General features: G+C 41.5%; 2 protein-coding genes across 5 annotated transcripts in view; one reads left to right on the top strand and one right to left on the bottom strand.

The window, feature by feature from the left end:
* Positions 1–4,205: 4,205 nt before the first annotated feature.
* MGRN1 (mahogunin ring finger 1) lies at positions 4,206–119,727 on the bottom strand. 4 transcript variants are annotated; one of them, XM_036737888.1, is made up of 18 exons: positions 119,423–119,721; positions 88,476–88,594; positions 82,741–82,829; positions 80,979–81,125; positions 69,142–69,259; positions 56,038–56,104; positions 54,971–55,020; positions 51,778–51,825; positions 47,610–47,678; positions 46,059–46,218; positions 25,897–26,006; positions 24,101–24,166; positions 21,908–22,131; positions 21,684–21,807; positions 21,303–21,348; positions 16,128–16,232; positions 12,152–12,196; positions 4,206–7,350 (listed from the first exon to the last, which is right to left on the bottom strand). In XM_036737888.1, exons 1-17 carry the CDS (start codon positions 119,508–119,510, stop codon positions 12,156–12,158), a joined length of 1,671 nt encoding a protein of 556 aa, XP_036593783.1. In that variant the 5' UTR covers positions 119,511–119,721; the 3' UTR covers positions 4,206–7,350; positions 12,152–12,155. The 4 variants fall into 4 exon arrangements, with proteins under 4 accessions (XP_036593783.1, XP_036593784.1, XP_036593781.1 ...); XM_036737889.1 differs by lacking the exon at positions 24,101–24,166 and having other exon boundaries at positions 119,423–119,708; XM_036737886.1 differs by lacking the exon at positions 12,152–12,196 and having other exon boundaries at positions 119,423–119,692.
* A 9,457-nt stretch (positions 119,728–129,184) lies between these two features.
* UBALD1 (UBA like domain containing 1) overlaps positions 129,185–144,179 on the top strand; it is an 18,229-nt gene continuing 3,234 nt past the window's right edge. Inside the window, exons 1-2 of the mRNA XM_036737563.1 lie at positions 129,185–129,419; positions 141,917–141,979. Of these exons, the coding sequence (XP_036593458.1) occupies positions 129,300–129,419; positions 141,917–141,979 (183 nt within the window). The 5' untranslated portion in view covers positions 129,185–129,299. The remainder of the gene's footprint in view (positions 129,420–141,916; positions 141,980–144,179) is intronic.

Below are 144,179 nucleotides of genomic sequence, written 5' to 3' on the forward strand. Positions count from 1 at the left end.
CCAAGCAGGATGTGGACCCCAAAACAATAGAAGGCACCTTCCCTAAATAGGCACCTGCAGAGTAACAGTAAAGAACTGACCTAGAGTGAACTTATGACGTAGAGAGGCTTGTTATAATACCATTATCATACATACATACCCCCCCAATGGTTTTTCTGTATGCATTGCAGGTGCATGTGTGGTTCCACTGTGGCTGGGACCCCTCCCCATCCTGCCTTTTTAATATTCATAATTTCTGTTATATAATTGTATCTTCACCCTATACAAATCCATCTAGCTTTCTCTAAAGTCGCTGGTTCCCCTTGGACCTTGGCCACTTCATGAGAGGCGTCAATCTCAATAAAGGCCTGTACTTGGATGAGAGGGGGTCTGACTCTGAATTCTCTGAGAAGGTTCCACCACAACACATCATAAAACCCTGGGTGGGCAGAGACTAAGCCCCAACATATGGGTAAGTTGCTTAACCTTGTTTGCCTGGTTTTCTCATCTGTAAAATGAGCTAAAGAAGGAAACAGCAAACTGCTCTAGCGTCTTTGCCAAGAAAACCCCAAATGGGGGTTATGGAGAATCGGACATGACTAAAACAACTGAACACGCACAAAAACGTTTAAGTGGAGCTTTGGGGTTTGCAAAATGTTTTACATACATGATCTCCCAGCAGCCCTGGGACCGTCATGATCTCTATTTTACTGATGAGGAAACTGAGGCACAGAGGTTAAGTGACTTCCTCATGGTCCCATGGCTAGTAAAGTTATCTATGGCAGAATTTCAACTCTAGTTTTCCTGATTCTACAGCACCATGCTCTAATCCACTTTTCCACAGAGCTGCTCCTCAGCCTGGCATTTAAAACCACAATTAACTGTCTCCCATCTATATTTCTAGCTTTATTTTGCATTATTTGTGTTGACTCATTTTACATTCCAGTCTAACTAGATGACTGTTTCTAAAACTGCATTTGCTACCTCATCTCTTCACATTCTTGGAGATCAGCCCCCATGAGTGAAATACACTCCCTCTTCATCTACACCTTTCAGAATCCACTCATCTTAACTCAGTTTAGAAGCTGCCCTCTCCATGAAGCCTTCCCTGACTCCTGAAAGTGTGCTCTTCTTCCTCAAATATTCCTACGAGACTTTCTGGGGATTCTTCCTTTACCCTCCCCACACACCACCTTACATTGTATAACGTGTCCCCCCATTGAGGGCAAGGACTATTGTTTTTAATCATCGTATCTCCTGGTGTGTCACACGGTGCCGTGCACTATTGCTTTAGTAGTTTTCAGTTCCGTCCAACTCTTCGTGAGCTCCCTTTTTGAGGAGGATTTCTTGGCAAAAGGGGCAACTAGAGGGCACAGAGGATAGAGCAGTTTGTCTTCTCACTCTCCTTCATCCCATATATCCAATCAGTTATTAAATCTTCCTTTGAAACTGCCTATTTTGACATATCTTATGGCACTACAATCTTCCATCACATTCCTATACCACAATTTAGCCGTTTTCCAATCAGAGGGCAGCCCCTTAGTTTCCAATTTTTGGCTACTTCGGAAAGAGCTTCACATACATCCTTTTTCTCTTTCTTTTATCTCTCTGGGGCATAGGCCTAGCAGTGGTACCAGGGATCAAAGGGTCTGCGAATTTTACTACCTTCTGGGGCAAATTCCAAAGTGGCTTGTACTGTTTTGATAGTGTCCCACAGACTCCCTGCCTCAAGTCTTTCCTTCCTCCTATCCATCTTCCACACAGCCACCAGAGTGATTTCTCAGTAAACTTCAGTGGCTCCCTATCGACTCTAGGATCAAATATTATCTCATCCTTTAAAAATGTCTATTCCTGTATAAGTTTTATAACACAACTGTTAATGGTGCCTGTATATAATTTATAACTACGTAAATATATGCCTATCAGAAAACGCTCTAAGTTGTTTTACCGAAAGGAACATGATATAAAAAGAGCTGGTGAGCACGATATAAAAAAAGCAACAACCAAGTGAACTAGGTGTTCACAGGGAAGGATAGAAACAGTAACAGCCGACATTTATAAAGTGCTTACTATGCACCAAGCACCTCCCTAAGTGCCTTAGAATCATTATCTCTTTTGATCCTCAAAAAGACTCTAGAAGGTAGGTGCCATTCCTCCTATTTTACAGATGAGGAAACTGAGGCAGAGGTGAAGTCATTTGCCCAAAGTCACACAGCTGGTGAAATGTCTGAGGTCAAATTTAAACTCAGGTCCTCCTGACTCTGGGCCTGGGGCTCTATCCACTTTACCACCCAGCTGCCCCTAGAAATGGATATCCCAAAAGGGCCAAGAGGAAGGAGAAAGAGTATACGATTTAAAATGATAGCGGGGGCAAAAGCAGGAGAAAAATAAAGGGGCAAAGGGAGGGAAAGCTCGATAACAATATACAGAAATCCATTAGAATTCAATCCTTCACCTGCCTGAAAAACAGAAGCTCAAAGTGGATAAAGGTACAAAAGTGGAATTTCTCTAGCCAAAGTTAACTATTTAAGGGTAAGAGAAACTAATCATTTTAAGAAACAGGGCCTTGCAGGTAGCTACTGAGTAGCAATAGGCCCAGAAAGATTTGGGGGTGGGAAGAGAAGGGGGAAATGGACAGAAGGATGGATACAAGCAGGCTTCATAGGAAGCGATAACATAAAAAAAGAAACAGGCATCATAAAGGAGTTAAACAAGCCCTCATCTAGGGTGGTAAAAACACACATAATTAAATGAAGAAACAGACTATCAGTAAAAAGCACTGATACTCAGAGAAAATACACTGAGCCCAGAAAGAAGATTAACTTTATTTATCTTCTAGAAATCAAATCCAAAGAGTCTTCTCTTATTTGTTTCTGAGCACTAGGGGTGGCAGGTATTGGGGGAAAAGGTTGAGGAGATAATAGGGTCCATAGGAGTAGTCCTATGGTATGGGCCGTTAAGTGCCTATGTCTTTCCCTCATTCAATAAGCTCCAGTGGTTTCAGATTTTCTCCAGGTTCAATTATTAACTCTTCATGTTTGGCTTTTAAAGCCCTCCACAACCTGGCTCCACCTTTCTGCAATCCAGAGGCCAGCCAAACTGGCCTTCTTTCTTTCTTTGTAAACGACACTCCATATGCCATCTCTGCAGAGTGTCACACACTGTGCTCCAGGCCTGGAGTGCACTCTCCCCTCTCCTCTGCCTCTTAAGTCCCTAAAATTCTCCTTAAGTATCACCTTCCACATGAGGTCTTTCCTGATGCTCCCAGCTGCCCATGCCCTCTTACAAATTTGTTTTCCATATACTGGGCAGTTTCACATTGATTCCTACAGCCTCAGTGCCTGCTCACATTTGGCACTCGACTGCTTACATGATTGATATAAATCTGTCAGACCCAAGCAGGAAACGCCTATCTACCTGTATGAGTAGAGATAGTACATATACGAGTGCAAGTATGTGTGTACATGTGTGAAAGAGATGGGCGGGGGAGGGAGGGAAAGAGAAAGGGGAAAAAGGAGAGAGTGAGTTAATAAATATCTATGCTGGGTAAAAGAGAGTGAAGGAATGTTCCCCTCTCTACCGAACTCAAAGGGTGGTGTCCAGAGGCAAGTTTCTCATATTTAAAAAGGTAAAGCAGGAAGATACTTAAAAAAAGACAGTAAGATATATTTAATTTAAACTTTTTAAAAAGTATTATATGCTTACCTTGGAATAGATATAAAATGCTGGAGAGAAGAGAGCAGACAAGCTGAATAATCATAGCGCAGTACAGGAAACTGTTCATCTTTCCCAGGAAAGTTATATATGACAGCATTGTCTGTGCTGCCTTGGGGGGGCACGTGGCAGAACTGACTTGACAGAACTCTGATCCGATTTTAGACTATCACCCCAGTCATTTTTCCTCCAACCTGAAAATCAAGAAAGAAAACTCTGGCAGTGTTTTCCAACACAAGCTAAAGTGGGGTCTGGTAAAAGTTTTAGCTTCTTTATCGAAGCTTGCTCTGGCCTCAGCACAACAGCTACGGCAGGGGTGAGGTCCTGGGAAGAAGGCAGTAGGGAGGAATGGATTGTTTCTGGTGGGGAGAGGTTATCCCTTTTAATACATGAGGCCCTTAAATAGTAACGGTCTTACAGAATGGTAAAAAAAATTAGTGAAAATTGATGGTTAGGAAACACTGAAACAGAGATCCAGTCACAACCCATGCGGAAATGATAAACACACGGTATATTGCTGCATGAATTTATTACTATAAATATATAAACAAACAAAAACTAACCAATCAGACTACATCAAATAATAGCACGTTTCCAGGATGAGCAAATCTGCGTTCCGTCGTTTAAACAAAGTACTGGCACCAAAACTGAAGAGGAAAGGTCTAAAAAGGCCTGATGGGAAAAGAGGGAAGCAGCGTGCAGGAAGGAGAAAGCTGGACTGTGTCTATGGGCAGCCAGGACAGGAAGGAGGGGGACGCGGGAAAGCCCTGGGGTGCTGTGGGGAAAGCTATGTGCACGAAGTAGCCTGTCTCCAGAGGCAGGAAAGAGCCATGAGTAGAAGCCACAGGACAAAATTCACAAGTGGCAATTACAGGGGGAAAAAAGTTAGTATCTTCAGTATACAACTCTGCTCCAGTTTGTCCCACTGCGCAAAAGCAAGGCACCCAATACAAGGTCTCTGGACAAAACTATATACGTCGATGAGGATAGAGAAAAAAATATTGCCTGTTCACTGACAACACACATACACACAGGCTGTGAGAAGGCCACATCCAGGAGCCAGCTATTCTGGCTCTCCATCTGGACTCTGATGAGTCTGTCTTCTCAGCTGGAAATCTGTACCTGCAGTTTAGTAACTCATTTGAACTGAACATAATTGTTGTCTGTCTTAGCCCAGGAGCATGAAGTGTAGGGCAATTCCTTAAAAAGGAAGACCGGGCCTTTCCCCATCTCCTTGGGTCTGCTGCCTTAGATGGGCTTAGTCTGTGAGGAATGCCTAGCCCCGCCACTGAAGTGTCTTCACATTTCAGGCAGGGTCTTCGTGTCAGTTTCAGCATGAATATTTAATGAGCTTCTGAAAAAGCCTACTTGAGGAAAGCAGCCTTGGAATGTTACTTCAACTTGCGACATATGGCTTGTGCCTCAGGTTCCCTATTAAGGTCCAAAAGAATCCTCGAGAGAACCACTGGAGGGGGCCCAACTTCCAGCAAGAAATGCCAGATATTCCATGATGTAAGGTCAAAGAAAAGGTCCCATTCATGGGGCTTGGTCTCTTTCTGAGTGGCATCTGCTAAATGCAATCTAGTTCTGAAAGCCATTCATCTAAAGACTCCAAATCCTGAGGGTCCAGGACAGGGCACTGGGGAGCAAAAATTATTATATTATAGAGTAGAATTTACCCATTCCAACCCATTCTGGTTAAGTCTCCCATTCTACTTAAACAGAATCAGATCTGCCCATGGGTAAGAATTCTACCTGCTGAGGCCGCTGCTTTTGCTAGAGGCATTCACCAAATTCTTTTGGCTGCTGTTGAGTAATAAACTGAAAACTAAGAATGGAGAGTACTGGACTGTTTTAGTAGAAAGACACTATGGCCAGACCAACTGAGGCAGATACAAACTGTATCTCAACCAAGGCTCTACTATTCTTCTTCAGAAAGCTGTAGCTGGTATATCAACTTCGCAGTGAGTACCAGTGTTTCTAGAATTTTCCCTTTCTGCCAAGGCATTTCCTTTTAAATGATAATGCAGAAAAGGTTATCTTGGAAGCAACGCACCTTGAATATCATCTGGAAGGGGCGGATCATGAGTATACTGAAATCCTAGGCAGGCTGTGTTAACTATGGAGGAGGGAAGAGTCTTCTGTCTCTCAGATTCCCCCCCAAAACACCTATAAACCAGGAGGGATTTAGACTCTCAGGGCAGGAAGCATATCAGGTGTTCTGTCCATGGGAAAGACAGCCTGTTTCAGGACTGGCCATGCCAGTTTGGCAGCTGCTGATTTCAAAGGAGTTCCTAAATCCACTGTATGACTTGGACACTCTGGCAACTTCTGTGAAGCTCAGCACTCAGAGAAAGGCACCTAACCAGGAGAAGGTGCATATGGCAGGCAAAGTGCTGACTTGGTTTAAAACCAAAATCTGAGCTTTTTAGTCCCAACCAAAATCCATGCTCAAACTGCAGATCCATTGCCAGGGTACTTGCAAGAGAGGCCAAACCAAATGAAGGTAACATCTCCAGACCTTCCTGGTAGTTCTCACTTCAGATGCATGTAGTCTCAACTACCTTCCCAGAGAAGAGGATGCTATTTTGACTCAGGCATCCCTTGGGGCTCAGAGGTCATTGAGTAGACCCAGCAGTCTGTTTTGCTTCTGGAAATCAGTGTCCTCCAATTAGATGAACTCTCACCCTGAAAAGTCTTGATGAAGAAAAAAATGATCCCAGAGTCCCCTTGGAGGACAGGACCAATTGCTTTGAACCCAAATGGCCAACAGCTGAAATAAAAGCAAAGAGAGCAATCACATGATAAAGAGGCATGAACGAGAAGACACTACAGGGACAGGCGCTGCTGCAGTAGGTCATGCTTGTGACAAACAAGCATGTTGATGATGCAAACACCGGCAACAGCGGAAGGCTACTAGGAGCCACCATGTGTTACAAAATGTACACTATTTTCCTTCATAGACTTTGATTTGATTCCCCCTTTCTTTTGCAAGGTTCCTCTCCCCAACAAAAAACAAAGTTAAAATCCCCCCTCAAAACCACCTCTGAGGAAAATGTCTCACCTACTCCCTAAAATCTCTCCTGCAGACATAAACCACCACCACCATAGGGAGTTTACCAGTCCTGAACCCCAAGTTTCAGAGACATGCCAGGCTTTAAAAATATAAACTGTGCCAACTCCAGGCTGGCCTTATAAGCAGTTACTTCTGCTCTCCGAGAAGGAACTACCTCCTGAGTCCTGCCTACCCCAACCAATGGGGTATTGCAGGGAAAAAAGCCCTCAATGGCTCCATGATAAAAGCTGCTGTCCTTCATTTTGTACCATTTACAAATAAATTTAACATACAAAAAGGGAAGTAATCAGAGTGTAAGGTTAGCTGTGCTCTTTTGGTCAAAGTCTGTGTGGCATCTCAGAGCCTAGTATTCCCACAGAGGTTGGAGAGAGAGGAGAGTCTGTGCGTGTATTTTGGTGTCCAGATCGAAAGGCCCTTTCACAAAGGCCTAATGAGCTGAAGGCTCCAAACCACTCCCTGGCTGAGATCTTAGAGAGGAGTCAGTTCAGCCTCCCGATATTCAGGGTTGGGGTCACAGACTGGAGGCCGAGTAGAACCATTCATACTGTGGCTTTGGGGGGTCTCCATCGAGGCTGAACTTCCTAAGAGAGGAAAGGAAAATGAGGTGAAAATTGTTAGCAAAGGAAAACACTAGTTACTGCATTTTTATGATAAGTATAAAATGTCTGTGACAAGATGGGAGGCCAAAAATAGATTTCTCAAATTTGTCCTTGTCAGAGTGAGAATATAGGTCCCCCTGGTATTGACTCAATGTGTTAATTCTTTGCTTCTTATATATGGGTTTTGGGCAAACAAACACTTTAGAATTCTGTACATCAGCAAAGGGGTGAAGTCAAATGTTGAGAGGAAAGCCAAAGTAGAATTTAATGATGGTGAGAAAGGTGGGGGGTGCTGTGTGGGGCTCAGTAAGAAAAACTGTAGCACTACTGGGGCACTGGGACTCTGGATAGCGGGGTACGGGGAGAAATCTAGGTGTCATATTGAACACGAGAACAAGGCATACACTTCCTCGTATTTGTTGATTCTGATTAAAAGACTATATTTTGGGGTGGGGAATACAACCCCCAGATGTATTTGTAGGCATTCTTAACATGAAATTAAAATGGCCCACTTAGGGTCAAAGAGCATCTGGCCTTTCCTCTGGTTTAAATTTTACTGTCTATGAATCAGAAACTATTTTATGAAATAATTTGTAACCAGATTAGAATTTAATTGGTTTAATATCCTCATGACAGAAAATGAGATGCAACATATGTAGATAGAGTGCTAGGCTTGCAGTCAAGATCAAGGTTCAAGTCTGACATATATATTGGCTGTGTGAACATGAGTGAGTGACTTAATCTCTCAGTACCCCAGGGAACTGTCTAATGCTATAAATTACAAATAAGCTGCTGATCTGCATCCACGGAGGCAGTTTCCATACTGGGAGCTCTCCCATAGTGATGAAACCACAGTTCCAGACCAGTGGCAAAGACCAGAAGAACCACAAACTTAAACTGAAAATCAGTCAAAATCATCTCAGTCAAATAACAATCAAATCAGCATCTGATTAAAAAGGCTCTGATGGAACAGAGAAAAGTTATGCTCCTAGTCATTAATAGCCAGTTTCAATAAAAGGAGCCAAGTTATAAGAATTTGCTAACTTATAATTATTAGAAAAATATTTATAATTTTTTAAAAAGTGGTGCTTCAAGGAGTAAATAAGAACTAATTGGAAAATTCCCTTGGTTGCAGAACAACCAGATTCATAGAGAGATAAATCAGGTTTGATTCTTTGTTTTACAGAAAGATACATGGTCCATAACCCAGGGGTGGCCAATTTACTTCTATTTTTAGAAGGCCTACAGACACATCTAGGGCATGTTTCCTATCCCAAAGAAAAGCTTATAATCAGCACCAACAACTATATGGAGGTATAAACTTTTTTTCCTGTGTTTAAGTTGACACTTAAAAGTTATAAAATAAATATTTTCCTAAGTCACAGGAAAGTGTTTTTATTTGAGTTTGCCACCACTACTCTATATCAAACAAGAGCTGGAAAAGTACTTGAGGTAAGTGTGAAGGTCCAGCAACTGTTCACCCACGGGCATTCACTTCTCACCCCTACAGGGGGGTTTCAGAGATGAAAAGGGAAAAGGCCTCCCTTTGATAGAGAGAGTAAGAGGCCTCAGGAGCAGGCTGAGGAAGAGCCCCTACTACAGTCTGAGCTCCAGGCAGAAAAGACATTCTTGAGGGTATGGGGGAAGGCAGTGATATATTGACAGTCTCTTCAAGGCCAGCTAGTATTACTGTAGCATCTTTTATGTTACAGGTTTTAGCCATATATCAGATTTCTGCCCATCAGTTACACCACTACCTAAAAGGAAACATGACAAATCCCTCTGTAGAACAGAGAATCAACCTAAATTTATTTCTGTGTAAATGTGGATATTCCACAACAAATAATTCATCTTTACCCCCTTGAAACATCACTTAAAAAAGAAACTGTTTTAGAAACTGCTTTCTTATACAGCCCATGTAAAACACCATCTTTTCCCCATGCCCTGGGTCACTCACTGTGGCAAATAAACTACTGTATCGGGCACTGATGTCCTCAGGATCCTGAGCTATCTTTCCCAATTAGGGCCATATTCTCTTGCCTGAAATGTCTGAACCCTTGGGTCAGATTTGAACAATCTCTTCTGTCTCTTTCTCTATTGTCAGATTGCCAACTGTCACCAATTCTGCTGCTTTCAGCTGGCCCAGACCCTCCCAAGTTCAGCTTTGCTAATTCCCATCTTCTATGGGGTGGTAGGCCATATAAGCAAGCTTGTCAGAAGTGTCGAAATAAGTGTAAAGAAGCTCCGAGTGACAGGAACATCCTTGCTCCTTGGTACCCATTTTCTACTGCACTGACTTTCAAACTGAAGTCATTCTGACTTGAACCATAAAGCTGGTTCTCAACATTAGAATCAAGTACATGAGCATTTGACATGATACAGTCTCCCTGTCACCTATTTTGACCATTCAGAGGCTTTGGGAGCTCACTTCCTGGTTTTGTTATGCACCAGGAAAAGCCAGATTCCTACAATATAAGAACCCTAAGTTTAGATTTGGAAGATCTGAGTTCAAGTCCCAGTCCTGTTTCTTACTATCTTGGCTGGATATGGTCCCCTTATACTAACTCTAGGTTCCACAGGTTGGGAACCACTGTACTGGGTGATCTCTAAGGTCCCTTCCAGGACTGATTCCTGTGATCCTACATAGGTGATAATAATTCTATCTGGATCAGTCAGTTTTACTACCTCAGGACTATAAAACCAGAGTCCACCTGTATTAGAACAAAGCACGGGGGGGGGGGGGGGGGGGGGGGGGGGGAGAAAAAGGACCACTCAGATAATTCTCCTAAAAAACGATCATATTCCTTAGTAGCCAGAAGAAACCTGGCAATTACACATTTTCAAGCCCTAAACTTTCTTGTTTCTTGCCATCTTTTATGGGGGTCTTTGAGGGGCATGGTAATCTGCAAAATTAGTTGGACTATTTTCCTCAAACCTTTATGCAGATATAAATATCTATGTCTTGCTCCAATTATTTGAAAGATGCCTTGACTTTCTGGTGGTTTAGTTTCCAGAAGAAAAATGAAAGGCTGTTACTTCTTGTCTATCTAGTTATGTCCAACATTGATTAACTAGAATGAAAGTAGCCAAGAGGAGGGAGTTTATCTAGGCATACAAATGCGTAACTGCCTAAACCACTCATATTTCTCCCATCTCCAGGTCCTTAGCTTTATTATCATATCACACTTAGATAGTCTTTTAAAGTTTGCATAACATCTGTAAAACTGGCACTATCCTTGCTTTCTTACACTTATCTCATAATGAATTTTCTACTGTACTGAATTTCCAACTGGAGTCATTTTCATTTGAAACACAAGCTCGTTCTCAATGCAGGCTGAATAACTTGGCACCTGCCTCTCACTAGCCTTGGGAACTTAGGGAAAAGGAGGCTTAATAAATCTCGTATTTGGCACAGCCTGTTTCAAGGCTGGTCCTGCTGTCTTAGCCTCTGTAAAACTGTATTCTAATGAATGTATGAAAATTCCCAACCAAGTATCAGGCTGTGGGCAGACTCCTAAGTAGAGAAAAGTCAGTTGGGCCCAGAGAAGCACTTGTGGTCTCTCGTGGGGCAGCTGTGATTTGGTGACTAGGATGTGAGATTTAAGAATCAGAGAACTTGGGTCTGAATCCTAGATCTGCCAGCTACTATCTAGGTGATCTTGGGTAGGTCATCTTACCTCTTGGGGTCTCATTTTCATCAAATTTCAATAATGGGATTGGTCTGAACTATTTCTAAGTTCTTTTCCAACCATAAATCCCAAGATCCTCAACACTGGAAGCTGGTCAGAGAATGTCTCAGTTCAAACAAGGACATCAACATTAAGAGGACAGGAGCTCATTCATAAAGGATAAAAAAGATACTGGACAAGACAGTAAGACTTTCCCTGCTCTGATAGAAAGAAAAAGCACAGGAGATCTGCATGTCCATTTACACTGAGACTTAGTGCACTCGCATGACCCAGTCAATGACCCACACAAACACACAAATTTAACAATAAAGTTGCTGCATTCAAAAATCTCCTTTTAAAGGGCAACACTGATCTCTGTTCATTTCGTTCCCTTCTTTTTCACTGCTTCAAATCACTGTGCTGATTCTATTAGTTCCTACTCACATGAAGTAACACAGTTAGCTAAGTCGTTCTTTTGGAGGCCCGAAAGATATAAAAGTCCTCAACTGGACCATCCTACTTCAGATGGGGAAAAAAAACCTGGCGTTTGATTCTATCACATGACTCCATTTTTCTGCAAATCGTCACTTGGGCTTTCCCCAAATGGGGCTCCCTTCGGGGCAAGGATTCTTAACCTGGGACCCACAAATTAAAGGGAGACTGTGAACTTAGATGGGAAAAAAATTACATCTTTCTGTCCATATAACTGGTTTCCTCTGTAATTTAATTTAAAAAACATTATTCTGAGAAGGGATCCATAGGTTTGACCAGACTGCCGTGGTGTTCCAGGCCCCTGCCTTAAACTAAAGACCAGACCTCAGCTGCATTATAAGATCTTTGGATTAAAGTTTACAGAATGTGAAAAAGGTCTGGATGTAAGAGCTGTGAAGTTAGGACTATATATAGGGTAAGGAGTAGAAGAAATGAGTGAAACTCCCATGTAATGGATTAAACCCTTAAGATCATCTTATATGTTTGACAACTTACCTAAATTTTTTATCTACCCAAATATTTAACAGAATGTTATTATGTGGAGCAGGCACTTAATATTCAACTGGATTGAATTCATCAGACAAGACAAAACCCAATTAGGCATATGAAAGGAGAAAACATACCATCTTATTCCTCTATACCAATAGAGCAGGAATCAGGACCCAGTGCTATCCAGATAGGAGGGTAGGAGAGACAGAAAATGAAGGAATTATTAGAAAAGATCTTAGAACAGACTCGTAAATTTTGTAGCAACCAGAATAAGGTTAGAGCAAAATGAAAGGGATGTAAGGTCTGGAAACAGTGTACTCAGCTTGAACATACTGGTTTGCAGAAGTAAAGAATTAATACCAAAATCATAACTACTCTCTATCTACAAAAAAAAAAAAAAAAGAGTGGGTCCTGGGACAAATTTTATGTATATAAATCAAAAGTAATGTTATCTCTTCTCCAACTGCTAGTAAACTACGAAAATGAAAAATGCTTTCTACACACAGAAAAGGTAAGAGAAATTCTTGGTTTCTCACTTCTTTGATTCAAAAGGGTCACATAAACTCTACAGTCTTGGGCCCAGGTACCTGGAAAACCAGAGGGAGAGCTTGTACACAACTACTCCCAAAGCTCTAGATGCCACAAGTCCCAAAAGACTGAGAGTTTATTATCACACTGTGAGCTATGGAAAAAGGGAAAAGAGCTTCTGGAAACTCAAGATCAGGTTCCTATTGTTTTAAGTACCTCATTCCGAGAAATGCAAATCTCTTGCTCTTTATTAAATAATGAACTTTTGCTTTCTCTTATTACTGTTCACGTAAATGAGCCTCTCTAATGATTTTTGTGGAACTGTCAGGTAAACTTAGCCTGTCAGATGATACTGTCTAATTAGACTGTTTAAAGCCAGAGACAGAGAAATCAGCAGACAGAAGAGAAAATCCAGAGCCAGTGTTTCTAGGATTCCGCCTCTGTCAGTCAACACCGAAGCAATTTCTTGAATGTGTCTGACCTCTGGCAGAAAGAGGCCTACATTATAGATACGCTCAGGGGAAGGAGCATGTAATTAGTGCCCATTCTTCTCATGGACTCTGCCATACAACAACAATGGCCTCCTGGCTGTGCCTTGCGCAAGAGAGTCTATATCTAGCTTCCTGGAATTTTCTCTGGCTGTCCCTCAGGCCTGGAATGTTCTTCCTCCTCATCTTTGCTTCCTGGCTTCTTTCAGGTCTCAGGGAAAATCCTACCTGCTCCAGGAAGCCTTTCCCAATCCCTCTTAATTGTAGTGCCTTGCCTCTGTTGATTATTTCTTCTTTATCCTATCAATAGTTTGTCGGTACATAGTTAATTGCACGTTGCCTCCTCCTTTAGATAGTGAACTGCCTGAGGGCAGGGCTGTCTTTTATTTCTCTTTATATCTCAGTACTCTGCATAGTGCCTGGCACATAGTAGAGTGTTTATTAATAAATAATAAATATCTAAAAATTAATAACTGTTTATTGACTGACAAACTAAGATAGAAGACCCTGCAATGGCAGAGCCCAAGGATGGAGAGGAGGACTAGGGAGAGCAGGCAACCTACGGCAGGAACAGTAGAGTGGCTGGCACTTGCTAATGGCATGTACTCACTTCTCCATGTGTATATCTTCTCTATGTCTTCTCTCACCCTTTCTCCTCCCCACTCTTTCTACTACCCTTTCCTCTTTTAAACTCTTAGGCCAACTCCTTTGGCAGAGCATAGCTCTCCCTAAGGCCCTTAGTTTAGACCATTAGCTCTAGGGAAAAAAGAAATTGCTACCCGTTGAAGGATATCTTAAAGGGAATCGGACAGAAGTCCCTTCGAGGTCAATCATGTATTAAGTACCTACTATGTGCCAACTACTGTGCCAAGCACTGGTCTAGTAGTCTATGAACCTCTTGAGCCTGATTACAACAGGCCTGTAGCCTCCCTTTTCACCCTAGGCTGCTGTTGAATTGCTGCCATGTGAACAAGTCAAATATTTAATTGTTGTAGAACCATTGGATCACAGATTTAAATCTGAAAGGGACCTTTACTTAGTCCCACCCCCTCATTTTACAGTGAAGAAACAGTTTCAGATCCAGGATCTGATCATTCCCTTCCCTGTAATATCCTTGCAAAGCCTAACAAGTCATAGCTATTGACATGTTGCCCCCAAACCATATTTTTATGAAAAGGTCCAGTGAAGCTCTCCTGGGGGCTATGTGACCCTGAGTCCCCCAATATGTCTGAGTCAGTGGATGCCCTTTACATTCACCATTTGTCAAGCTAGAAAATCATAGATTCAGAACTGGGAAAAAACCTTAGAAAACTTGTTCCTTTCATTGTAAAGATAATAAAAACAAGGCCAGGGAGATGGGGAAGATGACGTGACTTACTTGCCCTGGGTCACACAGCTAGCATACGGTGAAGCTGACAATGAACTACCTTCTCCTGCAATAAGTGACCACAAAGTATTCCAAGGCCAAGACAGTTACATGGTTGGCTTGCTCAGACCAATTCAGCTAGTTCTTTTAGGACGGGTCTTATTCAGTTAGCAATACCTTTCAACTCTTTATCAGAGCTTAGAGAGCAGCTGGTGGTGTAGTAGACAGTCCTGACCCTTGAGTCAGGAAGACCTGAATTCAAATACAGCCTCAGACACTAGCTAGCTATAAGACCCTGCCTGCCTCAGTTTCCTAAACTGTAAAATGAAGATAATGATAGCACCTATCTCCCAGGGTTGTTCTTAGAACCAAACGAGATAATACCTATAAAGGACTTAGCATAGTGCCTAGCATACAGTAGAGGCTTAAATAAATGCTTGTTCCTTTCCCTTCCCTCAGAATGGCCAGAATAGCAATCCAATACATTTTGATAAATCGCAAAAGGGATGTTTAGGTTTTTTTGTAACAGAAATTATTTTGTCTTTGGATACTAACATTAACCATTTTATTAATTAAGCCCTTTGTTGATCATTACTGACTCTAACCAAGACAGTGGCAAAAGAAAGCAATTTTAAAATCCAGTCACTTAATTACCTCCAGGTATTATATAAAAATAGCAGTTTTCCTAATTCCTAAAATGGAATCTAGAATTCTATTTGAGATTTCAGACACCAGTGAGAGATGCTCTCCATTCTCTGCAATGAAATTTTTTAAGCATTAGAAAGAAACGGGGAAGCTGGACGTTTTTATAGTCAATTCTAAATTGTCTTTATAGCACGGTTTCATTATTTAAATTTCTATAAATGTCATACATAGCTATGTTCAATGAAAGCACACAAAAATGCACTGCTTTCCGTGTGAGATCATCTCCAAATTTATCCTGTCTACATCTTGTTTGCACCTAGTTGTTTGTGTGCTGTCTCCTCCAATTTGATTTTGAGCTCCTGGAAAGCAGGAATTGTTTTTCCCCCTCTTTTTTTGTATCTCAAGGGCATAGCAAGGTGCTTGGTATACAGCAGGCATTTAATAAATGCTTGTTGACTTTAGGTTATCTACCCTTTAGGATTATTTGTACTACCCTCCTTCTGATTCACTGAGGCCAAAGATTGAGGGCAGAAGACAGAAAGCACCTCCACAAATTAGGTAAGACAACAAAGAAGGGGAGGATCTCCTAGCCTGCACTTTGGGGGAGCAGAGAGGAATGAGAAAGAAGAAGATATTTTCCCTTTTAGTATCTGAGTTGGAAGAGTTACTTAAAGGCTCTTAGCATATTTACATTAAAGATTCAATGGATATGGAAAAGTCCTAGTCGAGGAAGAACCACTATCCCTGGCAGTAGTTTTCTTGGGGGAGGAGGGCAGTGCTGTTTCTCTTGCTGTGGTCTCCAGTTTGAAAATTAAGCTCTCAAATGAGGGCTGCTAACTGAGATCTGTCTGTATCGGAGTGCCTCGCCTCCCCCGTCCCTGCCGAGTTTAATCCCTGTTAAATTCAGGGAGGTTTCCAAAGCCTCATTTGACATCTTCAGTGACTCGACTGCTCCTGAACCACAGACACAGTACTCTGGCCTGATCACATTTTTGCTACATCACTAAGCCCTGTGCACCACGGAACAAAGGCATCTCCCATTCCCTAGTCATGTGACAAAAGGGAAAGCTGGCTGATTGCTACCTGGTAGGTATATGTCAGCCGGAGGGTCGATCCCAGGTTGATTAAGGCTTCTGTGCTCGGTGCTGCTGTCCTGTAAGACGTCCTCTATGGATGGGGCTTGGCTCTCTAAAGCAAAAAGAAAGGAATCAAATTAGGCAGCAGTCTTCATCCAGCCCTATTTTGAAGGGAAAAGAGGTTATCAGTAGTCCTAATGACTGAGGCTACCTGTCCTCCTAAAGGGACATCTCTGCAATGGCAGAACACTGGGAAAAACACTTGAATTTAACTTCTGTTAAGGCCAAACATGACTTAACATGGTCCTAGTAGCTTAACCTCTTCTTTCAGAAGTTTAAATTCTGAGAACTACCCCTTATGTATGAATGAAGGAAACACACTTATGGAGTGACAGTAAGGCAGAGAAAATCCACCTAATGGGACCCCTGCCCACCGTTAAGCATCTCTGAAAACACTGGTTCTTGACTAGTCTAATACTTAAAAAAAATTAAATGATCCAAATTGCTCCCTAAGATTCTCATCTGCCTTGGAACTAGCCTCAGCGCTCTCCTTGGCTGAGAAAGGCAAGGAGCCCAGAGTGTAAACTTTCTAGCCTTCCTGTGAACCTCAGGGAAGATCCTGGGGATTCCCAAAGCCTAAGCCTCAGCCTCGGGAGATTGTTGCCCAGCACCACCAGAGTGCAGACTTTAGGGCAGAAGGGGACTCAATGATTCTACAAGAAGCAGATGCTCTACTGCTCCTATCTGAACAGCATTCTGACTTCTGAACACAGGCCCCAGAATGACTGCCAACAGTTCCCTGCTCATCTCTCCCACCTTTCTCCCAAATGAGATAGGGCAATTCTTCTTCGATTATTCCCACGGAAACAGCATGATTGACATCACCGGGGAAGGAACTGTCCTATTCTCCCCATTATTCACAAGGCTCAACATGGAGCTCCAAGATTATCTGTAAAATAGTGGTCAGAGTTCCAGACTGACTCCAGTATTAAAAAGGGTCTATGGTTTCTATACAAAAAGGCGAAAATCCATTTCCTCTCCAACTTTGTTTAGTAACCTAGTCTTGGTGGAGAGAGAGAGGAGTGCTTGGGGGAAGAAGTGTGAGTGGTTAGGGTTACATTAGATGGATAGTGGCAGTGCTCATAATAATTCTACAAAAAGCAAGTGATTACCAGATATTTTAAGGTAGGAAGACTGCTCATTTGGTTATCAGTAGAAAGAGAACTTATTCCTCATTCTCCTGCCCTTGCTTTGGATGGAAAAAAGGACACTTTACAATCAAGTGTCAGGATACCCCTAGTAAATTAAGGGAAGATTGGTAGAAATAAGGGTCTGGCTGCAGGCAACATAGGCTGATATGGTGATGGCATAATAGGGATAACAGATATCACAGATGAGAATGAAAACTTGTTCAGTCATGTCTGACTCTTTGTGACCCCTTTTGGGGTTTTCTTGGCAAAAATACTGGAGTGGTTCCCCATTTCCTTCTCCGGCTAATTTTACAGATGAGGAAACTGAGGCAAACAGTGTTAAGTGATTTGGCCAGGGTCACACAGCTAGTAAGTGTCTGAGGCCAGGTTTGAACTCAGGAAGATGAGTGTTCCTGACTCTAGGCCCAGCACACTATCCACTGTGCCACCTAGCTGTCCCTGAGAAGGAAAAGAGAGAACATTAAAAGATAATTATCACTTATTAAACTCTTGTTGTGTACTAAACCTTGAATGAAACTAAAGAAAAGGGCTTGGCACTTCCTTGTTCTGCTACAGTCTACAAAATGTGCTTCTGCACCTTGTGTGTTGGCAACCAAAAATGGGCTCCTTAGCACTTAGTCAACAAGTGCCCTTGACTAGTTTGGCTTTTTCCCCTGAACTGAATGCTGTTTGTATGTTGGACTGGAGTAAGCTTGTCGGCCCCTTCACCTTGCTTCCCTTGCTTAAGCTGATGGAAAGAACCTGTGCTTTCCTGGTCAACCCCTTCACCTTGCTTAAGCTGATCGAAAGAACCTGTGCTTTCCCTGGCGGACCTTACACCCCCCACAGAAGCTGAATGGTTAAAAACAGCTTCCATTGGAGCCAGAGGCTGTTACAGCCACAGCCACAGCTGAAGCAGGAGCTGCCAGTGGCAGAGCTGACCTACGGGAGGAAGCTGAACAAGGACTTCAGGCCAGTGGGTAATCTTTTTACCATAGAGGGGGAAGCATGATTTTGCTTTACACAATCATGCTTCTTTGTAGCCTCCTGGTTACTCTTTCGAGGCGTACTTATTGGGCCTGGAAGCTTTTGATCAATATATCAAAATGGGGTTGCTGGTTCATGGGTTGGTTACTGTGGAGCCTAAATATATGTTTTGATTCTTCTGCCTTCTACTTTGAGAGTTTCTTATATCCGGCGGTTCCGAACCTTTCAGACATGTATATGATCCTCTTTGAGATTGTAAACTTTGCCCTCCTAATACACCTTGACAACAACTCCCAAATGTATTTTTATGCTTAAATGATGGCATTACAGTGAACTACTTTTGCTTTTCCCTTGGCTTTACGTTTACTGGATTTTCATCAGAGAAAATCTCAAATATTTTAGAACTGGATTTGAATTCAGCACATAAAGAGGCAGAGTACTATACTGGAAAAACCCTAGACTTATGAGTAAGAAGACCCAGGCCTAAGGCCCGGTCTCGTTATTTACTAGCCACAGGACTTTGGACAAATCACTTTACTGCTCTGAACCTCAGTTTGCTCATCTGTGAAATGAAAGTATTAAAACAAAATTGACCCTGCCTACTTCATGGGGTTGTTGTCAAACTGAACTGGGATATAATGGATGTCATAACAAACTGGGTGATACTGTATGAATGTCAATTATTATTATCTTTATAGAAAGGCCAGAGACTTAAAGGGAGAATAATTTAATTGAACTACATTTGGTTTCTCTCTGAAACAGTAACCATTTAGGGGTGGAGGAGGATGCTAAGAAACGAAGGGGAGTGAGCCTGTCCACCACTTCATACAGAGTCATAGCAAAAGAGGTCGATCCCTCCCTCAATAGAAAGCAAGCATCATGGTGGCAGGAGTATGGGAAACAGCTCTCATTCCTGCCTTCTGGGGGAGCACGGTGGGCCCAAGTCCGTCCTGTGGGTTACAGAGGAGAGGAGCATGCAGGGGCCCAGTTTATGTTGAGAAGGTGATAAGGCATCTAAAAAGGGGTCAAGATCATGAGCATCTGGAACATTTCCGGGCTTATCCCACTGGGGCAATGACACAGTGTCTCCTGGCCCTCCAGTGGCCAGGAAGGGTCAATGCACACTTTTATGCATAACCAGAGCAATGCAGAAAATAAAACTGAGCATCAGACGTTTAGAAGTGGATGTCAGGGCCTAAAATGATCTTGAAGGTCATCTGGTACAATTTCTCCTCCATTATAAAGCCCAGAGATATCTGCCGAAGGCCAACAGGCTCATTTAGTGGCAAAGCCAGGGTGAGAATGCAGATCTCACAGCCAAACAAAAAAATACGTCATTTTCAAACCCTAGATAAATATGGAAGGAGAAATCTCAGTGTAAAGGCATTAAAAGTGATATTTCTGCACTTTGTTAAATATTTAATGTAACATCCCTTATTGGGGGCCACAAAGTTCAACTAAGTATCTCGTTGGACATTCCTTTGTAATCCAAGCCTTAAGTATGAGTCCACAGACAATGCTCCCTTACAGCTTCACCCACTGAAGTCAGGATTCCCACCGGATTTCAAACTCCAGATTTACTTTGATTTGTTTTTCAAGTTTTACTGATCCTTTTGATTTACATCAGAGTCACTCCCAAATATATACCCTTTCTCCTTATTCCTTAGGGTGAGCCTTCCCTCATAACAAAGAAGAAAAAACCAGTTCAATAAAACCAACCTACACATTAACTCTTTCTGACACCCTATACATCGATCTACAACCACAGTCTGAGATAATATGAAGAAGCTCCTTTCAGAATTAAAGTACAAATTTATTCTTTGACAAACTATCACCAATCAACAAGTGCTTATCAGGTACCTACTACTGCCAAGCTATTGGACTAGGTCCTGGGGATCACAATATAAAAGTGAAGCATTCCTTGCCCTCAAGAAGTTTACATTCTGCTAGGGAGCTGCATCATTTTCACATAAGTAAATTTGGGGTGTATACAAAAGAAATGCAGTGATTTGGGGGAACCAGAAGAGGGCTATTAAAAGAGGTAGAATTTAAGTTGACTTTTGTAAGGAGCTAGGGCTTCCCAGATGCAGAAGTCAGTACGGATAACAGTCCAAGCATCAGTGAGAGTCACAGATGTGGAAGATGAGTATTTTGTACAGAAACGGCAAACAGGCCAGACTGGGCCTGGCTCGAGTGCCCAGTATGCCAGAAGGGGAGAAATTCTGGAAAAACAAGCTGAAGCCAGACTGTCAAAGTGTTTAAATACCAAACAGAGGAATCTGCATTTTATTCTAAAGGAAATGGGCAGGCACTGAAGGTTGCTGAGCAGAGGGGTGACGTAGTCAGACCTATGCTCTAATAATAGAAATTTGGTGGCTGAGTTAATCAATAACCATTTGTTAAACGAGTAGAATGTGGACTGAAGGGTAGATCCTAGACCCAGGGTGGACAATTAGGAGGCCACTGCAGCCATCCAAGTGAGAGGTGATACAGGCCTGGATTAAAGTGGTTGTGGTGTGAGTAGAGAGATAAGGAGGAATATAAATAAATAAGGGGGGCTAAGGAAGGAGAATCAATAAGATGTCACAACTATCAGAGCACGACAGCTGGAAATATGAGCAAACAGCCTTGAATGCTCCCAAAGGCATATCAATTAGTATAAGCCAAGAGTGTGTTATTTCTAGGGGGCCAAAGCTGACATGGACAATCAAGGGAGATGGTAGAAAACCCTAGGGAATTCACTAGGACTGAATGTGGTTTTAATAAATGATGTCTCAGATAGCCCTGTCCCAGGAGGTTCACTATAGCTAATGAGCACGCAAAAGGTCTACTTGGCTGTTGTGAGGCTAGAAACTATCCAGACAGAGGGTATGGATGAGGACAACAGACGTCCTAAAATAGTTTCATTGCCATCCTAAGACTACAAAGAATCTTGTGTAGTGTTCGTTTAGAACTAGTGCATGCTTCAAAAGTTATCATTCTCAAGGAAGTAGAAGATAGCTTACCTTGTTTTAGAGATGGCACCTCTTCAATGTCCTCAGTTATGAAGCTCTTTAAAAAAAAGGGGAAGAAAAGAAAAATCCACCTCATTTGGTTATGCACACGAGTTGCTATCAATGGCCTAGGGCCTAGAACAGAATTACACCTTAGCCAAGGTCCAAGCTACCAGGGTAAAAAGAACAACGGGGACATTAAGGTTAATAACTTTAGAACTTACAGTTATTGTCATCCACTCCCACTTTAAATAATGACTGACAACCATTGCCTGCTGTTTTTCTAAGTAAATGCCCCTTAGCCTACCACACAGGCAATCTTCCCAGAACAAAGTGGACAGATTCACAGTGACTGACCTCTCAGGTCCGTTTCAGGCTGGGAATTCGACATACCTCTGGGGAGCTGCTCTCTCGAAGGACTAGCTCAGCACCACTCAGTGGGGGAGGTGAGTCAGAATCTTCAGACAGTTTCTCTTCATCTTCTTCACGGATAGGAGATGATGGGGAACGTAATGTGCTAGAATGATATACGGATGAACACCCATTATTCCATTTCCCACGGTCCGCACAGAGCAGATCTTGGAAGGAACACTACCTATACACTCAATGATACTGACCTGTCTGGAGACTTGTTTGGCTTGCTCTTCTGAAGGCTGCTCTCCAAGGCTCTATCGAGCCCAGCGAGAGGACAGCCAGCCTGAGAGAGCCCATCAGAAACCCCTGAATAAGTGATTTCTTCATAAAGAGGAGCCGAAGGAATAGCTGGAGAGATGGAGCGAAGGCCATTCAGAGCTTCCAGCAAGGAGATGGGTTCATATCCAGGTGGGATGTTGTCTGAGTTCTGTGAATTATATGGAGAGTTTAGGATAAGGCTGGCCTTCTTTCAGAATACCACGCAGCCCTTAAGACGTGGGGCCCAAAATGAGATTCCTGCCTTAAGACAGTCCTATACCCCAATGACATCATACTTCCATGAATGTAAGTTTTCTAAGGAACAATCCTGTCCAGTTCTAGCTGGAAAGTACTCCTTACTGGGGCCTCAGAAAGTGCTTTCTTATTTATGACATCACCCTGGAACTGTATGCACTGATAGGGAAACCACCCTCCTTGGAGGTCCCTTTTGAATGCTGCTGAAAAGCAGGTTCTTTATTTGCTAAGGGGAAAAAAAAAAGGTGAGTGCTTGTAAAAGGGATAATAAATACAAGATGAAGGTGAAGCAGGAAGCCAATACCTCCTCCACCTGAAGGATGAGAATGTGGGTTCTAGTATTTTCTGACCAACTACGCTGTCGGGGAAAGAACTCCCCCTTACTCCCTATTACTCTCTGAGAAAATCACTGTATCCCTAAACCTAACTTTAGCCCTCCCTGAGGCTACCTGCATCTAAGCAGAGATGGAGGCCATGCTATACAGCATCAGGCTAGATAGGAAAAGGTGAGATTTACTGAAGGATATATGAAAATTCGTCCTCAGGCTTGGGCTAAGAGCTCCTTCCTGGCTTTCTATATCTATAATTAGAGAAAGAATGGACAGCTAGTGAGAGTTAGTAGAAGAATGGAGAACACAGGAGAGCTGGGAGGGCAAAGCAGGAGATTCTAGTACGTACCAAATGAGTCTGAAATACATCGGAAACTCTTGTGTTTCAGCCAAATGCTTGGGATCAGAGCACCCCACCTACCCCAAACCTTCTTAAAGAGAAGGCAAAGAGCTCATGTGTTGGGCTGAAAAGGCTGATGTGACTAATGATGGGTGAGGATTGGGAGCAGGATACAACTCTCCCTCTGCTTTTCTGGGTTTGACCAGTAGCCCCCCTCAGAAATAGGGTAGGTCTTTCAAGGAGATGGAAAGAGGGAACTAAGAGGTGACATGGCATGGAAAATGGAATTTAAAAAGGGAGGCAGGCAGTGGGGAATCAAGAGTGCACACTCTTCCTGTTTAGGTAACTTTCCTATTACTCTGTTAGGTCAGTTGAGCATTTGGTGTGCCAGATAAATTCTTTCATATTTTTTCCTTTTAATATATCTTGCTTTGGGAATCCTTTCTTTCATATATGATTTAATCTTTAAAAGTAGATACCTACTTTCTTAATAATTCCTACAGGCATATTTTTAATTAACAGTTACAACTTTTGAAGTTAAGACTTTTTTCCTTTCAAATAGCCAACTCCTATCTAATCAGTGACCACTAGGAGACGCAGCAATTCAGGTGACATTTTAATATGAGGCTTATCTCTAACTGCCATTAATATGTCTGGGCTGCCCTATCCTGTTCTCCAAGTTGCAAAAGACATCTGGGAAAATTTAAGTCTTTAGACTAAACAGACAAAACCTAGTAAATCCAAATACCAAAAGCAGAAAGCAGGGTGATGATGAGAAACAAACACTTATAGGAAATGCCATTTGCAATAAAAAAGCAACAACATTAATTCCACCTTCAACATTAGTTCCATTTGCCAGCAGGAAAAAAAAAAGGTGAAGAAGAGCATTTAAAAGAAACAAAAGAAGCTTAGCAAAGCTGGCAAGAGAACTTGTAGCTCATGGCTTGGCAAACTGGCCCCTGGCAGGAAGGAGCCCCTGTGCCCACAGGCCTTTGGCCTCGACTTTCCAAGGAGCAGCTTGGGTCAGAAAGCTCTCTTCCTGTGCATGCAGAGAACGACTACAGGGAAGCGATACTGCTTTAATGGCCTAAGTAAATGAAATACACTATGTGAGTAATCCCTAGTGTTTGCGGGGAGAATGGTTTTCTATACGAGTCTGTTTTCTGGTTGGGGGATGGGGCAATAACGTAGCCATATAGACCAAATACACTTACTGTTTCCCTTTTAGGTTTCTTGCTGGCCAATGAGACAGGGTTCGACTTTGATTTTTTAAAGGGACACTGTCAAGATAAAAATCATATATTTTACAATAACTAACATCCCTCAAACAATGCTAGAGTTTTCTGAAAGGGAATTTCCCAATTTTCTGGTGACTATTTATGTGATGGATTCCTTGCCCACCCCCACGCATCCCCCACCCACTTTCCAGGTACCCCTGGAGCACTGAATGACAACATATACTGGTTACTCTAGAACTAGTCAGTTCCTCCAGCCAGGGAGTTTATGATATCAGACTAATTATTAAAAACAAAAACAATCCTAAATACAATCCCCACCACCCTATATCCTCATTACTGACCCACTTGAGAAATTTACTCATTTCTGCTCATATCGTGTTATCTGAGAGCAGCCTTATAAATAGCCATTTGCCCAAAGTTAACAAATAATCTATGCCAGATGAGTGGCAAAGAATATGGATTTTATTTATTCAATTATATGAACCTCTTTAGGGGAAGAAAGGAGGGAAGGGAAGCTTTGGACACTAACCTGAAGGGTGCAGGGACTTTTTTTTATATATGCAATCTAAATTTGAGGCCTGCATTGCTTGACAGTGTCCCTTTAATTTATCACCTTTATGGGAAGGTGCCCATCCCTGTACTCAAGTAGCAGGACATCAAGCCATGGAACAAACATTCTAACATTCAACTACATGCAGCAGAAACACCAGGTTGTTGTAAAAGACAATTTGGTCACCAACCTTCAGTTAAATGTTAAAGATCTTTAAAAAAAATGGGTTAATCATACAAATGTGCTTCATTTTATGCTAACATGCTTCTGGAGAGTTGCATACAATCCGAGCCTTCAAATATCAAACCCTATTTACTGTGCCAAAATGGCTTGCTATGTGACATTGGTATGCTTTGTAAAGCAAAGAACGCTATGGTAAAGCAATTAACAGCCTCCCTAATTCAAAGGACTTCTGAGCTATTACCTATTTGAAATTCTTCATTTTACAGAAGAAGAAACTGAGGCCCAGAGAAAGTCAAGTGACTTGCCCACAGTCACACAGATGATTGGCACAGAACTGGGGCTAGATCTCAGGTCTCGTGATATCCCTTAATTTTTCCACTGCACTCTGCTGTCTCCTGTTATTTCCATTTTCAGGGTTTGATTTAAGTGAGGGACATCTGCATTAGCAATATTAACAGCATCTGGATTGACAGCAGCAACTATTTCCCTAATATTCAGTAGAGGCACTCAGGGCCAGGGGGAGGGGGAGGGAATCACAGACTTTAATCACCGCTGGCTTTCAAAGGGAAGAAATGAGACATCTTATTAGAAGACTTGCAGACAGCCCCTCAGCTTGCTTAAGGATGGGAAAGAGAGCTCTATCTGGAGGCCCAGCCCCTCAAACTATGTCACGGAAGCTATATGCTGCAGCAGGTGTTCACTATTTGCCAGATACAATGGAAAGGAAGGCTTCTTCCGAGCACAGTTATTTGCCATTTCATCCCAGCTGAGACTCAGATACCTGTCCTAACAAAGAAACTGAGGCCCAATACAACTTAGAGGCTCTGCTTGCCCTGTGCCAGACAGCTGATTATTTAGAAACATTTAGATGACAACCTGGATGTTTTGGCATGACATATGTAGACAGACCTATGCTTCTGTGCAGTTAGCCAGTTTCTTAACTGTAGGCCTTGCTCCTCTCGCTATGTCCTAAAACTAAAAGCCATTTTGACCAAGAGTTCCCTCTTTCTAATGGCTCAGGCAAAAATGAGTCACTTACAGAGTGTTCATCGTGGTCCATGCTCTGTGCTAAAACAGGACTGAATGAGACAGGGGACAGCGCTCCTGGTTTCTTCCTCACTGCCCGGATCTGTAGGAGGGCCCGGAAAGCTAAGGAAGAAGAGTGAAAGTCTATCAGTCATGGTAACAGCTGCTGCTGCTACTATTTAGAACGTGTACCACACTGTGTGGCACCAAATACTGAACGATCCACCAACACGACTCCCACTCGTGCAAGAATAAGAATTAACAGTATTTTAGAAGCAGAGTCTAAAGAGGCCCACCAGCTGACCTTTACCTTGTTCCGAAAAAGAACTGATATATGAATGAATTGGTCAAATTTCTTTTGCTTACTGGAATGCATCTAAATATAGGACTAGATGCCTAATATTTAGCATGTGTTTACAGGTGATCAAACCTAAACATCTGGAGTGTCCAGGCCATGCCATGTGAAGTCCAGTTGAAAGGATGGAGGATGTTTAGTCTGGAAAAGAGAGTACGTGGGAGGGGCAGAGAGCGGCAACATGATAGCAGTTTCCTAGCATTTGAAGGGTTTATTATGTGGCAAAGGGATTAGACATGTTCTATTTGGTCCCTTAGGCCAGAACTACAGGCAATGGGTAGAAGTTGCAAAGAGAAAAAAGTCTTGATGCAAGGACAAACTTCCTAATTAAAGCTAATTAAAAAGGGAATGTCTCAGGAGGCGATGGGTTCCCCTCATTGGAAGTCTTCAAAAGCTGGATGACAACTTGCTGAGTCTGCTATAGAGAGATTCTTGTTCAGGAAAAATTCCTGTTCAGGCTGGAGTAGATGTCCCTGAAGTCCCCAGGCCACCACTGTACTTCGATGGCTCTGGAGGAGAGGGAGGCTGATGATTCTGTGCAGCTCTGCTCATTTAAATCCGATCCATGTGCTGTCAAGACATCACCCTCGTGAGATCCTTCTTGCTCTTCAAGAACAAAAAGACAAACAACAATAACAAAGCTGAGATTCTATGGGGATTTTGGAGGGCTCTGGACAGGGAATCAGGAGACCCAGACTCTGGTTCTGGCTTTGCCAATGGTCTCCTTTGTTACTACAGGTAAATTAACCTCTCTGTGACCTCAGTTCTCCAGCCTGTAAATGGAAAATACTGTCTACCCAACAATCCACTCTACAGAGTTATGGATGTTGTAAAATTATCAATCTGTATTAGATATCATAGGTATACACACATGTGTATATGAGAGAAAAACAGAGAATGAACACAGGTATATTCAGATTCTGCATGGTTACACACAAAGGTCATAAAAGATAAGAGATCATTACAAGGTGAATCTTCAGGGTAGCCTATCATTTATCACTCTACTCACATAACTATGAGGACAAATAATTTAATGAATTCTATTTCAAACTGCCTGCATGTGCCACAGAACCCACTCCTAGAACCAGAAGGTTGAGACACTGAGTTCTTTGGGCATCTGGCTTATACAAAAGTAGGAATGGGAACCTTGTAGCCTTGCCTCAGAGATCTAGTGGATTTCTAGCACTGTGGATGAGATTTGCAATTTTCAAATTATACTGGGCCAACAAAAGTAGGAATGGGAACCTTGTAGCCTTGCCTCAGAGATCTAGTGGATTTCTAGCACTGTGGATGAGATTTGCAATTTTCAAATTATACTGGGCCACCCAGCAGACAGTTCTCCTGGAGAAGATCAGTTCTCCTGGAGTGGCAAATTCTTGGAAAGAATATTTGTGGCATCTCACAGTGCCGGAGAGAACAGTACAGACAGTTCTCCCTTTACATAAATTCACATTATGCAAATTTGGCTTTATGTAAAGAATTCTGAAAGAAATCTGCATTCCAACTCCAGTTGTCAGTATGCTACAACCCAGGGCCCTCTCCCACACTTTGGCCTTTGTTCCTCATCCCCCCAACCTTCTCCCCCATGGCTTTCTATCAGACCCAAATTCCATCCTGGAAGTCAGAAGGTTAGAGGAAGTACAGCTCCAGAGTAGGAGGCTCACCTTGTTTGGGGGTGGGGGAGAAGGGGAAGGAAAGGAAGGAAGATGACCCAAGTGAAGTGGACTGCTCTGCTTCCTTCTCAAACCCGGGATTAAGTGCTGGAGAGTTATCTGCTTAGCTCTAGTTGCAGGGCTAAGAATTCAGATGACTGAAGAAGAGTTGCTGACTGTTTTTCCTAAAGTGCTGGGTGGCCAGTGGCCAGAGGGGAGAGTGTCCCATTCAAGCCCAGGGCTACACCTCCATCCCCCAATTTCTCTAGGCCCAACCCAATGCAGCAAACCAAGGGGGCAACTCCCTGTCACCCCAAATGCTCTGGTTTTTTTTCTTTCCCCACTGATGTGAGTCCAAATATTGGCCATATGTTTAGTGGTAATAATTTGGGTATAAGAACACACACGCTAGTTCCTTGATGGCTATTTCAGCTGCCACAGAGCCTGTCTGGTTAGAGGAAGTTTTTTGTTTGCTTTTCTCCCTGCCTTCTCCGGAGTTCATGGAAATACAGAGACAAAAGCTCTTGGTCCGCATTACTTGTTTGAGGCCCAAAGATCAGTAGATCCTGAGCTGTTTCCTAGCAGCCCCCCCTTCTCTCTTCTCCAGTCCCCAATGACTTAAGGAAGGGTACTATTTTGTGTATGCCTTTGTTATACAGACTAAGTGGCGTAGGCAGGTAGGGGCAAATTCACATTACTTAACTTTTAGGAAGTCACTTTACACAGGGGTCTGCGGTATGACCCACTTACATAAGTGAGAACTGTCTGTAGTCCAACTGAAACATGAAGACTACTTGAAAGCCTTTTCAGTGACTGATGAATTCCACTTGATTTTGGCAGGATCTAACACTGCAGCTGGCAGCTCATTCCCCCACAAGCTAACATCGACGCTGCCAGTTATTCTCAGTCATTAACATTCAGTTACATGTGGACTGATGTTTGAATGCCATCCAGCAAGTTGTGAGCCATTGGACTGAACAATCCACTGACCTCTCTCCACTATTCTGGACTTTCTCAGTCAAACAACCCCTTGATTAGAAAAAACCTGCTTTGCCAATTCCTTACATTACAGCTCCCATCTAATCTGCTTCCTCTATTTCTGCACGGTGGCAAAAATAAAAAAAAAAAACCCAAACCAAAAACCAGTTAAAGTCCTAGACTTTAAATGACTTGATTCACTGTAGATTCATATTATCAGAATGTACACTGCAGTCAGGCCTGGGCAAGAATTCTTCTGCTCGTCCACTATGGCTCTTTGATCAAGGCCTTTTCCAAACACTTTCCCTTCTTCTGTTCTTCTTTTGCCTGCCCTCACCTACACATGACTGCTATACTTCCCTAGGAAGAAAATAACCATTTCCTCATGAGTTCTCTCATTCCACTTCAGCATATCCTCATTTTTGTATCTATGCTCCTGATCTTTCCCTGAAATCTCTGAACAACTGTCTCCTCCAAGATGCCCTATTTTAAATCCTAACATATCCCCTGCATTTATTGAGCATAATATAATTGTTGTTGTCCAACTGTTTAGTCTTGTCTGACTTTTTGTGACCCCATTTGGGGTTTTCTTCGCAAAGATACTGGAGTGGTTTGCCACTTCCTTCTCCAGCTCATTTTATAGATGTAGAAACTGAGGCAAACAGGGCGAGGTGACTTGCCTGGGTTCACACAGCTAGTAAGTGTCTGATGTCATATTTGAACTCTGAAAGATGAGCTTTCCTGACCACAGGCCCAGTACTCTATCCACTGTGCCAGCTCACTGCTCAACCGAATATCTCATGATTCTGAGGCATCTTAATACTATACTATATATTAAAAAAAACTATCATGCGCATACTCATTAACTGCACTTATCCACACAACACATGAAAACAAAACAGCAGGTTTAAGTTCTTCATCAAGCTTCTGCATCTTAACAAACAGCTTCCAAAATGGGAAGACAGTGCTTGGTGAGGTATCTAGATTCAGCACGGCGCAAATGTGTATGTCATCTAACTGGCAGTTCTTAGTAAGTTCAGCTTGGCCTGTCTCCTCTTTGAGATGGACCTGATCTTACAGTCAACAAGGAAGGATAGTGAAGTTCACTTTTCCACCTTGTTCTCTCTTTATACTACATAGCACAAAATCCTATCAGGATAGAACTTTAGTCTGAAATCCCAATAGGATAGAAAACCTGTTAGTATTTAATCTGTACCCTACTCTGAAATCCTTTAAGTCATCTTTTTCAAAGCCTTACCTCTTTCTAAAACTAAGTCCAAATACAGAGTAATACTGACATTTTGTGTAACCACTTGAGTTAAGGTCAGCAATTCATAGCTTCAGAAATTCAGGCTTCCTCTCTGACTTAAGTTTAAAAGTTCAGTTTCCCTAGAAATAACTTTAATTAAAATAAACCTATTACCTCTATACCTAGCTGTTCTTGACCAATTAAAGGAACTCTGTTATCTGTATATCATTAATTATTCTTGCAGATGGACTAAAACAATCTGAATTGCCTAGTGACAAAACGGAAGGAGGGGTTGCTAGCCCCAAATTCCCAATTTCCATCCAATCACATTGTTCCCCATGCCTATGATATCTCAGCCATTGTAACCAATCATATTGTTTTCTCCAGCTATGATAGAGCCTTCTGTTTTTTGGTTTTTTTTGGTTGCTCCTCCTTTTGTCTATCAAAATGATCTGTACATGTTCATTCAGGGTCTTCTGGCTTGCTGAGGAGCTAAAGACTCCTTTTATCAGTAATGGCTAGCCCAGTAAGCTGAATCAGCCCAGAATTTCAATTGCAACAGCTGGCAAGCCAGCCAGGAGACCAAAGAAGGGACCCCAATTCCCTGAGCAGTCTTGGGGATTCCCTAGAATGCTCCAGTGGATTCTCCACTGAGAGACTTCTCTGCAGAGGACTGTCCTGGAGGCCAGACTTCCCCCTTGGTCACAACTCTTCTGCCAATGCAAAAGTCCCCCACTCTAGTGGGGAAATAGCAACTTTGCTTGTTTGTCTTGGTGTGCTGTTTGTGTTTAATGTGAGTATTTGGCAAGAAATGGTACATAAAAACCTAGGAAACTACCCAAATTGACAAGCCCTTAGGAGACATTTTTTTTCTCCAAGGGAGATTCCCAGCTCAGGCTGAGGAGTGATCAAAAGATATCTGTCAGTGGCACCCCATTAGTAATGTCACAAAGTAAGTCCCAAGCCACTCACTACCATTGGCAGAAGAGGAGGTTAAGCCCTGGGCTTCTTGATATAGTCAGTGAGAAGGAAGTGACACTTCCCATTTGAAAAGGAGCTGGGGAATAACTTAAATCTGGAAAGAGAAACAATTTCCAGCCAGAAGGGGATAAAAACATAGAGTTAGAAAAGATTAAATGGAATGATAAGGGAAGTCTCGCTAGCCATCACCCAAGTATATACCCTTACCTATACTGGCCCAAGATATAATAAGAAAAGCCTCAAATCTGGCCTGAAAAGGGCCTTCTACCCATGTACACTGATTTTTAAGTGTTTTTCTCTTTGTTTTGTCATATTATCTGTTTTGTAAATCAAATTAATTTTTTTCCCTTGGGGGGAAAACTTTTCTGAGGAATTTTCTAAATCTTCAAAAAAAGACTGTCTTTTCTCCCTACGTAAACCCTGACCAGGTTAAAGAGTGCAGAGATAAAGACAGATAAAAGGAACAAGAATCTTTGTTCCCTAGTCTACAGAGATTTATGGCGTTTGAAGACTAAATTTGTAACTGAAATGTAATTTTTCTGCTGTGAATTTCCAAAATGTAGATGAATATTTTTATAAATGCTGAAGAAGTTTAGTGAGTTTTAGATTAACACTCTGTAGGATTTGTTTCAAGGGAAAACAAGAATAAAACTTTGTGAAAGTTACATGAAAACAACACTTAGACCTTTATCACTCCTTCCCTGGAGAGTAACAGATTTATTATTGTAGTGCTAGTGGGGGAAGGTGAATTCACTGATTAGGGAAAGAAAAAAATGTGTTGCAGTTTGCAGTTTAAATTTATCTAGTACTTCAGAAATGCCTATTATTAATTCTTTCCCTGACCACAGAAAGAGAAGAGCTTCTTTAAATCAGGGAGCTAATTAAAAGTAAATAAAATCTAATTTGGAAGAGTGTTTTGGTGTTATCACTGTATTTTATTCTGTGAATGATAGAATAGAACTAATTGTCTAGGTAAACCAGAAGCAAAGTCATCACAAGAAATTGGATATGTATGTATATACGTATATGTGTATGTACATATCTATAGCTATAGAGAAACATATCTAAACCTTATTGTAGCCTCTGGTGGCGGGGCAGGGGTGGAGGGAAGGAAAAAAAGAACAAAGTAAAAAAGTGCACAGCAGAGAAAAGAAAATTCACAAGGAAGCAAAGAAAAGGTGGACAATTCTCAACACAACGTGCATTATTTATCATACAGGCTTTCTTGAAAGGAAAATTTATTGTTACATATTTTGAATCCTCTCTTATGTTCTGCTACGTACACATGCTTTTTTTCTTTCTTAGTTTGTATTTAAGTTTCAGATATGTTTTGTTGCTTTTCTCTATTTTGTAACTGTGTTCTGGCCCTTGAGTCTAAAATAAAATTAAAAAAAAAAAAGAAATCGGATAAGACCATGCATTTGTAATCTCTTAAGACCCCTAAGGGCAACAGTATTACAATTAACAAGTATTGTGTAAGATAAATTTTTTTGTGCCAAATTACCAAGGTGAAATATAGTGAGGTAAAGATAGATTCTATAGTCTAGGATATGACTGGGAAATGAACAGCGGAGGAATTGAGAAAGTAGGAAAGGTGTCAGATAAGGATATGAAAAGAGGACAAGAAAGGTCCAATTTTGCCGGGATTTAACCAAAGTCCTATGGAAGGATATCTAGAGAAAGGAAGAGAGAAAGTTTGGACAAGTGGGGTTTGAAAGTAAAAGGGGTTTGGAGTTTTGCAAATAGAGGTTTAAGGGAGGTTTTTGATCTCTTGAGATAAGAAGGATATGAGAAATCACATGTGGTTATTACTTGTGATTTGTGATGTGGAGACCATAATAATATAGTTGTAACTTGGAATTATTCGAAGACAGTATACTAAAATTCTGTCCTTGAAGGGCTATTAGAAGAGCATATTTTATTTGTCATGTGAGGAATATAAAATCCTCATGGATCCTAAAAGCTGGGAGATGGGAATGTGAAATCATTACATAAAGGCCTTCCAGTTTAAAAAAAAAAACTCACAGAACTACAGAGAGTAGCAGATGCCTCTGGGAAAGGTGAAGCCACCCTTTTTAAGTATTTGAGTATGTTTAGGATGAAAAAACAGAAATAATTGATTTGAATCTTCGGGTGATTTAAAAGGAAATAAATGAGGAGGGAATACCATACATACTCAGTTGGGTATCTTACCCCACAGGAAAGAAGAGGGAGGAAGATAAAAAAAAAAATAAAAGGGGGGGGGATGATGGAGGGGAGCGCAGATGGGGGTGGAGGTAATCAAAACAAACACTTTGGAAAGGGGACAGGGTCAAGGGAGAAAATTCAATAAAGCGGGATGGGTTGGGAAGGAGCAAAATGTAGTTAGCCTTTCACAATATGAGTATTGTGGAAGGGTTATACATAATGATACATGCGTGGCCTAGGTTGAAGTGCTCGACTTCTTAGGGAAGGTGGGTGGGAAGGGAAGAGGGGAGAGAATTTGGAACTCAAAGTTTTAAAAACAGATGTTCAAAAACAAAAAAAAAAAGTTTTTGCATGCAACTAAAAAATAAGATACACAGGCAATGGGGCGTAGAAATTTATCTTGCCCTACAAGAAAGGAAGGGAAAAGGGGATGAGAGGGGAAGGGGGTGATAGAGGGGAGGGCTGACTGGGGAACAGGGCAACCAGAATATATGCCATCTTGGAGCGGGGGGAGGGTAGAAATGGGGAGAAAATTTGTAATTCAAACTGCTGTGAAAATCAATGCTGAAAACCAAATATGTTAAATAAATAAATTTTAAAAAAAATTAAAAAAAAAAAGGAAATAAAGAGTAAGTTACGGGGAGCTAGGAATGTCACCATAACTTTCAAATTGAGCTAACTGAAAACAACAGACTCTAAATTTTGAAGTACTGCCAACTAATAGCCCTTGGGGGAAAAAATCTTTTTTGTTGTTGAAGTTTAAATTGTTACTATTATTGATTACAAATCCAGATTTGATTTGGATAAAATTTTGTTGTTTTGAAACTAAATAGGATAATTGTGGTAAATTAGAACCTAACATATTACATTTCTCATTTGGCTTTAATATGATCACGGATCAGAAAAATTCTGAGTCAAAATCCAGTCTCAGAAATTTGTTAGCTGTATGACCTTAAGTAAGTTACCTTGCCTCTGCTTAAGCACTTCAGTTCCCAAATTGAAAGGGGGATGCTGATTCACCTCTTGGGATTGTTGTAATGATCAATATGATATAATGATCAGGAAATGCTTAATGGTGCCAGGCATATGCTAAGCACTATGTAAATGTTAACTACTGTCATTATTCTTTAACTGAATAATTACTCCATACTGGGTAACTCTGTATTGGGTTTTAAATGTGATTAGTATAAAATGCTAAAGATGAACAAATTAATAATTTTCTATGTAATATAACTTGGAAGTGCATTTGACTGAAATGATGTCATTTAATTGATAATAAGTATTGTTTCATGTTTTAAATACATGATAGTGTACATGGTATTATTGTGTTTCTAAGTTTTTTTGTATTGTGATTTTTGGGACTCCATTGCGTAAGAAATACTATTAGATAATGCCATTGTATCATTAGAAAATTTAATTCACAATATGGAAATAATTAAGCTATAAGAGGTTGCTGTCATGATGTTAAAACCTGTGAAGCATTTAGCTGGGTATATTTTAAAAGGGAAGAATAGTAATTACTTACTTTGTGGCAAAAGAAAAAAAAAAGATAACCTTGTAAAATCTCCCTATTTGTAAACTTGCCAGATTCTTTGGAACCATCTGCTTGGGCAAAGTCATAAACTTTTATCATCCCCGTGAAAGAACTTGCTAAATGTTGTGAAATTCCAAAATAATAAATTGGTTTAATGAGAAAATGGGTTCCTTTACAAACATCCCTTGCCAAAGGAAGAGGGAGGGCTCATATCACAGTATAGAAGTGATCTGACAATCTGTGATTATGAAAATTATGACGTTATACCCAGAGTAGTATATATTGAAGTTATATCTTAGGCCAACTTAGTCTTAAAGTGTTATGTTTGCCTTAAGGGGTTAATATACAATGCCTTAAGAAATGGACATCTTAGTCTGGAGATTTATATTAATTAGCAGTGTTTTTCTGGGTTTTTTTGTTCCTTGAATGAACAACTGTGTATTCAGTATGCAGAATTCCAGAATGTAATTATTTTCTTGATTTCTAATTACTGATTTTTTACACCAGCATGAGTTTTAACTCTAGAAGAACAATAAAAAGAAAAGGACGCTGAGTGATTTTATTGTGAAAGGCTGGTAATTTTTTTATTGCTAACTGTTATGGAAACAACATGAGGGAAATAATAACTATCTAGCTCTAATATATGATTAGTGAAACTTGTCATTTGAGATAAAAATCTTGGGATTGTAATTTGATAGTAGCTGAGTTTTAAATTCAGGTATACATGTGCTCATGATCATTAAGTCAGTAATCCACCATTTGAGAGTAATGCTATGTGTTGCTCGAAGGGTGTGTGATCTGAGAACTGCTATAAGCGGATGTCTGTTCCTGGAAAAAGTGGAGGGGATGACCCTGGCATGGTCAGAGGTAGGATCTATTTCCTTTTTGAACAGGAATGTTTCCTACCTGGTTATTCCTGAGCCTGGTTACGATATCTTGTGAATAATGTAAAATTTTGCTGCATGATTGGCTGTTCCAAATAATAACAACAATCCTACCTGAAATCCAACAAAACTAATGACATTTTACATTGAGTCACTTTGTGTCCTTAAGCTTAGGCCTTGAGGACTAGTCTTAATGCAGTCACAACCATCTCCCTGCTTCTTCTTTTCATAGCAAATTTCCAAATTCAAGGCAGGTGAACTGCAGAAGTTTTGCTGTTCCAATACTAAATCTATTAATTAAAAAATTAACGCTAAAACATCTCTAAGTTACTGTAATAGGATACAGTATGAAAGATTTTACTATTTTCAATCAGTCTTAGTAGGTAATTTCATATCCTAAGCAACTAAGTAAATGAATTTTTGGGTTTGATGTTATGATATGAGGATAATATCCTCCTAAGAGGGAAATCAGACAAAGGATTTGTAGAGAAAGATGTAATATAACAGTATTCTAATTAAATGGGGTGGTGAATTTTGAAAAGGCAACAGGATCTGATTATTTTCCCTAAGAACCAGAATATATAAATATATATATAAAATTGGCTTCCAAATGTTTCTAATTGGATTATAAGTTTTAAAAATTGGATTAAGGATTCTACACGTGAAATTGCATTGATAATTGTGAAGAGGGTGAAATTATTTTCCTATCTGAAGTATCTGCTTGACAATTTTAAGCGATATAAGAGCCTATTTCACAAGTCAGACCTCAATAAATTCTTTTAAAAATTATTCCTTCAGCCTACCAGTAGCAGTTTCCATATCAGAAATAGCAAAGAGTATGTAAAAACTGAAATTCTCTGAAGTTTCAGGAGAACTATGGGTTCCTAATTCTTCTTATAGCTTTACTGTTAATGAGATCAAAACCATAAGGCAAGGCTTGAGCTGATTTTTACCACACAGGTTGGTTACTAGAAAACTAAATTTAAAGGTTGTCCTGAATTGTGCTGAGTTTTACTACTGGCAGATTTAAATAAAACTACCTAGGATTCTCTGTAAGTGACTTGGAAACAGAGGAGCAAATTTATTTAGGAGGAGCTGACTTCAGAGCTACCCTGAGAACAAGGCTTATTGCAGAATGTCCAAGAGAAGATGTTTCCAGGGACCAGATGCCTATGTAGGACATCTGGGATCCAAGATGAAAAGTGCTGATTAAATGGACATTGGGAGTAGGTTACTAGGATACAAGGAGCCTTGATGTTAGTTAATATCGATGATCATCATTGTATCACTTTGGCTTTTTGTTTCACGGCATTTATGTTTGCTGTATTTCCTTGGTTACCACAGTGACATGCAAACCCCCCCCTCTCAGATTAATCCTTTGAGTCCTCCAAGTAGTTTGAATCTCACTTGAAACTGAGAAATTGCCTCAGGCCACAAATGAGTCCATCTCCTTACTCTACATTGAGGTAGGTTAATTGCATGGTTTTAGATATTTTTACTGCAGCTCAGGGAAGGGCTTGTGCTATGATTAATCAATCTTACTGTAACCAATCAGGAGAAATTGTGACTAGTCTACATAAGATCCAGTGAGTTATAACAGAAACACAACTACCTATTACAGGTGACCCCTGGTGAAACCCCATTTCCTGGTTCACCTGGCTGCCCTTGGTAAATGGGCCCTCACTGCCCTCTTCAGACTTTGTCTTACTTGTTAAAGCTGGCTCTAAACTTGCACCAGAAAAGCTTATGTTAGAGCATACTACTAATAATAACTATGTTAAAAATTTTCTAGAACTTGCTTATATGTAAGTAGACCATGTGAGATAAATCTCCCATTGATCAAAGGGGGGGAAACTGAAAAAAATCAAATTGAAATGGGCAAGCGTACAGGGAACAGCAAGAAGGCCAGGTGAGACTGAAATGCAGATTCGATGAGGGTTAGCATTTTGCAACAAGTCTAGAAATCTATGCTGGAGTTAGACTGTGAATCAGATTTTAGATCAGAGGCAAACAGATGATGAGGGCCTACTCTAGAATGATGCTTCTGTAAGTAGAGAAAAGGATGGATGTGAGAGGTCTTGTGGTAAAATCTGTAAGATCTGGCAACTGATTGGAGATAAAGAGTGAGTGAAAGTGAACAATTAAGGAAGACTTTGAGATTTTGAACCTTTCTGCAACAGAAATAGGTCAGTTTTTCCTCTTTGCTTCCAAGCAACTTCTACTTCTGGTTAACTATTTCTGTACCTCAGGGCCAAGCATAACAAGTATGATACTTCTTCCATCTGACAACCTTCAAATATTTCAAAAGCCAGTCAATAAACATTTATTACGCACCTACTATGTACCAGACACTGTGCTAAATGCTGGGGATACAAATAAAGGCAAAAGACAGTCCCACTCTCAAAGGAACTCACAGATTAATGGGAAGACAAAAATGCAAACAACTCTGTACAAACAAGCTATACACAGGATAAGTTTTAAATAGTCAGCTGAGGGAAGGCACTAGAATAAAGGTGAATTGGGAAAAGCTTCCTGTACAAGGTAGGATTTTAGCTGGGACTTGAAGGAAGCTAGGAGGTGGAGATGAGAAAAGAGAAGTCCATGAAGGGAAGAAAACTAATGAATATGCACAGAGTCAGGGCATTTGGAGTCTTATTCCAGGAACAATAAGGAAGTCGGTGTCACAGGATCAAAATGAGTGAGAAAATATAAAACTGGAAAGGTGGGAAAGGGAAGGAAAGGACTTTGAATGCCAAACAAAGGTTTTTATATATGATCTTGGAAACAATAAGGAGCCACTGGAGTTTCTTGAGGGGGGAGTGTAGCCAGAATGGCCTTTGTTTTCTTTGAATGACTCAGCTTACCTCATTGAGCCTCTGGACACTGTGGCTTGCTCTTCCGGGGCAGGAAGCCCAAAGAGCATTCCAGGAAGCAGACAACTTCCTGTGTGATGAGTCATGGGGCTGGCTGAGGGGAGGTGTTAACGGCTATGCTAGGGGGAGGGGCCAAGTCAAGAACCAATCGGCCCTGGTCGTTCAGGCGGTGCTTGATGATGTCAAAAAACTCTATAAGAGGGGAGAGGACAGCTTGAAGATCCTCTCTTTTCCTTTTCCGGTTGGAGCCAGCGACAGTTACAGCGACAGTTACAGCGACAGTTACAGCTACAGTTGGAGCCAGAGGCAGTTACAGAGGCAGTTACGACAGTTACGTCAGTTACAGCCACAGCCACAGACACAGCTGAAGCAGGAGCTGCCAGTAGCAGAGCTGACCTACGGGAGAAAGCTGAACAAAGACTTCAGGCCAGTGGGTAATCTTATTACCATAGAGGGGGAAACATGATTTTGCTTTACGCAATCATGCTTCTCTGTAGCCTCCTGGTTACTCTTTCAAGGCGTACTTATTGGGCCTGGAAGCTTTTGATCAATATATCAAAATGGGGTTGCTGGTTCATGGGTTGGTTACTGTGGAGCCTAAATAAATGTTTTGATTCTTCTGCCTTCTACTTTGAGAGTTTCTTATATCCGGCGATTCCGAACGTTTCAGACATGTTTATGATCCTATTTGAGATTATAAACTCTGCCCTCCTGATAAATTTGGCGACGAGGATGGGATTCGAACCCACGCGTGCAAATTTATCAGGAGGGCAGAGTTTATAATCTCAAATAGGATCATAAACATGTCTGAAACGTTCGGAATCGCCGGATATAAGAAACTCTCAAAGTAGAAGGCAGAAGAATCAAAACATTTATTTAGGCTCCACAGTAACCAACCCATGAACCAGCAACCCCATTTTGATATATTGATCAAAAGCTTCCAGGCCCAATAAGTACGCCTTGAAAGAGTAACCAGGAGGCTACAGAGAAGCATGATTGCGTAAAGCAAAATCATGTTTCCCCCTCTATGGTAATAAGATTACCCACTGGCCTGAAGTCTTTGTTCAGCTTTCTCCCGTAGGTCAGCTCTGCTACTGGCAGCTCCTGCTTCAGCTGTGTCTGTGGCTGTGGCTGTAACTGACGTAACTGTCGTAACTGCCTCTGTAACTGCCTCTGGCTCCAACTGTAGCTGTAACTGTCGCTGTAACTGTCGCTGTAACTGTCGCTGGCTCCAACCGGAAAAGGAAAAGAGAGGATCTTCAAGCTGTCCTCTCCCCTCTTATAGAGTTTTTTGACATCATCAAGCACCGCCTGAACGACCAGGGCCGATTGGTTCTTGACTTGGCCCCTCCCCCTAGCATAGCCGTTAACACCTCCCCTCAGCCAGCCCCATGACTCATCACACAGGAAGTTGTCTGCTTCCTGGAATGCTCTTTGGGCTTCCTGCCCCGGAAGAGCAAGCCACAGTGTCCAGAGGCTCAATGAGGTAAGCTGAGTCATTCAAAGAAAACAAAGGCCATTCTGGCTACAGGGAGGGAAAGATGACATAGTCAGCCTTGTGCTCTAACTAGATCACTTTGACAGCTGATAGGTAGAATATAGTGAGGAGAGACTTATAACAGGTGCATCAACAGGCTACTACGATAGTCCAGGTGTGAGGTGATGAGTGCCTGCACCAGGGGGGTAGCAGTGTCAGAGGAGAGGGTTATGAAGGTAAAACTAACAGAGATTGGCAACAAATTGGATATGAGGGGTGAGAATGAGGAGTCAAATATTATACCTAGGTTGTGAGCCTAGGTGATGGGGAGGAGAACAATATTCTCAAAAGTAATGATGAAGCTCAGAAGAAGAGAAGGACTGGGGGGAAGGATAATGAATTCCATTTTGGACATGCTGAGTTTAAGATGTCCAGTAGGTAGCTGGAGATGCAAGACTGAAAGCATGGATAAGCAGACTGGAGAATCATCAGCATAGAGATGATAACTGAATCCACAGCAGCTGATGGGATCACCCAACAAAATAACATAGAAAGAGATGAAAAGACAACCCAGAACAGATCCCAGGGGGATCCCTTAGCAGGAGTGACCTAGATCAATATACAGCAAAGGAGACTGAGGAATAAGCAGATAAGCAGGAGGAGAACCAGGAGAAACTCGTGTCACAAAACCTAGAGAGAAGAAAAAATCAAGGAGGTGATAGTATCAAAGGTCTATCAAAGGTCAAGATGGATGAAGATTGAGAAGAAGACATTAGATTTGAGATCGTGTCCACCCTAATTCATAAGATTATAGATTTAGAACCAGAAAAGACTTCAGAGGTCATCTAGTCCAGCATCTTCATTTTACAGACAATAAAACTGAGCTGCAGAAGGATTAAGTGACCTGCCTAATATCATACACGTAATAAATGGAATAGTCATGACTCAAACCTAAGTCCTCTGATTCTGGATCCAGTATTTTTTTTCCACTGTATAACCTCTCTATTCTAGTTTTTTCTTCTCTCTTCCAGGGTAAGCACTCACAATTACTTCAACCTAATCTCATAAGACATTAATTTGAGGCTCTTCCCCATCCTCATGTCCTTCTCAGGACAATCCCCAGATCAACCATGTCCTTCCTCAAATGTGGTCCCCAGAAGTGGATATATTATTATAAGCAGGGTCTCACCAGGGTAAAGTACTGAGAGACTATCACTTCCTTAGTCCAGTATACCAGGCCTTTCATGTAGCCGAACACTGCATTGGCTTTCTCGGCTGCCATGTGTCACTGCTAACGCCTCCTAATCATACCGTTCGTTAAAACCCTCAGATCTTTTAACAATAAAGTGCAGTTTAGTCATATCTCCCCTATCTGTGAATCACTTGATCAATCAATCAAGAAACATTTTTAAGCACCTACTATAGGCCACACACCATGCTAAGGACTGACAGTCTAATAGGGGAGACAACATATACATATTTAGGCATATACGAGACATACACATAATATACAAGGTAACCTTGGCATAAAAGGCACTAGCAATTGGGGTATCACCTGCTACAGATGGTGTTTGAGCTGACTCTTGAAAGAAACCAGGGAAATCAAGAAGCAGAGATATGGATGGAGATCATTTCAGGCATGAGAGATAGCCAGTGCAACAGCACAGTGATGGGAGGTAGAATACTGTGTGTGAGTTGTCAAGTTTATTTTTTTTAACCCAAATATAAAGTTTTATATTTGTCCCTACTACATGGCATTATATTAGATTTGGCCCAGTGTTCTACAGCCTGTCAAAATCGTTTTGAAATGGGTTTGTTATCTAGCAATTAGAGATCCCTAAAAGCTTTGAGTCATCTGCAAATTTGATAAGCAGGCCATCTAACTTTTTATCCAAGTCAATGATAAAAAAGTTCAACAGCAGAAGGCCATGTGCACAGATCCCTGGAACAATTCACTGGAGACCACCTGCTAAGTTGACATAAAATGATTAATGACTCCTCACTGGGTCTGACCATCCAACCAGTGCTAAATCTACCTAATTTTATTGTTTTCTAGCCCACATCTCTATTGTCCTCAAGAATAGTATTACAGAATTTATCAAAAGATTTGCTAAAAATCTTGGTATATCACTCCTGGGTATACATCCCAAATAAGTTAAAGACAGTGGCAAAAGTCCTACATATATGAAAACATTCAAAGCAGCATTTTTTTTAGGGTAGCAAAAAAAAAATTTAAAACAAAGTGTCTGTCCACTGAGGAATAGCAGAACAAAAGTGATGGAAAATGAGTGAGTTCTAAAAAATGATGAATATAAGGCTATCAGAGAAACTTGATAAACTTGTAAATTGATGCAGAGTGAAGAAAACAGAACCAAGAGAACAATATAAGCAATGACAGCAATAATGTAAAAGAAAACACCCCTAAAAAACAACAGAATTCATATTAATATGATGGGGATACATATAACCTTGATGCTAGAGGACCAACAACGAAACTTACTTCCCTCTTCTTGACAGAGAGGACTACGCATATGGTAAGCAGCATATACTGCCAGACATTGTTTATGTGTTGCTTTATTTTCTTTAACTGTTCTTTTTGGTACAAGGACAAATTCTATTGAAGGAGTATTGCTGGGAAGCAAAAATAGTGATGTTAAATACCACCACTATCACCTCCCCCCCCCATTTTTTTTTTCAATCAATTCTATGTAAACTTTTGCTACAGAAGTCTCCTAACCTACCAGCATGGTAATCCTGTTAAAAAAAAAAAAAGGAAGTACAATTTACCTGTCCTTGATGAAGCCATGAATGTATCTGTTATCACCACTTTCTTTTCTAGATGTTTGCTAATTATGCTTTTAACAAATGTTCTAGAATTCTGCTGGGCATTAACATTTAATGATCCGTAGTTTTCAGACTCCATTTTCTTCCTCCTTTTGAAAACTGAGATTTTCTCGAGTCCTTGTCTAGTCCGTTAACAACCTTCCAGTTTTCTATGATCTATGATCCCTCTAAGTGCACTGACTATGGAGTGGTTCAACAATCACATGGGCCAATTCTTTCTGTTCCCTAGGTTACAGTTCTAACTTGAATTCATCAAGAGCAGCTCAGTGTTTTCTTACAATTCCCTTAATTAGATTAGACATCAACTCCCTATGAGCTTTATATTCTCCTGTCCATTCTACTGCAGAGATCACACTCCTCAGCAGAGAAAAGAAAAGCAAAATAGGAGTTAAGCATCCCTTCCTTGGCCCTCCTTTCTCCCAATAAAATCCAGATTAGAAGATCAAGATCCCTGGTTGTTCCATCCACCTTCTGAAGGACAAAATTATCATTAAGTTAAGTTAAGAAATTATTAGCTACTCTGCTTGTGGCAGAGAAAGCACTCAAGCAGATGTCCAAATAACTGAATTTTCCCCATCCGAGTGTTCTGTGGTATATTCCAGTTAAAGTATTGCTTCTGTCTCTGCCTCCACTGATCTCTATCCAAATGCATTATACCATACTTCCCCTGTCAGATTTCTAGGTTTCCTCATAAGTATATCTTTTTAAAAGTCTTTTATCGATGTTCTCTTCTTTTTGTGAATATCACTACCACTTCCCAATGACTCCTCTGCTCCACAAAACTCTCCCTTATGACAAAGGAGAACATTCAAGAAGACAGCCAACACTCTGGCGATGTCAGAAAATATATGCCTCATTCTGGACCAAAAGTCTGCTCCTTCTCTTCAGAGAGGGAGGGGCATGTTTTCTAAAATCATAATTGGTAATATATCTTCTTCATAAACAATTCTACTCTATTCTTCCCTTCTCCCCTTTACTGACCCTGTTTCTTTTTAATAAGGTATAGCCTTCTAGAGTTATATCTCAGTCACAGATATAACCCTACCAAGTCTTAAAGCCTTTAATTTGCCTCTTAAGTGATAAGATCTCTAGTTCATTACCAGTTACCTTAACACAGTTTTTCTAGCCTGATAAGTATGGTTAAGGAGGGAATAAGTGGTTAAAAAAATGAGGCAAGTGATATCAATGACACACCACAGAAGTCTGTCCATGAAGGGGAAAGAAAAGACAAACAGATGAGCAACTGGAAGTGGGAAAGAAGTGAGGTAGAGGTTTTCTTGAATATGCAAATACCAAAGGGAAGCAACAAGTAAATGGGGAGATGTGAAGAATAAGAAGGGATTCCTATGGTGGCCAAGTCCTTCCTGAGGCAAGGAGGGATATAATCTATACTAAAGCAGCACTTCTTAAACTGTGGGTTATGATCCCATGTGGGGTCGCAAAAAATCTGGCAACAGTAAAAGGCTTCTGAATGCACAATGACCAAAAATTAATTAAAAATCAAACATGTAATGAATCCAAGGTGTTTCTGGCAGTGCTTGCCCATGTTGCATTCTGCAACTTCACTGCAGCCTTTGTTTTGGACACAAAGCATGTACGCTTTGCACTGCAAATGCCCTCAGGCCATGCAATGCCAAGGAGCACTGCCGAAACACGAAAAGGGGTTGAGAGTGGAAAAAGTTTAGGAAGCCCTGATCTAGAGGAGTTAGTTTTGAAGAGGAGGAATATCTTGGGCCATGTGGAGAAAACTGGAGGGATACGTCAAAGTGGACACTCAGGAGGGCTCATGCTTGATGATCTTAATGTATAATGTAAGATTTGTAAGATGTATAAAGTAAGATATAAGGTTTTCAGCTACAGGTGACAGGTACAAAGAGCCAACAGAACCTTAATGAGAAATACAGAGATTCCAAACTGCTGAAGTCAATTGTGAACCTAGAAGGAAAGAGAAAGGAGAAAAGCAGTGCCTGCCTTACTCTAGCTAGGACAGGATCATGAGCAGGGTTATGGATCTCCCGAGGCCCAGTCAAACCAGCTCAGTTTCAGTTCTATATCTGCTGGGCATGCAGGGACTTGGCAGAGGAGCAGCTATAGGCTGCAGCGAGGTGCTTTGTTCTTCTGGGTCCGCCTCTTCTGGGATAGTCTCAACATAGCTTATGTCAAACTTGTGCCTCCAGTTCTTCATCTCAATCTTCTGCCTCTACTTTTCCTGGAATCGTGATTTGTGTTCCTACACCTAGTCTGGTGACTCATCCTTTATCCCAGATTGTCTGCTTTGCCTGGAGGCTTGACATCCACGGTTGTGCCCTCAGAATAAGCTCCGAGCCTGATAAATTCATTTCTAGCTTTTCATAAGGAAGAATCAGAATCCCTTATCACTGGCACAGAGCTGAAGCAGAAAAGGAAGGCAGGAGTTACCTATGATCGTGAAGAACCAGGACGAGAATGACAGAAAGATAACAGAGTGGAAAGTTATTTAGGACAGTGGAAGGGCAAGGTTATGCCAAGCTGAGAAGCAGTGAGACTAAAAGAAATTCAATCTTCCTTACCCCACTGGCTTACTATCTTATTTTCATGTGTTTACAGCTTAGAGTGGGGAATTTTTTTTTGGTAAAGTTTTACAAGGCAAGTCACTCCTACCAATATTGAACTTCCTGTTTGTTGTTAGAGGAAACTGGGAAAGGCTGCCCAAGATACAGGAAATATCCCATAAGGATGAGGAAAGTTTACAGATGAGACAATTTGTTCAAATTCACAGGGCATGGTAATGGTGGCATCGGGACTAATATTTAAGTATGAAATGTTCAAGACTAGAACATTCCATTCTCAGTGGCAAATGTAAGAGAAATAAATCTTAAGTAGAAGCCTATCCTTCTTCCTTGCAGTTATTCATCATAATGGAAGATTGATTCATCATTGCTCTAAAGGCACAGAGATCTCATCCCATGCTCTCCCCCAAACACCCAGGAAACATAGCAACATAAAAATGCAAAGATGAGTAAAAGCTGAAAAGAAAAAGAAAACCCAAAACCATACATACAGGTCAAGCACAGGGCAGCCCTGCCTGTGTACCAAGGCCCAGCTAGTTATTCTTGTTTCTTTGGGAATTAGTGTTTGGGCCCCAGTAGGAAACGGAGACCACATTTTCCCAGAATACTCACGTAGCCTGCAGATGGGGCAGTTATTTGCTTGATAGCGCAGGGTATCTGCACATGAGTTACAAAGACAAAGGTGTCGGCAGGGAAGGATCAGAGTGTCTCGCAGGTCAGATAGGCACACAACACATTCATTACTGTTGTCGCTGTTCTCATCATCAGACGGCTGTAACGGCAAATAATTTCCAACTTAGCTTCTCACACAATTCCACAGGTAAACAGGGAGCAGCAGATGAATATGATGCAAAGAGGAGCAAAGAACCACAGAGAAGGCAGGTCCTTCCCAACCAGAGCAAGCTCTTCCTTTCTGCAGCCCTTACGTAGCCATCAAACCAAGCTGTCAGTTCTTATTTACTTTGTGCAAGACAAATTTTGAACAATTCAAGCCAGACCAAAAGGTGGAAGCTGGGTGTTTAAAATGTGAAACATGATTTACCTGTCCACTCTCCTAGCTGAAACCTGCTATAGTCCATTAAAACTCTCAGATTTAAATCTTCTTTGCTGAAATGGTAAAACCAAGCCACCATGTTAATGACAAATGAGTCATCATTAACCCAGGACAAGGAGGACCCTCGGCCCTGGGCACCAACATGGAAGCCCTGCTCTTGCCATTCCATCAAGTGTTCTCCACGCATGCATGTTGGAACATACAGCTCCCAGTCTATGGCAGGACCTCAGCATGAGAAACACTGAACCCTGGTCAGGAAGACCTGGTTCATTCAGGAGTATAAAAAACTTCCACCATCCTGACACTCTCTATCTCCCTGAGGAGAGGGGAAAGTAAGAGCTGTGGGAGGAAATAGGCAAAGCAAGTCCTCATACCATGTATAACAGCGACTTTCCAGAGAGACTGAACAGTGCTTCTAGACACTAGTAACTCACTATAACGCTGTGCTTAATGTCATGGTGGACTGGGGGACTACTTCGTGGATTATAGTACCCTATAATGAAATCCTGTTGGCATTTCATTACTTAAGCCCCATGGATGGGGTCAAATATAAATCTGTTTTACAGTGAATTCTGTTTCGTGGAGAGACAGGTTATTGCAAGGTTCCCACTTACTAAAACATCTTAGAGGAGCTCAAAGTCTTTCACAGACATTATCTCACCCTAAGCATATCCCTGAATGGCAGAGACACAGCACAAAACCTTCTTATATGATGAGGAAACCTCATTAGGCAGAGGAGAGAAGCAATTTGCTTAAGATTACTCAGTTGGATGACAGGAAAAGATCTCAGAAACCTTTATTGCTGCATTACCTATTTATGTCTCAGGTAGGACAGAAAATAAAAGGCCTAGGATATTTATTCAGTAGGCACTCAGTCCATACAGAAAGAAATTTCTGCTTTCCTTGAGAGGCTAAGACAGCAACAGAAAAGTGAGTTAGCTTTGGAGTAATTGTGTTATACAGACATAGGAGCTACCTGAACCTCCATGAAAAAGCAAAGGACAAGATCCTTTTATTAATTATAATCCCCTCTCCCTCAAATAAACCTCATCTCTCAAAACCTAGTTCTAAGTAGTGCTCAATAAACAGTCGTTAACTCATGAACCTACCTTGGTTTCCTGGTTGTTTTTGTTTTCAATGCCATAGATTTCCTGGAGGAGGTAGCTGACTCGATCCACCTGGAAAACAAAGAGACAAAACCATCTGCATCTATACCACTTTGCCTTATTACTGAATTGTTTTTATAGAGGAAAGGGTGATTATAGAGAGCTTCCCATTGTATCAACTGACATTTGGTGTTGGTCCTACACCTACCTACCTCTAGATAAATGAGATACTGAAACACCAGGAATGAATAGCAGCAGAAAGGAAAGATAATAAGCTCCAGCCCTAGCCGCTGTGGTGCTGTAGAGGGCACATTGGGAAATTGTGATTAGCTAGTTCAACATGCATGTACATACACATGTACGTGTACGTAGGGGAGGGGCTGTTAACCTTTTTTGTGTCAGTCTGATGAAGCTTAAGAACCCTTTCTTAAAATAATGCTTTTAAAAGAATAAAATAAAATACATAGGATTATAAATCAATTATATTGAATTAGTCATCTATCTCTCTATTTATCTATCATCTATCTATCTTTTCTAAAAAATAATGTGCTCTAAATTATGAACCTCTACCTTAAACCTAGGAAATGGATCCAGCTAAGGCCAGAAGATATCATGTTGAAAAAAATCTCCAGCTTTGACTTGTTAGCACTACATAGCAGTGGTGTCAAGCTCAAACAGAAGAAGATCCCTGTGGGCTGCATATTGACTGAGAAAACAACAAATTAACATTCTCTATGTTTTATTGTATTTTTGTTTATTTTGTTAAACACTTTCCAAAGACATTTTCATCTTGTTTGGGATACATTCAAGAGTTTTCAAGCTGTGAGTATGACTTTTCTGCTACAACTATCTGTGGCCAGTTAGATTGGCTTAGTCATTTAGAAAATAGTACTAATGAAGCTAAGGTCTTGGGTTCAACCACCATATGACCCAATTAATTTCATTCTATTCTCCAGCCACAGAATATACCACAGACTAAACTAGTCATTTTCAAGAATGAATATTTTTCGCCATAAGAGGAACCAAGTTTGTACTTGGTTCTTGTACTGCCGTACAAATGCAAATTCATGCCCATTTCTATAAAGAGCACAACGTTTTTTGCATGGAAAGTAAGCCCCCTGTGGAGTCATCTCGCATAACAATGAGAGTCTCTAAAATTTACAAAATATTGCCTTAAGATAAATATCTCTGATTATTAGGCACCAGAATATTTTCTCTTATTAGTGGATATGATACCTAGTTAGGAATTTTCCTATTCTTAGCTTGAGCTTTTTATATGATACATAAGATAATATCTTCTTATCTGTTTTGAAACAATTTCCAATTTAAAAACTACTAAGTTAAATACTAAATATATAAAAAGCTATTCTCCAAAGGATAAAAGGTCAAAGAATTTGAATAAACAGGTCTCAAAAGAATTACAAATTACTAAAAACCATATGAAAGAGTGATTCAAATGACTAATAGTAAGAGAGACACAAACCAAAACAACTCTGAGGTTTCACCTCCTACCCAGCAAACTGGACAACATGACAAGAGATGGGAATAGTTAATGTTGGCAGAATTGTGGAAAGAGAAGCACACTTAATACACTTGATGGATCTGTAAAATGTTTCAGCCATTCCAGGAAGCAATTTGGAATAATGTTAAGTGACAAAAATGTCCATAGCTTTTGATCAAGAGGTCTCACTGTTAAGTATATACAACAAGGAGGTCAAAGATAGAAAGAAAGGTCCAACATATGCCAAAATATTTATAACACTTCTCTGTAGGAATTAGAAAGACACATGCCCATCGACTGGAATGTCTAAACAAACCGTGCTACAGAAATGCAAAGGAATAAAGAATATAAGGAGCCGTGGGAAAGACTTCTATGAACTGATGCAAAGTGAAGTAAGCAGAACTCGAAAAAGAAAATGCAGAATGATTACAACCATGTAAACGGAAAGAAGAGCAACGATCTTGTATAATTATAATGATCATGCTCAGCACCAAAGAGGAGATAGAAGAATGTACTGCCCCACATGTCTTAAGAGGTGTCGTGCTTACAGATGTGGAACATGGCTTGAGATCCCATTCAACTGCTCACATAGGCCATTTCCTTATGGACAATTCCTTACAGTTGTCCTACAGATAACTCGACCTATCAATGGACTCCCTTATATAAGCTTCACTCACTATCTTTGTGGCTCCATAAACTAAAATACTCTTTCCTGGACACCACTCATTCCTTTGTATATGTTATCTTCTCCTACTGGAATATTAAATTCTTTAAAGCTAGAGACCAGGAAACACAATAAGCATTTATATGATGTTTTTCATTCACTCATAAATTATTGTATTTGGCTGGTGTGTTAGTTTTGATAAACTGCTTCCCCGCCCCCTTTATTTTTTTTTTCTTTTTTATTGTAGAGAATAAAACTCTCTGGATGGGGAAGAGGAGAGGGAAATATTGGGAGATCAAGTGATGTAATAAAAGATATCCATAAAATTTTTAAAAAGAATACTAAGCCCATTTTAAATACATGACATACCTTACCTATCATCTTTGATCTATATTTTTCAAAACGACCACTTTCAAAAATTATTTTTGAAATCTGAGACTAAGTTTCTATAGTTCTATGCTCCCCCCAGACCTTTCTAATTGACACTTGCCTCTTTGCTGGGCCTTACTGCCGGATTCCAATTTAAAGTGTTAAAGCTCCTTCAGTACAACTCCAGTTTTTGTTTTTCTTTTCCTCTTTCTCTGCCTTCCAAAATTTCTGGAATCCTCTACCTCAGCACCTCTGACAAAGCCTTCATTTCCTAAGCACTGTATGTGTCTTTGATACCTAGCCCCCACCTTGGTTTTTTTCCAAAATAATACTTTTCCATTACTATTCTGGAGCTGAAGTAACACTGGGAAATTGGACTCCAGCAAATAACCAGTTGCCAAACGCAATAAAGTCAGCCATTAAGTGTCTTTTAAAAATAGAAGTACTGGAAGCATACTTTTTATAATTTGCTTTAAAAAAGAAATAAAAGTGTACTGAAAAACAGTGTGGCATAGTAAGTAGAGAGCTGACCCTAAGTCAGGAAGTCCTGGTTCTGAGTCCTATCTCTGACTCTGGCTGTGATTCATCCCAGGCAACTCTCTGAAACTAGAATTTACAGACCTGCTGATATATGTTAGTAGGGGCAGTTTCCTCCTCAGCAGTTGCCTCTAGCAGTGAAACCACAGATTCCGCTCCTTTCCACAAATAATTTAAAAAAATACATTTTATAGATGTATTTTGTTTTTAAATCACAACAGCTTCTGGAAATACTTTCCTCTTCATTTTTCCTCCCCACCTTTACTTATAGTAAAGAAAGAGTTAAGCAAAAACATTCCATACAGTGACTGCATCTGACAATAACATTCTGCCCTAGAAGTTCCCCACCTCTCTGTGAAGAAGAAACAGGTTAGTTCCATTAAATTCAGACTTGGGCTTATTTTCAGAAATCTTTTCATTTATATTGCTACAGTCATAGTTGTTCTGGTTCTGCTTACTTTATTAAGAGCTCCAATTTTGTTAAAATCACTTTTCAATGGTATCTCAACTTGTGAAAATTGAAATATGTGAATCAAAGGTGGCTCAACTTAAATGAACTCTTTCCTGGACCCTTAAAGCTGGTCATCACCAGAAAGAGCTTGTTTTGCGATAGTCCTCCTGGCCTAAGGGAAATCCTCCTGAGACAAGGTAGGGTAACCTGCCAGAGGACCCACAGAAAACACAGCTTCAGCCTTCAAAGAACAGAGCCAGTTCCACAGGAACTGCTGACTTTAGTACCCAGTTTCCTCTGGAAAATGCTGGGTTTGGTCCATTTTGCTGGGATTGTGCAACCTACTACTTCCACACTATTTCATCTTTTCTACTCTCAATTGCAACATATCTGTGGTGAATAGCCTCATGATATCTGCCATTCATAGTTTTGTATTTGTGAGTTCCTATTATAGGGACAATAATAGAAGAGGAACTGGTGCCCTCCACCTCCTTTTATGGACATTTAAGGTAAACTCACTATAGAAATCTAGCCAAAAAAAGATACTATATGGTTCAAGAACATTAGTAAATATGGATTGCTATTTTTTTAAATCAAATACATTTACAATATTTAAAAATTTTACATTAAAAAAAGATAACACACTTACAATCTGCTTCTGTTTTAAAGGTTTCACGGAGAAGCTGCCGTCAACATGCTGTAGGGGAGAAAAGATCTGTAAATAGACAAACTAATATACTCTAGGTCAACTATAAATGGACAAACCAATGTACTCTAGGTCAATTATGGTCTATTTTTTAGTGATGATTTTCTGGGGGAATTTTTAGAAAAGAGACCAAATCTTTTCCCTTTTTCCCCAAGAAGACTGAGAAGGTTCTGTGGCCTTTTCTCTGATTCACCAAGAATGGTCACTGAGTCAGCACTGAGTGACTATTGTGTAAAAGGGTACTGTGTTAAGCTCTGTGGAAGACAAAATTCAAAAGCCTAGTTGCTACTCTTAAGAAACTTGCAACCTAGCTGGGGACACAACCGAAAGACACTTAAAAACACAAGGAAATTTCTGAGTGAAGATGAATAGACATTGGGCTGTTTTTGGAAGTACCAGCAAAACAGTTTCTATTTGGGTTAAGGACAAGGCAAGGTACTTCTTCTGTGAAATCTCCAATTATTTCTTCAGAGCTAATTTAGACCCTGTACTTAAGAGCCTAGTAAAGGCTACTGGACTGTAGCTACTAGACTCTGAAATTAAAGTAATGTCACACTGTGTTTTAAAACAATGCAGAAATCTTGAGAAGGTCAGGAGTATTTTATCTACTATACTAAGTGAATATGGAAGTAGAAATACTTATCTTTTGCTCCTCCAACTCTGTTGGTGAGTCTGGTCAATAGTTATCATGTATAAGAGGCTAAGGTTCTATCCCTATATCAGGGATTTACTTTACCAAAGACTAAACCTCTTGAGGCAGCTAGATGGCTCAGTGAACAGAAAGCTGGGCCTGAAATCCGGAAGACCTGAGTTTAATTCCAGTCTCAGACACTGACTAGCTGTGTGACCCTAGGCAAGTCACTTAAATCTCTGATTGCCTTAATCACTGGAGAAGGAAATGGTAAACCACTCCAGTATCTTAACCAAGAAAACCCCAAGGACAGTATGGTCCATGATAAAGAGTCAGACAAGACTGAACAGCAACAGAAAGTGCTTGACCTGAGCCACATGTCTTGTAAAGCCTTCATCCTCCTTTCACAGGGAGAAAAGGTGACAATGCATGACACAAAAACTAATCTATCCCCACTACCATACTGAAAAAAAAAATGCAGTTTGCTACAAGGGAAAACACAGTGGTCTAAGGTCAGAAGGCCTGGCTTCTAGTGATAGTTCTGTCCAAGTTGTGACCATGGGCAAAAACACTTAATATCTTTAATTCTCCATTTCTTCATCTATAGAATGGAGATAATATCTTTCTTGCTTTCCACATATGGCAGTTACAAAGATCAACATGAGATAGTGTGTGTGAAAGCACAAAACAAATGTAAGGTCTTAGGACTATGTTATACTGAGGATGAGTTAGCAGCCCATTTTCAAACACACAGGGAGCCCATCATAGCGCTCCTAGAAGGGTCACAGTAATGAGAGGTATCTATCTAGGTTTTGTGTTTGCTTAATAAGAGGATGGGAAATGATGGATGGAAAATGACCAACAAAGCCTGGCAATTCAATCTCTGTTACCAAGCAACTACAACTTTCTCAAGAGTACCTGCTTGCATAACGGGGGCATTTGCCATTAGCAAAGCCAAACTACAAAAGGGATTCCTAGCGATATAGCAAACACAATTCAGAAAGGGACCGACAATGTAAGGACACGATATTTTCCTAGTTAAGGTAGAAATAATGTGTCATTGCAAATACTTATGCATACATAGTACTTAAAAATAACAAACCTACATTCCTCTTAAAATATATTCTGTAAACACCCTTCTTACCAATTCCGACAGGCTTACTGTCTCTGCAACAAGAATAATGCCTTTGAGCCTTCTGCAAAGCAGAACCACACGCCATTCCTACCTGCAATGTACTAAGCAGTATCTTTTTTCTTATCATTCAAACAGCTTCTGAAAATCAACTCCTTCTGCAAAGCCTTTTTAAATGAACGACATAAGAGCTGACTATATTCCTTTCACCATGCTCAGTTCAGTCAGGAAATTCACAAGATGACTTTTCATGAATTTCTCTTCTAATTTATGTAAGTACTTACCTAAACGTTCTCCCTTTCTCTGGCTTCCCACATCTAAAATACGCAAAATGAAAATACTTCCTGGCCTGCTGTCATGTTTTCATTTGGCTCTGTGATCCCATACATATGCCCTTAGGTAGTCTATATATACGTACACTATATATACATACACTACATATCCAAAACAGAACTTGTTATATTTTTGCCCACACCCAGCCCTTTGCTGAATTCCCCTTTCTGGGTAGGGCACTCACCCTTGACTTCCTCGTCACCTTTGCCTCACGTATCCAATCAGCTGCCAGGTCCTTATAACTCTATCTCTGAAATCTGTCTCACATCCCTCCCTTTCTATCACCTCCTGGCTAGTGCTCTAGTTTAGGGCCCCCACAATCTCTTGCTTTGACCACCCTATTAGCCACCACACTGGTCTCCGTGCCTCACGTCTCTCCCCTCCTCCACAGAGCTGCCAAAGTTACTTTCCTTACTTCCACATCACTCTCCTACTCCATAAACTCCGGTGGCTCCCTATTGCCTTTAAGATCAAATACAAGCTCTTTTAAAGTCCTTTACAGTCAGGATCCAACCTCCCGTTCCAGCTTTATTATATATCACTAGCCTTTGCATACTATTTGGGCCAGCCAAACTGGCTTTCTTACTGTTCTTCACGTAATATTCCAACACACCTGGAATGTAGCTTCTCCTCATCTTCACCTCTCTAGAATTCATAGTTTTCTTCAGAGCTTAGCTCAGATGCCCCCTCCTACCACATGAGGCCTTTCCCAACATCACCAGCGCCTCCCCTTCCTCTCCCAAAATTGCCTGTGTACGTGCTGTCTTCCTCCACACAAGCTCCTTGAAGGCAGAGACACTGTATTGCTTTTGTCTCTGTTTCCCCAGTGTCTAGCTCAGTACCTATGCCTGGAGCTTAATAAATGCTCACTGACTGACACAGCTGCCTATCCTCTCACCCCAGGCCCACCTATTCCAGACTTGTCTCTAAATTTAACCAAAGGTCACTCCTTGAATTTTACAAACATTAAGTGCCTACTGCATACATATACTGACATAACCCTGGGCAATGAAATATAAAGTTAATAGGACTACACTTACCTTCTCAAAAGCAGCTAATAGCACATGGGCATGACCGGTCACTTCCACAACTACCAGGAGGAAAAAGAGAGAAGTCATAGTTGGCATCAGTCCAATTCTCCTACCCAGGAATAGGACAAGCACCAGATTACCTTCCCATTGCGTAAGAGGCTGTTCTTCCATCTTTCCCACCCTCCACACCCTCATCTTTTAAGGTTTGTCACTTTCCAAGTTCTCAGATTAGGAGCTGAGTCTGTTGTGGGTCTGGCAGGGTTCAGGACCCCTTCCCCCAGAGCATTCTACCGGTCCCTCACCAATGACCAAACCTCACCTGTCCTCCAAGGCTGCTTACACATAACTGCCCGTGGCTGACACTACAACTGTTACCTCAACAGTACTATCTTGGGCCGTTAAGCTGGGTTCAAGATTCTTGCCCTAAGGTTTGGGGGAATTGCTGCCTCCATTTCTGATTCCTATCCACAAGGCAGTAATATCCTCAAAAATATTGGTCAAAAGAAAAAAAAAATCTGATATGAACCAATGTCCAAAGGGAACGTTGTCTAGATTTTTTTTTTTGGTCTGAATATATGATTTCATCAGTATAAGAAACTTTCTATATAGAAGCTCTGTCAACTGGTACAGATCGGCACCAGCTCTGTATCTCACAGTCCTGGGGAATTACCTGGGACACTGGGAGATTAAATGATTTGCCTACAGTCACAGGGCATCAGATTCAGGACTTGAATTCAGGTCTCCCTAACTCCATGTCCAGCATGCTCTCTACCCTGGACAAGTTTCTTGGCCATGTTGCCTCTTCTTTCTCTCTGGTTGCCTGGTAAACATAGTTCAAAAATTCAAACTGCAAATCTGTTCATCTCAACTAGTTTCCTGTATAAACTGAATTGTCCACAAAAAAAGAAAAACATACAACTCTCATGTAAAAAATAACAAAAAGAGACTTACAAAGCTCACTTTGATTTCTTTGGGGATAAAAGGTATCACTGAAGCAGTAAATTCTTTCCTGAGGAGTTCGCACTTAGAAAGAGACTTATTTAAGGGACAAGTGAATTTTTAAAAATATTTCTTACCATCTCCTTCATCTACAACAGCCTGGATCACTACTGGGAATATACCCCGGTCCAGATCAAAGTTCAACTAGAGGTGGAAAGAAAGAGAAACATGTGAAGATTCGTTTCATTGAGTAGAGAGATCAGCCAAATCAAATGAAAGTTTGACATTATTTTAAAGGGAGAACGCAAAACAAGAAGGGAAATGTAGCATGATTGCTTAAGAGGGAAGTGAGTAAAAGAAATGGGTTAATTAAGCTGCTTTGATTCTTTGATTCTTTCTTATAATGAAAGTTCAGGCAGGCAACAGGACTGTTTAACATACATAAGATTTCCATTTTATTTCTTATCACAACCTCTGAAAGACAAATTAAATAAGGAATCTGCTGTCCATTACCAGCAATAACACAAAATCCCAGATAATATCCTAAGTTATCAACATGATAAATGACCATTTTATTAGATTCTTACAATAGGCATTGTAGACTGGATGTGGGGAACATAGTCTCTATCCTAAAGAGATTGCTGTATCTAAGAAAAATAACTGTAAGGTTAAAACAAAGACATTAGTGGATATAATATACAAAAGCACATGCTAGATAAGGAAGTGGTATATTAGTTACTGGTTAGACCTTCAATTGGTCTATCAGTCAATCAACAAGCATTTATTAATTATCTACTGTGTGCCAGGCATTGTGCTAAGTGCTAGGAACGCAAAGACAGAAATGAAATAGACCTTCCCCTAAAGGAATTTATCTTTCATCAGGGCATCTCTTGCAAAGACACAGAGATGGGAAATGGAGTGTTGTGTTGGAGGGACATTGAGAAGGTCAGTTTCATTTGAACATAGTGAGTATGAAGAGAGATAATGTGTCATACTGGACAGGTAGGTTGGGGATGGGCTGTGAAGAGCTTTAAATGCCAAACAGGAGTCTCTATTTGATCTTAGAGATAACTAAAGCTTACTGAAAGTGAGAGTGACATAGTCAAACCTGTGCTTTAGGAAAATCTCTATGGCAGCTGTGTGAAGGATGGAGGAAAGTAACAAGAAACTTGGGGCTGGGATGTTGGTAAGGAGAGTATTTCAAGTCCAGGCAAGAGATCATAAAGGTGGCCTGAACCAACTGGTGATTATGTACGTAAAGAGAAGGGGGTGGATGCAAGAGTAGCTGTGCAACTGACCTAATATGTGGGATGAGTTGAGGAGGACACCAAGGCTGGTGAACCTGGGAGTATCTATGACAGAAATAAGGAAGCTTGGAAAAGGGGTGAGTTTGTAGGGAAAGACAATGAATATTAATTTATTTGGGACATGCTGAGTTTAAGGTGCCTATGGAGCATCCAACTTGAAATGTCTAAAAAGCAGGTGGTAATACCAGACTGAAGTTCAGGAGAGAGACGGGAGTTGAATATACAGATTTGGGAGTTATCTGTTTAAAGATAATAATTAAGTTTACCAAAGCTGATAAGCTCACTAGAATGTCCCTTGTCCCTGGTACTCTTTGACAATTATAGAAATGCTAGCTAGAATAATATGACAAAATTAAAGGCATAAACAATGGAAAAGAAAAAATTAGCCCTTTCTGCAGAAGACTCCAAGGAATCAATAAAAAAACTAAGTAAGGTGATTAATACCACTAATAAAGTAGAAGGATACAAAATAACTCCATAGCATTTCTACATTGTATTAACAAAAACAAGTATGACTTATAGTATGAGAAATTCCATTCAAAAATAAAATTCACAAAATATTTGGGAATTAGCTTACCAAGCTATATTTAGGCCTTACAGAAATACAAGAAAACTTGAACAAATTTTAACAAATCTGAGAATATCAAGACTTAGTGTGCTCTTCTTGCAAGGTGGAGAGTCATTTTAGGAAGAGTAAAAGTAAAAACCTCTTTAAATAACAGGTAGCCCACAGATGGAATACAGTACCCCCAAATATTATGCAAATCAAAAATCTAAACAAGAACACAGGGCAAACAAAGAAGCCAGAAAAACAGCAATCTAAGGTAGGAGTGGAACTATGAAGAATATGACTATACAAACTAAACTACACAGCAAGAAACATACAGTGTTTCTGAGGTTGTGTGTATATAAATATGTAGATAAAGAAAAACATATAGGTAAAGCCATACACTGCAAACTGGTTCTGCAAAAACCAGAAGTCAGGCACTATGGAAACAAGCTACATTAGGAGATCTCATTCCAACACTCAAGCTACCAGTAACTGGAAATTCAGGCAGTGTAGGCGAGTTCACTAGTTGAACCTTCACTTTCACTTGTCCTGAATCTGGCATCTAAATGAGCAATCTAACATCACATTAACTTCAGCTTCCTGCACTTAATTACATAGCATTTAAAGGGCACATATCTGAGCAATTAACACACTGCATCAAGCCTGTAGAGAAGTAGTAACTCTAGGAAGGTAATTAGTAAGATCAATCAATAGTCATACACTTCGGGGGTAGAGAGGGAAGAGAAAAGTGACAACAGAAAAGTCTCTTGTCCCAATAGCTCTGGATGAAATATAAAGAGCAGAAAAGCTCAGTTCAAAGCTTTTGTTAGTTTGGCACAGACATGTACTACTCAAATCTGAGATACATGATAAAGGAACAGAGAAAGTGGACATCCATTGTGGCTCTCCTCCCCCATACTAGATTTAGAGTTAGAAAATCTGAGTTCAAGTCTTAGGATAGGCCAATCTTTTGAGCAATTTAAACAGTTTTTGGGCCACAGTTTCCTCATTTGTCCAATAAGGGAGTTAGGGCAGATAATCTCTAAGGTTCCTTCCAGCTCTAAATCCTATAATGCTATACTTCTTTCCATTAAAGTCATCCACTCATGACTAAGTCAAGAGATTGGATTCTGGCCTTACCATCAATCTTATCTTACGATAATCACTCAGTTTCCTGAGCTCTAAAACAATGCCAATAATCCCTGTCCTGCCTATATCACAAAACTATCGTGAGGATCAAATTATATGCTGGCTGAGAAAGTCTTTGGAAAGTGTGAAGGGCTGCACAAATGCAATACATTACTTTGATCATCACTGGAACTCTTCCATCTGACAACTGCCTATTCTGTGGTCTGCCTCTCCCTAACTCCTACCCTCCCTTAAAAAAAAAAAGCCCATAGTCTTCTTTCTCTTGGAACAGACTCTCTTTCAACGAATTACTTTTCAGATTCCCTGTTTAGGTGATGCCCTCTTGGGATTTGGAGAACGGGAAATATGAGAAAGTCAGAAGAGATCATGAAAACTAAAGAAACTCTGGGGAGCCTATTTTCATAATCAGCTGGTTACCCACAAAAGACTGTTCCACACCAAAAACTTTAGCCTGCACCAACTTACAAGGAACAAGGCTTCTCAGTGGTGCTGGGAAGAAACCAAATGGAGTGAACCAGAGATAGACTCTTCATTTACCACAAGAAATAGCTGATTTCCAGTATAATAAACGAGTCACTCCATACCACTAATGCTCAGATTTTCCTGTAGGGCTAGCTTCAGTCCTTTAACCTTTTAGTAGGAGCTACTGGAAAGCCTAGAGGTAAGAAGGAAGGGGGTGAAGACAATTTCAATTTAAAGTCCAATGTCTTATCATGGAATGCAAGTGACCCTGGGTTCTCAAAGGCCATGCCAGAAGATCACAAGCTCTTGCAGGTTCTACTATGTGGGTAAAATTTTCAATAGAGTTCTGGTAACAAATTGGCCATATGGGGATGAATTATTTGGCAAAGGAAACCCAAAGAACAAAGAAAAATACCACAAAATCCCACTCAATATTATGTAGACAGACCCCTTCTTCTGGAGCAATACTGTCAAAGAGTGGCAGAAAATGAGATGGGGTATAAAGCAGAACTGTTTTTACAGCATCTATAAAATTAACTTAACTACTGGTGGTCTAAATGTGAGATTCTTGTCCAACAACCAGTGAATCAATATATGACTGGAGACACTGACCTATATAAAAATAGTCGTTCTTGTTATAAATAAAACAAGAAACCCTTTGACCCAGCAATACCACGTCTGGGGCTGTATCCTAAAGAGATCATAAAAATGGAAAAAGGACCCCTATGTTCAAAAATATATATAGCAGCTCTTTTTGTGGGGGCCAAGAACTGGATATTGAGGGGATGCCCATCAATTGGGGAATGGCTGAACAAACTGTGGTATACGAATGTAATGGAATACTATTGTGTTATAAGAAATGATGAGTAGGCAGACTTCAGAAAAATCTGGAAAGGCTTATATGAACTGATGTTGAGTGAAATGAGCAGAAACAAGAGAACACTATACACAGCAACAGCCAAACTGTGTGATGATTAACTTTGATAGACTTAGCTTTTCTCAGCAGTGCAAGGATCTAAGACAATTCCAAAAGACTCACCATGGAAAATGCTATCCACATCCAGAGAAAGAACTGTGGAGTCTGAATGCAGATCAAAGCATATAATTTGCTCTTTTTTTGTTTGCTTTTTCTTTCTCATGGTTTCTCCCATTCATTCTAATTCTTCTTTACAACATGACTAATGTGAAAATATGTTTAATAAGAAAGTGTATGTAGAGCCTTTATCAGATTGCACGCTGTCTTAGGGAGGGTGAAAGGGAGGGAGGTGGAGAAAATTTAAAACTCAAAAGCTTATGTAAGTAAATGTCAAAAACTAAAAATTAAAATTAATGAATTAAATAAATGAATTAAATAAATTAATAAAAAAACCAAGAAGATGTAAGAAAGGCACAGCTACATGGAAAGATGGCTTATAGTTTCTCCTTTGAGGGAGGCAAGCTGGTTTTATTATGGACAGAAAGGTAATAAGAAACATCATTTCATAGGACAGTCCTCATAATAAGCATATGCAAAAAGACTAACTTGAAAATAATTGCAGTTTATGCTTTATCATCTGTTGTAGAGGATGGCAGAAGATGAGGATGAGGAGAAATCCTATGAAAAATATAGTAAAAGTCTCCAAACCAAATTAACACATACTTTGATACTTGGTAACCTCAATGTAAATGTGGTCACTGGAAACAATAACAAAAAAGTCAGAAAATACGATTGTAGGTTAAGAAATTAAAGAAGCCAAAGGCATATAGACCATTACGAAGCCTCTCACCTACATGTCGCCAGCATTACATAGTGGACTGGACTAGGAGTTAGAAGTCACTCTTTGACACTTAATAGTTATATGACTATGGGAAAATTACTTAAATTCTGAGTCTGTTCCCTCCTCTATAAAATGGGGATAAAAACACCTAAAGTACTCAACTTACAGCCTTATTTTAAAGCTCACATGCAATAATGTACGTAAAGTACTTTAGAGCACACTACATAAATGTCATTTATTACTGTCGTATTATTATTGTTGTTATCCAGAAGAGAATCAGAAAATACTGGACAAGACAAGCCCCATACATCACAAAAAGTGAAAAGAACTACCTTAACAAGCAGGAAATAACTACTGTGGGAGTCACTTCTGAATCAGCAGTCCGTGTGTAGTCATACCATCAACTCTTTAGAGCAAAGGTCAAAATCGGTATCATAGCAGAAGAAAGGATAAAGACACAAAGACACTGTAAGCAATTAGAAGACCTACAACCTGATATATTCAAACAAGCTACTGATGCCACTAAGTCGAACTGGATAAGAGAAAAGATGAGGATATGGATTATCATAATTTCCCACGGAAGTTTAATTAATCTATAGCAATCACCACATAAACGAGGTTAAAAAAAAAAGTCCAGAAACTACCTCAGACCCCAAACATCCAATCTACTTGTCAAATGGAAGGATGTAGCAGCCAAATATGGAATACAAACACTAATGAAGAGGATGGCAAAAAATGAAGAACAGTATTGCCTCACAAATGGAGAGTAGAGGAAGGGAAAACAAATGAGCAGAAAGCTTGGTCTGAGATCTCAGCCAGTTTATCCAAGGGCTGTTATAGATGAACCCGAAAGAACAAATTTGAAAATGCAACATATTTACATCATAAGGGACAGTGGAACTACCACATTTGGACCTTAGCACCTCATTCCCCAATGTACTGTATGAGGAGATAGACATGGCATCTAAGAAAATGAAACTAACCCTCTGACCCAGAGACTACAATACTACGAATATACCCCAAGGAAGTCAGAGCAGAAACAAAGGTCCAATAATATACACCAAGATATTCATAGCATCATTCTTCGTGGTAGCAAAGAACTGGAAACAAGGTGGGCACTCATCAATTAGGGAATGGTCGAAAAAACTGGGATATATGAATATGATGGAATATTGTCATGAAGTAAGCCACAACAAATATGTGGAATTCAGAGAAATAGGGTAGAATTTATATAAACTAATGCGCAGTGAATTAAGTTGGGTACTATGAGCCTTTCAGTTCCTCAGGCTCACAACCTAGATGGCATCCTCAACTCCTCGCTCTCACTCCCCGTGCCCAACCTTTTGCCAAGTCCCGTCAATTTTACCTCTGTAACATCTCTTGCATATGAGCTGCCTTCTCTCCGCTGACACTGACACCACCCTGGTGCCCTGGTATAGACCCTCATGACCTCACACCTAGACTACAATAGCCTATTGATTGGTCTGTCTGCCACAAGTCTCCCTCTACTACAGTATATTCTCCATCTGTCAAACTGATCTTCCTAAAGTGACTGCTGTCATTCTGCTCCTGTAGCTCCCTGACATGTTCAAGATCAAATATAAAATTCTGTTTGGCATTCAAAGTTCTTCAGAACGCAGCCCTCTCCTACCTTTCCAGTTTTCTTACACTTTATTCACCCATTCGTATTGTGTAATCTGATGACATCTCACACAAAGATACACAATATTCCAACTGTATTTTTACCAGCTGTTCCCCATGCCTAGGAATTCTCTCCCTTCTCATCTCTCCCTCCTGGCTTCCTTAAAAACTGAATTAAAATCCCATCTTCTGTAAAAAGCCTTTCTTTATCCCCCTTAATGCTAGCATCTTCTAATTTATCCTGTTTATGCCTTGTTTGTACATAGTTGTTTCCATGTTGTCTCCTTAGTTAGACTGCAAGCTTTTTGAGAGCCAGGACTGTCTTTTGCCTCTTTTGATGTCACCAAAAGTGAAGCAAGTGCACTGCCTGGCACATAGTAAGCACTTAATAAATGTGCATTGACTGCATGACCATACTTATTTGTTAAAAAGGAGAGCTTTTATTTGTGGAGTGGGAGAATAGGGGTGGAGGGGGTGGCAGGATATGGGAGAACTATGCAAAGGGATACGTTAGGGACAGTGATCCAAAAAATGAGAAAGAGAAAAGCAACAATGAGACATTTAAAGATACACAGAGACAAGAAGAAAGAAGTTTAGAAGGGGACAGACAACTAGAGCAATGCTGGTACTACTGTCTGACATTTAACATATTTGAAAAACAAGTTGCACATTATAGAAATTTACAGTTTCTTACATAATCTTTCTTTTCTGTTCTCTGTATATGGAAATGTATATATTTGTTGCTGACCGTTAATGTCATAAAAAAGAGAATTTTTAAAAAGACAATAATTTGATTGAACATGTCTAACCTATAACAAATTGCTTACCATCTCAGGGAGGGGGGAGGTGAGAGGGGGAGAGAGAAAATCTGGAACTCATAATTTTTTAAAAACTGAATGTTACAAGTTGCCTTTATATGTAACTGGGGGAAAAATAAAATATTATTTTGAAAAAAAGATAATGATGGTCTTAGAGATTAGATAATGAAAAATATCACCCTCTTTCTGGGAGAGAAATAGGAGACTACCAGGACAGAGTGCTGTATGCGCTGTCAGACACAATCCCTGTGCTTAATTGATTTTGTTATAAAACACCATTCAACAGGAGGGGGCAGTTTTTACCCCAGAAATGGCTGTGATATAATGACAAAATGCACCAATACAGCATATTAAAGGAAAATGAAGCTAGGCAAAGCAGGATGAATAGACCAGTTATACATTAAAAAAAATGTGTTGGAAAAGACACAATTTTGAAAGTACTGGGAAACTGATTTTCAAGATATCTGGAAGAGTGATATTTATTAGTCTAAAAAATATGGCCAAGAAGGGATCACTAACTGCTAACCATATGCTTCGTTAACATGTAATTGATTGAAAGGTGTATATTCATCCTACTGCTTTTGTCTGTTGATCATAAAAAAAGCACCATCTTCTGTTGAGCAGAATGCTACATACATGGCTCTCCTCCAATGAAGTTTCTACCACATGAATGTTAAAGTCATGAAAGACTCCTGAATAAATGCAACCACTATCTTCTAACAATATCAAATGAACCATAAAGCAGCATCTTCCCTAAAGCAAGGCAGCAAAAAGAGCACATTTGGGTTTTAAACCCAGCTCTCCCTCTGTGACTTTGTGTGAAACCTTTCCAGTCTCTTTGCTTGTTTTCTTATCTGCAAAATGGGTATGAATGTATCTTATTACTAACCTTACAGGATTACATTAGAACCAAATGAGAAAATATATTCAAGAACCATAAAGTGCTATATAAATGTCTCCCTATTGCCTCTAGGATAAAATGCAAGCTTCTGTTTGACTTATAGCCTTTCAAAAATCCAACTTTAATCTATTATTTCCAGTCTGAGTATGCACAGTCCCTTTCATGTACTCTACATTCCAGCCAAACCAGCCTACCAGCTACCCTCTGCACACAATACCCCATCTCTTGTCTTCATGCCATCTTCCACAACTGTAATACTCTCCCTTTTCACCTTGATCTCTTAGAATCCTTGGCTTCTTTCAAGACTCACTTCAAGTGTCACTTGTTGCTATGGGCCTTATAACCTATTTGAGTCCCTCAGTTACGAGTGCTCCCCCATCTGCACCCTAAGCTTTATATTAGCTCTGTATTTTATTTTTATCTATGTACATGGTGATTCCTAAAAGAATGTAAGCTTCTTAAGACCAGGGACTGTTTGGCTTTTGCCTCTTTATGTCGAGAGCCTAGCACAATGACTGCAATATAATAAATGTTTACTACATTGAATACATTGAATGAATTAAATGAATACCATGGAGTTTATCCTTTTTTATCCTATAAAAATGTGGGAAGCCAATCTTTATTTTAGAGCTTTTGAATAAGGAAATACCATGATAAAAAGGTCATTTTAGTTTAAGAAGACTGTTCTGACAGTATTGTACAGAATGGATTGGAGGAGGTGGGGCCAAGATGGCAGAGTAACAGGGAAAGTACAGCTAACCTCTCTGTCCCTCCTCTGAACTCCTCCACAAAGATCTAGAAAATGCACTCAATTTAGTCCTGACTGTGATAGCCATGAAGAAATTCACAGTGAGTCATTTCTCTAGCCTAGGCTGACACAGAGATGTCTGTGATTACTGGGAATGGAGACTAGTTAGCAATGGCCCCATAGAGCATTCCAGCACAGGCGCTGAATGACAGTCAAAGCTGTAGACAAGGCAAGAGCAAGGAGACCCACATGAAGGGGCCCAGCCTTATAGAGGGTGAAGGAACAGGTGCCCACTGGCAGCTCTGCTGCTTCCTACCCAGTTCTGGGGCATATATCTGGGGGAGACTAAGGAAAGGACCTGTCTTAATTGGTGGTATTCCATGGTGAGGAGCTGTTAAAGGTCCCTGGCTAAGTACTGAGCAAGAAGCAGGTTTGGAAGCAAACATGCTCTGATACCAAGAACGCAGCAGAGTCTGAGTTCCAATCCTCAGCCTAGTTTGGAACCTTCAAGAGAATAACCATGGCAGTAATCCCATAATAAAGGGAAGTCTGTAGTTTTGTTACTCTGAATCAGCAGAACTCTGCAGATGGATGACAGTGGCTAAGTCAGGAGTGGGGGGTGGAGTCTACTGGTACTCCAACCAGGAACAAGACCACAGGTGTGCTGCTCAGACCGAAACCAAGGTCAGAAACTTCTAAAGCTCAGACTAGGAGGGCAGTGACCAAACTTTACCCTGTATCAGACCACTCTGAAAGCGCTTAAAGCTTGCAGATCCCCAGTCTGAGCTATTCCTGAAGTTCTAAAATAAGATAATTCTTAATACCCCAAGAAAGCAGCAGAAGGACCCAAGAAAAAACTTGAAACATTCCTTCCAGAACTGTACAGAGCCTGGCCCCAATATAAAGACTAAAATCAAAAAGTAGGCTGGAAGAATGATCAAACAAACAAACAAAAATCCCACCACAAAAAGCTATTAGGGTCACAAGGACACTTATAACACAATTCCAAAAGAAAGGAATGACTCCAAAATACCTACAAGCAAAGCCTCAAAGAAAAACAAAGCTTGGGTAGAAGTTCAACTAGAATTCCTAAAAGAGGTGAAGAAAGATTTTTTTAAAATAACTTTAAAAAAACAAATAAAAGCACTAGAGGAAAAAAAAATGGGAAAAGAAATGTGAACTATGTAAGAAAGAACCAGAAAGGGAATCAACAGCTTGACACAAAAGGAAATAACAACAACAGCTAACATTTATATAGTGCCTACTATGTGCCTGACATTGTACTAAGCACTTCACAAATATCTCATTTGAGCCTTACAACAACCCTGGGAGGTAGGTGCTATTATTACCCTATTTTACAGATGAGGGAACTGAGGCAAACAGAGGTTAAGTGACTTGCCCAGGATCACATAGTGTCTGAGTCAGGATTTGAATTCAAGTCTTCCTGACTCCAAGTCAGGTGATCTACCAATTGTGCTCCTTAGCTGCCTAGTAGCAGTTACAAATTATATTTAACATATAATTTTATATAGTAAAACTATAATAGCGGGGTATGTCAATTAATCCCCTTAATAAAGGACCTGGGTAGAATTTTAGAAAAGTTAGATATGATAGATCTCTGGAAATAACTGAACAGGAACAGAAAGGAATATACAAATATTTCAGCTGTGCATGGCACCTTTACAAAAACTGACCATATATTAGGGCATAAAAACTTCACAAATAAATGTAGAAAAGCAGAAAAACTAAGTGTATCTTTTATCTATCACAATGTAATAAAAACTATATTGAATAAAAGGCCACTGAAAAATTAATTGGAGACTAAATACCTTAATCCTAAAGAATGGATGGCTCAAAGAATAAATTATAGGAAAGGTTATTTTGTCAGTCACCAAAAAATATAGTTATATTATTAAAACCCTTTCTCTTGAAAGATGTGCTTCTCTAGCCTCAAAATACATAGTTTGAAGTTAATATGCCTATACCTCTCATCTCCCCCTTAGATTAAAAGATACTTCAGTGCAGAGAACCATATATGTACTACATGTTATGTACACTGGCCTAACCAACTTAAAGCAAGGTGGCTATCAGAACTAGGAAAACTTCTTTGCATGGTGCAAAAAATATTCAAAGGCTTTAAATCTGGAAGGAACCTTATAGAATATCTAATCCAACACCCTCGAAGTACAGATGAGGAAAATGAGATCCTAAGGGCTTATTGTTCCTGGTGCTTTCTCATGGTACACAGATAGTAGATGATCAGGGATTTGAAACCAGAACCTTTGACTCAGAATTCAATGTTTTTTCTATTTCTCCTTATTTGCCTCTTCAGTAACTGAATATAAACTCATATGTCAGAATGGCACTGAAAATTAACCTAAGTAATCTGCTTGAGTATGCAATGTTTTTTTTTTTAAAAAGAGAACTGAAAATGAAAAGAATTTTTCAGTGTATACCTAGTGCCATACAAAGGTGAGGGGAACCCAGTTTGGAAATATACAAGTATAGATTATCAGGAAGATGAACCTTGGGGGAATGGAAGGATGAATCAATAGTAACCATGGGCTGGACAGACATCCATTAAAAACTAGTCATTATCCTTCTCTCTGACTCCATGCTCACCAAGCAACTGTAAAGGCAATCAGTGTATGGGAAGATCTTCCCTGCCCGTTTGAGTGGGCTTCAGGGGCAGGGCTCTCAGGGTCCTGGGGGGAGTGCTTAGGCCTGGAGCCAATGGTAGGTGCCTGAGTTCTGGTCCACCTGATGACATGAAGCCTGTGGTGGGAGGAGCTTGCTGAACAGTTGGAGCAGAGCTGAGAGGCAGGTTGGTGAGGCAGTTGGTGAGAGCAGTTAAGAGCTGAAGGAGAGAGGAAGCAGTCAGCTAGCTGGAACACAGCTTGGAGATTGCGGCAGAAGCAGCAGCGGCAGGCACTACAAAAAAGCAGGACTGACCCTCGTGGAGACCGGAGAGTGCTGAGCAGGGGCTTGAGGCCAGTGGGTGGTCTTCTTGCTGGAGGGCCCTTACATTGTGGGGGGAAGCACCAGTATGGCTTGGCTTGCTGCCATAATGTTTTTCTGTGGCCTCCTGGTCACTATTGTGAGATGGGCATCCTGGTTTTTGAAGGTTCTTGCCAGGATGTCGGAATTAGGGACACTGGTCCATGGGTCTGCTACTTTTGAGTTTCAATAAACGCTTTAACTCCTCTGCCGAGAATTCCTTATATCCTACGATTCTGGACCATTCAGGCATATTCATGCTTATCTTTGAAGTCATGAATTCTGCCTTAATGATATAGCAATTTTCTGTTAATTCATTTAATTTCTAAATACACTGATACCAGAAATGGAGTGTCCTATATAACCAAACATGAATATTCTGATTTATTCACTAAGTACACCCTTATAATAAATTGATTTCCTAATACACAAATCAACCCAATGGATGTTTCACTGGCATAAGTCAGTACATTATTCCTAGGGGAACTAACAATAGCTTTTACATCTGGAAGACTGAATGAATGACCTGACCTGAGCAGAGGTAAACACAATGAGGTTCAACCTCAACCCACAACACATCTTTAAACCACGAGGAAATTCACCAAAGACAGAGGCCATTGCTTCATTCTTCTACGTTTCTAGGCAGTCCTAGAAACCAGTACCCCTCTACCTCCTAAAATATATGTCATTTCTTCAGTTCTCACTTAATAAACCCACTCTAAAACACAATCAACCACTTTCCACAACCCTTCATCCGCCCTCTGTGAATAAAACATATCAGTTATCCTAAATAATTTTTTCCAACAGCAAATCATTAAGACACAGATTAAATAACCCTAGTATTTTATAAACAGAAGGTTATTCACGCAATGCTGTTGGGGAAGAGTAGAAAAAATGGACAAAAGAATTACCTCATCATCTTTCCATTCTGAGAAATCAATCTTGAAAGAAGGAAGGGAGAATTGCTGGCTCACCCCTCTCTTATAATGGACTGTCTCAGACTGCAAAGAAGGATTCTTTGTGCTGTATCTGAAAGGGGAGTAAGGACATAGGAGAGAAAGGAGAAAAAGGTGAAATTTTCAGTAACAAATGCCTTCTCTATATTCCATTCACAGTGTGTCATTGATGCTTGTCTGCCTTCCAGGAATCACAAATGGCAGCTCTGAAAGCTTGACCTGAAGCCATTTTCCTCCAGACACAAAATCATAATCTATCATTTCGAAATTCTATTAGGGCAGTGGTTTTTAACTTCCTTCTACTGGACTGATATAAGGGAATACTCATAACACCATTTCAAAAGGCTTTTCCCAAGTTTTTATGATTTGTTTTATATTATCATTCACACAGATCTGCACAGGAGTTTATACTTTTCTTGAACACCGAAACATCAAATAACTACCTTGTTATTTCATTATTTAGGCTGTCCATCTCTTGCCACTAAAAAATAATAACCTACACTCTTCTCACTTCACATCTCCCTTCCTGGTGCTCAATGTTCCTAAGGACTGGGCTGGTAATTTCTGGACCAAAGAAATCAATCCTCTTTCTTATGTAAGAGGTTTCCTTTGGCATTAATGATTGAACTAAGTGGGGTCACAAGGAAGAATACAAAAAACAAGGTAAGGTTTGTCAATGATTCAGGGGCAGAATTCACCATTATGAAATCTGAAATGTCCCTCTTCTAACCTTTTCCTTCCTGAATGCTTCCGCTATAGTAGAATCTAGGCTTCAAGGTATGGACACAGAGAGTATAAAAGATAGATAATGAAGGACAGGCATTTGACTTCCCTGTAGCTCAACAAGAAACAGTATCAGGTCCTGCACAAAAACAGGGAGCAGGGCCATCATCTTTAATACAATGGAACATCTTATACCTTTGCTGTTTTTCTTTGACTGTTCTGCCCTCTTTAGTTCAATTTAGTAAATATTCATTAAGCACTTTCTATTCATAGGGCTCTATGCGAAATGTTTAATACTTATCATTGAAACAATATAGGAAGACCCAGGAAGACATTCACACACGGGGGTATTCATTTTCTACACCGTATGTAGTAGATGCCAGAATGATTCCTCCAACTACATTTTCCACTGTGTGCACTGGGATATCTTTATCAATTTTAGGAGAGAATACTGGTAAGAAGTCATATTAATCTTTGTGTGACACATACTTTAGGTAAAGGTTAGTGGTCCCATGACTGTGTATGTGTGAGACATAACGCAAAATGAAGGCTGGTAGCAAGAGTCATTTCCAATTATCTGAACCTATGGCACTGATTAAAAACCCACCAGTTGGCTACATCTAGGGAAGACGGAGCTGAGTATAGCCAAGGCACATAGGCAGCATCCCAGAATTAAAGGAATTGTCGGGTGGGTATGCTGATGATAGAGGAAAAGGAAACAGACTGGGCTTACAGGAAGCTAACGTTACATGTGATAGGCCGTGGAAATGGGCATAGATTTGGGAAAATTAAGAGCTACCCAATGGGTCACTGTGTTGATATTTTGCTAACTCTATTCTCTTCTATGTCTACATAACTTCCACTGACATTCCACTCTAATGCCTCAGTGTGGTGCGAAGAATGCCCAGAGTATTTGAAGGCTATGCCAGTGGAACAGAAGATCTTGCCAAGCTGGAAAAGTTTCAAGCACAAGCCTGATGACAGTCTATGTGTGCTGTCTGAGAATCAGCTAAGCTAAATTCAGAGAGGCCCATCCCAAGACTGGAAACAGGGTGAAGAATTTTTCAGCTACATCAACTCTCAAATAATCACTTAAACAACTTCTTAATCATAGAAGGGTTATGATCTAGATAGGCGAAGGAAGTGCCCACACCAAAGAAATTACAGATCCTTGAATTATGGAAGTGAGTCTGTATAAACTATGAATTTGTTCTCCCCTTGTAGATAAATAGTCTTGCTTAAAACTCAAGTTGAAGGGGCAGCTAGGTAGTGCAGTGAATAGAGCACTGGCCTTGGAGTCAGGAGAACCAGAATTCAAATCCAGCCTCAGGGACCTGACACACTTACTAGCTGTGTGACCTTGGGCAAGTAACTTAACCCCAATTGCCCTGCCTTCCCGTCTCCAAAAAAACAAACAAACAAACAAACTAAACCAAACCTCAAGTTGATTCACATGAACTAGAGAAAGAGAAAAAGTCTAACAGGTGTGGGGAACCTTCGGCCTTGAGGACACATGGCCCTCTAGGTCCTCAAGTGTGGCCCTCTAAATCCAAACTTCGCAGAACAAATGAGGATTGTGTGAAGTTTGGATTCAAAGGGCCACACTTGAGGCCTAGACGGCCTCAAGGCTACAGGCTCCTCACCCCTGGGGCTTTAGGAACTTGGGTGATCTGGCAGCAACAAAGACTTCGGAGTTTAAGAAAGGATTCGAGACCATGATTAGGCTAATAGCCCAAACCTGAGTAAAGACACCTGTCCTATATGGTGGCTGATATGCCAGGATGCAGTTACCTTTGTTAAAGATCTGTGAAACCTTTATTTCCACTCTGCCAAAAGTGGTAGCAAGATTCACGGTCAGGGCTATGTTGTTATATATTTACTGTTGTCCCCGATACCTTAATGCAGAACATGTCTTTTTAAGGCAGAAAAGCAGATGTAATAGTGCACAGGTAGAAAGGGGAGACTCAAGAGAGAAGGCTGGTATGCAACGAAGCAAGGAACAGTGGGCCAGTGTGAGAAGTGAAGTGGGGCAACAGTGCCTCAAACTGCCGCAAACACTTCCACTAGGACAGGTTTTACTACGCTCAATCTCTTCCATCAGAACAGGGATTCTTAACATGGGGGCCACAGACACCCGAAGGTCTGTGCATAGGTTTTTTGGAGGTGTCCATGAACTTGAATGGGGAAAAACTACACCTAGGTTTTATAGTCAGTTTCCTATGTATAATAAAACTTTCCCAGATCATATAATACCAATGCAGCAGGCCACAGATTCATGCCATCTAGCCCACAGAGATGGGGCACTTACCACCTGCATCTGCGTGACTTCTCAAGGCAGCTCTTTTCCTTCTGAACAGACCAGATTATCAGAGCTAAACCTGCTTCCCTAGAACTTCCACCCTAAATTCTAGTTCTGCTTTGAGTACAAAGCGGCACAAGTATAATTCTTCTTCCACATTTCAGCCTTTCAAACAGCTGAAGACAGCTATTACACCCCATTCCTTAAGTCTTCTCTTGTCTCTAAATACACCCAAGCTCTTCAGCAAGCCCTCGCACAGAATGGTTCTGGGTCTCCTTCCTACCCCGTGTGTCTGTGAGGCAGTAACCACAGTGAGACGGTGATTGTCAAAGTGCCTCTGTGGTTCCGTATATGAGTACATGAGACTCTCCCCATGGGAGGTGGAAGAAGTGAACCATTCATTCAGACACCAGAGAGCCAGATCCCACAAGCCAGCTACCCAGGCCTTGGGAGTGACTGAATCAGCAGTGGCAGCAGCTGCTTCTGGAGTTCTCAGCCCAGACAGTAAGGGGATCGAACAACTGCTCAGAAGGAGATTACAGGGGTCTCTTTGGTAGCACTCTGTTGCTTTGCCCATACTTGGATCTGGGTGGCAGACCTGGGGTGAGGAGGAGCACTAGCATAGCAGAGCTTGTGGTAGTAGTGAAGAGGAGGACCCTCCTCACAGTTCCAGGGCAGAAAAGAGTGCTTGTGCTCACTCACACACCAGAACACGGGCCAGGAGAGGAGTAAACACTTCTCCTTAGATCATACCACCTTGGAGGAACTGAAAACTTACAGGTCCCTAGAAGTATCTCTGAAAACAGCTGCACAAAAACCCTGAAGATTGGGACAGTTCACCCTCCACATTGGAAGCAGAGTCTTACCCTAACAGAGTTAAAAAGTCAAGTAATAATAGGCTGGGAAAATAAGCAAACAATGGAAAAAAACTCAGACTATAGAAACTCACTTTGGTGACAAGGAAGATCAAAACATACACTCTGAAGAAGACAACAAAGTCAAAGCTCCTACATCCAAAGCCTCCAAAAATATATATATGAACTTGTCTCAGGCCATGGAAGAGTTCAAAAACAATTCTGAAAATCAAGTAAGAGAAGTAGGGGAAAAATTGGGAAGAGAAATGAGAGTGATACAAGAAAATCATGGGAAACAAGTCAAAAGCTTGGTAAAAGAGACCCCAAAAAATACTGAAGAAAATAATACCTTAAAAAATAGATTAGACCAAACGGCAAAAGAGGTCCAACAAGACAATGAGAAGAATGCCTTAAAAGCAGAATTGGCAAAATGGAAAAGGAGGTACAAAAACTCACTGAAGAAAATAATTCCTCAAAAATTAGGATGGAGCAAAAGGAAGTAATGACTCTATGAGAAATCAAGAAATTATAGAACAAAACCAAAAGAATGAAAAAATAGAGGCCAATGTGAAATATCTCATTGGAAAAACATCTGACCTGGAAAACAGATCCAGGAGAGATAATTTAAAAATTATTGGACTACCTGAAAGCTATGATCAAAAAAAGAACCTAGACATCATCTTTCCCGTTAACATCAAGGAAAACTGCCCTGATATTCTAGAACCAGAGGTGAAAATAGATTGAAAGAATCCACCAATCACCTCCTGAAAGAGATCCCAAAAGAAAAACTCCTAGGAATATTATAGTGAAATACCAGAGTTCCCAAGTCAAAGAGAAAATATTGCAAGCAGCCAGAAAGAAACAATTCAAGTATTGTGGAACCACAATCAGGATAATGCAAGATTTAGCAGCTTCTACATTAAAGGACTGGAGGGCTTGGAATATGATATTCTGGGGGTCAAAAGAGCTAGGATTAAAACCAAGAATCACCTACACAGCAAAAGTATGATCCATGAGGGGGAAAAATTGGCATTCAATGAGACAGAGGAATTTCATGCATTCCTGAGAAAAGACCAGAGCTAAATAGAAAATTGACTTTCAAATACAAGATTCAAGAGAAGTATGAAAAGGTAAACAGAAAAAAGAACTGTTTACCTTCCTACATAGAATGATGATATTTGTAACTCATAAGACCTTTCTCATTATTAGGGGAGTTAGAAGGAATATACATATATACATATGTGTGTGTGTGTGTGTATATATATATATATGTGTATATATATGTATGTGTATATATATATAGAGAGAGAGAGAGAGAAAGAGAGAGAGAGAGACAGAGAGACAGAGACAGAGAGATAGAGAGAGAGAGACAGAGAGAGAGAGAGACAGAGGGCATAGGTGTGAGTTAATAAGAAGGGATGATATCTAAAAAATAAAATTAAGGGGTGAAAGAGGAATGAAAGGGGAGAAAGAGAAAGGGAGAGGTAGAATGGGGTAAATTGTCTCACATAAAAGGGCAAGAAAAAGCTTTTACAGAGGAGGGAAAGAGCGGGGAGGTGAGAGGGAATGAGTAAGCCTCACTCTCATAAGAACTGGCTTAAGAGAGAATAATATACACACTCAATAGAGAATAATATACACACTCAATTGGATATAAAAACCTATCTTATTCTACAGGAAAGTAGGAGGGAAGGAAATAAGAGAAGAGGGAGTGATAGAAGGGAGGGCAGACTGGGGGAGGGGGTAATGAAAAACAAACATTTTTGAAGAGGGGCAGGGTGAAAGGAAAGAACAGAATAAACAGAAAGGCGAGATAGGATGGAGGGAAATACAGTTAGTCTTTCACAACATGACTTATGGAAGTGCTATGCATGACTCCACATGTATAACCTATATTGAATTGCTTGCCTTCTCAATGAGGGGATTTGGGGAGGGAGTAAGGGAGAGAATTTGGAACTCAAAGTTCTAAAAACAAAATGTTAAAAATTGTTTTTACATGTAACTGGGGAAATAAGATATACAAGCAATGGTGTACAGAAATGTGTCTTACTCTACAGGAAAATGGAAGGGGAAGGGGATAAGAGAAGGTGGGGGAGGGTGAAAGAAGAGAGGGCGGATTGGAGGAAGAGGTAGTTAGAAGCAAAACACTTTTAAGGAGGGACAGGGTGAAAGGAGACAGAGAATAGAATAAACAGGGGTAGGGGGAATAAGATAGAGGGAAATACAATTAGCAATAGTAACTGTGAAAAAAAATTTTGAACCAAGTTTCTCTGATAATAAAGGCCTTATTTCTCTTAAAATAGAGAACTGTGTCAAATTTATAAAAATAAGAGCCATTCCCCAATTGATAAATGATCAAAAAGATATAATTAGTTTTCAGATGAAGTAATCAAAGCTATTTATAGCCATATGAAAAATATTCTAACTCACTATTGATGGGAGAAATGCAAATTAAAACAATTCTGAGGTACTACCTCATACCTATTAGAATGGCATATAGGACAGAAAAGGTATATGACAAATGTTGGAGGGGATGTAGGACAAATGAGACATTAATGTACTGTTGTTAGAGCTGTGAATTGATTAAACCATTCTACAGAGCAAAGTGGAACTATGCCCAAAGGGCTTGAAAACCATGCATACCCTTTGACATAGCAATACCACTACTAGGTCTGTATCCCAAGAAAACAAAAAGGAAAAGGACCTAAATGTACAAAAATAATTATAGCAGCTCTTTTCTGGAGTTAAAGAATTAGAAATTGAGGGGACACTCATCAATTGGGGAATGGCTGAACAAGTTGTGGTATGTAATTATGATGGAATACTACTGCACTGTAAGAAGTGATGAGCAGGATGCTCTCAGAGAAACCTAGAAAGACTTGCATGGGTTAAATGCAAAGTGAAATGTACTGGGTACAAAATAACAGCAATATTGTAAGATAATCAGCTGTGAATGACTTTGCTATTCTCAGCAATACAGTGATTCATGACAACTCTGAAGGACTTAGGATGAAAAATGCTATCCATCCCCAGAGAAAGAACTGATGGTGTCTGAATACAGACTGAAGCATACTTTTTTAAACTTTATTTTTCTTGAGTTTTTTTTTTTCATCTATGTTTTCTTTCACAACATGACTATTATGGATAGATAGGTTTTGCATGACAACACATATATGACCTATATGGAACTGCTTGCCTTCTCAATGGGGGCGGGGTGAGGAAGGAGGAAGGGAGAGAAACTCAAAGTTTTAAAAACAAATATAAAAAATTGTTTTTACATGTAACTGGGAAAAATTAAATACCAAATAAAATATGTAAATAAAAAAGACTGATGTTAAAAATAGGGAAGGGTCAATTTGACAAAGGTCAAATTTTCAAGAACTGTTTCACAATGGATGGAATACAAACTCAAAACCAGCCAAAGGGTTCAGGAGAATCAGCAAAGGCAGGGAAAAATGGACAAGGATGGATGGATTTTCACTTTCTTAAATGAAGACCTCATCTTATATTTCACCCCACAAAATGAAACCATTTGCTGAGAGCCCCCCTCTTGTTCTCTCCTCTTCAGCCTATATCACCCAGATGCCTTTTGCTACTTTCTCCTCTTTCATCCCTATTTTCATGAAGATGTAGTGACATTAAAAATAGCATTAGTGACTCTATTTTGCCCTCTCCACCATTTTGTGAAGCTAAGTTTCAGAGCATCTTCTAAGTCACCTGATTTTAGAGAAGTCACAAAAGTACTCCCTCTGCTGTCACTCAACTTAAAAAATGTCACAAAACTACCCCTCTCTTTCAACCCAGTGTCTCTTGATCCCTCCACCAATTACAAAACTATCCCTTTCCCTCTCAGATCCCCTCCACCAATAAGAGGGTATCTGAATCCCTATAATCCTGTTTTCTTCACTCCTTCCAAACTGGATATTAACTGTGTAGAAACCAATGGTCAATGTCCTTGGCTACTGAAAGCCTTGGAGGTTTGTTTCTGTACCACATGCATTGCTCAATAAACTGCTGTCTGAATGTAACTGCTCACTATCCTCAACTCCACTGTAACAGAGTTGCCCCTTGTCCTTGCTAAGACCAATCCCTCCACATTTGTCTTTGATCCTACCCCTTCCTGACTTCTCCGAACAACTCTGCTTTTTCTCTTATCTTCAGTGTCTCCCTATCTACTAGTTCCTTCCTCAATACCTACAAACACATCCTTATCTTCCCCATCCTTAGAAAACCTTCACTTGATCTAACCATCTATGCTAGCTATCACCCTCTCTACAACTCTTCACAGATAAACTCCTTGAGAAAGTCATTTTTTCTCTTACTCTTCTAAACCTTCTGCAATCTAGGTTCTGACTTCATCATTCAACTAAAACTATCTTGATTCCTAAATCTAATGCTCTTTTCTCAATAGTGATTGCCCCACGACTGCTCAGAAGCATTTAAAATCTTCCCCTGGATACTCTGCTCTCTCTAGGTCTATATGACACTTTACTCCTGGTTCTCCTCCTATCTGTCCAACCACTCCTTCTCAGTTTCCATTGTCAGTCCTTTACCCACTAAACATGGGTATCCCCCCAAAGCTCTGTCCTGGGGAAAGGGACAGAGGGAAATTCAATATTATACTATTATGTTAATAACCAATTATTAATTTGTGGTATATCCTTTTTTCTCCTATTTTTGTCAAGACCCCACTCTTGAAAAGGTTAGTGAGTCTCTGAAGGGTCTGACCACAAATATGATCACTCCTAGCCCCCAAAGCATCTGCTTATTAGTGAGTTTGGACTGGGACCCACCCAAATGGGACTCTGGCTTTCATTTACTCGATAAACAGAGGTCAAACTGAGCTGCTAAGCAGAGAAATTCTAGTGTCCTTGGTCCCTTCACATGAGTGTGGGGAGACTTGGCTCATGAAGGAGAAATAAAACCAGAGAGAACCTGATCAGGGTGCCCAAATTGCTAGAGGTGAATAAAAACTCATGACCAGGCCACATTCTCAGCTGATATTCCCTCCCTCAAGAATGTGGTCCTTGGAGGGACTGAGAGCTCTTAGTCCATACCTTCTCCGTAACTGTCCACTAATTAGGGTAGCCATTCCCTTGTCAAGGGAAGGCCCAATAATGTGCTACCAGGAAGACAGTAGGGGCATTTAAAATGATCCAAGATCTGTCTTTGGTTACCAAGAGAAACCACTGACCATCAATCTACTGATTATTGACTAACCTAGTTAATAAATTGATAATTAATACCCAGAAACTTTGTCTCTCAGAGTTTTATTTGTGACAGGATTCTATATTACCTTACCTGGTAATCTATCAGCTCCCATGGGTTTAATTATCATCCCTATGCAGATGATTCTCAGATCTCTGTATCCAGCCCTAGTCTCTCTCCATTCCTGCATCACCAGTTGCCCCTTGGATATCTCCAACCATATGTCCTGTAGAAACCTCGAACTTAATATGTATAAAACACAGCTCATTATCTTCCCCTGACCCACACCCTCCCCTCTTCCATGCTTCCCTATTACTGTCAAGGCACTACCATCCTTCAAGCTCAAAACCTCAGTATCTTCTCTGACTCCTCACTTGTACTTAGCCCACATATTCAATCAGTTGCTAAATCTTGTTTCTGCATTTACATCTCTCAAATAGGTCTCCTCTCTACTCACACAGCTACCACCCTAGTTCAGGCCCTCATTGCCTCACACCCGGACTACTGCAATACCTCTGGCTGACCTCTCTGCCACAAGTTTCTTCCCCCACTCCAATCTAGACTCCATCAAACAAAAAGTCAAAGTGATTTTTTTTCTAAAAAACAAGTCTAAGAAAAACCAGCAAAGATGGCAGAGTAGGAAACAACTACTCCAATAAAGGCCTATAAAGAGCATCATTTGAACTGTGATCAGGACATCCAAGGAAAAATCACAGTGAGTCATTTTTCCAAGTCATGTCAGCAAGAATAGGAAGAAAGACAGAAGTTTGAGGACACTAGGGACAGAGAATAGCCAAAAGGGTACCACATGGAGCCTTCTAGGAAGAGGAATAAATTGAAGTCTATGGTTATGTTTTATGGCAAGAGGCAATCCAGATTCAGTAGGCATGGGCCTGGCACTGTGTAGGGCAAGAACAACAGCCAAATGGCAGCAATGTAGCTCTGTACCTCAAAGCTGAGTTGCAGATCCACTATGAACTGAGGAAGGGATCTGCACTCAGGGCAAAAAGTAGTTATGGGCCTGAGGCTGTGCACTGGGCAAAGAGCAAGAAGAGAAGCGTGCAGTAGCTGTGTGACTCCGACTTAAAGGTAGGGTCAGAAGAGGCAGGGGTCCTCAGATTCAGCCTCCAACCCAATCTGAGGCCTATAGCTGAATCATCAGTGCAAGGCTCTCTGACCAAGAGGGATTCACTCCAAACCTTCAGAACCTTCCATGTAGCTAACAGAGAGCTGGGACTTTCAGCAGTCTACTGGGACTCCAAGCAGGAGCAAGCCTATAGTGTATTGCCCAGACTCAAATCAGGGTCAAGAGCTTGAAAAATTCAGATCAAACAGACAGCAATGAAACTTCATCTTAGGCCAGACCTTGTCAGGTCAAATATTCTCTCCAGAAGCATGCAGAGCTGATCCTGCCCCTAACATAAAGACCCAGTTTAGGAGTAAGACTGGAAAATAAGTAAACAATAAAAGATTCTTGTCATAAAGAGCAACTATGTAACCGGAACGCTCAAAATGCAAAGCCAAAGCCTCAAAGAAAAACAGGATGAACGCAAGGTTCAATCAGAATTCCTGGAAGAAATAATTCAAGAATTAAAAATTAATTTATAAATGAAATGAAAGTGCTAAAGGAAAGGAAAGAATTGGAAAAGAAATGAGTACCTTGGAGGAAAGACTTGGAAGGCGAATTAATCGTGCAGCACAAAAGGCTGAAGTTCAGATCCTGACCATGACACACCCCTACCCAACGTGATTCACTGGTTCCTCATTACCACCAAGATCAAATTGAAACTCCTCTGTCTGGCATTTAAAGTTCTTCATAACTTGGTCTCTCCTGCCTTTCTATCCTTCTCACCCCTTACAACCTTCCATGACCTAACTACACCAGACAACTTATAGCTCCCATTACTACTTGATCTCTGTACCTTTACGCTAGCAGTCCCATGTCTGGAATGCTCTGCCCTTTCACCTCTGTCTTTTAGTTTCCCTGGCTTCCTAAAAATTCAACTCAAATCCTACCTGCTGCTGGAGGTCTTTCCCACCCCCCTCAGCTACTAAGGCCTTTTCCTACCTAGTCATATGCATGTTGTATCCCCATTAGAATGTGTTCTCCTTGAAGGTTTGGGGCTATTTTTTGTCTCTCTTTGTATGTAGCCTTAGTGCTTAGCACAGTGCCTTACATATAACAAGCATTTCTTGTTCATTGACTGGCTAGTTAAATTAGAAATTTAAAAGTTTAAACGTCAGAATCAGTAGAAGGAATCTCAAGAAAGGACCAGAAAACATGAATTTGTGTTTCCCATACAGTTCAAGAGAAAGAATCCTACAATTGGCTGCAGTTCTAGATTTATGAGATAATGATAAAAATTCTGATCTAATATAGCAGGCAAAGAAGAGTGAATAATCAAGCTATCAAATGGCCTGATAAAGCTAATCTAAGGAATCATATCACTTCCTTTGTCTTGATTCTACATTTATCGAATAATCTTCTGATTTTAATTTCGTTTCCCAAGCTGGTTACCCTAGTGGGAAACGAATGTATCTTTGACCATGTCTCTTGTGAGTGTGTCTAGGCTTGAAACTTGGCCGCCATCATGAGACATCACCCCAGTCTTGTATTCTAGTATTCAGGCCTAGGAGTGCTAGCAGAACAATGAGGTCAAGAAAACTTTCAATCCCTGAACACACATGCAATTCCAGCAGAGACTCACATTGCCATTCCATTCATGAACTCCTCCATTGCTTGGCAGTATATTGTGATAGCCACTCGAGCATCAGCATCAAAAGTGAACTCCAGGCTATACATGACTCTTGGCTTCTCGTTCTCTTCTGTTGGGCTGTCAGCATCATCTTTGTACCTAGCCAAATAGGAGAAAAAAGGAATAGCAAAGTCAAGTCATTCAACATTAGATCCTATCCCTCACAAGAAAACTCACCAAATTCAGAGTCAACAGATGATCAGGATGCCAGGAAAGAGAAAGGAAACCAAAACTTTACCTTATGGTTATCATCCTGCTTCAAAGTCAAACTGCTTATTTCTTCCAAATAGATCTGCAGCCCTATATAGTTGTAATCACTGATAAACTTAAAGAAATGTCCACTTCCCATTCACTTATTTCCATTCCCCCAATTCCTAAAATATGTTCATACAGAAATAAAATACATCATCCTGGATGGCATCTCGGCCAGTAGTCTGTTTCTAAATAGGTCTTTTCTCAGAGGCTCGGCTTAAATGTAAACCCTGGTGTGTCATTCTTGAAGTAACATTACCTCTCATCAATGCCTGGATTAGTGATATAGTGGAGCTAGATTATTGTCATCTGCTTAAAGAAAACAGCCCACACCTAGGAAATCTCAAGTTTGGCACTCAGCATCCATTAGACTGTGAATTCCTTGAGGGCAAGGATTATCTTTTGCCTTTATCTGTGTCCTCAGAGTTTAGCACAACGTCTAGCACATAGCAGAAAAAGTCACTAGTCTAAACAATGGTGACTAGGTCAGTCAGTAAGTATTTACAAATGCTCATTGACTCCCCTACTCATCACTATAGCAGTCAGGGGCCAGTTCAATTTTGTGCCCATAAAATCTGAGATGGCTATGTTTTTGCGAAGACTATTCTGAGAGTATAAATTTAGATGAGACCTAAACCGAGGGAGCCTATACAGGTCCAGAGCTATCAAAGACATTCTACTCCAGGCCTGGACAGGTTACAGGAGGTTCAGATAACCCTTACGCAAGTAGGTCCTAAGGCTTCTTTGGTGGATTACAATTTCAGGCTATAAACTGGCTATGGTCACATCTGATGTCTCAGGTAGATAGAGGATTCTTGCAATTATCTTGGTTCAACCACACATGGCTCCAGAAATATCCTGAGGTGAAAGTTATGGGATGACCTCATAGCCCAGCAGTGTTATTATTTACACCAGAATGAAAGGAAGCATTTTTTTTTAACTCCAGATCTTTGGGCTCTGACTGGGTTTGACACTTTGATGCACCACTCTCTTTTCAATGAACTCCTAATCCCTTTTTTCCTACCAAGTCAAGGCCCTCCCCACCTTCCTTTCTCTCAGGAGATAAAAGAGGGCCCTTCTCAGCACAGAGAAACCTCTAGATACCACAGGTCTCCAAAACAGCCAGTTTCAGAGTTTAATATTCATGAATAAAACACTACTCCCTCAAACAATTGGAAACACTGGTAATTGCATCTAGTTCAAAGCCTTCTTTTTGGCTCCTATGAAAAGACAAAGAAAAAAAGAATCATAATGGAATCATCAAAGAAATTGCTTTATAGTCTCTCTAGACTCTCAGACTCTCTTTTCTTCTGTACCATTTAGAATAGTGAGCCTCTTTGCATTTAGCAGAGAATCTGACCATCCATTCACATGGACTACACACTTTGGCCTCATGAGCACTGAGTCCTATCTTTCTCACCATTGTCATGTATTCAAGAGAAAGAATGTTCAAAAAGATTACCTCACAAGCCGTAAGGAGTCTTTGCGTATATTCACCAAGCTTCTTAGAGTCTTTACAGGTTCATGGGGAGCAGGAGTGACATAGGGAAACTAGAAGACAAAGACCAAAACCAATCTGAAGTCAATATCTGAGGATACTGAATAGTGGGTAAATGCTACGCCAAACTATCCTCAAATTCAAGTACGCAGGTCTTGATGGACCTAGCCAGGGTCACATCTAGATATAATCAGCCAAACCATAGGTTTCCTGGGGAGAAACATCAGCATATAACGCATAACACAACAATTTAGCATTTTATGCTTTCCATTTGGCCATGGATATCAAATTCTGCCAACGGTCCAGAAGGTAAAGGAATCATCTATTTTACAGATGAAAAAAACAGAAGAAGAAAGACAAAGTACCTAAGTAAGGCTTAGAATTTAGATTGTCAAATCCCATTCCCATACTCAATTCTTAAAGATGGCACTTTAACATTATTTAAAATTACACAGTTCCTGAAGCCCTGGAATGATGTGAGTTTTTGTTTTCATTATTTAGTTCCTCATTTTCAAAAAGCTACCTTCACCTTTCTGAAGAAATAGCAGACCTCCCTTCCCAAATGTTCAAACACCATCAGGTTTACAGAATAATTTAGGCTGAGGATTACAGCAGTATTCTCAATTTCAAAGAAATTTAGACAACAGGCAAAAGTTCTCTGTTCAACAAGTCTGGCAATGGAAGGTACAAGACAGATGCAGCAACACTTAATAATGTGTCCCACACATTTGATTTTAAACTAATTTTTGGTCATTGCACGTTCAGAAACTTTTACTGTTGCCAAATTGCCCATATGGGGTTGAGACCTACAGTTTAAGAAGCACTGGATTAGACCAAGAGCTCCACAGTTTCAAAGGATCCAAAGTCAATCTACAGACTGTAATACAAGGAAAATTAGGAACCCCTGAGAAACCCCTATCTACTGACAAGCACCCCCAGAAAGAATGGACTCAGATATCTTTGGCATTTAGCAAACCCCCTGGGACTCTGTGGCTCCTCCAAGGAATGTCAATAGATAGGACCATCCCACTGAGAGATAACTTGACAGACCCTTCCTGGGAGATATCCCTGGGACTCTGTGACTCCACCAAGGAATGTAAAAGAGATTATCCCATTAGTACGATAACCTGACTGAATCTTTTGATCAGCCAGGACCTTTGTTCCTGTTTCTTCCCCCACTCTGTACCCCCATATCCTATATAAGCCAAGCCATCACCCCAACACATTTGCCATTGATTTGTGGTGCTGTACCCCGATGGCCGCCGGCTAATAAATTCTCCACTTAAAACTTATACTCTGTGGTGTGTCTCGCTCGCTTCTGGTACAACAGACAACTAAAGAAAATTCCAAGTCAAGGAAAAGAAGTTTTGAAATTACTAACAAAATATTTCGCCAAGAACAAAGGAAGTATGTGATGCTATGAGAATTCAAAAGCACCAATAAAAGCTTGCCCACAAACTCAGACTTGCATTTGGTTTACAGCCAACCTGTATTTCTACCTCACCCTAGCTGGAATGCCTTCCTTTCCTGTCCCCTTCACTAGTCCAAATGCTGTCCCATCTTCAAAGTCCTCCCTGAAGGTCACATCCTCTACTGAGGCTTCCCCAAGATTCAGTAATCATTGCTCCCATGGTACTCCAGTACAGTCTATACCACAACTATCTCATGTCTATTTCTATTAATAGGGATTGGGATTGAGACTGGATCTATGGTTTCATTGGTGTAGGAAGTTCCTAATGAGAAATTTATTCTACCAGTATGTGTCAGCACCTCATAGTCTTTTAAGAAAAAATTAATTTTTTTTCAACAAATGAAAATCTATTTTCTCTTTTCTACTTCCTCGGAGGAATAAGAAAAAGAAAAAGAAAAACCCTTGTTAACAAATATGCATAGGCGAGAAAAACTAATTTCCAAGTTCGTCATGTCCAAAAAATAAGTCTCATTCTTGAGTCCCCTTTGTCAAGAATCACTGGACTACCTTAAAGCTATGAATAACTATATATGTGTATGTTGTTTCCCTCATTAGAATGTAACTCCTTGAGGGGTGTAATAGTAATTAAGGTGGGACTTTTTGCTTTTCTTCTCTTAAGTGCCTTTAATGATTCTGGCCTTTGTTTGAATGGGGCAGATAAAGAGGGATCTTTTTGTCTTGGTTATTTCTCAGCACAGAGACAACTGGGAGTCATTTGTATATGAGGTGATACTGGGGATGGGGAACTATCCCACACCCAGCCTGGGTGAGGTCAGAATCCTCAGGGCTCTGAACAGGTTATAATTGAGGACAGCTTGGCATTTGACTTTTGGGGCATACTCATGGAAGGAGTGCTAAGACTCTGGGTAAGCTGTGTGGAACATTTTATATCATTTTATATCATTTTTGTAATTTCAATAAGACTTAGAGCCTGAACTAATTAACCAGAAGAAAAGCCTGATCCTAACATTCTCTTTGTTCTCCGAGTAAGCTCAGAGATGCCTCTTCTTATGTCAACACGCTCAGACAGAGCATTCCTTTCTCTGTCCATGGCCATTAAGGGTGAAAACCTTGACCCCAGACACTATCTTGAATTATGTGACTTTTCCTTATCTTAATATTTTACGAGCATATATTATATTATGGAATGTTAATGGCAAATTTAAACACAGAGATCCTGGGTTGTAATTTCAATTGACACTTTGTCAACTATCTGACTTATTGTATTTACAATCTATTCCATTAAGGAAAATCCTTGTCTTGTATCATAATTAACATACATGGGGGTCATAAAAGTGATGTAATGCAGGCTGCTGTGTTGGGACTAAAAAAAATGTATTTAAGCTTCCTCATTTCTTTGTTCGGGGAGTCAGACTTAGTCTGGCCCCCATGCATGCATGTATCCACTAAGTTTAAAGGGAATGAATAAATAAATGTATAAGTAATATGAATTTTTCTATCACCTAGCCTGTTTCCTTCAACCAAACTTTCAGGTTTAACAGCTGCAACTGCCCCCCAGCTTTACAACTCAGATGTTGGTTCTTCTCTGGTAACTATGTGTTGTGATTTGAATCAGACAAGGTCTGTCTGTTGATGTTTGCAATTTGTTTGTATTTGCTCTGAAGTTCAGGGTGCTGACTTTTTCCCCTGAACTAAGTGAATGGTATTTGTATGTTGGTTTAAAATAAGACTGTTAACCCCTTAATGCTACTTTCCTTAATAAAGCAGATCAAAAGAACCTGTGTTGGCAGCTTTCTGGGTGCTGGTTGTTGGTGGATCTTACACCTTCACAGCAGCTGCTGGCCGGATTGTTGAAACAAGGGGGAAGAACTGTTTAACTTTTTGTCTTTATATTCCTAGCACCCGGCAAAGTACTTGACACACAGTAGGCACTTAAATGCTGTTGATTAACAGAAAAAGTAGTGAAATAGAAAACGAAGCCTTATTAGAGATTATTTCTAGTAAAAATCATGTAATCTTGGAGCTTAGATGTCATTTCAACTGAACTGAAAAAACACATATTAAATATCTAGCGTGTAAAGTACACTGTCCTAGGTGCCGGGGGCGGGGGGGTCATATAATGCATGAATCCCTTCTACAATACCCCTATCAAGTGGTCATTTAGCTTTGGCTCTGCAGAAGGATATATAAACAATTTTCATATTAGATAAGTGGACCTCTCCACAGACCTCTACATAAAGAGATTTTTACATAATGCAAATTTGCCAATGGATATGGGGAAGGAAGGGAGAGAGGAGGCCAAATACCTGTGGAAGGAATGGGCCAGCACAAGGTTCAAGGACATGTGGGGGCCAGGGACAGAGAATGGAGAGCAGGAGGAGGAACATGTGGGGGCTGGGACCAGCCACATCAAGGCCTGGCTGGAACTGAGAGAAGAAAACAGTGGTGGGGCAGACATGCTGGGGGCCAGACAGAAACACACATCACCCGAGTATTGATGGACAGACACACAGGTGGGTGGGCAGAGAGGAACAAAGGTTTCCTATCACAGTGCCAGACATCTCAAGTCAAGTCCCTGATCCAGTGCCAGAGTGAGTGGAGGTCTCTCCATGTATCCGTTCTGCTTTCATGTGGAGGGGTGGCAGGCTGTGGAGCACCAGCTGAGGGGTCAGAGCAAAGAGAGAGAGCACAGCACTGTATAGTAAAGCTAACATAGGTGGGTTTTGATATGGGGATTTCTTTTAAGAATTTTCAATGTGAAGTTGAATTTGCATTAAGGTAAATTTATATAAAGCAAGAACTGTCTGTAGAGGGAAAATCCCTGGATTCGAATTTTATTAGATCCAATTTCAATTCTTAATTATTCCCTTACCGTTCCTGGGTCACAATTTCCTTGTTTGTAAAGTGAGGAAGTTGGCCTGGATGATATTAAAGGTCTCTTTTCGCTCTAAGTCTATATAGCCACAATATGAAAAATGAAGGGGTGAGATTAGATGAACTCTAAGGCCCATTTTACCTCTATGTGCTTATTTCCAATGATAGAGAACTCCCTGTAATCAATACTTCCAAACCTCCAAAATGTCAGATTTTAAAAAGCACCCTGAACTGAACCTGGCATCTTCTTAGGTTCTGACAAAAGTGAACAATTCCTTCAATCCCAACTTGAGTTAATTCATGAGTGATACAGAAGGGGGAAACGAAGCCAAAGGATATGAAAGTGAATCATATCACAAAGATTTTATATTGGTAGTAGCGGGCACAGTCAGGCACAGAGGTCTGACTCAAGTTAAACCCACATCTTCAGGGACTGGAACTCTTCCCTCACAAACAAAAACATCAAACAAACAAAAAAGCCACCCCAGTTCTTGAGTTGAAACACTAGCTGGAGCTGGGAGTTGAGAGCACATTTTTACAGCTGACCCTTCAGCCCCTCACCCCCATCCTATTCTTTCTGATACAGTTGTTCAATGTAGTCAGTCAGTGGATAAATATTTATTAAGTACCTGCCATGTGTCAGGCATAGGGGATACAAAGAAAGGCAAAAGACAGTCCCTGTCCTTGAAGAACTCACAATCCAATGGGGGAGACAATGAGCAAACAATTATGTACAAACAAGCTATATACAGAATAAATAGGAAGTAATCAACATAAGGAAGGAAGGCACTAGAATTGAGAGGGATCGGGAAAGGTTTCCTATAAACAGCAGGATTTTATCTGGGACTTAAAAGGAGCCAGGAGGCAGAGATGAGGAAGGAGAGCATTTCAGGGAAGGGTAGAGAGACAAAGAAAATGTGGAGAAAATGGGCAGAGCTGAGAGATGAAGTGTCTAGTTTGAGGAACACCAGGAAACTGGTGTCACTGGATCGAAGAGTACATGACAGGGTATAAAGTATAAGAAGCCTGGAAAGGTAAGGAGAAGGTAAATTACGAAGGGCTTTGAATGCCAGAGCATTTTACATTTTATCTTGGATGTGACAGGGAGTTAGTAGAGTTTGTTAAATGGGGGATGCCATGGTCAGACTCATGCAGGAAGGCAGCAAATATCGATTTACCTCAATTTCACTGGTTAATTTTGAGATCTGGATCAGGAAACTCAAGGAACCTAATAAGTCATAGAAAAAGAAAAGTCCTAACAACCTACTCTCAAGAAGCCTCATGTCTAACAATCCTCATTGCAGCAGTACTTCATGTGCACCAATATACAAACACTTAAAAGACAAACCAGCCCTCTGGACTCTGTAATGTGGTCCCAACGCCAAGGACTTGCCTGCACCGGTCTGTTGCCCAGGAAGTTCAGATCCATGTTCTCTCCAAAGAGGTAACCCTCAGGGTGAGGGGTGTCGAATTTCTCACCTCCCATGAAAAAGTGTGTGGCAAAGTAGTTTCCTAAAAAGACAAAAACACAGTTTCAGATCACGCAGGTCATCAGAGTACGATGGCAGTGTGCTAGGATCAAAAGACCTAAACCCCAAAGGAGGCTATTCAGTAAGCAGGAGCTGGTTTCCTTCACCAACTTACTTTGGATGAACATAGAGGATGGCCAACTTCTTCAGATCTGTGGCATCTTTAGTTTTGTCATTTTACCCCTCTGACAACCTCCCACTTTTTATCTTTCTTTCGTGACTAGGAAAAAAGCAATTAAGTAAAATTGCTCAACCTGGGGACCTATATTAGCCACTTTTTTTCCTCCGCTTTTATTTATTTTCTTTTTTAAAATGTTATTTTATTTTTAATTTATGGAATAAAACAAGCTTTTCCATAACGCAGTATAATTTAAAAAAAAGATGATTGCCTATGAAATTGCAAATCCATTGTGTATAACTTGCTATTCCTTTTAAATACACAACAAAGTTATCATGTAAATTTCTTTATTCCTAAACTATCAATGATGCTTCTGAGACAACCTCTGGAACTACATATAGGCTAGCAGAGTCAAATTCTGATATTATTTTGCTGGGAGATACAGCTTTGCCCATCACTGTCTTACCTCTACCCTTCTGACTTTGTGGATACACAGAAGCCAATGTGGGTATAGCTGGAAATAAAAGACAATTCAAAGATCCCAGGGACCCCTTGGGCAAAATTTTCAAAGTTAATATGATTTACGGCTTAATCCCAAGAGACAGACCTTCTCCTTTCCAAAGCAAATCCCTCTACGTGTTCCCTTGATCCCATCTCTCCCCATCTTCTCCACTGGACTGCTCTCTCAGTCACTCTTCCCCTCTCTCTAATATCCAACTTCTCCCTATCTACTAAGTATTCTTACTTATTGCCTTCAAACATACCCAAGTCTCCCATCCTTAAAAAATCTCCATCATATACCACCATCCCTGTTAGCTATGTAGTCCTAGATTTCTCCTCTCTTTGTCATTAAAAAAGATTTCTATACTTGGTACCTCCACTTTCTCTCCCCTCACTCTCCTGTAAAGCCTCTGTAATCTGGCTCCAAAGTAACCCCACTGAGCTGCTCTCTCCAAAGTTAACAATGACTTTAACTGCCCTGTCTGATGGTCTTTTCTCGTTTGGGGTTTTTTTTTTTTTTGGAGGGGGGAAGGCAGGGCAATCGGGGTTAAGTGACTTGCCCAAGGTCACACAGCTAGTAAGTGTGTCAAGTGTCTGAGGCCAAATTTGAACTCAGGTCCCCCTGACTCCAGGGCCGGTGCTCTACTCACTGCGCCTCCTAGCTGCCCCTGATCGTCTTTTCTTAATCCTGATCTTCTTGTACCGCTAGGCCACACATCTAACACTGCTGACTACACACTCATTCTCTGGTTTTAATGACACCGCTCTCTTCTGGTTCTCCTCCGATTAGACCCCTCACTCTTGGTCTCTTTTGCTGGATCATCTTTACATCACACCCGCTAAATAGCAGCGCAACTTAAAGTTCTGTCCCGGGCCCTCTCCTGTTTGTTCTCCTTACTGTCTCCCAATGACCTCATCCGCACTCCTGGGTTCCATTATCATCCTTCTGCAGATAACTTCCATATCTACATATCCAACCCTAGGCTCGCCTCCTGAGCTTCCAGTCCATCACCAAATGCCTATTGGCTTTCCCTTACTATCCCCATCCATCATTTCATTGCTATACTACTGTGTGTATAGGGCCTATGCTAGATAGGCTCCTCAAGATCAACAAAAGGTGGCAGGAGGTCTATTTTCCAGGAATTTACAATCAATTTAATTGAAGAAAGAAGATATACAATACTTTACACAAAGTAGGTTCTCAATATTTGTTAAAGAAATGAAATGCTGAAACAAGTAAGTAACTAAGTTAAAAACAACATTTTTTGAGCATGCTATTATGTCCATGATGCCACGTATGGCCTGTAATTACAGCAATATAATACAATATAAGATTTAACAAAATAAGCCATAGAAACGTACCAAAATTCAGAGAAAGGTCTGTCACCATGGGCAAAAACAGAATGCAGAATGACAGACCTTGCTCCATTTCTCTCTGTCCCCTCAGTAGTGCATATAGAGTTTGTTCTACTAATTTGTACTAACTTAGGGTTTCTTTGGAAATATTCTTATATCTTTTCCAATTGTGTTCACTTTATTCATAATTAAGACTACAAGTTCTTCAAGAAAAGGAACTGTCTTCTATCTCCCCAAAGTTGAAGAGGCGTGAATTCACCAGCCATGATGCTGGTTGTCAGGCCTAAGCACATGTCCTGAGGACTCCTATCTCTTGTATATGCTTCACAAATCCTAAGGACGGTGCTGGGTGCCCAATAAAGATCTTTTGAGGCACAGGGGAAGAAATACAAGAAGATATCTTTCCTTAAGGAACTTACAGCCTAATATAGGATGATGAATGAAGTACCTACATTTTTTTAATCCTACATGATTCCATCATCACCAATAGAGAAATGTCAGCTATTATGAGGCAACAGTGGTATAACAGAAAGAAGTAATGCAGAAGAGTCCTTGAGATTCAGAGGCCTTAATAGAAGCCCAAATTCTGATGCTTCCCAGCTGAGTGACCATGAGTGACCCCCAGTACACTAGCATCCACTTCACAGGAATGCTATGAGGAAGGTGCGGTGTAAATCTCAAAATCCGATGTAAAAGTGAGCTATTATTATTAACATGGAAAACTGAGAACGGATTGTAGTTAGAAAGACTTCTGGATCAGGAAAACAGCTTAAAAACAAAACCCAAAGAAGATGATGGAGAAATGGCAAGGGACTTGTCTGAGCTCTCCCCCAAGACCCTCCAAACAACTTTAAATAATGCCTAAAACAAATTCTGAAGCAGCAGAACCCACAAAAGGACACAGTGAAACAATTTTCCAGCCCGATATAATTTAGAAGGCTGACAGGAAAGGTCTATTGCACAGGGGATGAGGGCAGAGCTCAGTCTAGCACAGGCCATGCCCCAGCAAACCAGTAGTAGGTTTTGGAGATGACTGAATCAGTGGTAGCAGTGGGAGTTTATGAACTTCTCAGCCCACAGACAGTAAAGGGCTCCAGCAACTGGTCAGAAGGAGATTACAGGGGTCCCTTTGCTGGTACCAGGGGCAGGACTCTGTTGGTTGGCCCACACTTGGACCTGAGTCACAGTCCTGAATCTCATTCCCAGGGTGAGGAAGAACACTAGCACAACAGAGCTTGTGGCCTAAGGGGAGATGGGATCCTGGTCGTAGTTCCAGGAAAGAAAAGAGTGTTTGTGGTTGCTCACAGACCACAGTACAGAGCAGGAGAATACACCTCTCCTTAGATCATAGCATCTTGGAAGAACCGAAAATTTACAGGTCCCCAGAATTATCTCTGAAAACAGCTGCATAAAAAACCTGAAGCTTAGGACAGTGCCCCCTCCATTCTGGAAGCAGAGCTCCACTTTAGCATAGAGTTAGAAGTCAAGAAATAGGTTGGATAAATGAGCAAACAGCAGACTATATCCTAATTATAAAAAGTTACTATGGTGACAGGGAAAATCAAGACACAAACTCAGAAGAAGACAACGAAGTCAAAACTTTTATATCCAAAGCATCAAAGAAAAATATGAATTGGTCTCAGGCCACTGAAGAGCTCAAAAATGCTTTTAAAAATCAAGTAACAGAGGTAGAGGAAAAATTGGGAAGAGAAATGAGAGTGATACAAGAAAATCATGAAAAAAGAGTCAACAACTTGGTAAAGGAAGAAAAAAAGTTAAAGAAAATAACACCTTAAAAATAGAATAAGCCAAATAGTAAATGAGGCACAATAATCCAATGAGGAGAAGAATGCTTTGAAAAGCAGAATTGGCCAAATGGAAAAGATATATAAAAATTCACTGAAAAGAAGAACTCTTTAAAAAGCAGAACTGGACAAATAGAAAAAGAAGTACAAAAATTCACTGAAGAAAAGAACTCCTTAAAAAGCAGAATAGGCCAAATGGAAAAGGAGGTACAAAAGCTTACTGAAGAAAATAATTCCTTAAAAATTAGAATTGGAAGAGTAGATGATGACAACTCTATGAGACATCAAGAAACAATAAAACAAAATCAAAAGACTGATAAAATACAAGAAAATTTGAATTATCTCATTGGAAAAAATAACTGACCTAGAAATAGATCCAGAAGAGAGAATTTAAAAATTATTGGACTACCTGAAAGCCATGATCAAAAAAAGAGCCTAGACATCATTTTTCAAGAAACTATCAAGGAGAACTGCCCTAATATTCTAGAACCAAAGAATAAAGTAGAAATTGAAAGAATCTCCTGAAAGAGATCCCAAAAGGAAAATTCACAGGAATATTGTAGCCAAATTCCAGAGCTCCCAGGTCAAGGAGACAATACTGCAACGAGCTAGCAAGAAACAATTCAAACATCATGGAGCCACAGTCAGGGTAACACAAGATTTAGCAGTTTCTACATTAAAAAATCAGAGATCTGCTTTCTCTTCAGTTGTTTGTAAGGTGCTCGGTTCTTCTTCGGAAGCTAAGGCCGAGTTGGGGTGACCCCTCACTTCAGCTGGCGACTAGCACCACTACAAACAAGTCTCCTCGTCCATCCGCTGAAATGGCCATCTCCAAGCTCGCTTGCATCTACTCCGCCCTCATCCTTCACGACGATGAGGTTACGGTCACGGAGGATAAAATCAATGCCCTCATTAAAGCAGCAGGTGTAAATGTTGAACCATTCTGGCCTGGATTATTTGCAAAGGCCCTGTCCAATGTAAACATTGCAAGCTTCATCTGCAATGTAGGAGTTGGTGGACCTGCCCCAGCAGCTGGTGGTGCTGCCCCTGCTGGAGGGGCTGCTCCTGCTAGCACAGCTGCCCCAGCTGAGGAGAAGAAGAAAGAGGAAGCAAAAAAGGAAGAATCCGAGGAGAAAATGATGATGACATGGGCTTTGGTCTGTTTGACTAGATAATTTTTTGTGACATTAAATAAAAAGCTTGACTCAAAAAAAAAAAAAATCAGAGATCTTGGATTATGGTATTCCAGAAGGCAAAGGAGCTCTAGGATTATAAACAAGAATCACTTAACCCAGCAAAAACAGTATAATCCAGGCCTGCACAACATAAGGCCCTCAGGCCACTTGCAGCCCACCAAAGCGGCTCAAGGGTGGTGTGTTGTGTAGGCCCATTTTACATTTTTGCAGGCCACATGAAATCCTTTGGTGGGCTGCAAGTGACATGGGGGCCATATGTTGTGCAGGTCTGGTATAATCCTTCAGGGGAAAAAATGATCATTCAATGAAACAGAGGACTTTCAAGCATTCCTGATGAAAAGACCAGAGCTGAATAAAAAAATTTGATTTTCAACTACAAGACTCAAAAGCATAAAAAGGTAAACAGAAAAGATAAATCATAAGGGATTCAATAAAGTTAAACTGTTTACATTCTACATGGGAAAATGATACTTGTAACTCCTAAAAATTTTCTCGTTATTAGAGCAGTTAGAAGGAGTTTACACAGACAGAGGGCACAGGTGTGAAATGAATATGATAAGATAATTATCTAAAAAATAAAATTAAGGGGTAAGAAAGAGGAATGCACTGGGAGAAGCACCAAGAGAGAGGAAGAATGGGGCAAATTATCTGACACAAAAGAGGAGAGAAAGAGCTTTTATAGTGGATGGGGAAATGGGGGGCAGGGAGCATGTGAACCTTACTCTCAGAATTGGCTCAAAGAAGGAATAACATATACCCTCAGTTGGGTATAGAAATTGATCTTACCACACAGGAAAGTAGGAGGAAAAGGTATGGGTAAGAAAAGGGTGGGGGGGGTGGTGTGATAGGAGAGGGTGGATTAGGAGAGATAAAAATCAGAAGCAAAACACTTGAGAATGGAGTGGGTGAAAGGAGAGATAGTAGGATAAATGGGGAAAATGGGATGGAAAGAAATACATAGTAATCATAGCTGAAAAAAATTTTTTACAGCAAGTTTCTCTGATAAAGACCTCACTTCTCAAATATATAGAGAGCTGAGTCAAATTTATAAAAACAAGAGCTATTTCTCAATTGATAAATGGTCAAAGGATATGAACAGGCAGTTTTCAGAAGATGCAATCAAAACTCTCTAGTCATATGAAAAATGCTCTAAATCACTATTAATTAAAGAAATGAAAATGAAAACAACTCTGAGCTACCACCCCACACCTATCAGATTGGCTAACATGACAGAAAAGAAAAATGACTAATGTTGGAGGGGATATGGGAAAATTGAGACACTAATGTACTGTTGGTAAAGTGGTATACTGATCTAATCATTCTGTAGAACAATTTGAAACTATACCCACAGGACTATAAAACCATGCATACCCTTTGACCCGGCAATACCACTATGAGATCTGCATCCCAATGAGATAAAAACAAAAAGGAAAAGGACCTATACATACAAAAATGTTTATAGTTGCTCTTTCAGTGGTGGCAAAAAATTGGAAACTGAGATGTCCATCAACTGGGGAAGAGCGAATAAGTTGTTGTATGTGATTGTGATGGAATACTATTGTGCTGTAAGAAATAACAAGCAGAATGCTCTCAGAAAAACCTGGGAAAGTGAAATAAGCAGAACCAGGGGAATACTGTATATAGTAACAGCAATACTGTACGATGATCAAGTGTAAGTGACTTAGCTATGCAATGATCTAAGACAACCCTGAGGGACATATGATGAAAAATGCTATCCATCCCCAGAGAAAGAACTGATGGAGTCTGAATGCAGATTAAAGCATACTTTATCTTTATTTTTCTTGGGGGGTTTTTTGTCTGTGTTTTCTTTCATAATATGACTAACATGGACATGTGTTTTGCATGACTGCACATGTATAACCTCTATCAAATTGCCTGCCTTCTTGATGGGGGAGAGGGAAGAAGAAAATCTGGAAATCAAAAATTTTAAAAGCAAATGTTAAAAATTATTTTACATGTAATCAGGGGATATAAAATATTAAATTTAAAAGAAAAAAAAACAAAGAGAAAAGCTAATTACACAGTGGGGGAAATTAAGTTACCTAAGAGGAACTACAATGAAAATATGAATATTCAATCTTAGTCTTCTTTCACCAAGCCAGGAAACTTCTGATCAAACAAGGTCACTAATTACCCACATACAGAGAGGGCAAAGATGATTCCAGGCTCCTGCCTTCAAAGCATCATCAACCCCTGACTCACTCAACCATTTCCTGATACTCTGAGAAGCTGATTTATTTTACAATCTTTTTCCTCCAAAGACCTCTGTTCAGTACTTTTTAATATACTTAGTACACTTAGCATGGCTGCTTACATACACAGTCTGCCTGACTTACAGTTCTACAAGTCACAACAAATTTACAAGTGAGGCTTGGAACCAAAACACTATTTAAACTGGCTAAAGATCAAACTGTCTATAGACCGCTGCTATCGGCCTTTGTTGGCTCTCTGCCTTTGCTGATTCAGACCCTGAGGTTTGACTTAGCCCAAGAAAAATGTCCAAGCAACCTTTTTATGGAGGGAGGGGATGGGCAGCACCTGGCAGTCAGAAGTCCTCAATAATAATAGCAACTTACATTTCTACAGCATTGTAAGGTTTGCAAAGCACTTTATATATGGCATCTCATTTTATCCTCCAATCAACCTCATGAGATAGGGGCTATTATCATCCTCTACATTATCTCCCTGGGATGCAAGCCAGATTTGAAGCCCTGATTGTCCAAGGGTTCATGACGGTTGGGGCAACCCTGTGCAGGGAAAAATGTAGGACCCAGTCACCAGGTCCATCTTCTCTCTAGGCCACTAGATTCTTTTCACACTATAAATGTTTACTCTCAAAGCTTTTGCCCCTTTGTCTTATTACTGTCCTAACAAGCCTTGCCAAACTCCAACCCTGGATTACTCTAATCATCTGCCTTCTCTGAACCTACTGATTAGGGTCACTGGAAACCTATGTTTTGATTTCTAGCTTCAACTTGCCCTCCCTACAAGACAATCTTTTTACTCCTCCTTAATTCTCTTTTCACTCCCCACAGAGACTCTTCCTAAACTTTTCTTCTCTCTTCACACATAGCCCTCCCCCACCCTCTCAGATGACAACTTCACCTCATACTTTATCAAGAAATAGAGACCACTTGCCTGTGCTCCTTCTTTTCCCCATCTCTTCATCTCAAAATCCCCTACTCCACTGTTCCCTTACCCTATTCCCTAATGATAAGGTAGCTTTACCTTGTCCTCTCCAGGGTCAATCCCTCTACATGTACATTTGCTCCCATCTTCCTGTCTTCTCTGCAGACTGCCCCCTTAATCATCTGTCTAATCTTCAGTCTCTCCCTATCTATTGGTTCTTTCCTTCCCTGCTGCCTCCAAGCATTTCCAAGTTGTCCCCACCTTTAAAAAACCTTCATTAGACCTTACCATCCCCTCAAACTATCATCTAGTCTTTCTCCTCACTTTTTCAAACTCTCAGAAAAAGCTATCTATGCTCAGTGCCCCCACTTCCTTTCCTCTCATTCACTATTCAAGCTTCTGGCTTTATCACTCAACCGAAATTGCTCTATCCAAATTTACCAAATGATCTCTTAATCGCCAATTCTGATGGTTTTTCTCAGTCCTCCTATTTCTTGACTTCTCTGTAGCATTTAGTACTGTTGACCAGTCTCTTCCTGGACACTCTCTCTCCTCTGTGTTTTTTTTCCTTAAGATTTATTAAATTATTTTTTTATACATATATTTTTTTATTTTTAGTTTACAACACATGGTTCTACATAATTTTGAGTTCCAGATTTTCTCCCCTCCCTCTTCCCTCCCTTCCCAAGACAGCATGGAATCTCATATAACTACCATGTATAACTTTGCATTGAATTAGTTTATACACTAGTCAAGTTGTGGAGAAGAATTATGACCAATGGAATGGTCTCTCCTCTGGTTTTAATGACGCTACTCTCTGCTGGTTCTCCTGCTGTCTCAAAAGGCATTTTCACACAGTGTGTGTGCACTCCAAAGTTCTGCACTGGCTTCTCTTCTCTTTTCTTTCTACACTCTCATTTATTGAGCTCCGCTCCTATGAGTTCAATGATCACCTCTACACAAATGACTCTCACCTTTATATCTAGACTCAGTCTCTCTTCTTAGCTCTAGTTTCCCCAAATGCATATATAACATTGCAAATTGGATGTTTCGTAAGTGTCTCAAACTCATGTCCAGAACAATTCATTATCTTCCCCCAAAATTCACCCCTCTTTTCCAAACTTCTCTATTTCTGTCCAGGTCACCATCATCCCAAGTCTCCCAGGTTCACAACCTCAGAATTGTCCTTACCTCTTCACTCTCCCTCGACCACACATAGTGAAGCAGTTGTCACATCTTCTTGGTTCTATTCCCACAACACCTTCTGCATCCCTCCTGTTCTCATAATTCACATAGCCAGAGGTGTGCTGGAGCTAGCTCAAATTGGAATTGTTAAATTTTGGGTGTGAGCATTTACACCTGAGAAATCTGCAAACACTACAAATCAGGGTCTGATTTACTGTTTTGTTCATTGTCTAGATGTAAGAAAGTAATAGAGAAAATGTTAATGCAGGTAATACTTTAAAAGTGTGCCCTGGGTACCTTTTTTTTTTTTAAGAAAGCCAGCTCATAAACATTTACTAGCATGCCGCTAGCTAGTTCATGCCCTCCTCATCTCTGTGACTACTGTAATGGTCTCTTAATTGATCTCCTTGGCTAGACTCCCTCCCCATTGCACCTGTCCTCCCTAGAGCTAGCTGCCAGATATTTCTTAAGTGAAATTTGGACCATTTAACTTACCTAACACAATAAATTCCAGCGATCACCTATTGCATCTTGGATAAAATGTAAACTTGTTTGGCTTTTAAGGCCTTTTCACAATCTGCCCAACTGATCTTTTCAGTCTCATCATACATTACTTCACTTTCTGCATTCTATAATCTATCCAAAAGGTCTTCTTTCTGTTTATTACACAAAGCATTGCTGCTTCCATGTCTTGTAGTCATTCCCCCATGCCTGGAATGTACTCATTCTTTACTTCCATTTCATAGAAATCTTTACTTCCTTCAAACCTCCACTCAAACACTATTTTCTACATGAAGCCTACCCTGACCAGCCCCATCCTGCAATGGCTAGTGTTCTCCTTCCCCATACGATCTTGTATTCATTTTGTAATTTAAAAATAAAGTGGGAGATAGCTGAGGAAAAACAGGAGTATCTGGAAAACAACCAGTGGGATTTGTTGTAAGAAAATATTCTTGCAGGGCAGTTAGGTGGCATAGTGAGTAGAGCACCGACCCTTGGAATCAGGACCTGAGTTCAAATTTGACCTCAGACACTTGACACACTTACTAGCTGTGTGACCTTGGGCTGGTCACTTAACCCCAATTGCCCTGCCTTCCCCCCTCCAAAAAAAGAAAAAAAGAAAAGAAAACATTCCATGTTCAAGGATGGGAGACAAGGGGAAACGATCAACTACTTTTATAATTGTGAAAAATAAAGACAAACCTTCAGGGTCTCTTATCCAAGGACAAGAAGTAGCTGTTACAACGGTGGATGACACCACCTGCTTTACCATACCCTTGGATAATTTGTTATATTTTATTTCTCCTTCAATTGTAGTTGGGGACTTTCTGCTATTAGACCACCAGGTGGTTGCAGGTTAGTCCATCAAGACACTGTAAAATCATCGTAGTCCCTGTTTTTCTCCCACACTCCCTGACTAGAATGTAAGCTCTTTGTGAGCAGCCTATTTTGATTTGTCTTTCTACTGCAAGTACCAAGCACAGTCTTAGCACGCTATAGATATTAAATTAATGCTTGCTGACTAATTAATTGACACAAAGTGGAAATGGCCATTAGACATCTTTTCACTTTGGGAATAAAGTAGAATCCTAAAATTTTGGTCCAGTTGTGGTATGTAAATCTTCTTCCCTCCCAAGTCTCCTTATTTCTAAAAGCTGATGACGAGAACCATGGAATTTGGAGACAGTAGTTTTAAGTGATAAGTAGAATCAGAAAATTTGTATCAACAATCTTGAAAACCAGCTTTTGTAACTACAGTAACACTTACCTATCTAAAGTGAAGTTAACCTGAAACTTCACCTACTTAAAATGGTTAAAATTCTAAAATGTGTGCTTAAAGGTATTAAAAAAATCTGGATATCTAGAATTCCTAGTCCCCAAGGGTTCCAGGTAGCCATGGTTATTAACTATATCTGTAAAAATATAATCTCAAACAAATAAAATGTCACTCCTCTCTGATGTCTGGCCCTGATCTATTCCTCCCACACTTAGCATGGTTAAGGGAAGCAAAAAAGAATCTCAGCTGCTCCTGAAAGCACTTTATAAACTGTAAGTCCCTCTCTAAGTGTGAGTCATTATTATTAATAGTGACTGGTTTGAGTGGCAGACAAGCCAGCTGCCATCCTAGGCTCTCCCAGAACATCTTCTCTCATCCGACTGACATTCTAGGAGTCATTTCAACCAAGACCCTGCCATTTAGTTCAATCTCCCCAGGGAGCTGCTATCAACTATTTCTCTGGTTTGTTGTTTGCCTGGCCTCTTACTCCTCACCTCCAGAATGTTTCCAAGTCTTCCTGTGTGAGTACTAGAAGCTAGAGAGCAGCCATATTACAAGGAAGCAGAGGACCTAAAAAGTTCAACAAGCCATTTAGCCATTCTGTATTCCTGTTTTATCGATTGGTCCCCGGTATATACTTTCTGAGTCCTGGCAAATGATTTATTCATTCATTCATCCATTCAATAAATACTTATTAAAAGCCCACTTGATGTAAGGCAATTGTGCTACTGGGGAATTCACAAAGATAAATAAGATACAAATACTCAAGGAGTTGATGATCTCTTAGGGGAATTCAATTCTAATCAACCCACTGCTTCCAGACCCTAGCCATACCACATGCTGGTATTAAATTCCTGCCTTGTCCTAAAATCTACTGTCCTCTGAAAGAGTAATACATACATTCAGAAGAACCTAATAGCACCTCATAACCTAAGAAGCCAGTATTTGGGGTGTACTCCTAACTAACACTATTCCTGAGGCACAGCTGCCAATGGCCCACAGAACTGATCTTCCACTTCCTCCTCCTCCCTTGCTAACAGGGTGTCATAGACCAGGGGTGGGGAACCTGTGGGCCTCAAGGCCACATGTGGCCCTCTAGGTCCTCAAGTGTGGCCCTTTCACTGAATCCAAACTTCACAGAATGTGGCCTCAGGTTCCCCACCCCTGTGTAGGCTATTATACAGTGGCAGTGAGCCTGCCTTCTTAGAGAATACAGCCACCACCCTCTCCCTCCAGCATTTCTAACAGTGGTGAAAGTGACTAAAGGGAGATCCAACACCTTTTCTAAAGAACAAAGACTCTTAAGTAGCATATGTTTGGCACCTGATAAGCGCCTAATAAATGCCTTTTGACTGATTGATCTGAAATCGGGGCAGTATGTAGGTGATAGGGGAAGAGGGGAGAGTGGAGGAGCACTTCCCCCATCCCCCAACCCAACCATCCAGCAGTAGATCTCTTTCCCAGTTCACCTCCCTAGTCATTACACTAAGGTGTATTGCCTTTCTGAGCAATGAAAACTATCACAGCCTCCTTGAGGGGAAAAAAAAAAAAAAGGCTGGTACTAGAGTCTGTGTGGATGTATACAGGTTGGTCCTCACTCAACCTAGAATGTGTGTAAATTAATTTTTGTAAATTTAATCCTATTTGAGTCACATTAAGTTGTTATTTAAAGGTATCTTATGGGTGAATTCTTTCATAAAGCCAAGAACCAATCTATAACTTATCAGTTTGTATAAATCTAAATTCTAATAACATCATTTTGGTTTAAACAGATTACAACTGTAACTTCCCTATTGCAAATGAAGACCTGATTTTGCCCACCTACCCATGTCTATGTTTAATAAAGAAGGGAAGAAGAAGAGCTTAGAAGAGAAAAATCATAGGATAAGGGTGCCACAGACTTGGGGCTCCTACTTGGACTCCTTGAAGGTGCCAAGCTGTAGTAAATGCAGGTACTTTATTTCCGTAGGCTCTTGGTCTTTAATTTGTATCCCTATAATGAGAGGCAGCATGGGGAGCATGTTGGTAGGGGGTCCAGCTTCTGATATACCAGCAGTGTGACCTTGGGCAAGCCACTTATCATCCCAATGCCTGCAGACACCTGAGACTACCAAATATAAGGCAAATACAACCTGCTTTGTTAGAAGGAGTTCATCACCTTCAGCTCCCCATACTAAGGAAATCCCAAAATGAAAATCCCTCTTCCAGGCTGACAATGGAGCCCAAGTTTATTAATCTCAATCTTCAAAATGAAGGCTTTGAGTCAATACCTCGTCTAAGAGGCAGCATCATAAACTGTGCCAGGCTCTGTAAACAAAGGCCCAGCCACGAATCACAAAACAATCCTGTTGGGAAGGGGGAGGAGGAGCACAGAAAGGAATGCTCCTCTGACGCTGGCCTTTGTGGTCACAAATGGAAATGAGCCAGTGATGTCCTCTCATAAGAACAAAGGACACAAGTGTATGCACATTAGACTGTACAAAAAAGACATTTCTGACCAAAACAGTTGATGAGACACTTCGAAATGGCTCCATAAATAAACCAGTTTGTGATCTGATCCAATTGGATACAGAATTTGTTTTGGAAATCACAGCTGAACAATAGAGCTAATTCCACTGCTACTAGAAAAATCATGCTAGCTGTGATCTGAAAGAGCTAGAAAATCAGTAGCTAAGAGAATCTACAGCTCCGAATGCTCCTCCTTCCATTCAATAATCTCCTCCAACATGCCGTGAAAGTATCTAACTTACAAATTTTCAACTGGGCTGGATAATAATAATATTTTTTAAAAAATAACAATAGAAAAAAAAAACCTTTGAGTAATCCCCTTCTTTGAGTTCAAAATATGTCCTGCACATTGTCTTGTGTTGGTTTTTTAAAATAACAAGCATACAAAACATATTTCCACATTATCTGTGACCTCATCAATGAGGATACTCCCTATGTAGGTGCATAGGCCACAATTATCTTTTAGTTTATGGTCAACGTAACCAAAACAAGGTGATATGACCATTTTACAAATGGGAAGATTAAGACTCAGCAAGCTTGAATTACTTATCTGGTGATACAGGAAACTAAGTGGTGCAGTGGATAGAGCACTGAGCCTGGAATCAGGAAGACTCATCTCCCTAGGTTCAAATCCGGCTTCTGACACTTACTAGCTGTGTAACCCTGGGCAGGTCACTTAACCCTGTTTGCCTCAGTCCCTCATTTGTAAAATGAGTGGGGGAAAAGGAGGTGGCAAACTACTCCAATACCTTTGCTAGGAAAACTCCAAATGCGGTCAGAGTCTGAAATGACACGACGACAACAAATCTAGTGATACATAGCTACTTAAAGATAGAGGGGTTTCCGTAAACTCCATCTTATTGACCAGGGCAACATTTTGACATTTTAAAGACAAGCCCCAAAATCAAACTCTGCATACTGAAAAACTTGGCATTAATGACAGCAGTACTTTCTATCCCCAAACATTTAATCTGGTATTAATTTTAGATCCTAACGCGTACTTATTTAGTAGATTTATAGCGGGGGCCAATAATTTGGTTTGCTGAATCCTCTCATTTGAAACAATAATCCAATTCAATGTAATGAACATGTATAATGGAGGGACGCAGGAAAACCTCACTTTTCTAGAACACCAGAGGCTATGGCAAGGTATTAACAGAAAGAGACTAACGTTCTCTTAATGCCAAGATCCAGGGACTTATGGAAACTGATTGCTTAGCAACTTGGGAGAAGGGATAGTTTCATTTTTTTTCTTTACCTGTCACATAGAAAATGCTTAATAAAGCCTTGCTGACTGACTGACTGATTGCCGGCATTAAGAAAGCAGATACTCAGGGACAAGGGAAAGTCATCCAAGATGACGGCAGCAAGCAGAGGTAACTGTGGTACTGGTGGGGGCTAGAAGTACCGGGACTGGTTCTGAGACAGAGGTGTTATTCACAGAACCCAAAGAACTTAAAGTAAACCATGACATAGGATGCAGATGCTACCATCACTGAAGTTACCCACTTTCTCATGGAAGGAGAGGGCAGGAAGACAGCAGCTGAGAGTCAAGCATCCCTAAATTAACCCCTTTAGATTGGCTTGCCAGTCACCTAACACACATGTAATCCACTAGTACCACGTGTATAAGAATGGCTGAGGTAAGCCCAGGCAGGAGGCTAATGAGACCGTGCTCATTGGTGGTGTGAGTTTCTTTATGTGAGAATACGAAATGGATCCCTGAGGGAGGGAGGAAAGGAAGGGAAGGGGGAAGAGGATGGTTTTATTATTTGCTATTGGACTTAGAGTTGAGTCTCATTTGTGTCATTATATGCTTTTAATAAGAGAGGCCTTAATAAGAGTGCTGGGCTTCGAGTCAGGAAGATCCAAGTTCAAATCTTGCCTCAAGTACACCTGTCTTTTGACCACAAGCAAGTTATTTATTCTCTAAGTGTCATGCAAGCCCATCTACTAGGTTATAGAAGGGTTAATATCTGCCTGATGCTGCACTGATAAAACCATGGATCCTTGGTATGTTTTTGTAATAACTATGTTTTTGTTCAAAATGAGTACTGACAACCCTGACTACATGCAGGTGAGCTGACTCAAAAAACCCTCCAGGAAAGGTAATAATAGGCTAGAGTGGGGTGGGGGGGGAGGGAAGAGGGAGGAGGAAAGAAGAGGGAATCCTCAAGTGCATCAGCAAAACTCAGGCCATGTCAATGGTTTTAGTGAGAAGATATCCAATAATGAACTTGGTCTACAAGGTGTCCCTAAAGTCTGGACACACAGGAAAATTGACGGCAATGTGGAGTTATTGCATCGAGTTCACATGAATCCTGCAAAGCACATCAACCTTTGCATCACAGATGATGGAAACCATATTGGAGATGTTATTTGTTAATATTCCAATTAAATAAAATGTGGCTGAAAATTTCATTCATTTCATTTCTTGAAAATACGCATTTTTGCCTATGTGTCCAGACTTTAGGAACACCCTGTATAACTCCAGCATGTCAATTTTAAGCATTCAGGTTATATCAACAACTCTGACCAACACAATGACTAACCATCCAGAATACTAGATACTCACCACAAACTATGTTATCTACCTCCTGTCAGAGAGGTGACAGATTCAAGATGCAGATAGAGACATATTTTTAGATATAGCCATTATAAGAATTTGTTTAACTTTACCATGCTTATTTGTTACAATACAAGGGTTTTGTTTTTCTTTTTCTTCTTTCCATGGAGGAGAGGACGGGGAATAGAAAAAAAGGAAAACAAAACTTACATTAAAAAGAGCCTAGCAATCCACTCACCATCCCTGGGACATGCTCTTCCCTAGCCACCAATACTCATCCATATATGTTGAATGTAAGCCTTTCTTTAAGGCAGAAGCTATCCTTCTTTTGTACCTGTAACCCTATCCCTATCACTTAACCGAGTGCCTGCCACCCAGAAAGCACTTAATGGTTTTTTCATTTCTTTTTTCATTCTGAGAAGACTTTTTCTAAATAAACAGGAGGACAGATGTTCTAATTGTAGCATACTCTTTCAAATAAACTCATTGGCCTTAAGGCAATATTAATCATCAGCTTTGCCTGGCTCAACAGATAATAAAAATCCATGATTCTAGGCTTCAAAACAAAGAAGATAAATAAGAGGAAGAGAGAAATAATTTGATGAGTAACTTGAATATATCCAGTTATGGCTATCGGCCCCAGAAGCAGCAGTTTTCAGTTTGTGTTTCTGCTAAAGAAACTGGTCAAGGAAAGCACAACTCCTGACCTCAAGTTGAGTATACCACAATGTGTGATAAAAGAGTCATATACAGTGTCTGGATCCACATATATATATATATATATACACATCATCCATGGATTTGGATTTATATACAATACAGAATGACTTTAAGCAAGTCATTTCCCTCTCTGGACCTATGTTTCCTTAACTAAGGGGATTGGACTAACGATCTCCAGGACCCACTCCAGTTCAAAGTCCTATGATCTGATGACACCAGAAAGGAAGATATCACTAGTCTCTCTCCCAATGTAAATACAAGTTGTTCCCCTGCACCGTGTGTAAATACAGAAAATCATTCTCAGTAAGGGGGTGGGAGGTGTAAGGGAGGGAGATTCTGATTAATCAAACTTTCTGGTTAATAGATAATTACCACAAATATAAAAAATGGATCATCAATTTTTGAAGAATTGTAATACCATAGATTATATTTAACACTAAAACTAAACTCAAATAATCCCAACTTTCTTTGATGTCTCAGAAGACACCTCAGAATTCTTCGGTACTTGAGGATCAACATCCTAAACCACAGCTATCACTCTACTGAAGAGACATGAATGCTAGTTAATAGAGTTCTGGTTAATAGCATGCCACATAACAGAATTTGTTATGCATATGAAAGGGACTATAAGGTTCTACTTCAAAAAGTAATCTTGCCAGAAAAAACAGTCCAGATAAGCGGCAGCTCAAGGAAGCAGGAACCAAATAAACAAAGCCTTAAGATTTATTTTAGGTGGAATACTACTGTGCTGTAAGAAATGATGTGCTGGTTGATATTAGAAAAATATGGAAAGATTTGCATGAAATAATGAAAAGTGAAGCAAGCAGAACCAAGAGAGTGTTACATACAGCAACAGCAACATGGTCCAAAGAATAATTGTGAAAACCAAGTTATTCTGATTGATATTCAACTATAAATATTCAAATCAACTATAAAGGACCTATGACAGAAGAGGCTATCCATCTCCAGAGAAAAAACTGATGAACAGAAATATGCATAGTATGATTTTACATATATTTATAAATCTGTGTGAAATGCTGGCTGGCCTTCTTTAGTGTGGGATGGGGAAGGGAGGAAGGAGACAGTTTGGAACTTAAAATGTAACCCAAAATATATATGTATGTGTGTAATGGTAATCAGGGCAGGATTTTTTGCTGTTCTTCTCTTAAGTGCCTTTAATGAGTCTGGCCTTTGTTTGAATGGGGAAGGTAAAGTGGAATCTTTTTGTCTTGGAGTGTTTCTCAGCACTGGGGTGGTTGAGAATCATTGATTTGTATGTGATGTGGTGCTGGCGGTTGAAGAGCTTTCTCAAACCCTAAATGCTAAGTTGGCCCCAGCCCTCAGGGTCTTAAACAGGGTACATGTGTTGGAAGGTTAGCTTTTCACTTTTGGGGGTACACTCATTGAAAGAGTGACAAGACTCTGCGCAAACCGTTGAAAAAGCCCCTCCCCACTTTGATAACCCAGAGAGATGTTGGTGCTTACATATACATATATACACACACATACACACACACACACACACATATAATGTGTGTGTATTAGAACTAGGGACAGACAGCTAGCTTTCAATTGTGTGAGGTAAATAAAATGTGAAGACTTCACAGGGAAGATATGTATAAATACATATCTATATCTATACTAAGAAATGTTTAAAAAATCGAGAAATAGGGAAGTGGAAAAATTCATAGGCCGTGATAGTATGATGGCTCAGCCTCTAGGAAAGTTAACCCTGAAACTTTTTGTTCTTTCTTCTGGTTCTGGTTTAAAGATCTGCTCAGTAAGGATAGGGTCACTGTGACCTGTTTTCCTTTACTGTAAAAGTACTATAGAAGAATGGAGAGGGTCTCCCCCTCCCCTTATCCTATTCTCCTTCTTTAGATTTATAGATGTCACCTCAGTTGTAATCATTAACTAAGGAAATGGGAATTGGAGTTTCTGTGCCTCGATTTCCCAGTTCTTTGTCTAGTTTTTCGTGCTCAGATTGCAAGCCCGCCTCCCAGCTAATGGTGAGAAGGGTCAGAGGTGGGCAGGAATTCTCTTGTGTTGGGTATAATTATTGGTGCTTTGCCCCTTGTCAAGCGCCTCCTTTGCCGGTTCCGCTCTGTGCCAGCAGATGACACCCAATTCTCGAGAATTAATAAAATTTATTCTTGTTCCCACCCTGAGATGGCTCCTTATTAACTTTTAATTGGTGAGGATCTTTCATCCCACACACAACTAAAGCCAAAATATAAACTCAATTCAATTTAGCATACATTAATGAAGTCTACTATAAGCAAGTTTACTATACACTAGACCCCTGATACTTTAAAGGCAAAGGTTAAAAACCATTCCCTACACTCAAGGAGCTTACATTCTATTGAGGAATACAATAAACAAACAGGTAAGAAAATACAAAATAATTTAGGAAGGAGAGAGCACTTAGAACTAGGAGGTCTAGGACCAGGAAAGGCTTGGCCTAGAAGGAAGCACTAAATATTCTAAGTGGATGGGAGAAGGCTGTATATTAAGGCCTTTACAAAGTCATGAAGGTGGAAGACTGAATGCTAAGCCCGAGGTATGTGAAGGACAGTTTGGCTGGAATGCAGGACACAAAGAAAAAGTAATATAAAATAAGCCTGCAAGAGTCGACTGGAGCCAGATTGTGCAGGGCTTTCAAAATGCCAGGCTGAAGAGCCTGTATTTGGTTCTAGAGGCAATGCAGGGCCACAAAACACTTGAGCAGGTCAGGGACATGGTCAGATCTGTGCTTCAGAAAGATTACTTTGGCATCCGAGGGTGGAGAAGAGAAAGGAAGAAATGTGAAGCAAGAAGAGCAGAAAGGAGGCTACGGAATGAATCCAGATGAGTTTTTAAATGGCTCAACTACAGTAGTGGTTAAATGGTTAAAAGGAGACAGATGAAAGATATTACATAGAGAACTGAAAAGATCTGGAAACAAACCGAGCGAGGAACAGGGAAGAATTAAGGATAACACCAAAATTTTAAACTTAAGTGTTTAGAGGGATGGTGGTACCCTCAACAGAAATAAGAAAATTTGTTTGAAGGAGGGTCAGAAAGGAAGTGGGGGATGTATGGAGAGAGTGAGTTCTGTTTTGGATAAGAGTTTGAAATGCTTACGTTATAGCCTGGTGAAGATTTCCAGCAGGCATTTGGTAATGAAAATAAGAGCTCAGCAGAGTAATCAGGGCTAGATGAGAGCCTTGGGAGTCATATCCAGACAAAAAAATTGTTCCTATAGGAGCTAGCAAGCTCACCAAGAATTATTCCCTAAACCTCTCCTTTTCCTACTTCACTCTATTAAAAAAATATCAATAAATACATAAACCTCTTTTTACAGATTAGGTGACTTAGATGCTTCCCCTGTATTTCTCTTGCCATAAAATGGGGGGTTTTCTAAAAACAGTGTTAAAGACAAAGTTTTGCACTTCCTAGTACCATATTTATTATACCAACCCGGGAGGCTGGAAAAACTCTAAAATTAAATGATATCTAAAAGTGCCAGACCCAAACTTTAGGGAGTTTCCTGAGTTCAATAATTCATTTAATAAATATTACTGAATATTCACTTTGTGTCCTGTCCTATGTTATGCCCTGAAAGGAGGAAAAGACAAGTTCAGTACAGAACAGATCCCTGCCCCAAATGCATTGAAGAAGTGGATTTATAATAGGACATAGATTAGAGTTACACAAGACGAGAAGGCATAAATGAGCTACACCCTGAACCAATGGAGTGAGATCCCACGTCTGCCCATGAAATCCTCAATCGGTAGTGGTCCTGAAGTAGATGTATACATACTTTCTATATCTGAAGTAATGATAAGAACCATTACATCAAGAACTCACATGGAATAACTAGAGAAAAACAATACAAGAGAATTAGTAAGCTAATGAAATGCTAAATTGAATTCAAATGGGTGCCAGTGTATATGATACAGCCAATAAACGCCATGGTGACCAAGGCGGCAAAGCTCAACACTGCCTAGAATTCTCCATAAGAAGTTGGAGTTTTCCAGAAATATTAAGAATATTCATAGGATCCTATGGCCATAGATTAAGAGCCTTACAGGCTCTCAATCTATTATTCTCATTTTATAGAAGACTCAGAAAAACTAAGAGACTCTCCACTCTTGAAATTACTGTACATATTTTTGTATTTCTTTCCTTGTGTGTATGTTCTATCTCAGCTTCACTGCAACCTCCATGTCTACCCCCACCCCAGGCAAAGCCCGTTTATGTTCGTTTCCTCAGAGTCCAGAACAGCAATTTGCACGTAGTAGGTACTTAACAAATGTTTAATTTGTTGAACTGAATTGCCCAACATCAAAGATGGCAGAGCTCTTAACTTCAAATCCAACAAAGTACTGCACCAGGCTTCCTCTTTTCTGGTTTTCTGGCTTTGTTTATATTTATGTGGTTGAGTTCACAATAATTACTAGGTCACTGGACCAAGATCTCACATTTACAATACCTACAGTTATTTACATAAGTCTTAAAAACTTTGAATCTTAGCACCCAGTGCCCTTTTTTCTAGCATTTCACCATCATCACCATTACTATGGTAATGAAACGGGATTCAGCAAAACTACAAGCCAATCTTAATTTTTGCTTCACATATCCCCATGGTCACAGAATTCATCATTCAGTACCCAACGAACTGGTGATGAGCCTCTTAGCCTTCCAAAAGCTAACTCGGTCTTTCTTAAGGGCTATACTCAAAGCCTTTTTTCTTAGGATGGTAGCATCTACACAGCTTATGTTCTGCTTCCAAATCCTTTGAGAAACCAGGGTCACTTTGATGAGGCATAGGGTACTTTGTAGACACCTTGCAGAGCTGCACAGATATTAAATCTTTTTATGTATTTTGGGGTGACAAATACACTATCCCTCTGGCAACTTCTTTATGAATTTCAAGTTCTCCATGAATTTCATTTTCACTCAAGCAACAATTTTGTTCACTGACAACAAACCAATTAAAAAGCCACAAGGATTCAGCATCCCTAGCCCACTCTAGTTCTGCTTTATTATTTTGTCAATTTACTTCATTTTTATAGATGTAAAACTAATAGTACCACATGCTGCCCTTCAACTTTTAAATCCCACTTTTGAGGGCCGGCCTGTCTAGCCTTATTTCACACTGCTGTTTTATCCAAACTCAACTACTTATTGTGCACCAACCTATTATTGTCCACCGATCTATTGTGGACTTCCTCATGCCCTTCTCCACATGGGGAAGTGTTACCCATTCTTCAAGGCTGAGTTCAAATGCTACCTGCTTCATGAAGACTTCCCTGATATTTGCTATAAATGAAATTTCTTACAGTACTTTGCAGTATCATGGAAAAAATACAACTTTTGGAGTCTGCAGAACTAGGCTGAAATCCTGGCTCAGCTACTTACTACCTGCTGTGACTTTGGTCCAACTCAACGGCTCAACTCTAATGGTCCAGCTCAAAGGCTTTCTTAATTCTCCATAGGCATCACACTTCATCTCCTATCTGAGCCACTGCATTGGCTGACCTCAGGCCTGGAATGCCTTTCTTCCTCAACTCTGCCTCTTAGAATCCCTAGTTTCCTTCAAAGCAAGCTGGAAGATCACTTTCTATAAGTCTTTTTTGATCCTCCCAACTTCCAGTACCTTCTCCCTTAAAACTTACCTCTTATTGATTTTGTATTTAGGAGAGTCCTGAGAACCTGCCCCAGGGTCAGGAAGACCTGAATTCAAGACTTGTGTGCCTCCTGGCTGTGTGACCCAATCAGTCAAGTTCTCAGGGTCTCAGGGAACTCTAAGACCATGAGGTACAGAGTAGGTGTTCCTCTAAATTGGTAGAATGTGCTTCCTCAGGAGGAGTTCCCTATAGCAAGGAGATGGTTTTTTGTCTCTACATCTCTCTGAGGATATTGCCTCTTCCCAGAGAACAGAAGCTCCTTAAGGGCTAGAACTGCCTCATTTTGTCTAGGTAAGCCTTGACACATAGCAGGCATGTAATAAATACTCGTAAGTTGTAGCACTTTGCACTTTTTATGTATTTCTCTGCGACTTTTTATCATAGTAATTTTGTAGGTGTTTATCTTCCTTATTCTTTTATAAACTTCCTGAGGACAGGGGCTAAGTCTTATTTATATGATTTCCCTCAGTCTTTAAGCATAGTGCTTTGTAAAGTTTGTTGAAGTAGCTATATCTCAGTGTTTTAATCTCCTTTCCCACTGTGCTCTTACCAGCTGGGCAGATGATAGAGCTACCCTGGCAGGCAACCATAAGCAAGAAAAACAACACTGAGAGAAGAGAGATACAGGCAGCAACCAAACAGTAGCCTACAGAAGGCATGCCACATGGGACAACCCATTACAACCTGCCTACTGGTGGACAGCAAAAGCCATATGGAATTCTAAACAGAGCTAAAATTCAGCTATTAGAAATATTATATCTAGAGTTAGAAAAAAAAAACCTTTGACTTTTAAAAAATATGTTCCCTTTAACGATATACTCAGACTCTATTAAGTGCTATCACTATGGCCTAGGTGTACCTTCAGAGCCTGGAACCAAGGGAGGGTGATTGGGGTTTGGCCTAGGATTGTGAAAATGAGAAGGCATTTACTATACTTGTACTCCTCTAAGATAGAAGGAAGGCAAGCTTGATGGAATAGGACTCAGGCAGGCTGTTGACCAGACTGTGAGTATTATCAGGTGGGGAAATGGCTTAATAGTTTCATCTCACAGAATTCCACAAAGGACACAGGAGGAAGGATAGAGGCTTTAGTGGGGTTAACCCCAGCTTCAGCCAGGTTGTCGCAGAAAAAGGCCAGATCTGACCCCATGGAGTCAATATTCTTAGTGCTGAGAGCAACGGGACAGGCTCCCAAGTGATGCAACAGAGAATACAAGTGGGGGCAGTGGGGTTACATACACCACACACACCCTCCTCCAAACTAGAGTAACTGGTGCAGTTTTCTCGAGGAGGCTGCTGAGCCACCCCACTCACTAAGGTGAATACATTTAGGGTTGCAGTCTGCCCAGTAAAGGCCAAGGGTACTTTCCTTGGCCCTACCAACCCCAAATATAGCCATTATCCCAGGAAGCAAGCCCTGTGGAGAAAAGACTTAGCAATTATTTCTGTAGATGCTACAGCTCCTGCCTCAGAAAAATAAAGTTCCTCCTAACAAAGTCCTTGGTGCTGTCAAATCGTTCAACACTAGAAAGGGTTGCGACTAGTGGTGGGATTCAGCCGGTTCGCCCTGGTTTGGCAGAGCCAGTACCTAGGTTGTTAGTGGGGGCAGGGCCTGCATCTGCCCCTTCAGCAGGGATGGTGGCACCTCAGCTTGGACCTGGTAATTTATTTGAATCCCACCACTGGTTATGACTATCAGTAGGAATAATATAAAAGAAGATCCACTACCATCTGCTTTGCCACTGTGCCCTAAGGACCTTTCTGATGAGGGCACAGTCTCTGGGAACCCTCTTGAATCTGGAATACAGTCTCTGGGAGCTTCCTTGAATTCTCCTTGAATCTTCCAACTAGATCTAGTCTTCCCCTGAGACTATGCCTTACATTATCATTAGGCCCAAATCTCTACCTAAGCCTTGCCCTCTATTGTTACTATCAATATGCATGCCTTCAGTTACTTCCCAACCCTGATATTCCTTCAGCCACTTCCTGCCCTTAAGCCCATTCTCTTGGTTCCCGGAGTCTGACCTTATCTTTGGACCCTCCCTGAACCCCTCCTCTAGTCACCCCAGACCACCCCTCAATCCCTCCTACAATCTTTGTGTATATAATCTCCATCTTGCCTCCATGAAGGCGCTCAGGTTCAATCTAGCTCAGCTCAGATTGAATCTGGCCATCTTGTGAAAACAGGCGTCACAAAGGGTGGGATTTCTTAAGACAACCCATTATGGTGAATCCCTAATAAACTTTGTCTTTTTTCTTTGGCTAAGAAGGCTTGAGTCGAATTCTTTCGGCAGGACCGGGCGTGTTGGTATTTTGGGGTCATGAGCACCCCTAGAAATCTACAGTTCCCTACCATCATATTTTCCTTAAACCTCTTCATTTCCATCTGACCTGCAGCTGAAACCACTGCCTTGTTTCTCCCATTAGAATGTGAATTCCTCCAGAGTAGGGATTTCTTTACTTTTCTATCTATAGTGCTACATCAATGTATCTCTATCTAGTTATCTACGTATACAGATGTCTCCAGCACATAGCACGATGCTTTGCACACGGTAAGTGCTTTTTCATTCATTCACTCACTCATTTATTCATTCAAGGAATGAGGGATGCTCATTCTGAGTTGTGAAACCAAGGGTGCTCAGAAAGGGGTAATGCCCCACAGTGAACCTTCATCATATTCAGAAGGCCAAATTTCAGCCCCCGGCTGAAAGAGTGCTGGAATGCGTAGGGGGGAAAAACCCCTGACTTAAAGTCCTTGCTCCCATACTAACTCTGAGCCTCTGTTTCTTACTTTGTAAATAAGACTGTTGGACAAGGTAAGTCTCTAAGGTCCTACGGACCCCACTCCCAGCCAAGCAGTTCCCTAGTTCTACCAATTTTACTTCCTCAATATTTCTCAAATCTGTCCCCTTCTTCTGTTCACACTACGAGTGCCCTAGCTCAAGTCGTCATCATCTCTTGCCAAGGACAACCATTGGTTGTCTACTTGGTCTTGCATCTAGCCTTTTCCCTCTCTAATCCACACCCTCCACACGGCTGCTAAACTGACATTCCTAGGGCATACATTACTCCCCAGCCCCAGAAGCTTCGGCAGTTCTACCTCTAGGTCACAGGGGTGGGCCACAGGTGGCTCCACCACCGCTCTAGGAGAACTCCTCTGTTTGGCATTTAAAGTCCTTCACGATCTGGCTCCTGCCTTATCCTTCCAAGCTGATTACACATAACTCCTCCTCTAGACTCCAACCAGAGTGGCCTAAGTGCCATTCTTCATATGTGCAATCTGCTGCTTCTATGCCTTTACAGAACTTCTGTCCATGCCTGGTGCTTTCCCTCTTCATCTCTACCTTTTGGAACCCCTTGGAGATCCCTTCAAAGTATCAGCTCAAGTGCTACCTCCTTCAAAGTCCTTTTCTGTTTACCCAAGTGATTACTCACACCCCACCTCACCCATTTACTTGGTATTTATTTTGCATACATCCTGTGTTTACTTATTTGCAAGCATGTTGTATCTTATAGGAAGAATGCAAGTTCCTCCTTGAGGAGAGGAAGACAGTTCAAAGAAAGGCGAAGACAGTCCCAGTCCTCAGAAGCTTACATTCTTTTTTTGTGTTTGTTTTTTGTTTTTTTTTTCCTTTTTTTGGCAGTGCAATTGGGGTTAAGTGACTTGTCCAAAGTCACACAGCTAGTACATGTGTCAAGTGTCTGAGGTTAGATTTGAACTCAGGTCCTCCTGACTCCAGGGCCCGTGCTCTACTCACTGCACCACCTAGCTGCCTCAATTTTCCTCACTGTTTCAAGGTCTCTCCTTATTCCAGTCTATTCTCCACACCCTTGCCAAAGTGATTTTCCTCAAATACAGATTTGAACTGGTCACTCCTGCATTCAATAAACTCTAATGGATCCCTGTTTCCTCTAGGGTCAAACATAAACTGTTAGCTTTTAAAGCCCTTCACAACCTGATCTGAACCTGCCTTTCCAGTCTCATTAAATATCACTCACCTCTTGCACCCTACTGTCCAGGCAAACTGGCCTTCTCTCTGTTCTTCACACATGACACTCATCTGGCATCTTCATGCCTCTGCATCCCTGGATGCAATCCCCATTCACTTTTGCCACTTGGAATCCCTCAATCCCAAAAGGCAGCTCAAACACCAACTTCTACACAAAGCCTCCCCTGATCTCTGCAATTGTGGACATTCTTTCTCCTAAACCAGCTTGTACTTAATTACTCCGTATTTATTTCTTTTATTCCTTTTATATATGTACTTGTTGTCTCTCTCATTAGAATGTAAGCTCCTTGAGAGTAGGGATTTTTTCATTTTTTTGTATTTGTATTCTTAGGGTCTAGCACAGTGCCTGACAAGTAAATGTTTGATGACTGGTTACTGACCAAGAAAAATCCAGAGTTGGCAAAACACATATTGTGCTTAACCAATAATCCTCATCCTGACCCCCAAAGTTTAGAACAGTCTGTCTTGGGCTGGTAACATTTTACGGTTTGTAAAACTTAAGTAATGTTGAAAAGTTCAACAAACCATAAGAAATAGGAACCTTTTAACGGTCAAGTTATTTCATGATCAATCTAAAACACCTTTCCTTCCAGAAACTATCCTACAGATTTTGCAAATCGCCCAAGAACAATTCGCACGCATACTTAAAACAGAGTAAATTATATGAGGAATTCAGAGCAATGTTTTGCTATAAGAAAACTAGCAATAAAACCATAATGAGCTCAAAGTTTAAAGTCATGGTTATAACCTTTTGCTACTATATAAAACCATCTAGGACTAAACATCATTTTAAATTCAAAAAGCCCAACAAGCCACAGCTTGTTCAGGAATCAAAATAACTTCGAAGGAGGTAAAGTCTATTGACCAGAAGAACATACAATGGCCTGACCACAGGCAAATCACCTCATCTGAGCCTTAGTTTTCTCTTTCCAATGGGCATAACATCCATCTGTCTTACCTATCACACAAGAATGCCATGAGGATTTAGTGGAATAATGTACCCAAAAAAAGCATTTTCAAAAGTGTAAAGTAGTCTTTTTGTTTGTTTTTTTAAACTGAGCACACCGCCCTACAAGTTTCCACCTATCTTTCCTGAGGACCACTTTGAATAATTACAGTTTCAAGAAGAAAATGAAATTTTTATTTACATATTTATATTACATATTTATTATATATAAAATTATATACGTAGATATGTATGTGTATATATTATATGTGTGTGTCTTGCTTCAGTACCATACCCCTAACTAATGTGTGGTCACAAACACTTCACAAGAAACACACTAAGCAGCTATTGGGAGGAATTTCACAAAACAGGCCAGGCAGGTTCCCAAAATTTCAGGCCAATATTACTCCCTCATCACTCAGGAAGGAAAAAAAGGTATCACTTTGTGTCAGGTCTCCTGACAAATGCCCCATGGACAGACCCTGCCACTCACCCCCTAGCATGAGGCAAGTAAAAAGGGTGATAATGTGGATTTTGATTTTTTGGCCATCTCAAATCCTCAAGAGTAGGCTGGGGAATATTTGAACTGTCAATTAAGTTTTTAGCACTTATTTATAATGCTGAAAGAGGGGTCAAACAAGACTCAGGTGATTTCTTAACCTCAAAGACAGAGAGAGGGAAACTGAGGACATCTGAAGAAAAGGGTCCTAAGTTTCTGGATTGGCCATACTCTACTGCATCATTCATTCAACTTAGGTTTACAGCTACTGAAAATTCTCTTGTAGAACTTGGAAAAATCTTAATACCCACTTCTCTGGCAATTCCTCATCATTGGAGCCTATGCTCCAATTCTTATCTTAACCCCACTGCGACCTTGGACTCCCCTCCTGACTCCTCTAGTTCTAAAAGGTGAGCTTTTGTTTATCTTGCTAGGAACCAGGCCTCCACAACACTTCTTAGTTCCCTCCATACTACTACCTCTTACCTTTTAGCTCCCATTTCTGTGTCATCTTCAGCCAGTAGAAGAAAAGTTCCTTGAAGGCAAAGACCGTCTTTCCTGCTTGCATCTGTATCCTGAGTGCTCAGCCCATTTCCTGGCACATAATAATAAATGATCGATCTATCTATCTATCTGTTTACTATCTATCTATCCATCTATCCATCTACCCATCCATCCATCTATCTATCTATCCAATTCTACATGGTAGGAACCATGAGACCCACATAAGAGACAAAAGGTCTGGGAATGTGAACAATCATAGAAACTCTCTGGGACAGGAAACAGATCACTAGAAAAAATTATCTGAAAAGACAGCATGAGTCTTGAGATTTGCGGTCACCAAAAGGGGAATGATCATTCTGAATACTTAAAATCACTTCTACTATATGTGGAAGAACTGATTACCTGACAAAGAAAGAGGATCTGGTCCCAGAGTTTACAAAAATTAGGGACTCTGTTGGCTTTGCCCAGTGTGAAAAAGCAACAATCAAAAACCACTTTTCATCCACTTTAGAATTCTGAGATAGATTAATTTTCTTTTAAACAATGATCTATTCTGTGGCGAGAAGTATCTTGCCCTGTCTGATATTAAGAAACTTCTGATCAGTTGCAATGAACCCTACACAGCCTACGGCTGTTTTTTCTGGCATTGTGTGTGTTAAGAGTGTATAAAGTACAAGGACATATCCACTATCCTTCGGCACCACCACTCAGGGACACAAGGGCACTAAGATAATGTCCAATGAATTTCACCAGTCAATAACCAGGTGCCTAGAAGCCAATATTCCCCCTGTGCCTGAAGATCACAGCATAATGTTGGGAAAAACTGAGCTTTCGCCACAACTCCAGTCCCTCTCCTACAAATAGGTCCTGAGTGCCCTTTTCTCTCAAATATGTCCCTTCTACTATCCTCCCAAATCAGCACCTGCTCAAGGAATATTTAAAGCACGGAAGATTTGGGGCACCTGATCTGAGGTCCTCCATGGCCCCCCATGGCCTCCTTTCTTTCTCTTATAATAGTCAAAACATATTCTTCCCAAAGGGCCCCTCACAGCAGCACATCCTTGTTCTATTACCAACTAGTTTTTGCCGGTGGCTATGAGAATAAGCCCACTCAGCCCTATCCCTACTTTTTTGAACTCTAGCAAATTTGAAGAAGATCAGGAAACAATGCCCAAATTTTGCCAACTTGGCATTTCAACAGAAGGAAGTCCGCTGCAATGGGGGAAACCCCAAAATGGCAGATTAAAGAGATCTGATCAAGAAGAAAAATACTTTGGGTTCTCAGAAATTGGCTGGAGGGGGAAGATGGTTAAGACTGTGGGCCTAGACTTATGGGAAATTAAGTGGTAGGATGGATGGAAAAGTGACATCAATAGTGGCTCTAGTAGGATTTCAAGGAGGGGTAGGCACAGGAAGTAATGGCCCCAGGCAGGAGACCAAATAGATACGATGCCCCATGAGTAACCTCAAAGAAGTCTTCATTGAGGTGGCAGAGATTGGATAAGGCCACCCACTGAATGGAAGAAAACACTGGATTGGGAATCAGAGGACCTTGAATTCTGACTCCCACCTACTATCCCAGTGACCTTGAGCAAGTAGTCACTTAACTCCTACGGGCTTCAGTTTCCCCATCAACAGAAGGCTACAGCAGATAGGGCCCTTCTAAGTCAAAATCTATGATCCTATGATCCCTCAAGGATTAGAAAAGGTGAATTTCAGTGCTCCCAATTCCTGGGAATTGAATCAGGAAATCCAACCATAACACAGAACCTAGATTTGGTTCAAATAATATTTCTACCTTCCAGTTTGGTGCCAACTTAAATAGTTTTTAGGAATATGTTTCAAACCGGGGCTTTATTTATTTAAAGGGGACATGATGGGGGAGGGAGAGCCTCTGTCTGTCTTGGCTCCAGTCTAAGCAGAAGGTTAATATTTGGGTTCTGCGTCAATCAGTGGGTTTCTTATTCCCAGTTCAGTGCCAAAACCCTGGAAGCTCGCACGTCTGAGGACAGTGGGGGTAGAAGTTGCCCCATGGTGCCTTCACGGAGGAGCCTGCCCGAGATGCACGCATCCAGATTCCTGGACAAGGAAGCAGCTGTCCCCGGGACGGGACGGGCCCCCCGGGTGGGGGTGGGGGAAACAGGAGAAGGAGCTTGTGGGGGAGGGGGCACAGGGGACAGCCTGGCCAGAAAAGGCTTCTTATGAGGGTAGGGTGGGGAGCACGAGGAGAGACCGACAAAGAGGCTCTGCCACGGGCCGGCCGGGGCTCGGGTCGGGGAGGAAGAGCTGGCTTCTCACCGGACTTGGGAGGGTACCGATAGGCCGAGTTCGCCTGGATGTCGATGTCCTCCACCCCGGCGATCCGGCGGCTTAGGATGGACCCCATGGCGCCAGGGGTGGAGGAAGGGCTGGCAGAGGCTCCGGACGGCCGAGGGGTGCCGGCAGATCCTCACACCGACATAATCCGGCTGTGGTCCAGGGTGCCCGGCCCCAAACACAAACACCCACTGCGACTGCGGCGGCAGCGGCGGCGGCGGCGACGGCGGCGGCGGCTCGGCCCCCTTCTCCCCACCCCCATCGCAACGGCCGGCCACTACGCCACTGGCCTCTCCCCTCCCGCTCCCTGTCCCAGAGAGCTATGGGAAAGAAAGTTCTCTCGCTGCCGAGTGAGCCGACTCACAGCGCGGAAATCCCGCCCTTGGAACTACACGTCCCAGAAATCCCCACCACCGGGGCCGGCCAGACTGTTGACATTCTCTCGGGGCTATACTAAAGGCACTAAAACAGGGAGGGGATAAGCGAACAATCTTTCCTTCACCTGTCCCTTACCCTACCTTCCTTCTCCAGTCTAACATATTAACATTATTTGTAATTTTATATCACCATACTCTTTTTGAGAGGACTGTCCATTAATTAAAGGCAACCCTTCCACTTACCCTCCCCCAATCAAAAGTTCCCCCCCATTGCACCAATGGTTCCCTCCGCTTGCTGTGCCCCAACTCTGCTTGCGAAGACCAGCAGAGGGTGCTTGGGCACTTTTCACCTTGTATGTGAATGGAGAAGGTAGGGCCAAAGCCGAAGTTTTCAAGATGACCTGAGGAAACTCCAGCAAATACCGTTTGGAGTGACCATGCATGGCATGCATCAGTATTCAAAAGCAACTTGGAGTTGCCCTGCAGCATGTCCAGGGAAATGCGTAGCTGTACCCTTACTGCCTCGGAGAAGGCAATAGTTGTTCTCAATTTACTGATAAACAAGCAGGCATAGAAGACATCATATGACACTAGCGGAACTGGAACTAGATCCAAGCTCTACTGACCGCCTATTAGCTTGGACCATCTCTTACCTCGGAATTCCACGATCTATAATCAGTCAACAAGCATTTATTCAGCACCACCTCCGAGCTATGCACAGTGCTAAACGATGGGGAAGGCTTGGAAGGAGTTCACATAATAGTGGGCTGTACTGTCATTCATGTGGGCATTCCCTCCACAGATGCATGCAGATTGCAGCCTACTTATGACTCGATAATCTTCTAGGGTTGTTGTGGCTAAAAAATAACCCGAAGACCCTCCGATTTTATTAGGCTGACTCTGGAACAAGAGACACAGTCCACCAACTAAGTCATATTGGAAGCCTTTTCAGCTTGGTAAGCTCTGCCAGCCAGGGTTTGGCACTGAGCTGCCATAGCCTTCAGGAGTCCGTGGTTGCCTCTATCTTGCAATAAACATTGGAGTAGGACTTCAGTCGTGAAAACAAAAATTACACCGGTGATACGATTGTAGACAGAGCCATTGACTGAAAGATTTCATTGATAATCCAATCTGTTGCAAAAGTACTCATAGACATTACCTTGGAACAGTGATCGTCATAGAATTCACTTGGTGATAGTCCAATCAATAAATAAATATTTATTAACACCTACTATGTGCCAAGAACTGTGCCTAAGGTCTGGGAATACAAAAAGAGCCAAGACAGTCCCTTCCCTCAAGGAGCTTACTGTCTAATAGAGAGGACAAGCAAACAAATGTATACCAAGCAAGCTGCAGGATAAACCGGAAATGATTAAAAGAGAGAAGACAATGGAATTAAGAGAGATTGGGGAAGGCTTCCTGTAGAAAGTGGTGTTTTAGTTGAGCCTTAAGGAAGCCAGGGAGGTCAATAATCAGAGCAGAGGGGGAGCATTCCAGACAGCCAGGAAGAATGCCCAGAGCCAAAAGATGGAATGTCTTATTGGTGCAACACTCTGGAGGCCAGTGTTACTGAATGAAGGAGTGCATGGTGTGGAGCATGCCTGTATAACCTTTGGCCTTCAAAATCTGTTGGCATGCCACAAGCAGCCCACAGGCCGAAGGTTGGGCAGGCGTGGTATAGAATAAGGTTCAAAAAGACTGGAAAGGCAAGAAGGGGCTAGGTTATGAAGGGCTTTGAATGCCAACCAAAGCATCTTGTATTTGCTCCTGGAGACAACAGGAAGCCACTGGAATTTGCTTATAGATAAGGTTGTCATGCATAGGATATATTTCAAAATAGCCACACCCTATTGTAATAAAAATAGCGAGCATTATGTATCACTTTAAAGTTTGCAAAACACTTTATGTACACTACCTAATTTGTAGCAGCTTTCATTAGGGATGAAGATAACCAGTGATTAAAATATAATAACATAAACAGGTAGAATCAGAGTATTAGAGGTGAAAGAAACATCAAGCATCTCTCTAGTCAGTCCCTTTGATTTTACAAAGGAGGGAACATAGATGCCCCAGAGATTAATTTGCCAAACATCATGCAAGTAGTAACAGACAAGGATAATAACACCATTCATGAAAATTCACTTTTAAAGAGTCTTTATTACAATAATAATGTAAGGTAAAAGGGAAAGGTTATTACGGAATAAAGTTAGGCTAAGAAAGCATCATAGAAGACAGTGCTTGGCACATAGTAGGCACTTAAATGCTTGCTGATTTGACTTCTTGACTAGAGGAGGTGAAATCATGAACTGAGTCCTGAAAGAAATGTAGGATTTTGATGAAGAAAATCTTAGAAGGCAGAGATGAGAACTACAGACCTGCGAAAGCTACAGAGAAGGAGAAATGGAAAACGGTGGTTATCTTCATCCCTAATGAAAGCTGGAGTTCCTAGGAAAGGCAACAGAAGAAAAGGCTAAAAAGATTAGCTAGACTTTGTGGTACCCTTTGGATCAGTAGACAGTATGGGTTTCCAGGGTTAGCAGGCCATCCTACTAGCATTAAAGACAAAATTTTGACTATTTTAGATCTTCAGAGGGGTAGGAAACAACAGAGCCATATAAGAAACATACCAAAGCAGGAGAGGGCTTTCCTTGTGTTTTAATCCTAATTCCACAGACATAGTATGTGACCTTTAGAAAATCTCTGGCATTCTTTCTGCCCCAACCTACTGGATGAGGTGAGGGACAAAGGTGAACAATATGTACCACTAAAATATATAGAGTAATTTGAATTAATAAAAATGCTGGTCTCTAGGAAAATAAAAAGGAGTGTTAATATTGGTTTAGTGTTATTCATAACACAAAATAACATAAACCAGTGCCTGAATCTCCTTGAGCAGTTTGTGCTTGTACAGCCCACTTAACAGGGCAGGTGGTAGGATGGAGGAGAGAGAAGGGAGCTGTCGGTGCCTGGAAACAGCTGATGGCACCCACAGTCTGCTGCCATCATGCACAAAATCAGCCATAGAGAAGGGCACTCTCAACCACTGAAATCTGAGGCCCCTCTGTCAGGCCCCAGCTTAGCTGACTGAGGAATCCAAAGTCCAGTCTCCAGGGCAAATCATTACTTGCTGAAAACAATTTTGTTTTCCTTTCCTGTCATACCCCCTCCCTTAGGGCCCCCATGTTTTTGCTGTCAAGTTGGTTACCAGTGGGTCCAGTGGGAAAACAACCTAGCTCAGAGCCCTAGAGTAGAGTAGGACCCAGGCTTGTGAACTTTGTTTCAATAAATACCACCCAGAATGAGGGCTGACTCACAGCCTGGGAGAGTTTCCTTTTTTCATTGCTGGCACCCACTTGCCTGGCACCTTGTATTGCCCCTTCAAGAAAGAAAAACAAATTATGAAGAAGGGTTCTGCCTCCTTTGAGAAGAAAAGTGTCTTGTTGGCCTGCTTGCCTCCCTGGCCCTCCTTCCCACCCTGTGGTAGCATGGTGATCGCCTTTCTCCCACCCTTTCCCCACCAGCTTTGCCAGGAGAACTGGCTGCCCTTTAATTCCCTATACCAGATCCTTGCCTGGCAGAGGCCTCTCTGTAGCTCGCCAGGGCTCACTGAATTCATTCTTTGTTCTCACAGATGCTGCTGAGGCTTTCATTTCCACGTCTCCTGCCTTTAAAGCTGTGGTCCAGTGTCTTAGGGAAATCTGGTCTGAATTCCGGGGCCATCACAATACCACAAAGAAGCTAAGCATTCCTTGGTGGTGCTATCCCAACAAATGACGGAGATACAATAAAGAACCAAGTTTAAATTCTTGTGTAGACAGGATTATTCTCGTTATACCTGGCAACTCCACATGACAGATAGCCTCAGCAATTTTGAAACCTCTTGGGCCTTTGCTCCCCCTTCTTGCCCCCTGCTTTTGGAGCTTCCAGAATCAAGCATTCATATCAGCTTGTCATCTGTTGCTGCTTAGCAACCCCATTATATGCCTATCACTCCATCCCAGTCAGCCCACAGTGACTGGCAGATTTTTCCTTGAATCCAGAATGCCGAAGGTGTGCCAAAATAATGTTCCCCATTGTCCCCAGAGACTTTTCAAAGTCCAGCCAACCTGCCTCTTCCATGTCTCCTGTCTAGCCAGTCAGTGACTTTTTAGGAAGAAGCTTGTGGGAGTTGTGGCATTCGAGCTCCCAGGTGAGATTTGCCTGTGTAGCACCTGAAAAGTGACAATAATCAAAATAATACAATGCAATCCAATTCAACAAACATTTAACACATTATAATTTTTATATCAGTTATTTCTCCTCAAAGCCACTCCCCACCAACCACTGATCTGTTCCAAAGAGCAAAGAAAAACAACTAAGCAAAACGTAGTGATTATATCTAAAAAAAATTAACACTTTCCACATTAGTAGTTCCTCCACTTCTTAGCTGAGAGGAGGGAGGTGCTCATCGAGCATGTATTAGGTACCTACCTCTAGGTACTCTAGGAGCTTATACTGATCGACAAGCATTTATCAAACACCCTAAGCGAGGCAGTGGGCTAAGCACTGGTCATAAGACAAAGACAAACCAAGAGCTGTCCTCCAGGAGCTAATGTTCCATTCAGGGAATATAAATGATAAGTAACATAATAATTTAAGCAGGAAGGAGAGCTCTTTAATTACCAAGGGGATCAGGAAAGGCTTTTTGAAGGAGGTATCACCATAAAACTGGGTCTTGAATGAATTTAGGGATTCTAAGAAGTAGAAATGAGGTCAAAGTGCATGCTAGGCGTAGGGGTAGAAAGGTGGCACCTGCAGAGCCAGAGAGGCAGAAGATGGAATGCCAAGTTTTGGGAATAGCAGGTAAACCAGTTTGGCTGGAATTCAGAGCATATAGTATAGTGTTGGTTCGGCAGCCAGAAGATCTGGGTCCAATTCCTTATTTTGATGCTTATCTCCTGCGTGAACTTGGGCAAGTCAGCCTATCTGGGCCTGTTTTTTCCTCTGTAATAAGAGGCAATGACCACTGAGGTTTCTTCTAGCTCTAGACTGATTCTTCTCTCTATGATTCAGTAATGAATAGTGTGAAATAAGCAGGCTGGAGCCAGTTTGTTTAGGATTTTAAATACCAAGCTGGGGAATTTCTCTTTTTATCTTAGAGGTAAATAGGGAGCTACAGAAGGTTCATGAGCCAAATAATCATAAATCACCACTAAACCCTACATAAGGACCCCTGCAGGTGGCATATTGCCTTAGTTTTAAAATATAACATGGTCCACTTTTTATTGTATATTTATTTTGTTAATTATTTTCCAATTGCATTTTAATCTTGGTGGTAGCCTGCTTGACCTCTCTGCCATAGATTATATAATGCTATAATTCACAAAACCATTTCATGAGTCTGTTAAGTAATTTTATCTCGCAACAGCCAAAAGGTAGACAGGACAGATATTGCTGTTAATATTTTACAAATAAAGAAGTTAAGACTCAAAAAGGAAAAGTGAAAAAGTGGTAAATGGTAGACCCGGATCTACTAATTCCAAGTCCAGTGCCTTTGGGAACCTGGTCCCTGGGATCTGACTCTATGTCTGGTGTTTGAGATGGGCAGCGTTGGCTGGCACCTTGACCCTTTTTGAGCAGTCCTTCATGGATGCACATATGTTTACTTCTGTTATTTCAGGGATCCAGGACCCCAATGGTGTGAGCACACTAACTCTTTCCACTGACACCAATCACAACTCTTTTCTTTATACCTTAGACCATGAGGTCCTATGGCTAAAAAAAATCCATCATCTTCTGGGTCATGATATTCTCCACTTAGAAGAGCCCAGGATTTGTAAGTGATCTGCCATAGTGAAGTTTTTACTTCACTGGCAGAGTTTTTGAGAAACCAAGATCATCTTGATATGACAGAAAGACATCACGCTAAGACTTTAATGTAACACCCACCACAGAAACTTATTTGATGTGTGACCCTTGGCAAGTCACTTTACCCTGTTTGCTTCAGTATTCTCATCTGTAAAATGAGCTGGAGAAGGAAATGGCAAACCACTTTGGTATCTTTGACAAGAAAGGTCTCCCCAAACGGGGTCTGGAGAGTCAGACACAACCGAACAGCAACAACCACAGCTATTGTCACTACACACACACACACACACACACACACACACACACACACACACACATACAGCTTTTAGTGGATTAAGGGGGCAATAGGGTAGATTTGAACCCAGAGCCAAAGCTCCTTCCATTGTACTGCTGGAATACTGGTTGTTTGTTCTTCATTCTTGAAGAGGACCATGCCATGCAGAAGGTGAGGCCATGACTTGCAAGTGAATTGGATTTTAGCCAGGGAGTGAGTGCTGTGCAAAGTCACCAGCCTCACTTTCTCCTTTAGAGCCTCTGGGTCCAGTGGCCAGATAGAGGTCAGGACAACTGGAGATGGCTCCCTGCTGGAACACTTAGGATTAAAACAGGAGAACGGCCTTCCCTGAACCTCCCTTAGGTAAACCCTTTGATCATCTAGCCCAGGAGTCCATGAAGGGTGCCCCAAGAAACAGGTTTATTTATGGGAGAGCATAACTGTCCTCCTCCTCAACAGCAGCCTCAAAGATTATTTATGGATGTGTCCCAAATATCTAATCTCTCTAAAGAAATCACTATGGATTATTTTATCTAGAGATTTCCTAGACCTGTCTTTATTCAGTACGAACACTTAGGATAACTAAGTCAAGAATTCATCATTCCCTACAGATTACCTTGTAAAGTGATCCTCCAGGCATGAGATATACTTCCTCACCTCCATCGCTGGGTTCCTTGAAAGGCCAGCTCAGATGTCCCTTCTTACATAGATCTATCCTTGTTCCTCTCTCCAGGCTGTTAGCATTCCAGAATTCTCTCCCTCCCCCCCCCCCCCCCCACGAAGTTATTTTGTATTCTTTTGTACATATCTTGTATTTACTTGCTTATACACATTTTGTATTCCTGGCCCACTCCCCCCATCTTGAATGCAGCTTCCTAACGAAAATAACTGTCTCATTTTGATCTCCATATTCCCAGGTCTTAGAACCTAGCACACACTGTAGGTGCTTAGTAAATGTTTATTGAAATGAACTGGATTTCCTGCCTCTTCATCTTTGCCCTTATTACTTTTCCTCCTCTAAAAGACCTCCCTCAACCCGCTCTTTCAGAATGCTACCCATTCTTCAAGGACGAACCCAAGTCTCTCCTTTTCCATAGAGATTCCCGACTATTTATTCCGTTCTGTGGTAATTAGAGCACTATGGCAGTCGTCATCATATACTGCCTCGTATTATAATTACCTTTTCACTCGTGTCTCCCCAACTAAACTGTATCTTATATGTCTACCTTCCACCCCAGATGACAGTGTAAAATATATGTCACCAAGTTGGATGGGTCACCTGTGCTCTGACCCTCTAAGTTTGGTAACATTTGGTCTGAATGGTGAGGCCTGAGGCCTCTACAATGAGGTGAGGGGGTAGGGGTGGGGATGGTTGGTTAGGGGGAGTTAGCCTCATATACATATATATGCACAACACACATACACACAAATATTACGTATGCATACATATACACACACATACATTACATTCATATAGCATATTACAGTTTAGAAAATTTTTTTTGTTTGTTTTTGCTTTTTTTGGCGGGGGAAGGCAGGGCAATTGGGGTTAAGTGACTTGCCCAAGGTCATATTGCTAGTACATGGTCAAGTGCCTGAGGCTGGATTTGAACTCAGGTCCTCCTGACTACAGGGCTGGTGCTCTACTCACTAGAAAACATTTTAACCTACATTCTCTCTTGATTTAAAAGCCCTGTGAAAAAGGCAGGAAAGAAATTATTATCCACATTTCACAGATGAGGAAAATAGGAACAGAGTTTTCTTTAGTGACTGGCCCAAGGTCACACAAGATTAAGGGGCCACCTAAATCTTCTGACCTTTTAGGCTAATAATTCTTTCCACTACATTGCCCTTTTCCTGTTATTCTGTTATTCAATATACTTCAGTCCAGATCACTTAAGAACACTATTGCTGTGGGTCCAATGGCCCTACTGGTTTCCCACCTTAAACTGGGCCACCTCTGGAATGGAAAACGATTGGGTGCTTCCCGCCTTAGCTGAGTTAGCCAGGGGTAGGCAGGCAGTCCTAATTTTCCTGGCACCCTCTGGATACAGGGAATCATTCCTGCACATTTGAGAGCCTCACTGCACTGCCCCAATTTCAAACGAGGACAAAGCAGGGTTTGCTTCGTGTCGGGGTAATGGGGCTGCAGCATCCGCTACATCTGTCTTCTTCTGGCTCCAGCTCTCCCACCTCCTCTTTGTTATTGTGCTGGAGCAACGCTGCCCATGGAATCTCTCCGTTCTACATAAACAGGAAATCGCATGTGCTTGATTGTAAACACTGTGCGCCTTTCTCAGAGTTTCTGCCATGCTGGCTGGAGTCCCAGAACCCGGACCACGTGACTACAACCCCCACGGCCCCCGGCCCAGTTCCCACCTCTACCATAAATTCATTGGGAGCACCAGATTTGTTTACCTTATTTGGTAAGGTACTAACACCCCGTTGCTTTTCATTGGAGGAGTCTTTACTCATTCATTTGACATCATTCCTAACAGAACTATGCAAATAAACAAAGGCTTTCTGGGATGTGTAGTCCAGGGAAATCGCTCCCGAAATTGCTACCCATGGGGCTGCTGCCGGGCTTTAAAGCACCGCAATGGGGGGAGGGCAGGGGAAAAAAAGGAAGCGGAGTTTGGATTTTCAGAAACAATTACTTTTTTTTTCCCCACAAAAAATTTTGCATGAGAAAACGGGGGCGATGGAGAGGAGGGGGGAAGAACCCAGGGTGCGGGTATTAAAGGACTGGTGCGGGGATGAGGGACGGAGACAAATAATGATGGATAATCACAGCCTCGAGCGTTCAGATTTTTGTTGGTTTTTCTGGGGCTCAGAGATCACCATGCAAATCCTCCCGGGCAATTCTGTCACCCAACCCCTGCCCCAGAAATATCGTAATTCCTGAGGAAGAGGGAAAGAAGAAGACCTCTCCAGAACCGAAAACCCAAGTCCGGCCCTTTCGGATGTAAATCCCTCTTTTGTCCGGTTAGGCGGTAACTCCAATCAGGGCTAGAAGATCCCGGAGCGCCTCTGGGGAGTCGGCCCAGACGGCTCCGGAGCAGACAGGAGCGGGGCTCCGTGGGTCCACTTGAGCTAAGGGAGCGGGGTGGGTGAGTGAGTAGGGGGTCGGCCCTAGAAGACTACAGCTCCCAGCATTCCCGCTCAGTCTCCTCCCCGTTTCTGTCCATCAGAGAGGCAAGGCTCGGTGAGTCAGTGCCCTACAGTAAATATTTGTATTAGCGAGAGCCGGCTCTGTAATGGTGGATCTGTAAAGGCGAGCCAGGGAGCCGGAGAGCCCAGCCTTCGCCCAGAGATTCCTCCCGTTGTGTGGCCGGGGAGCGAGCGGAGCCCACTTGGCACCATGTCGGTGAACATGGACGAGCTGAAGCACCAGGTCATGATCAATCAGTTCGTGCTGACTGCGGGGTGCGCCGCGGACCAGGCGAAGCAGCTTCTTCAGGCGGCACACTGGCAATTCGAGGTGAGTCCTCGCGTGTGTGTGTATGCGTGTGTGTGTGTGTGACTGCGTGTCTCTTAGCCCGCCGGCGCGCGTGTGCTTGCACAAGCACAGACCGGCTTGTGTGTGTACATAATGTGTGTGTGTACTGCCATGTTTTGCGTCCAAACTCAGCCACGTTTTCCAATAGGCTCGTGCACATTTATGCATCCAAACAGCCATACACACTCCGCCGACGCCGTCTGCATTTATAAAATGGTGCGGTTCACAACTGCGGCGGGGCCTCGAGGTTTTGCAGCCGCAGCTCGTAATAGTAACCGCGTTGTCTGCCTGTCTGTCAGCCAGTCCGTGGGGTCTGTGCGCCGGCTGTCTGGGAATCGCGCATGGGGTTGTCTGCCGCCGGATCCCTACCTCCCACCCCCCACCCCGCCGTGTGCACCGTTTATTTGCACATCCCGTCAGTGGGCACCGCCAGGCTCACAGACCAGATCACCTGGGATGGCGGAGCCAGGGGGGAGGCAGCGGCCCGAGAAGCCCTCCTCGACGGCACCCATCGAGGAAGCTGCCTCCCCGGCTGTAGATTCGGGGGGGGGGGCTTCCCGGGCCTCAGTTTCCTCCTCTGTAAAATGGTGGGGGACTAGATGGACACCGAGGTACTCTTCGGCTCTAGGTCTGTGATCGTGAGACAAGATAAAAAACCTCGGACCCCCCTGGTAGGGAGGGAGAATTCTAGGACCAAGAACCTTCTCCTCTCCGCCCCCTCCCCCAAACCTCCCCCGACTTCCCCGGGGAAATGGTGTCTAGGCTGGCCCGCTCGGCCCGAGGCTCCGCCATGTCCAGCGGGGAGGGAAGGCCATTGGTCTCTTCCTTTTCCCCAATGAGTCAGAGCGGCAGTGCTCCGCAAGGCCTCGCTGTGCAGACGGGGCGAGCCTGGGCCAAGGCTCCTGCTTCGGGGAGGTGCTGGCTGTGCAGCCCGAGGGCAGATGGGCTCCGCGGCTGAGGTCATTTGTTCCAGGGGAGGTGGAGGGGTTTGAGGTTACCACCACCAGCATCACCACCACCACCATCATCACCAAACACGCTTCTTTTGTTCACCTAAAGCTAACGGGCTCCCACCCCCTCCAGCGCAGCTGTCAGAGTGAGCCAGAGGGCTGGGGGCCAACGCCGGCGGATGGACGGGGCCAGCGGAAATCAGAATCTGGTGCCAAGTGGGTTACACCGGCCCTCTGGGTAGAGTGACACTGTAGCGTGACCCTCCCCCTCCAGCTTCTCCGGCCTGGGTCTGGGTGCGGAAATAGAGCCACTGGCGAAGGAGGAAGGAGGCGGAGCATGCTTGGGTCCAGAGGCCCCCGTGGGCCTAGGAACACAGTGGGGAAGGGGGAAGGGTTGGGAGTGGGGATTAATGTGGTCGGAAGCCCTAGCCGCCTTGAATTGAGAGTCCCTTTCTTTCTTCATCCTTCCAAAGCTCCGGGTATGGCGTAGACAGCCGCATCGTCCAGCCCTGACCCTTGCTATCCTGAATCTAATGGGATCTTTTTGAGCCCAGCTGTACTAGGAGTGGCACTGACCAAGTGGTAAACCCCAAGGCTAGGGAGCTTCCTTCGGAGCCTGGGGAAAAGGCGTCCCAGGCAGTGGGACAGCAGGAGTGCCACCTGGTGTCTGTTTGTACACACACAGTACCGTGTGCTTCCGTGTGTACATGAATTGTACAGTGCAGTGTCTCTGTGTCTGGATTCGATTGCAGTTCAGATACACATATGTGGACACATGGACGATGGTGTAGTGTGCAGCGCAGTACGGTGTGTGCACATCTAGTTGAGCCCAGTGTCTGCCTCTCTTGAGAGTCCTCGATCCCTTTGCCCTGCCTGTGGTCCGAATGCTCTTCAAAACCTGAGCCCTAGAGCTAACTAGTCTTCGTGGGTCTCTCTGGTTAATGCTGCCATTGTCTTTCTGGCCGAAGGGAAACCTGGCCCTTTCCCAAATGGTACTTCCCAAGTCAGTTGTTATTGGCCCTACCAACGGGGCTGGGCACTGGATCAGCTAAGGGGATTATTATTTACCGTAGGCTGATGGGGACTGGGATAAACTACCTGACTTTTGGGTTGGATTTCACCTGGGTCCTAACTCTTCTAAACTCCAGGGCCCAGGACCCAAGATGACCTCTGAAGATGTTTTATTTAAAATGAGTCTTGAGCCTAATGTTTAGGTTAGAAACATTATTCCATGGGCGGCACAGTGCCCCACACATAGTGGATGCTTTGTATAGGTTGTATGTTTTCCCTGCCCTCTACAACCCACTGGAGAGAACAGTGGGTCAGAACTCACATTCTGAAAGTGAGGCGGAGAAAGCTAGATTCCTGAATCAACTCTGAAATCCGCTAGGTGCCTTTGTAACCACCCTGTGTCTCCATAAAATGGGGGTAAAGATATAAAGATATTTATTAATATCTTTCTATTAATATAACATATTATATATAATAATGTAATATGTAATAAGATATTAAAGATATTTAAAAAGTTAAAAGCGGTAAATAAAATGGCAGCATTAATCTTCAGAGTAGTTCATAATTTGAAGCCTAAGTGCTGCTCTATCTGAAGCCCTTTAGCCTTTAGGGCTCCTGAGATAATGAGAGGGGGGTAGTTGGAACCGCAACCTGGGCCTCCCTATGTTGGAAGGGGCCTTCTCTTTCTTAGAAAACGCTCTGCCTGAGAAAGAAATCCTAGGAAATTTTCATCTCCGTACCTCAATGGGCTGGGTGGCACATTGGACACAGACTTTAGCCTCCATAGGCAGAGAAGAAGAGAACAGAGGTAACACTTACAATGTCTTTGAGAGCTGCCTGTCAGAGAGGCAAAATACTAGCTCTTTAATCCTGATTGGCAGGATAGCTGGCCAATCACAAATAATGGAACCACCTCCACCCCTAACCTCCCCCAATGTACTTCCATATGCAAATACCATACTTTTCTCCCAGGGGCTGTGTTTGGGGCTGAACACAGAAGGCTTATTAATCCTTTCAGCCCAGAAAGACTGTTTCCCAACCTTGTTCAGCCACTGCAGAGATGGATAAGGGAAGGAAGAAAGATCTCAGCCTTCTCGGCTAGCCATCTGTTCAACTCCACCCTCCACCCACTTACATACACGTACAGTGAATTAGATTTCCTGAGTAACTGAAGAGAGTGACCCCAAAATCCTTTCTGTTCCAACCCTTATTGTTAAGAAATCTAACTTGCCTAAGTCTCCCTTCCTGTCTTAACGAGCAAAATCTGGTGACCAGAATAGAATATTTGTTTGCTAAGGGAGTATTCTCCAGGCCCTGCTTCAGACTATTCTGAGCATTGTTGGGCTTGGAGATGGAGGTGAGGAAAGTGTAGGAATAGCTATGGCGTGGTGAATTCCAAAGAGAACTTAGATTCAGTCCCTATCCTGCTCCTTAATAGGTGTGTGACATGGGTTAAGTTGCTTAATTAACCTCTCTGTGCCTTAGTTTCCTCATCTGAAAATTGGGCCTAATGACATCTGTGCTACTTGCCTCACAGGGCTGTTAGGAGATTGAATAAGATAATATACATATGGATATATGGATATGTATATATATATATATATATATACATATATATATGTGTGTGTGTGTGTGTGCAGAGCGTTCTGCAAGATATAAAGCTCTATAAAAATGTCCACTTTGATTATTGAGATTGGACTGAATGTAGGCTTGCCCACATCCCTCGTGGATAACCGTGGGCATTTATTTTCTGGGCTATGTTCTTGATCTTAGGTTTTGCTGAGCCATACCAAACTAGAACTTTAGTTAATTAAAAGAGTCTCATTAATTGGATTCAGGTTCATTAGAATTTTTCTATCAGTACATGTGGTGATGTGGAAGGAAAGCATTGCCCTTGGACTTTGAAATAACCAACAGTGTTGGAATTATCTTAGTAGCTGTGTGACTATGGGCAAAGTCGCCTGACCTGTCTGAGCCTCAGTTTCTTCATTTGTAAAAAGGGGAGGATAATACTTGTGTAACCTACTTCTCAGGGTAGTTGTAAGGAACAGAAGAACATGTGAAAGTATTTTCTAATCTGTAAAGTGTTAAAGTGTAAATGATTACATTTCGTAGAAATAGAAAGAGATGGATTGACCCTGGAGAGTAGAGTCCACAGGAATCCTGATGTCTTCCCTGATCATCGATTTGCCCCTCATTACCAAATCGAGCTGGTCTCCGTGTTAGAGTCTTTCCACTGAACAACACAGCGGTCAGTAGTATTGGTTGTACGGGTCTGTCCATTCCCTCCTTCCCAAGTATGTATATGCCCTCCTTACTCTCTTACCCCCCTATTTAATAAAATCCAGTGGCTTTCTATGACATCTAGGAGCAAATGCAAAATGCTCTGTTTGACATTCAAAGCCTTTCATTAACCTTCTACCTTTCTGGTCTTCTTATTCCTTGCTCCCCAATATTCTCTTTAATCCAGTGATACTGGCCTTCTGGATGTACCATGAGCAAGACACTCCATCTCTCCACTCCAAGGATTTTCTCTGGCTGTCTCTCTTTCCTAGAATGCTCTCCCTCCTCCACTTCAATTACCAACCTTCCTGACCTCTTTTTAAGTCCCAGCTAAAATCTTACCTTCTACAGGAAGCCTTTTCCAACCCCTTTTAATTCCAGTGCCTTCCCTCTTTTAGTCATTTCTAATTTATATAGCTTGCTTTGTGTATATTTATTTGCATGTTTTCTCTCCATTAAAATGTAAGCCCCTTGAGGGCACGGACTGTCTTTGGCCTCTTTTTGTATCCCCAGAGCTTAGCACAGTGCCTGGCACATAATAGGTGCTTAATAAATGATTACTGATTGATGGATGGAAGAATAGTACCAAGTGGGTTCTGAGAAGAGTACAGTTTTAATATTGATTTTCTTGCTTGCCATCATATTCATAGATTATTAGAACTAACAGGAGGGAAATCAGTTTACAGAGGAGGAAACAGGCCCATAGAAGGGGAGGTGATTAACCCTGGGTCACACAGCTAGGTCTAGTGGCACACCTTGGATTAGAACTTGGGACTGCCGGTGTTCCAGTCTTGTTCTCTCTCCATTATACCAGCTAGCTTGTCTTGCTGGATCTGTTCAAAGCCCAGATTCTTAGGGTTCTATGAGCTGAGTTCCAAGTTGTGCCAGAGCTCCAGAGTCTTCGGGTCATTCTCATATTTTGAATAGACATCCCTGATCCACCTGCTTGGAAAATGTCACTCACAGCCAACCAGGTCAGTGAGTCTGGAGGAATTCTTCTAGTCCCTCTACTGAGAAGGAACAAGTGCTGTCTGAGGAGTCAGGAATGGTGGGTGTTGGGGTGAAATGACCTGGTGGAAAGAAGACTGGATTCAGAACCTGAGGACCTGGGTTTGGATCCTAGCGCTGCTCCTCTGTCAGTGGGCTCTATTTCTGATCTTAGCTTTTGCCGAGCCATACCAAACTTGAACCTGAATAAAAGCATTTTGCTGATTAGGCTCATAGAATTTTGCTATCAATACTTCTGGTGAAATGGAAGGAAAACATCGATCTTGGGGCTTTGAAACTCCATCACCTTCTAGCTGTGTGACTCTGGGCAAAGTGACCTTGGACAAGTCACTGAACTTCTGGGCCTCAGTTTCCTCAGTTTTAAAATGGCAGTTTTGGATTAGATGACATTTACGATCTCTTCTGGTTCTAAATCCCAGGTCCTAAGATCCTGGGACCAAGTCTTCCAGTAATAATGATGATGATAGTAATAATAACTGCCATTTATTTAATGCTTACCATGTGCTGGGCACTGTGCTAAAGCACTTTACAATTTTTTGAGCCTCACAACAACCCCGGGAGGTAGATGCTATCATTAAAACCATTTTACAGATGAGGGAACTGAAGCAAACAGAAGTTAAGCGACTTGCCCAGTGTCACACAGCTTCTAAGTGTCTGAGGCTAGATTTGAGTTTAGGTCTTTCTGACTCCAGGCCCAGTGTTTGGTGCACTATGGTACCACCTCTGGGCCCAGGTGTCCTCAGTTGCTAGTGCCCATCACACTCTCCTGCCACCTTATAGAATTGGTATGAGAAAGAACTTTGCAAAAAATCTCATGTAAACACAGACATGAACTAGCTGTGTGACCATAGACAACTCACTTTGCTTCTCCGGGACTTAGTTTCCACATTTGTAAAATGAGGGAGGCAGCCAGGTGGCACGGTGGATAGAGCGCCAGTCCTGGAGTCATCCTCCTGAGTTCATATTTGGCCACTAGCTATGTGATCCTAGGCAAGGCACTTAACCCTGTTTGCCTCAGTTTCCTCAACTGTCAAATGAGCTTGAGAAAGAAATGGCAAACTAAGCCAGTGTCTTTGCCAAGAAAACCTGAAATGGGGTCACAAAGAGTCAGACATGACTAAAAAATGACTGGACGCCAACAAAAACAACAAAATGAGGGAGTTAGGTGATCCTGAAGGTTCTTCGCAGCCACCAACACACACTAGAAGTGTCCACTTTTCATGCTTTTCACGTTATAATTTACCTCGTGGCTGTAGCTAATCTGACACATTCATCCCAGGGGCTTGTATGCTAACGGAACAGGCTTAGAGAGCTATAGATCACAACTAATACCTTAATGGTATTTATTTACTATTTGTTTTAAAAAATAATTTTATGGATAGATTTTGTTTTTTATGTCTTAGTCATTTCTGGTTATCCCCTACACACACACACACACACACACACAGCCTTCCCTTGTAACAAAGGAAAACACTTAAGCAAAACCAGGTGCCCCAGTGACCACATCTGAGAATATATGCAATATTCTATGGCCGTAGCTACCACTGTACTGAAAGGAGGAAGAGACATTTCATTATGTGCTGAGACCTAGATTGGTTAGTCGTTACAGTTACGTTACACAGGGTGGGTCATAACAGCTTCCTTCTTTTCCTTTACATTATTGTGATTTTTCTGGTTTTGCTTACTTCACATCTCAATTTATATATCTTCCCATGTTTGTCTGAATTCCTTTTATTGTTTCCATACAGCAATAATACCCCACTCTATCCACAAACCACAGTTTATTTGACCATTCTGCAATCAGTGGGCATCCCTATTGTTTCTGGTTTTAGTCCTACCTCTAAGAAAGAAGCACATGTATTTTAACTGGGACCTTTAGGAGATAGTGACCCTGCCTTTGTCATCTAACCTATTAGTAATTCAAAGGGCAAGAGTTTCAAGCAGGGTGTAGAAACAAACTAAAGGCATGTCTGTAGAGAGAATTCTGTTCAGGGTGGATCTATTGGCACCCTTTCCTTCAATCCTACTTTGCCTATAAAGAGAGTCAGCCCTGGGTGGGATAGTGGAACAGCAAGCAAGGGTTAGGGTGTGACCCTGGGAGTCTCCTCCCAAGGATTCCCATGGCTGTAAGGAGGCAGGACTGTATTGTCCTGCTACCTTGCATCCAGGACTGCTATCAGATTTTCCAGCCAGAGCTGGGAAGTGAAACCTGAGAAGAAGAATTGAACACTGTTGCAGGTGTAGCCCTCAGAAGGCTATAGGTCAGGTGGGGGGGTGGGGCGTGGGAGGAAACTGAGAAGGTGTGTTCTTGTGATGTTTATTGACATCACACAGGTTTGGGTGAGGCTCCAGGTGTCTGAAGAAGGAAGGTTTTTAATCTTAGCACTGTTACCAATTTCTCTCAAGATCCTGTTTCAAGAACTCCACTCCCTGGGCTCAGACTCATAGCTCAGAATCTCTCTCCAAAAGCAGGGTGAGGAGGCTCAGTGGGAGAAAAGAAGGGGTTTGGGTGAGATTTCAGGGCAAAGAAGGAATGGAAGGGAGAACTTATAAGGTTCTGGAAACCAGTGATTTTCCCCACTGTGGTTCAGGGACACTCCAGGGCATCTCCAATTATCTCTGGGAAGCATTGTGAAATCTTCAGAATAATTAATTTTAATTCACTTTAATTAAAAAACGACATACCATTTAGCATTTTGTTGTGGAGGAGGCATGTGGGGGAGGGCAGAGCATGGCAAAAAGCAAATAGGCATTGGGCAAATAAGCACTGCCACTCCCTTGCACAGGGAAGCCACTATCCAAAAGGAACCAAGGAGATGGAAGGAGCCCCTAGGGGTGAACGGAAGGAGGAGCTGGGACCTGTTGGCTCCTGTTCTTGGGGGTTTTGCTGAGCTTGGGGATTTGGTGGGGCCAGGAGCCAGACCCTTCACACGGTTTCCTGCTCCATATTGCAATCCTTTCGCAACAGCCGACAGACTTTCCTTATTTTCATCCATTTCTTGGGTCTATAATCTGGCCCTAGCAACCTCTTGCAAAGGCCCCAGAAAATGGTTCAAAGCCAGAAAATAACAAATGTCAAAGAAACCCCAGGAGACCCTCCTTCTCAGTTCTGGCCTTTAGCCATTCCAGCTGGCCCTATAACTAGTCTCCCACCCCCATCCCTACCCCTTCCTTTGGATATTAACTTTAGACAAGAGAGAGAGAAAGAGAGAGACAGAGAGAGAGAGAGACAGAGAGAGAGAGAAAGAGAGACAGACAGAGACAGAGAGAGAGAGAGAGAGAGGACTGATATTTTTTTTGAACTGAAATTGTCAAGAGTCACCTGAAATCTTCCAAGGGGCTCCAAACTCTTAGGCAGAAGCATTTTCTCTCAGGATCCGGGGAGACAGACCAGGGAATCTGAAAAGCGGTATGACTTCCGCTCCAGAAGTAGGAAGGGGTAAGCGTCTTCACCTCCATTCATCTCTCCCCAGCAAAGCCTCTTAAATCACAATGGAGCATCAAGCCTAGAAGTGCCCTCTTGGCTCATTTTACCTCTGGGATGCTTTCCCACTCGCCTGGCTGCTCTCTGAGAACAAATTTCAGAATCACTTCATGAGATGAACAGGTTCTACTGTTCCTCTCCCCCTCCCCCCAGCTGCCTCCCAGCACCACCATGGGCAGGAACCCTTTGGATGGGATTTGGATGGGCAGTTTTAGGTGGGATCTGGAGAAAGATTATAAATTAGGCAGCTAGTGGATAGAGCACTGGACTTAAAATCAGGGACATCTTACCTTGGACTTAGTGACTCTGTGACCCAAATCCAGGCACTTAATCTATTGAACCTCAGTTTCTTCTTGTGTAAAATGGAGATAATAGAACCTCCCTCAGGGTTATTATGAAGGTTAACTGACACAGCAAAAGTAAATAGCCTTAAAGTGCTACTATAAATGCTAGCTATTAAAGAAGGGATCTGGTGCGCTTGACAAAATGATAAGAAAGGTGAAGTTTATTTGTCGTTCAGTAGTTTCAGTCGTGTCTGACTCTTCATGGTCTCATTTGGGGTTTTCTTGGCAGAGATACTAGAGGGTTTTGCCGTTTCCTTCTCTAGCTTGTTTTATAGATGAGGAACTGAGGCAAAGAGGGTTAAGTGACTTGTCCAGGGTCACATTTGAACTCAGATCTTCCTGACTCTAGGCTGGGTACTTTATCCATTGTGTCACCTAGCTTCCCCAAAGTTCATTACCAAGTCCTTCCTGTGAGGTTGCCCTTACCTGTGGGCAGGGAAAGATTTCCTAGGTGGTCAAATTTGAGACTGGCTGGAGAAATTCTCTCCTTCTCTGTCCTCACCTACATCCTTATGTCTCCTTCACCATCCTATCACACTGCCTGATTTTCTACCATTAAAGTTTCATTCTTTTAATTGAAAGCATCTTGGTGAATTTTATTTGCTGGGAGCCAGGGACTGAGGCTGTTCAGTGAACTGCTAGAATGAGGTCATATTCATACGCATCATTAGTGCTAGAAGGGACCTTAGCAATCACATGTAGTCTCATTTAATCTAACTTATCCCCAAGATAGTTGTTATGTACATTCACTAAAGAAGCCTTCCCTGATGACTCCCACCCACACTGATCTCCAAGCCTCTCTGAACTCTTTACAGCACTGCCAGACCACACGATTTAGCATTTATATTCATAAAAGTGAATGCTTTTATTTTCCTTCTTCAATATAATATACTCACACCGGTTTACAAAAGCAAGAGCTTGATCTCTCTCTGGCCAGACTTTTCAGCTTAGAGCATCTTAGGGTGGAGCAGTGAGTCCAAAGAGGGAGCAGATATTTCTACCATGTGCTCTTTAAGGTAACTTTATAGTCAGCTTTTTGGCTGAGATTTGGTTTTTGAGAGATTGTTAAGCATTTGTTCTCCTTTTGTGTGATGTAAGAGGACAGACCTAGGACCAAGAGATTGAAATAAGAGGGGGAAGATCTGGGATAATCAACCAATAAGCATTTATTTATTTATTAAGAGCCCCCAGGGACAGCTAGGTGGCACAGTGAATAGAGCACCAGCCCAGGAATCAGGAGGACCTGAATTCAAGTCCGGCCTCAGACCCTAGACACATTTACTAGCTCTGTGACCTTGGGCAAGTCACTTAACCCCAATTGCCCTGCCTTCCCCCCTTCAAAAAAAAAAGAGGCCCCAATGTGCCAGCCAAAGGCAAAAAAATATTGTATATTAAATAAATTGGAGATAATCAACAGAGAGAAGGTTTCTTTTAGAAAGCAGGATTTTATCTGGGACTTGAAGAAAGTCAGGGAAGTCAGGAAACAGAGATGAAGATTGAGAAAATTCCAGTCATGGTAGAGAGCCAGTGAATCGTCTTATGCTCAATATGCCGAAAAAATCTTTACGAAAGCTGGCTCACAGTAGAGTAGAATGTCTCGTGAGGTAGTGAGATCTTCTGTAACCATGGATTCTAGCACAAGCTTGGGGATTGTTTAGGGTTAGACATGTTGAAGAGAAGGTGCATGTTTCAGGTTAGTGGTAGTAGTAACAGTAGTGGTGGTGGTGGTGGTGGTGGTGGTAGTAGTAGTAATAGCATTTCTATAGCTCTTTAAAGTTTGTAAAGTACTTTATAAATATCTCACTTGATCCTTACAATATTCCTTGGAGGTAGATGCTATTACAGATAAGGAAACTGAGGCACAAAGAAGGTAAATGTCTTGCTGGGGATCAGACAGGGAGTAAACATCTGAGGACAAATTTAAAATCAGGTCTTCTCGACTCCAGATCTGGCGCTTTATCCACCCAGCCGTCTCACGATGATGAGATTCTGTGTTGATAATCCTGTGACTTAGGTCTCACACAGCACTTATATACACGGCTTATCTCCTCCACCTGACCATGAGTGCCTTGCGGGCACCCTCTCTTATACTTCTTTATCTCTGCCACAGCACCTTGCTCTAGGATAAACACATAGTAGGCTTTTAATAAATACTGATAACAGCAGCAGCTAACTTGCCTCCATCTACATGGTACTTGACAACATCTAAGGGCTTTCTCAAGGCTTAGCCCAAGCACTCCTTCTTTGTGAGGCATCTGTGACCCCCCACAGCTACTTCGCATCTCTCTTGCATGGTATCTGGGGTACAAATTGACTCCCCTTGTTAGATAGCTTCTCGAGGGCACAGATTGTTTTGCTGTCGCCCTTGTATGGGGTTTTCTTGTCAAACGTGCTGGAGTAGTTTGCCATTTCCTTCCCCATTGTGGCCTCATTTTAGAGATGAGGAACTGAGGCAAGTAGGGGTTAAGTGACTTGCCCAGGGTCACACAGCTAGTAAGTATCTGAGGCCGGATTTGAACTCAGATCTTTCTGACTCCAGGCTCTATCTGTTGTACCACCTAGCTGCCCTGAGCACACAGTAGGTGCTTTAAAAATGCTTATTGATGGATTGACTCCTCATAATAGCCGTTAGATGAGATAGGTAGTCCAAGAATGGTTAACTCCACTTCACGGTTGAGGAAGAAAGGAAACAAGCATTTATTAGGCACCTACTATGTGCCAGGCACTATGCTAAGCACTTCTTTCAAATATTTTCTCATTTGATTCTCACGACAATCTTGGGAGTTAGATGCTGTTGTAAATCCCATTTTACATTTGAAGAAACTGAGGTAGACAGAGGTTAAGTGACTTGCCCATTTAACACAGCTAGTATTTGTCTGAGGCATGTTGAACTCAGATCTTCCTGACATCAGGACCAGCGCTGAGACATGAAAAGAACTTCTTGAATGAAAAATAAAATACTGCCTTGTTTTCACTACAACTAGATGTCGCAATGGATAGAGCATGGGGCCTGGAGTCAGGAAGATCTGAGTTCCAGTGTGGCCTCAAACACTCACTAACTGTGTGACACTGGGCAAGCCACTTAACCTCTATTTGCCTCAGTTCCTCATCTGCAAAATGGGGCCACATTTGGAGAAGGAAATGGTGAGCTACTCCCGCATCTTTGCTAGTGCATTAATTTGTCTCCCTGCCTAGATTTTAAACACTCGAGGGCAGGAACTGTCTTACATTCTTACAGCTAAGAGCATTTAGCACAGGCTGGGCACTGATGAGATGTAGTAAAGCTTTGTGGACCGCTAGGCTGGATAGGCGAGGTGGGACGGGTGGATGACGGGTGGTTGGAGAGATAGACTGGTTCAACGAGTGTTGGAGGATTAATGTTTCTCTTCCTTTCTGCAGATAGCCCTCAGTGCTTTTTTCCAAGAGACCAACATCCCTTACAGCCACCATCATCATCAGATGGTAAGTCTCTTTCCATTTTTTATATTATCATCAGGTTCTTTGGGAGGGATAAGCCTCCCAAGTGATCTCTTTGCAAAGCTGTTTTTCTTCTTTTATAAAGGTCAAATTCTAGGATGGGTTCGTTCCATTGACAGAATGAGAGAGGTGGGGGGAAATCCATTTGCTTCTGAGTCCGAGGTTGAGCTGGTACAAATACCCTTTCACAGAGAGTAAGGGCCTGCTCCTCGTCTGTACAGCATCTTTAATAGATCAACACTTTAGAGCCCAAAGGGACCTTAGAGGTCATCTGGTTCAGCCCCCCTTATTTACAGATCGGGAAACCGAGGCTCAGAAATGAAGTCACTTGCCTAAGGTTACACAGTTAGTAAATGCCAGAGGTGGAATTCAAATCCTCGACTCCAAGTCCAGAATTCATTCCTGAACACTCTCCCAGAAGCATTCTCTCCTAGAATATCTTCTCTCTTGTGATTATTACTTGAATGACCTTCAGCAAGTCGCTTGTAATCTCTTTAGGTCTTGATTTCTTCATCTACAAAATGAAGGGTCTTTAAGGTACCTTCAAGCTCTCAATCTGTAATCCTAAGATAGGGGTTCCAATCAGCACCAGCTTTGTGCATGTAGGAAAGAATGATTTCAAGGGTGCCAAAAGGCTGCTTCTGAAATCTCTTCCCCCATAGGCCTACCCCCATGCCTAGGAACCCCACCGTTAGTCACGGCTCAGGAAGTGAAGTCATACATAGAATGTTAGAACTGGGAGAACCTTAGATATCATCCAGGTAGGTCAACCCCCTCATTTTATAGATGAGGGAAATGTGCGGAAGTGACTCGTCCAAACTCATACAGCTAGTTAGTGGCAGAGTCAGGATTAGATTGTCTCTTAACTTCTAATCCCATATTCTTCCTATGGTACAGTAGCACCTCCATGGGTCAGAGGCCAGAGGGTCAAGAGATGTAGCTGAAGACAAGCTCTGCCAGCTTCTTCGCATTGCCCGCAGACATCTCTGAAGTCCTGGCTTCAGTTTGGCAAAACTTGCGCAGCCTGGAGGGTCCTGGGGAGAATCCATGGGAATCTGTAGTTTTGGGTCCTTAAGCAGATATGCTCTAGAGCAGGACCCCAGGGTCCAAGTCCATGAACTTGGATGGGAAAAAATTACATCCTTATTTTCACTAACAAGCTTTCATTGAAATCTCCCATTTTCTTCCATTGATCTTACATGTTGAAAGACATTATTCTGAAGGGCTCTATAAGCTTCACCAGACAGCCAAACACAAAAAGTTAAGAACCCCTGGTATAGAGGCTGATGAGGAAAGAACCTGCAGGCTTCTGGCCACAGGCAGGTGCTAAAGTTTGGCTGGAGACTTTAACCCCTAATAGGTATCCTAAAGGTGACCTAGGGAGAGGGACTATGATCTGGTTGTCCCAGATAGACAAATTTTCTTTCTGTCTAGAGCAAAGGTTTTTAACCTGGAGTCTAGGGACCATGGATAGATTTCAAGGGGCCTATGAACTCGGTTAGGGAAAAAAAATACATCTTGATTTTTATTAACATCTAACTAAATTGATTACTCTGGTCTTGGGGTGGCTAGGTGGCCCAGTGCATAGAGCACTGGCCCTGGAGTTAGAAGGACCTGAGTTCAAATCCAGCCTCAAACACTGACTTACCTTGGGCAAGTCATTTAACCCTGATTGCCTTAAAAAAAAAAAGAACCCTTGGTCTAGAGTGCTAGCAGGTGCTGGAACATGTAGGTTCTGAGCTGAGCCCCAAGGAGCTGGAAAGTTGGGAACACCCCATTCAAGGAACAGGGTGGTCAGTACTATGCTACTAATAGAAGGGAAATAGAAGTCATGGGACTCATCATTGCATCACCTGGATTTAGAGCTGGCTAGAACCTTTAGCAATTGTCCATTCCAGAGATCACAGAATATTGGCACTGACAGAGACTCTAGAGATGCTCCAGTCCAGCCGACAAGGTTCACAGCAACTTCACAGTGGAGGTAACTGAGGGCAGAAAGCGTGAGGGGATTTCTCCAAAGGCAGGGAGTTCTTGTCAGAGCCAAAACTAGAACTCAGACCTAGACTGGGTGTTCTTTCTTCCCAGAAAGGAGGGTGCTGGGGGTGGGAGGGTTGGGAGGAGGTGCAAAGGTTTTCTGTTTCCACACAGGGCCAGGCACAATAAATCCCTGACCTCTTCTTAGCCC

Source organism: Trichosurus vulpecula, chromosome 9 (assembly GCF_011100635.1).
Source record: "Trichosurus vulpecula isolate mTriVul1 chromosome 9, mTriVul1.pri, whole genome shotgun sequence".
NCBI classification, from domain to species: domain Eukaryota; kingdom Metazoa; phylum Chordata; class Mammalia; order Diprotodontia; family Phalangeridae; genus Trichosurus; species Trichosurus vulpecula.

Bases quoted from the DNA above. Each gene is read 5' to 3' on its own strand.
- MGRN1 (XM_036737886.1), bottom strand. From the start codon at position 119,510: ATGGGGTCCATCCTAAGCCGCCGGATCGCCGGGGTGGAGGACATCGAC. The intron at 81,126-82,740 runs GTAATCTTTTTG...CTATTTGGCTAG, and splicing joins GACTCCTTACGGCTTGTGAG to GTACAAAGATGATGCTGACA. The intron at 47,679-51,777 runs GTAAGTGTGTTA...TTTGTTTTCCAG, and splicing joins CTTTAAAACAGAAGCAGATT to GTGGATCGAGTCAGCTACCT.